Source organism: Vanessa tameamea, chromosome 10 (genome assembly GCF_037043105.1).
Source record: "Vanessa tameamea isolate UH-Manoa-2023 chromosome 10, ilVanTame1 primary haplotype, whole genome shotgun sequence".
Classification (NCBI taxonomy): Eukaryota; Metazoa; Arthropoda; class Insecta; order Lepidoptera; family Nymphalidae; genus Vanessa; species Vanessa tameamea.
Window position 1 is genome coordinate 3,832,452 of NC_087318.1, and position 144,179 is coordinate 3,976,630.

A 144,179-nucleotide genomic window follows, 5' to 3' on the forward strand; every position below is an offset into this window, starting at 1 on the left:
AGATTGAGAGGGTGTGGGTCCGCAGCAAACTCTCGGGACGTATCCTTCGAAACCACATTGCGATTGTCTTAGGAAATTGACCATTTCACTTTTAAGCGGTCTTTGCTCAAACGCTGTAAGCAGCTGCGGGCAATCGTAGATCGATACGCATTGGCTTCTTGCACCGAGAGGCGTTACACAACCATCTGATACTGAAAATTAAAAAATAGATGTGTCTATTGCCCATAATTATATCCTATGATCCTAACAGAATTCAGTCAGTTATTCTCAACCGAGAATAGCTAACTATATAGGAAATTGAATTGCTTTGTGCAAGGTCGACTGGGCAGCCCACCATCATATTTTCTACCGCCAAGCTTAGAATAGTTGTTACCCGGTTTGAATGGTTAGTGAGCCAATGCACAAGGGACATTACATCTGGCACAAGAGAAATAACATCTCAGTTTCCAAGGTAGATGGCAAATTGGCGAAATAAGAAATTAAAAAAAATGTGCTGAAGTCTAAGTCTATAGGCAGTGGGGCCCACTTACTATCAAGAAAGACTAAATGTGCTTTCCGAGGTATGCTAGTGTTAACACAGTTTCTTGAGATCTGCAACCATACATATATATCAATATATATACAGAGGTAGGTACATAATACATAATCCTAACATTCCACGTGACGTACCATCTTGGCAGCCTCATTATCAAATTTGCATTTACAATCAATAAAATTGTAACCGATCGTTATCACAATGCACTGACACGATTATATCTGTGAATGATTTATGTCATTCTTAAAACCAGACAAGTTATAACAATAACTTTAAGGTCTGTAAATTTCCAACTGCTGGTCAAGGGTCTGCTCTCTCCTCTTTAGAATAAGGTTTGAAGCTTATACCAGCGCGTCGCTCCAATACTGATTGGTGCATTAAAATGTGGAAGATTTTAATCTGTCACAGATTTTCTTCGCTGCCGAATATGAGATAAATTATAAACACAAATTTAGCACGAAAATTTTCAGTGATGCTTTCCCAGATTTGAGGCCGTGCACTTTGATTAAGATCTGCGTGTTCCTATCCACTCAAAATTAGGCTTATTATTTAGCATTTATTATTTGAAAAAATAAATCAAACGAAATGTATTTATTATTATATAATATAATTGTCACAAATGACAATATTATATATTATATGCAGGAAATGAATATACCTTGTACAAGATAGCTTGATCTTTTTGACAGATGTAAATTGTTCTTTTATTTTCTCAATTTAATGATTTTAAAAATTGTAAATATATTTAAAAAAATACATATAATACAAAAGTTCCTAAAGCATCAAGCGTTATCCGAAAATTTTAAGACTTTTTCTATTATATATTATTGTTTCAAAGTAAAATTTAAATAGAAACACTGAAAATAATAGACGCTTGTACAATGTTACGGTCGGACGGTAGGGACACGAATAACAGGCAGTAACTGCTGCAAATATCGATTACAAAAATCCTTATTAAAAATCATTGTTAAGTTATTGTTACGAACGGGCGTCCTTTTGGTTGGGGTCTCTTTAGCTAGTGGTTGGGATATCTTTAGCTAGTATAACTCTTTTTAGATAAATAAGTAAAAAAAATTGAATTCTAATTTGAATTACGCATTCCATCGTTCCATGGACTGTTATATATGTTATATTTTTTGTTTCTCATCACTAACCGTCTGTCAAAAAGATCAAGCTAACTTGAACTGGGTATAATAATAATAATTTTACAATAAAATCAATAACAAAGAAATCAGAATACAAAATACTCTGTAATCGTAAGTCGACTTTTTATTTTAATCAACGCTTTTTATAAGGCCGTTCGTTGCGTCACGTTAGTTGTTAGAATGTTATAAGAACGTTTTTCCTCAAATATCTTATATATGAGCAAACAACACAAATTTAATCATTGAAAATATATTCACTATTCAAAACACCGTATTGTATTAATAAAAAATAGTACTATTTAATTGTCTATGCAGTTAATCACTTGGTACATTATTGTTGTTCCGTCATTTTTAATTAAGTCACGCGTAATTATAGTATTTTATAAAAATATCATAGTAAATTATAAAGCGATGTTAATCTTCGAAAAAAACCTAGCTTGAGTCAAGATTATTTTGATTATGAATAAACATACATCTTTGTATAACATAAATATTCATTGAATTATATTTTGAACAGTGAAAATAAATATAATCCTAATGACAAAACGATAGAAATGTGATTCTAAGAGTGATAAGAATCTGATTCTTAAGCTTGAACAGTAATCTGAGTGTTGCCATAACAAAAATGTTATCAAATTAAAACAACATTTTTAAAAACAAGCTACTACTTAAGAAATTTACTAAAACATTAAAAATTCATTATGCACTATCATCATTAACAAAATGTGTTCAAAATTTCAGCTCAAACGCTCGTATTGAACTGGTTTTAAAATAACGTGAATTAATACAAGCACACTAATATGTGAAACTATATAAAAACTTTATATGTAAAGATATATATATATCAAATACGATATGCACGAAATAGCACAAAAAAAACATAAGTTCTTCATTTGAGTAGATCATTTAAAGATAAGGAAAATGATACTTCGGATTAGACTTTTACATTTGTCTGCGTTATACGTCCATTCTACAGAAATATTAATGTGTGTTTATATAGGTTATGTGTGTGTGGATGACGATGGACTTTTGAAATAAACATTTATGCATATCTTGTTGTATACTCGAATCTTGAATTGGTCAATACAAGGAAAATATATTTAATATTGTATTTGTTGATATAATATTGTATATTGAGATTCGGGTACTACAAATAATAAAAAGTTACTAAACAACAAACAATGACCTGGTATAAAACTTTTACAGGATAAAATATATTATATTGATGTATAAGGAAAATCAACAAGCAAAGTGTTCCTGCTATTTTTAACGGACACAGAAACGAAACTTAATACATATAAGTATTAAAACCATAATAACATAAAACGACTCTCATAATCTAATGATTGATCTTTAACCTCACAATAAGATAAAGAACACTTCAAGTTGAAAATACGTAACCAATGTTAAACGAATATCCGCATATCCTCGTTTTATAAACACGTATTAAAGACACTTAAATAAAAACACGGTATTTTATAAATTATTAAATAAAACTTACATGCAATTGTAAAAAGCATCGCTAAACCAAATGTTACAACTAGACACTTCATTTTGATTATTTATTCACACAATTCTCTGAAACAATTTTAAAATCACAGAAGTTTGATCATCACTAGAACCAGTGTCATGAACGCTAAATTATAAATGACTTAAACTTGACGAGATCACTTGTGCGTCCGCTTTACTATACTGGATCTTAAAGGTCAACCTCTGTTTATATATATATGTTATAATATCAACGTATCTGAGTACAGTTAGCGTTTAAAATTGTTATAAGAATATGTTAAGATTTTTTTTTCTTATTACATACATAATTCATTTTCCTATTATTAAAAAGATACAGAACGCAATTACTAGTATATGGGGTATTTCGAGTATTTTTGTTACGACACGACAAGTAAATGTTTAAGTTAAATGATTTTTATTGAATGAAAAAAATAATTTCTTGTGTTAAATATGAAATAGAACGAAAGAGAATTAATTTTGTGTTACTATAAATATATTTTTAGTAGTAAAATATTTTCCTTGAATTCATCAACTCGTACAATAATGTAACTTTAGTTTCGTTTAAAAAAAATTAGAATAACCGCTTTGTTTTTATTAAAAATGACATTCACATTAATTCTGTTGTTTTATAAAATATATATGTTTTTCTTGACGACTGTACTCCTACTGACTCAGTGCGTCATCCTCGGATTTACCAGTTTCTGTTATAGTGTAATAAGAATTAGGAATACACAAAATTGTTTAAGAATAACAAACAATATGGTTACCTTAAGCATCAAGAATATAATATCACGTTAATTAGAATATAATGTCAGCATCAAAGCATCAATTAACTTGATGATCTTAGCAATAAAGTATGACTTTAAAATTTGTTTTTTTTTACGTTTTCCTAGTTTTATCAAAATAAACTTACGTCACATTTATTTGGATTCTGGTAACGTTGCATTATTATAATTATATGTTTTAAATAATGTGTCGTTTGATCCTCGACATTAAAGAAGACGCGAATGAACTTGGACCAAATGTGTTATATGTCGCAATTTATATATATTTTTTTATTTACAAATTTAATCAGTTTTAACGAATCATATTTTGCGATTTAATTAAAATATACCCTCTCACTCATAGGTATTTCCATCATATGATGGAAAGATTTAAGCCGAAGTATACAGGTTTTTGTAAAAGTTAGTTAGTTGACTTACTTTGTACAAATAGTAAAAAGTTAAATTTATGACTTTTTTATATGATTCGTATGAAATCATACTGTAGGTGACATTTTGTGATATACCTATATTATTTATATCTGCATTTGCTTTGCTTGTAAATGAAACGTGTATAATTCTTGATCAGGAAACGATCTTTGCTAAATATTTTTAAGTAAGTAAATGTTTTAGCTCGAAATGAATTATGAACCTATTGTGGAATAGTCGTATCCAGTGTAAAATATAAAGATCCCATTAAACGTTTAAAGCTGATCATTTTATAATTTGGCACTTATTTCTTTTTTTAAATTGCATGCATTTTATCAATAACGTCACCCTTTCTGGTGCGAATATCGTAAATCAGCACCTTGTCGCCATTTCGCTAATCGACCCAGTGCCCAATCAGGCAATTCGGTTAAAAGTAGGACGCAATTTCCTTCGCAATTCGCTTAAGGATTAACCTCATTAACTTTCATGTCTCGTCTGCTAATTGTGTTCGGCTCCCCAATTCCTGACGTCATTTGATTATACACTCGTTATGGGAGAAAATAGTATTGGCGATAAATAGTACCCGCATAATCCGGGCGTGATTCGGATAGCGTATGAGGGACACTGTTGATAAGAAGTACGACTTTTAAATCCGAATGGTATTATAAAGACGGCAGTGGCTTTCGGGGACTGGTAAAAACATATGTAAACATTTAAATTGATAGTAGGTAAGTGGTGGTAGTGGTGGAGGTGGTGAACGGTCAATGGACCACCAACATAATAATCTATGTACTTTGTCCTTATAATAACTCAGACCCAGCCAAACCGATAGAAATAAAACGTACTGCTGTTTAGCGTTGAAAAGCGTTGAAATGACTACGCAAACCCCTACTACCAAGTACTTCTTTGCTTTACCGTGTGAGAGTTAACTTGCACACGCAAAATAAATATAATAATTGAATTAACGAAACTTCATATTATTTATTTTTTTTATTTTACTCCGTATTTATTGAGTGTTTTTTTTTTAAAATAATTATTCACCAATTTCATTGTTTTACATCTGTAAAGCGCCACATAACGGGCACATTATTTAAAAAGTTGATGTTGATCAAATCGTAAATTGTAATATATTTCATAACGTAAACATTCACTAACTTAAAAATGTAATATATAATATGTTACTGTAAAAGCTCGAACTAAGGTAAATCTTAAGATTTTCCAGTATAACCTAAGATTTACCGACATGTGTTGGTAAATGTAAGTATTTATTATAAAGGAACGAAATTTCGGACTTTTACCATTCCAACCTAACCTAACATGTAAATCCTAAGATTTACCAAGTGAATGATGGTAAAAGTTCGAATCGCATAGTTTTATGGACATTTACCATTCATAATTGGTAAATCTTAGGTTTTGCTGGAAAATCTTAAGATTTACCGTAGTTCGAGCTTTTACAGTAACATATACCTATAGTATTGTTCAGTGAATTATTTTTATTTTACTTACATACTATAATGCATAAAGTACTTTTAAATAATCAATAATCAGAATGGCTTGGCAAATCGTACTATTGTAACTAAAGCACGTATTCAATCGAATGTTCGGACGGAGTCGGGCCACTATGGGACTATTGTGAACTCATACGTTAAATAATCACGCCTTGTCGATTTATTAAAAACTGGGTAAATATAAATTTATAAACATTATATATTTTTTTCTATTTCTTTAAGCAGGCTGTTATATTTATTATTAATATAAGTCATTATTAAATTAGATATAAAGCGGGTTGGGCATGTTGGTAAAGAAAAATCAACAACCGACCTACAAGGAAAAAACCGTCAAGAAAAGAGCGTACTCCTTCCTTAAAGGCTGGCAACTCACCTGCAAACCCCCCGGTTTTGCAGAGTTCCAAAATCCTTGATTAGAATCTATCCGGCGACTTCGATCGAGCGAACTGCAATTGCAATTTTTTAGTAAATTGCTGTTATAAATGAGAGTATTTATATTTCCTAGTTAAATAATCGCCTAGCATGTTTCCCGAATTAGTGACAACTACTTTATTATTAAATTATATAAAATATATGGACTTTATTTGAGATTGTTTTATGGAATGTTAGCGTGTAACCCTAGCCTCCAATACGGTGTTACATCATAGGATGTAATTAATTATATCACATTAATACATAATATAATGATTATAATCGAAACTATTTATTTTACATTATTATGTACTTATAAAATTATTGTTGTAATTAGTTGTTAACTTTATTAATATTATTTTATGTGGCATGCTATTTAAGACTGGCATAAATATAGATGTTCTTTATTTTTAAAAAAATAATTACATGATTGCGAGGGATTATAAAATATAGATATTGGACCATTATTATAAAACATGGTTTTATTTTGTCATCTTAAACTACTGAAATTACAGGATGTTAAATATGTGATGATGACTCCTGACGAGCCTCCGCCTTTCAATCGCGGCTGCCATTCTCAATGAACAATAGCCTAAAGTACGACAGGTGTCATAATGCTCGAGTGCGCAAACACACTCAGGTGCACTCTCTATTCCCTCACACTCATAATCCAATGGGATGGCAATCCTGCATGATCGGCGCAATTCAGACGCAAAACCAAAGGTCTCATCTACTTTTCGAGCGGCAAGGGTTTTCACCAAATAACTTTATATTGGGCCAACCAGTTTGAACCCAAAACCTCAACATCTGAATTGTCCTGAGTCACTAGAACAACAAGATAGTCACAATATTTATAATATTATGAAATACGTCATGATTTTTTTTATATGTTATAATCGTTCGTTGTAAAAAGGGTATATACATTTCCACCTGTATAAGATCTTTATTTGTCATAATTGTAACTTTTCTAGTAAAGGAAAAGGTGATTCCTCTAAATGTCTCATCACGTATGACAAACTTCACGTGTCACATTCAAGACTTAACGTTATGTTTAGAAAGGGAATATATGTATAATAAACGTTTATTATTTGAAAAATATTATTAATTTAAATTAACATTAAAAAAAATAATAATAATATTGTCACTGTTACGTTAATATAACGAAATTCGAATACGTGTATTTAAGAATAGACCTCTATCAGCTGTACCGGGGAGATGTCATGATAAATTGGCGATTGGAGGCACTTGAGAGGTTGTGGCCTCTCGGACTGTCTCGAAGGCTTACTCAAATAATTCAAGTAATACCTGACTAAATAATACTTTACCTTATCTTGCATTATTTGTGATAAATAATATATTATTTTTGTATGTTGTTCGTTACTGAAACATAATTAGAAATCATTTAAACAGAATTTAGAATTAATTTTGTGTTTGTATATATATCAGTATTATAATTAAGTATCTTTCTAAAAATGTACGAGTGCATGCTATTTATAAAAGGAAAAGTCGTTATTATTATTTTAACAATATTAATGTGCGTACATTACTGTTAAAGTTATTCGACATATTAGTGCAATCAAAAGATAATATTTTATTTAATATTGGAATAATATACACAAAGGATTGAAGCGTTTCGAAAATATATTTTGATGCATTATAAAACAGTTAGGTTTCCATGCCCAATATATATAGTACAGGAGATATCGTTGCATTTTTGTTATTGATTTAATATAACTCATTTTGTTATAAAAACTACTTTACATATTTACAAGCAAAGTTTTCTTGCTTACATTACGCTTAAAAAAAGCTTTGGATAAGGGATAATATTGAAATATCGAAGTATTGGAGCTTAGCATCCTACGAGGTGTCAAGCTGTTATCGATGGCTCCTAAATATTATTTATGATAGTTCAGTAGCCAACGCTATTTACACCGGGTTACATCGCTGATTTATTACTCGTATATAATATTTTTATATGCATAATATATATTTTTTTGTTTAAAAATACACTGAAAAAAATATTTAACATTTTCTTTATTTCTGTACCGTTATTAGTCACTACGGTGTGTGTGTGCGCGTGTTCTTGTGTGTGTTTTTGTACATTTCAGAAAACTAGTAACAGGAGTAACAATAGGTACTACATTTTTGGTTAATTAATATTACTACTTAACCTCAATAATTAATAAACATTCCTTGGTTCTCATCTCATTGAATTTTATCGTTGAACATTATAAAACAGAAAGACTACCAAATTTTGAATGTGTATTGTATAATATGATAAAAATTAAAGATTATTTAATTTTTAAAATATATAGTAACACATGTACATATAAACTAAGTACTAGGTAGAAGGTATTGCGATTCAACGACGAAATGCCGGTAGCATTCTTGCCACGATTCCACGCGGGCAAGATTTGTACAGTAAGTATTTTTAATTCATAGTTTTATATAGTTAAGGCCTTTATGTTATGTTCATGTTAATAATTCTTATATCAATGTAATTATAATAGTTGTATATATAGTATATCAGTATAACTAGCTAGTATAATTACAGTTTAATATAGTTTTAATTACATATGGGTAGGTATATATTTAGTTATACTGAACGATATTTTTCATTCTACTCAGATTTCTAGAAGTCTAGAAACCCAAAGTCAAACTTTTTTCAAAAATATTTTATAATATAGACTTTTATAGGTCACAGATAAAACAATTTTCATCTGAATTATTTCATTAATTTTTATTTCAACGTAATACTAACTGATTTGAATGACTTCTCCTGCCTTAATTTATTTATTTATTTATTGGAAAAGTTACACCATCAATTTATCACTAAGCACTTAAAATTAATATCTGACTTGGGTAACATACAAAGTGATACGTCTTTAAAGGTGTAAACAACATTGACCTTCAAAAATATTTTTGATAGGAAACTATATAAGCCAAACTAACCTACCTATATAAAATATAAAAATAAATTTTAAAAACTAAATAATAATTGAAATTAAGATAACAAAGAAAAAATACCGTACTGATGAATATAAAAGCAAATAAATGTAAAAGTAAATAATCGTTACTGCTCTGCACCGTAGATCGTATTGTGTTGTGTGGTGCGTATCTTATGTCATTCATTAAGTTTCTGTCTAATGCAAAACATTTTAAACGATCAATAAAATCAAACATGTAGGTACTGCCTGATATAAGCATAAAATTAAACAAACTCCTCAACTTCCAAAGTATTAATTGATGAAAATTTTTAGGATAAAAAAAAGCATCTAAGCTTTAAAACATCTAATGATTTAAAGGCATCCTGGTGATCGAAAGGCTGCTTCATTTTTGTCCAAGACAATCAGAAATAAGATTCAACGTGAATACTAATAGTATTCTTGGAAACATTCCACGGGATATGGTAAACATTTTTATATGTATATACGTATTTGAATTCACAGTTGAATTAATTCTCATTTAAATAAATTACAATGAGATCCACAGGATTTAAATCTCAATATATCTATGTCCAAAGTAATCTATATATACATTATTATTTCTGATATACAATATTGTAATATCAGAATCCACAATGAGATGGTATTTTATATAGTATATTGAAAGATAATTAATATCACTTGTTTATTTATTTATAAGATAGGACTTATTCTCTGTAAACAGTATGTAGAAAAAGATTTATTACATAAATATTATTCTAGCTTTATAAATCAAAAAAAAATTCATAGATTTCAATGTAATTGAATATTATTTTGAATTTTATGGAATATTTTTTTTTATAGTTCAGTTAAAAAATTGGTGTATAATTTTTAATATAATAACTACAACTTACAAAGTTTATAAACTCGTAAAACTAGACATATGTATGTACGTCTTCTAAACAGCGCCGTTATAGCATCAATAGTTTCAAGAGAAATGAATTATACTAAACCAACCTGGAGATATGAACCTTATTGAAAGAAAAAGAACCATAAAAAGTATCTAACAACCAGAAATAGGCAACGAGTTAATTATAGATAACAAAAATGTTTACTTTATTTTTGTTAACAATGAATTCCACTACGTACAAACTACATACGGTATAAATGATCCAAAAAATCAATAAAGGTAACAATGAAAATACCAGCCAATCGAAAGCAAATAGAACACTGGAAGGGCTACAGACAGGACTGGGTTAGTCCAAAACCACCTATTATTTAACCGACACATCACATACGTTATATGTACGGTTGTCCTGTTGAAGGATGCGTGAGTTTGTTGGTAAAATTTACTAGTAATCTTTTTACTTGCCTGCATTTAATTAATAAAAAATACATTAATTGAATTACATATGTGTATGTATATATATGTTGTGTAACTATAAAAAAAAAAGTTAAAAAATGTAATTTAAACAGGTTTTTTTCTTATAATGGTCCATGTCAACAGATGACTGCGTTTCTTGAATAGCAGCAAGAAATCCAAAAATGTGTCTAAGATATATTTAAATCGTAAAAAAAAACATTCGCCTCACGAAGAACGACTAAATCTGTAATTGGAAAACCCGCACAGCCTAATGAGCGCGGTTTGAATGAGTCTCGCTAAAAGGTTTTTTCAGAGAGCTCGTATATTGATACAAATGACCGAACTCGTGGATCGAACAGTGCGATAAATCAAGGGTAAAGGCCGAGAGATACGCTCTTGTTTGTACGGTGTAATAAACGACTACTATTCCAGATCATTTTTGTAATCAAGTTGTTTTGGTTAAGAATCTATTGTGAGTAATAAAGAGGTATCACATAAGATTCCAATTTATATATATTTATATATTAACATAAGATGAGTCATTGTATTGATTGGATCACCTATTTACAATTGGCGTGCTATGATTAAAAGCAGTCTCATCTCTATGTCAATAAAATTTACATTCAACTTACAATGTACTTATTTCCAAGACATTGCAGTAATTTAATAAGTAATTAAGAAAATTAACGTTGTAATATAATATTATTTACATACAAAACTGTAATATAAGATTTTTGATTTTAATACACTTGATGTTAAAACAATGTGACCTCCTGACGTAATGTGGCCACTTTTCCACTGTCACAAATCTCAATAGAGACTGGCAAACTGCGCGAAACATATTATAGCACACAAGTGTGTGCTCAAATACAGGTCCATAATAAAATATCCGAAAGTATAATATAATGATACGAGAACAATGTTTATTTATCATCAAAGGAATGTGCTGCTGTCATAATAGCATCAACCGTAGAGCGAATTCCGACCAACCGCAATACTAGTAAATATAAATGAACGAAATAAATTCATATTTGAGATTTATACATTTGTTTATTAATTTTAACATATAAATACTAATTATATTAATTTACCGAAATTGGCTTTTCATATAATTTTGATCACTTTATACATATTTTTTATTTAATTATAATTTATTTTATTTACTTTGCAATCGCATTTTTTTCATTTATTATATGTATAAAATATATTACTAAGTGTATATCTAAGCTACTTTCCCAAAATACGTTATGCCATTATTCATTGTTTTAGAAATATGTTTTTGGTAAATTTCTATGCATTAACTCCTCACTCATATGTAATGCAAGTCTTATTAATTGCCTATGAATTCTTTTTCGGAGCCCCTTTGAAAGACTCGACTTTTTTTCACACAAAAACTATTGCATTGTTTATTTCCGGAACCTGGAAATAATAATTATACTCGCTAACATATTGTAAATTAGATAACCAGTGTCCACCCATTTCTATTTCAACTACTATTAACAATTATTGTTTTGCTTGCATTCCTTGTAAGACCAATTCTTTTTTGTTACTCAATTTCTAAACTCATACAATAATTTTGGATTAAAAATGGAAAATAATTTTGGAATATAATGACTTATTCGACTGATAACTGTAAAATAATATATATTTATAACCTTTCCTTAAATAACAATATAACCTATTGTTCATCTTGGACGATTTTCATAAAACATTTGAAAATCTTTTCGAATAGTCATATGTTTTACATCGATTTTTTAAAAGTTAGGTTAACAATATATTTCAAATGTTTTAATAATGCATATTTTAAGAGCTTTCGAGGAATTCGGTTTCAGTGAGTCGGTTTTATTATTTATGAAAGCGGAACGTTCAACAAAATGCAAATTAAATATATTCGCTTGCCTCTCAGACGACGTCACATAATCCGATAGCAAAGTTTTAATGTAGAAAAATAAACTACACTGTAATGCGTGTGTTTTCAAGTAAATATTTGCCGTACAAATTTTCAATTCGAAGTGTATTGAGAGGTGGGCGACGGAAATAGAAATCATTATTTAATGTCAATGTTTAACTAAGTTCGTTCCCGGTTCGTCCCGCAAATGGGCCGGTAATGATCGCCTCCGCTTCGACCCCGCAGACCAATATCGAAAAGCAAATTAACTGTACTTCTTCATTCAAGCCAATTTATTTGAAACAAACTTTATTTCTTGAAAGGTCTTATAAGAAATTTATGCTAAGAGAAAAATATTGTGATGTCTTTTTTTAAATTTTAAATCTTTTTAGAAAACGAGAAAATGTATTTATTTGAAATGAAGAAAAATCTAATATTAATATCACAAAAATAAAACCTAAAGATTTTATTTTAAAATGGCGTCCGTATAATTATCATTATAAACAATTAAATTGTTCAAAAAAAAGAACTACAAAAATAAATCCAGCTGTTTTCTTAAATATTAATGATATAAATTATAATGAATACGTACTTTCAAAAATTCAATTAAGATGTAAAACAAAATTGATTCAATATTATAAATATAAAAAAATCATTTGATTACATTTATATCCTTACAAACCAATCTATTTAAGCATTTCTAAAGTAACAAAAATGTATATCCGAACCCTTAATGAAATGGGGACTTAATTTAAAAACCATTCCGTCTTTTATCGAGATCAGTCAATTCATGCTTAGAGTTTACAAAATAAAAATAAAGACCATCTTATAAAGGAGTTTATTTAATATCATATGAGTTTGGGACATCAAAAGTCACATCAAGAAAGATATTGAAGTTTGTTGATTGTTAACGACGCTCGCCGCGAATCGGAAAATCGATTGCATATGTTACTGTAAAAGCTCGAACTACGGTAAATCTTAAGATTTTCCAGTAAAACCTAAGATTTACCGATTATGAATGGTAAATGTCCATAAAACTTTGGGATTCGAACTTTTACCATCATTCACTTCCTAAATCTTAGGATTTACATGTTAGTTTAGGTTGGAATGGTAAAAGTCCGAAAAAGTCGTCTCTTTATAATAAATACTTACATTTACCAACTCATGTTGTTAAATCTTAGGTTTTACTCGAAAATAATAAGATTTACCTTAGTTCGAGCTTTTACAGTAACACATATAATACTCGTTCTCGCTCACGGCTTCGCTCGCTTTTTAGAAGTTTGTCGTCAGATGTTAGGCATAAAAATTATAATTATTGTTTTTGTCCTTCCATGGAGCTCAAGCTTGCTTTATACCAAATTTTATCAAATTCGATTCTTTGGTTTGATCCTGAAAGAGCAACAGACAGACAGACAGACAGAGTTACTTTCGCTTTATAATATTAGTATAAATGACCAAAGATGTTATGTCCCGTTTGCCTGTACTTATACTGGCACACTCAGCCTTTAAACCTAAACACAACAAAAATAAATATTTATGCTTGGCGGTAAAATGCGTGATGACAGAGTGATACTTACTCAGACAGATGATTAATGCAACTACATAAAGCTCAAAAAACAAATAAAGAAAATAAAATAAAAATTATTATAATTTTAAATTATAAATTTTAAAGGATATTGTAATGATTAAATTCTATCATTTATAGAGATGCGCCTCCGTTTTTTAGATAAGCCCCTTTGAGATATGAACCCAACCCAAACATTTTTCAAAGCTTATAAAGACATGTACCCTGCAAAACAAAGGCATTATCCAATTACTTCAGACACCAGGTGCGAGGTCGACAATTAAAACAGGATATTACATTGAGGGACATTTTGGTACCGTCTCTTTACTTTATAGTAACATAAAGAAAGTTAACACTCTAAAGTCAACGTAAATCGCTTATACGGACGTGTGTGCTCCAAGACATAAAATGGAATTAATAAGGCCATTTCGACGAGCGATTTGGCAGACTGATAGCCAATCTTATAGTCAAGCATACTGTTAAAAGACTCGACGATATTGAAATCGATTCTGGGTACTGTATCAATAAAACACAGTTTATTTAAAAAGTGATGGTGATATATGAAAATTGTACTTTACTTTTTTACTAGTGGTAACGTTTTGTTTCAGCCGACTGGGTACCATCAACACAACAGTGCGAATTTTTGTCACAATTTCTATATATCGCTCAACAGCAGCGCTCGCCCGTAATGTAAGGATCTAAGATTCGATTTTGAGTATCACGTAACGTCGCCTCTATACTTCTTCTCTTGCTAATTTTATCAATAGAGGTTGCATACTATAAAGCTTAGTTTTTCTCACTCACTTATGTAATGCTTGAATCCAAACTGTTACAGGTGGTGATTCACCTGTGAGGGGCCGCCCTAATACATCGGGCCTTTATACATACGTGGATATGACCATTTTTTCGTTACCTACAATTAGTAAAACTAAGATCCTGTTCTTTTTTCATCATAATTTAAAAGTAATAAATTTTAATCTTAAATTTACAGAATATACACAAATAATATTGTGATATTATATGTTTTTGTTTATAATACAGTGGTATTCATTCTAAATACGGAATACTAGTCGAATATTAACACCATTTAATTTGTACGATTAATAATACTTTATGAAATAAGGTAAAAACCTGAAACCGGTATTAAGACGGTATACAGCATGTATCAAAAACAGATTAAAATACATTATACACAAAAATGTTTTTTGCCTTAAGCAAATTCCTAGGCGTTATGTTTTCTGCTAAGATGTAAATCTTACGCTTAAGGATATTTAAGTATTCACTTTTATAGTCACTGACTATAAAAGTAAAAAGAACGTAAACTCACCCTATATTCGATACGTCAGTAAATTCCAACACTTAGATTTGGCTATCAAAGCTTGGAGCACTCAAAAATCCATTTGAAAAATATACATTTTATACCTTCATAGCGAGATCCATAAGAGAATTGGCCATTTGAAAAGGGGTGCGTTTATTTGGCCCTCATTCAAATAGCTCCCTTCATCGTTAAAATCTAAGGTGTTATTACAATAACGACCAGAAGTAAGGGTTATATTCTAATGTCGACTTTACGTCTCTTCACGGCCGATATTAGCTATAAAGTTATGTCATATCATTGTGCCACAAACATTGTCTGTGATATAACTGCTTCGTGGTTAGTTTTAATCGCATGTCGTAACAATTTATAATCACAATAATAATTTAATTCTGGTTAGAGTTCGAGATGAGGATCAAAACATGATATTAGTGTTTACGCTTAACACACATTTGCATTTACATAAACGATATCGCATTTGTTGTTATTGCTGTTTTATTTAAAATCCGGACAACTAAGTCCTATGAATGTGTTTTATATTTATAATATTTTTAGTAATTCATTGTGTCGTAATAGCTATTTCATATTTAGAATCAACAATGTTTAAACGTAATTACAATTGACAATAATTATTTTGATAAGAGACTGTTATGACGTAATAAATAAACAATAATTTAAGAACAGATAACAACACTTAATAATATTTTTGACACATATAAATGGCTAGTACTTGGATAGGAGAAGATATTAAGCTGTATGCTATGGACTATATTTTATGAAGCGCCTGTTTTATTATATAAAGCAAAGTAGCAGCGCAGAGAAAGGATGATGTCATCTTGCAGGGGCTGAGGGGTGACGTCATACGCTCTTACCCCTGCCGCGAAAGTAAGTTAGCGGGTCAAACTGGAAATTACAGCATTATTATGATTTATCATCATGTTTGCTTTTGTTACGTAAGTACTTTCGTTTACTTTTTGTACTGTATTTTTTTTCATACAATTTTATCTTATCTGCATTAATATGAACTCTATTTCCCTGAAAATCAAATCAATAATTACTGTCTGTACCAAGATATAAAAAATAAGTGTAAATGATGACATCTTTACAAAATTTCGGCTATGACTGTCAATCTTTAAATACCGACAAAATAATTCATCACGACCAGAAATAGTTTTGGAGCAACAGCAGAATCAGTGGCTTTAGTTGCTTTCGCTTACTGTATCCGTACTGGCACTTCTTGAAAGAAAAACCTAATAAAATTCCCGGAATTTCAATCCAAGATCTCGGGAACGACACCCTTATAAGCTAGCTGCTAATCAAAACATTACACAAAATCGCAAGTCGAATTGGATTCAATAAATAATATTACATGTATCATTAAAGTAATTTGAACATCGTATAACCTTTAACTATTTTTTTTTTTGTTTTGAATAATGAATTAACTCGGTAACACGCACATTTATCACACAAAGAGTAAAATTTCACTCACTTTAACAAGATGTATCCCAAATAAATAACGACACACTCTCTATAACGCCCTACTTAGCTGTATGTCTTTCGTACTTTATTCAATGGGGGGCTGCTACTGATAGCAAAACAGGACTTGCACTTTTTCGGTACTCATAAATTACGAAGCAAAAGGTTTCATATTTCTGATATTGTTATATTTGACATCGTGAGTCAAATTATTATTTTTTGACTCAAAATTTTATTATTTCCTGACAGAATATGAACATGCCGATGAAAAGAACGGACGAGAAGCAAATAGGATCTAATCTCGTTAATACTTTCAACCAAATCTTTGACCGGTAATTTTTCTAATAGATTTCCATCGCGTTTAAAAATGCAAACGCTTTGTTTGCGTCGAAAATTCAGCTTTAAAACGGTTACCTCAGGAATATATGGATTCTTATGTAAATATTGACCCTGATCTCATCACCGTTGTGAAAGAGCTTTCGTGCTGAGTATGATGATTTATTTGCTTATCGTATATCTGACTTCGGTAGGGCGAAAGTAATTTTTTAAATTTTCATCGCCTGCATGTGACGTAATATTACGACATTCGACATATTGCAAGGTGTGCTTTTTTATTTATTATCTGTTGCTTGATTGTCTATTATAGCGAACCTAAGGTTAAGTACCTTGACCATTTATGTCATATTTTTTATGACTATATTGGGCAAGAACACGAACAAACTGATTAATACAAATGCTAACTGATATACATAATGTAAAAGTATAAGATTATATAAATACATATATAAATGTAAAGAAACAGAAAATTAGATTTGTATATGAGAAACACACACATATGCACGCGTACACACACACAAACACACATATGCATGTATATATTATATACATATAACACATAAAATTCCTTACCACAGCCTCTTAGCTCGACATATTTTTGTAATTTTTTTCTTTATATTCTCTTAATATAAGTATTTAAACATATTATTGAAACTTAATAATAAGCCTAACAAATATCAGCACTGATTGTAAAAAGTCACTGGCCCCCTAAGATACGGGGTCTCCTACTTTAGGGGTACTTTGATGTGTGTATCATACTATAATTATATGTTCATATTTCTATAAATACATTAATATGATATCGAGTGCATGTATATAACTGGCCATTATTTGTTGAACTCAAATAAAGAATGAGATTCTCATTCATTTTTCGATTACAAGGAACCAATAAGCAAATAAAAAAAAAAAACGACCAACTAATGCGTACATGTCGCGAACACACAACGAAGAGTTTGTAAGTAACTGGAGATTTCGCCGTCCACTTCAAGTGACAAACGCTTGAGACTCCGAGAAACTTGTTAGAAAACTAAAAAGAACTCGTTGGGAAGATGTTAAGAGAGTCCCGGGCGAATCCCGACCGGGGCCTTCAGCCACTCGATTTAATTTACATCTTTGCTCGACTGTTCCAACTTTTAGAGTTCGACGAACCGACATTGTCGCCGATTTACTCAACTCAAACATCAACTAAATTGTTTTTAGTTTCATTAAAGTACTTCAACAAACCTTTTGTAATTCGTTGATTAATGTTTAAAGAACAATCTACGTTATACAATTTAAAAAATACTGACTGACACGGACAGCCTAAACCGATTGATCTAACAGAATGAAATTATGCACAAGCTTTTCTTATAAACGGGGGACCTAAGAAAGGATTTTTCAAAATTCATCCTAAGGGGATTAAATGGGGTATGAATGTTTGTATGGGAATTTATCATTTACGCTGTAAGAAAATGTAAATCGGTATTTAGACTTCTGCTTATACATCCCATCAGACCCGGCTGTTTTAAATATATAAACGTATATACGATTCTTATTTAAAATTCCAACAACAAATCAGTTATTTAAATTATATAAATAGTTATAAGTAATTAATAAAAAAAACACCATATAAATTAAGAACCCCTCTATGTCCCACTCTCCCCAAGGTCACTAAAAAAAGGTGAAAGCTTATTCCACCACAATTATTGGATGGCCTTGGCAGAATTTCATCCGATACTTGCAATTTCCTTACGATGTTTCATCAGTAACCACTGACCACGAGATGAATTATGAACACACGAAAGCTTGGTGTTTGCCTGAATTTCAACCCACGATGTTCAGTTAAGATCCACGTATTCTATCCATTATACTGTCGTGGTTATTACATAAAATCAATGACCTAAGACTGACCTCAAATAGACAGGAACTTTAATTTAAGTCAATATACGTTATTTTATTATACCATTAATATGATTAAAATGAAATAAAACCACAATATATAAGGAAACCGATCAATGATACTAAAAAAACTAATTACTTTAATTGGCACGCGGTGTTTCATTGAGTTAAATTAATTGTTGTTTTTATGAAGTCTTACATTTTTTTAACTTGTTTTATACAACAAAGATAGACATTATAACTCGCTCTATATATATAAAAATGCTGTGTTGTAGTGATTCATATAAAAAATTAGTTAAAGTAGAATTAGAGAAAGGTTATAGAATATCACCCAACGATACACGTAACAGGAAAAAAGTTAATTAAACAACATTTGACAGCAATCTGATGGTATTTCATTAGTTAAGAGTTAGTTAGTGTTAGAGTTAGTGCACAATATAGCTAAGTTATTAGCAAATCGCATGATATACGTACATACGAATACGTAAATCTAAGGTTTGTTTATCTTTTTTCCTACTTCCATTGGAATAGGCTACAGACGGAGCAGTAAAAGCTTAACACAAGTAAAGACATGCAGAGCAGCTAGTATTATATATATTTTTATCAAGAATTTCATGCAATAATAATTTAGGACAATAATAATTTAAAAAAAGAATACTATTTAAATTAGAATAAAACAAGTTCTTATCGTCACGCGCAATAAATGAGAAGCATAGAGATCGTATTGAGATAAAATCTGACATTTTATACTTTGTATTTAAATCTTCTCTCGCAATATAGTAGGTATTATATGAGATATAAAATTTTAATACTCGAAGCACGAATTCGTCGCTCGACAATCTTGATATGTAACAGTATATGATAGATTTCCCTGCTCGATATCATCTTACAGATTCGTGATAAAATTTGTTACGTACATTAATATATAGGTCATATTATTTTAACTGTGTGCAAAACACTATTTAATTATTAAATAAATATCTTAAACATCACTATATATTATTTATTACCACGTATTTTTATAATAATATGTTTGCGTAAAATAAATATTTATTTTATTTATACTGAAGAACTGACTTCATAATGTTTCCAATATATTAAGGCAATTTATTCTACCTGGATTTAATATATTACGGTAATATTAATTAGTATCGTTGTATAAATAAAAATATTTAATCAAAGCAAGTACATAAGGCTAAAATTAACTTTCTTGGTAAGTTTATTTTTTACAAAAGAAATACATTTATTTATATTTATAGAGTATAATCACTACGTTCCAACATTTAGTTTTGACAAATATTTATTTATATTAAATTTGTTAAATATATTCAAATATTTAGAAATTAATTTTTTGATTATACTTTGAAACGTGGTGATGATTAAAATATGAAAAAAATATATTGTTTCGTTTAGTATATTATGTAATAATGTTATTAAATATAAATTAATTTCTGTGTAGAAAAGTTCCAACCCACAGAAACACAAGTAAAAATTATTAAGATATAAAACTGAAAACCAAAGATATGAAATAAAAATATTTAATAAATGTCATTATAGCTGTATGTATGTTGGACAACATTGTATGTTACTTAAACGTATAAACAGGGTCTATAAAAATAATTTTCTCTTATATATCTCAATAGCTTTTAATTGTGCCAAATACTCTGTGTATTGGTACAATATAGTATTCGAATATTTCTGCACAACAGGGAATAATTTTGCATTTTACTATTTCGATATAAATACCGCGAAAACCAATAAAAATATTTTAAATTTATGATTGATTAAGAAATCATAAAATATAAAATTTACGAGCAGAAGAAAGAAATAATGTGAAATAATCTTTAGAAACTCCGAATATCTCAACAATGAATTTTACTCTTGAAATACGTCGGACTTAGAAAACGAATTCTTTTGCTTTTGTTCAATCGAGAGTAAAATTTAAAGTTTTTTTTTCTTAAAATAACTCGAGTAGAAAGGCATGAAAGACTGTTTATATGCTCCAACTTAGCCTTCTCTTTGTACCTAAATACACTAAAGAAACAAAGAAATACTTCTCAGCAATAACGCTTCTCGGTCGAACGTTCACAATAAACAACGGGCAATAAACTTGCTGACTGACACGAATATTTCTTATTTTTCTTTGAAACTGATCCCAAAATATTACCCTAGCGGACCATAAAAGCTAGTCTATTAATTAAAAGACGTGTTCAACTTCGGAACGCATGACATCATGTTCGCGGGCTCTTCGACAAGGCCCCTTTGTCTAACTTGACAGATACGATGTAAATCTTCCTTTTTGACAGGCGTAACGTATAAATCTGAGCCGAGAAAATATTAATTCTTCGTTCCCTATGGTAGTTACGTCAGAGCTCATCTCGAACCGATGACTATGTGCTAAATGATGAAATGGATTCACGGCTGCATTTGTTTGTACAGGGACGAGATAAATATACCTAGTGCCCCTCGAAAATCCAACGGTTAAAAGGTATAAAAAAATGGTTTGCTTGTTTATAGTGATATTTTCATTAATGAAGACACGTCAATCAAATGCGTACGTTTTATTTTTTTGGTAACGTTAAGTGATTTCTGGAAATGATAGAATAAAATTTCTAAAATAAAAATGAACTAAGTATATAATAACTATGTTATCAATGAATGTTTGTAAAATTCAGGTCAAATATGTTACTTAAAATAATTTACCCTAGAATAGAATACTCATTTAAATTAACACGTTCTGTATAATAAAACGTATGATTCATTTGGGGCCATTTTGTTTAAGGCCTCAATTAAACTGTAATTGTTTAACTTATAAGGACGCAGATCCCCCGGTCGCCCAAAAGTTATTGAGTTTTTCCATCGAGAAATTCGCAGTAGCTGCTCGGAGCCTGAAAATCAGCAGTGCGTTCAATATATATTTAATTAAAAGCATACATTCACAATGTCAGCTAAAATCCGATAATATTTGCACCTTTTAATTTATCTCGTCTACTGGCAGTTCAAAAAATCTTTTACAAACAAGGTATAGGTGGCGGTAACTTTCAACAAAACATTATATTTTGCACCAAAAGTGTTTTCAAAATTTCAGCTTAAAGAACTAATCTAAATGAAGTGAAAAAAAAAAAAAAAACTTTTCTTAAAATATACTTCTGTAAATCACTACAACTGCTAATATCATATGAAACGATTGCGTGAATCCTCTTCTCATTATTTGTTTTGCTTTGCTTTCTTTATTTGATTACAAAATTTTAAATTTTATAATAACAACAGCCAGTTCGTATCCGACATCTGAGAGTAAAGGCTTGTCCTCTTGGAAAAAATACCATCCGGAATGAAGTTTCTTCACGATGTTTTCCTTTACCCCCAAGCAGGAAATAAACTATATACACTAATAAAGCTAATAAAAAATCAGAGGTTCGATTCCGGGTTTGAATCTTCAATTTTCCATTAACATTCGTGTTCTAGCAGGGTCATTTCTATTCCCAATGTTAGTTTAAAATCGAGAGATATAGTCTTTTATGATAATATATTTTAAATTTACATTAAAAAATATATAAATGAACACTTGCTATTGTTCGTATTCTATGCGTTAACCCAATGTTCATCCAAAATTTGTAAAGTAATATCTGATAATCGATTACCAAGACTTTTAAAGAGGCATTACAATGCATACCGATCCTGTTACTTATTAAATCCGACTCAAAAATAATCGGGACAATTACTATGTTACTGTTTAAATATATGTAAGTAATATTAAAAAAAAAAAATCAACGTTTTCCTTTTGATTTAAAATAAAAATGACCCGAAGAACTGTAAAAGGTTAAGCATTGCATTTTGTTACGAGTTTATTTTCGTTTCATTCGACAGCTGACATATAAGGGCGGCTTGAGAACTAATTGTGACGATGACGGGTAGGTATAAGTGGAAGTAATTACAAGCTGGTGTCTTCGGCAAAGTCGCTCCAGGCGATGTCAGAAACAGGAATAGAATGGCGACGGCGCATCGGATGATTTATTTTTGTATTCGATTTCGAATTTAGTCTAATCGACCTAAAAATTTCGTAAATAAATTATTCTTATTCATTTAGCCTTACATGACAAAGTTATTTTGGGTTGTATACCAATTACATACCATTGTAATTTATTTGATACATTAAACTTTTATTGCATTGTTTAATGCGTTGAGTTCGTAAACAGTCTTACTGACAACTAAACTTTAGTAATTCTTAATGTCTGTTTGGGTTGGTTTATTCGTTACCAAACGTCAATGTCTTGAAGGTTGAATACAGACACAAGCGATACAACGTCTTAGATCGCATATTTGGTGTAGAATTTACGGTACAAACAGTATTTCGTACTTTCCGAACTTCCATTGTCTATGGGCTAAAGTGACCACTTATTATGATGTGGCGAACTCGAATGCATTCCTTAAATAAAAAAAGAAGGACATTTTCTAAATTTAGGTAAATTCTCTTTGACCATGATAATTCCTCGTACTAATTATGCTGTCTTTCTTTTCATGTGATTAGTTGAAAATCGAGACACCTTCAAATATTTATTACGTAGAAGTACACTCAAGTCTGGATTTATATTTTCCTTCGCAGCATATAAAGTAACAAGATGCAATACAATTGTACTTGAGAACGTGAGACACCGAGCTTGAATCCGAGGTGTTTCCAATTTACCAACGACATTTGTAATGCGGGACAAGATTTACAGTCGGCGTTAATTTAAAAAGATCTCGGTGACATAAGGAGCTATATTTGTAAATCTCACTCGAATCGTGCACAAGTGTATGTGGCAGTACCGCGATATTTATGATAGCCTGGTATGATACGGAACATTAATCACTCCATATTGTATATTTATCACGCTTTGTATATTAAAAACGAATTAACAGTTTATTTTTTTTAAATGAAGGTTATCTTTTAAAAGTCAGATAAATAAAAAGAGTTAAATATCGTAGATTTTATTTGTTAATTATTTTATAGACAGCGTTAATCAAATAAGTACATATGAATATAGAGCTCGAACGATAATCTATTATATGGTTCTTTGATCATATTCCTAAACAATTAATTTTATACTGTAAACCTATTTCGTTTTATAATGATAAATATAATATTTAACATGACGTCGTATTATTATTATCGAAGGAAAGGTATAAATTATTTAAACAAATTAAATTATGCGTCTGTTAAAAAGAAAATAACAGCCTATAAATAACTTATTGTTGGGCTAAGGTTTGGTGTTGAGGAGAAGGTTTGTAGATCAATCCACCACGCTACTCTGATGCGGGTCGGTGGTGGAATTTCATCCAGCTAATGCAGGTTTCCTTACGATGTTTTCATTCACCTCCGAACATGAGATGAGTTATTAAGACAAATAAAGAACATGTAAACTCAGTGATTCTTACACATGTTTGAACCAGCAACCTTCTGTTAAGATACACGTGTCCTAACCCCCAGACCATCAGTCTACATATCATAAAACAATTTCTAAAATATCCAATTCATCAACACAGCGTGGAAAATGTTCGTTCATGAAAAAAGACGCAAAGAAAAATTTTACTAAGAGACAAACATTAACATAGCAGTCATATAAGCGATGTTTACAATAAACAGCCAATATTTTAACAATTTTACTCCAATCAGCACATGTAAATGCAGAGAAGATACGAAACACCGCTATAAAAACGCCATAAGAAGCGAATTACTCTCCACACCCAGACACGATCAGACATACTACGTAGGTACGCGGGGAAGCAAAAGACTATCGACATGACATTTGTTACCTAAAGTATAAAGACCAAAATACTGTGGCAATATTGATATATTCAAATCGTTGATTGGACTATTGTAACCGTGAAGACGCTTAATTAGTATCAAACACGCGATATTCGGCTTTAAGAATACTGTTACTTGGATATAAAAGAAGAGTGCCGCCCAACCAAGCTCGTAAAGTGGCTGCAATGAAAAAATCGTAAAACAAGGGAGCCGAGGCGAAAATATGAATTTTGTGGCGCTGTTCGACGAAATAAGTTATTTAAAAATAAGACACGGTTTTAAGAGAAACTGCTAAACTTCGTATTTAACATGAGAGAGGTGAAAATAAACAAAAACCCTCACTTACGAAATACGCAGCAAATACAATATTAAATATAATAATATTAATAGAAACAGGTAATAATTTCGCAAGGAAGAAAATTTTCCAACTAACTGCACAGGAGACATACCGCAGAAGTTTATGCTTGAACACACTAAGTATACTATCTTATCATCACTCTCTTATGCCGTCTAATGATAGTAATACGAAACGTTTGAAGAGAGCTCAGGCACAAGACCAACCCCTAAATAGTTCTTTTATCTCAGGCGATTTTAACTTATTAACTCTGAGTTACTCTGTACTGTTACCGGGATTAAAACACAGTCCCCATGAATTTGCAGCCTTACAAACTTGCCACACGACTTCATTATCATAATAGATATTATTTTAATGAGTTTCAAACAAATCTTTTCTTTGCAACATAAAGCCAATGGCCGATATAATTTATTAGAATAGTAAAAATTTCATAAATATAAGTATAATTCATATATATTTCTTGTTAATTTAGCATAAAATATGACGAGTCCAATTTGAAATTTATTGTGAAATAGACCAGTTATAACATGTTGCTTTAATCTATTTTCATTGCGTAAAGAAATAATACTCATTCGAAAATATTCATCGAAACGTTTTCCAAAACATAATTTGTACCTATTGATTATTTGAATTACATTTATTATTTTACTCTAATTTTATTCGTATATACATTCACACAAAATATCCTTAGTGTAAATTATCGCTCGTTACATAATGATGATCTATATTGTTCTACATAATTAATTATATATCCAATATTGGCGAAATAATCTGCATAACTTGTTTTGCATACCGTACTAAAAACCATACACAAAATCAAAACTTAAAAAATATATTTATTCATTCCTCGAGCTATCTTGACATGAAATTTTAATAAACTGTTCCGTAGCTTATTTGTGACAAGAAACAATTGTATTAGTACTTATCATATGAAGGTAAATATATAAAAATAAAACAAAGACGGTTCGTATTTTTAATTTTGTCTTTGTATTCCAAACATTAACAATACTGTCCTTGTATTTACCGATAAAGAGGACATCAACCTACTAAAGGGTTTCTTGATATCATCATCTTCCTTAACAATTAATTTTATTACTTCAAACGTGATTCGTTTCATAAGTAAACTATATATTTTATTGACTATTTACTAACCTTTATATTATATCTTTGTATACAAAAATCATATTGTTACGGCCTTATCTTATTATCTTAGTCACACAAACTGCACAACACTTTATTTTTCACTATTACGCTTTACTTTGGATACGACGTTATATTTTTAATTATAATTAATTTTATGTTATAATTATTCATTTGCCAGTACACCTTTCTTGCACGGTATCTAGAAAACAAAAGGCTGGTTTTTCGAATTTTATTATAAGTTCGATTTCTAGTCAAAATAAAAACCATATTACTAATCAAAATAAATATTTTAATCTAAACGGAAAGTATCAACTGAGACACTAAAATATTTGTAGAATATAGTTTTGGGATATATCTAAAGTCGGTAACAATATGGACGTAAAAAGAAGAAGACACATACTTACATATTTCATACACAATATTTTATATACCCTCATTGTAGTTTGTGTGGATCAAATCTTGCAATTAAACCAGTTCCATCTGATGGCACTGAATATTTTTCACAAACTTTTGGTGCCTGTGACACTCAAGTCAATCTTCTATACTAAATTTTATTTACATACACATAAGGACATATAAGGCTTACAAAAATCAGTTCAAATCATATTTGAAGAGTTTTAATTGAATATTTTCTTGAAACGTATCGCTTCCGAAATTAGAAACAGGATTATGTACATAAAATGAAATTGCTTTTACGAACTAGTATTCGAATAAATAAAATATCATGTAAATGTCATTTTGAAGCTACATCAAAAGGAAAACTGATCCCTTTTCCGGTTTGATACCTGCCTTCTTTGTCGCGTAGACGAACCTCCGACTTCCTCATTGTGCGGAGCCCTCATAACTTTTGTCAATGGACAGATTTCTTTATTAAACGAATACTTTTCTAATTCAATCCTCTGATCCTCCTGCTCATTTATTTATTCGTTTCAAAGTAATTCAGTGAAAGGCAATGTGAAAAAAGTCCCATTTTTCTTATTAAAATAGTCCACTGGGAACACCCGAGGGACCTCATTGTTACTCCACCTGCATTCTTCAGCTAAGTTCAACATAAGTAAATCTTATTATATTCGTCAATGGGAATCGAGTTACTTGAGGGAACGCTCATTCTATATTTATAATACGCCGCAAGTTAAATTTTCAGAAATGACATTTCGACATTATAAGCTCACTCGCATACTCGCGTACGTAGACCGGTGTATATTTTTAACGAGTCGTTTCATAATTTCGGTTGAACTTTGGACCTTAAATTTTTTTGTTGAGAAACTTTATTATATATATTGTCATTTTAAGTATATATAAAGATTAAACAATGGAAATAATAAATAAGAACAATACAGACCAATTCAAACCTGTAATAAAAATTATAGTAAGACGCAAAACAAATGAAATTACAAAAAGGATTTCATACAGATTGTCCTGTGGCGTTGCTTCTAAGACGCTGACATTATTATTACCTATACGTAAGGCTCAGTCTTTGAGCTGAGTGCCAGCTCTTGGGTCACCATAAGTGTGGTTGTTCCACTACACACAACCAGTTATAATTTTTAATATCTTTTTCACGAATAACATAGGTTTTTTTATTCAATGTGTGCTATATCGAGTTTCATTGTATTATTAATTAATTATAGTCCTCTGGGTATTTAAAATTCCGCGCCCATCCGTGACACAATGGTGTCCAATCTATTGGAACACTATCTAGACTAAAATAGATCTTTATAATTTTATTTTATTTAAATTATGATGTTCTTCTAAGCTATTACAGCTTAAGGTAAACGATTTAAATCTACCAGGGAAACTCTAATATGATACAAGAATAAATAACGAATTGTATAGTTACCAAAAAAAAATGAGAAATTTCGTAGTCATTCAAATTTTGTTTAAATGATATTATTGACGGTATTCTGAAATCAGTAAGAACGTTTTTATATTTATCATTATAAATGTACATATGAACGTATAGCGAGGAATTAATAATACTAAAAAAATTCAATCGTGATATTCTTAAACAAGAGCCGAGATGGCCCAGTGGTTAGAACGCGTACATCTTAACTGATGATTTCGGGTTCAAACCCAGGCAAGCACCACTGAATTTTCATGTGTTTGTAATTCATATCGTGCTCGGCGGTGAAGGAAAACCTCGTGAGGAAACCTGCATGTGTCTAATTTCAACGAAATTCTGCCACATGTGTATTCCACCAACCCGCATAGGAGCAGCGTGGTGGAATATGCTCCATACCTTCTCCTCAACGGGAGAGGAGGCCTTAGCCCAGCAGTGGGAAATTTACAGGCTGATTATTTAGGTTATGTAAACAACAAACATAACGGTACATTAAACGATGAACACAGCAAAATACGAATAATCTCGTCAAAAAACTAAGTAAAGTAACATGATTATGACAAGCTAATTTTTGGAAATGATAAGAGTTGCATTTAGGGGCCTCCCCACAGAATTATTTTAAGACCAGCGGCAATTTATTAGATAAATCCGTACTAAATTATTTAGTATGTAGAATCTTAAGTATTAGACTACTTATGGTAGCTACTAAACGGGTATAAATTCCATGCAAACCTTCCGTCGTTTACCCAAATTATAAATTTTCAAATTTAGAATTCAGTCTATATATAGTCTCACGTTAATTCCAGCAAAAAGAACTGAAGCGTAAAAAATAATAACTCCTAATACCACATTAATATTTATAAACCAACTATACAATGTTGATATTACCTTATTACGTCGTTAATAAATTTAATATGAATACCTCAACCCGTGTACTGGTGCTGCCACACTGCAGTTATAAAATGCTATAAAACATCTGTTAATTAACATTTTGTCACAATAAATAGAAAACTTTATTACATTTTTTCATGTGGCAATATATACTTATACATATGTATCGGTTTGAAAGGTGTGTGAACCAATGTGACTAGAGGCACAAGGAACATAACATCTTAGTTCCTAATGTTGGGGACTCATTGGCGATGTAAGGAATGGTTAAATTTTTTTACAGATTCAATATCTGTGGCCGGCTGTGACCACCTGCCATTTATCCGTCCGCCTACCTATTTCTATTCATGATATTTTACAAATCGGTTACCTCGGAAAGTACACCCAAAGTCCAAACTGGACGTTATAGAATTTTATAGAACAATGTTTTCATAATTAGCCTTGAAAATGTAAAGAATCGTAACGAAATCTTACATATGGTAATAAATGTTAGTGTTAGTTAATGCTGAATAATGTTTTAAAACATTTTATAACTGCAGTGAGGCAACACCATAGAACATAAAGCGAGTTCGCAAACTGATAGCTCCCCTAACATCACGTGTTCATATAGATTTTTAAACAGAGGAACTGAGGGTCGCTTTTATTTTCTGAGTTAAGTACACGGTTACGACACACTCGTAAAACACGGATCACTGAAAATTTTTGATATGTAACTTTTCTATTCAAATGTCGAGTTTACGAGCCGGCCCATTATAATTTTACTGACGTCATATTTTTTCTCGACGTCGTGATTATGAACGGTGGTTCAAAAGAATTTTTTAATAAAAAAATATTATTTCTTTTTAATCACTTCCCTTTTACAGCGTCGGAACGTATCTTTTCAATTTTGCGCAGTGGCACTATTAAACTTGTTTATTTCTGTTTTTTTTTTATTGACATTTAGAAATTGGCAGTAATTGACTCCTTTTAACTAGAGAAACCTGTTTTGTTTAAGTGATTTCGTGGTTTTTATAGTGATTTTATTATACTTACTTATACGCGTTAGATAAAATTCAATTTTTTTATATTATTGATATAATTAATCGTAAATGTAATAATGGACCACCTACATATAAATATAGGTGAGTGAGTCCATTTTTCGTTCGTTTCTTTTTAATGTCCCACTACTGGACAAAGACTTTCCTTTCAGGAAGAAGGTACGTTTATCCATTACGCGGCTTCACTGTAGATTGGTATAAACATGTGTCAGAATTTCCAGCGAGTATGTACTAAAAGTGAAATAGCCGTTTCGCTCCAGTTCTTCGAATAAGTGGGAACTTTTTTACAATGATTAGGTATGTATGTGTACACTCCCATTATACATATCTAATGATTGTAAAAATAGTTGTCTTTATCGATATTCTTTGAAGTTACCAATTTGTATGAGTATACTAAGAGACCTGTTTGGTTGTTAGATTTATTGCGTTTCACTTAATACTGCGTATGTCGTATGTAAACGAGTAAATTATTTTAAAGGAAGTGTTGGTGATTAAAGCTTGACATTGACTTATAATTCAATTGGAGATGACAGATTTCGAAAATAAAATATATATACCATACATTTAGTAGTATAACATAGTGATTTTATTTAAAAAAGATTTATTTTTATCTATTTAAATGTTTATGTTTATATTTAAATATTTATTTTATGGGACTGAAGGACTTATGTAGGAGAAAAGTCCCAACATTAAATTAAAAAATATATATATATTCAAAATAAAATGTTGCGAAAATGTTTAATAAATCAATGTCGATTATGATTAAAACTGTATAATTAGATATTGAAAATTTTAATGCGATTATCTTTATATTAAAACATGAAGAGATAACTAAGTAAGTAGGTACTCCTTTTTAAACATATTGCGCGCACGTCGGAGTGTGAGATTTGACATAGTTACAGTGTATGTATATGGAGAAGCAGTAAATAAATCTAATATATATATATATATATTTATATGTTTATTTCATAAATCTTTATGATATAAAATAAAATATTCATAGTTTAAGTTCGTGTGCGTTGAAACGTAAATATCAATAACCCGTTTTTTGACATTTCCTTGAGTTAACAATATTTACATTTAATTTTTTTTTTAATATTGGACAACATCACATACATTACTCTGATCCCAATGTAAGTAGCTAAAGCACTTGTGTTACGGAAAATCAGATGTTTGTGGTACCGTCGTTGGGTACCACAAACACCCAGACCCAAGACAACATAGAAAACTAATGAACTGTTTTTCGGTTGCCAAAGGATGACAAAGAATGTTGTCGAATCAAATTAAAAACTCTTCACTTATAATTTATGAGCGATTCAATGAATTACGTTGAAATTCTCGGTAATAGCTCGGAATCTGGAAGTTGGAAGTGTATGTACCGCCGTTCCTCGAAGTCCACGGAAAGCTGTTGTTTCTGCGCTTGAACTCTTCCGATCTCTACGACGGGACGGGATTTGCCGTCGTATCGGATTATAAGAATGCGAGAATGGTAAGTGCACTTTTGTTTGCGCAAACATGTGTGCTATAATATGTTCTGCCTCTAACTTAACACCCTTAGAATTGGGCGTCGTGGCTGAAATAGGTCAGGAGAATATACATACATTCTTAACGCCTAATGCATTAATACCTTGTAGCGTAATACATACAATAAATTTCTTCTTGAACATTAAAAATATACAGATGGGAAATTACGATATTAAATTTATTTCAAAACTATTCTCAAAAAATAATATACGCACGTTAATTAATCATTAATCTGGATTCAAAATAATAACGTATATAATAAGTTCTTATAACAAATATTATAATTATACAGATTATTATACTAAAAATAGTTACTTGATTTTTTTTACTCTGTGCTTTCTGTAACATGTGTCTACACAAATATTTACTAAAACTATAAAATTAAAAATACAAAATAGTCTATGCAAATAAAAATTAATAGAAGCCATTACAAATAATGAGTTATAAAATAAAATAAACAAATCCATTTTTATTACCATCACGAGTCGTATCAAAAACTGCTCTAATTTATAGTCATATGATGTCATATGTGTAAAATGGAAGTCAATAAGAATAAAAGACGCGCAATGAAAAACATGTGTCCGTGTAGCGTGAGAACATAAAAACCGATTCGATATAAGAGACAAGTATAATCCGTAAACATAATAACATAACTTTCATGTTATTAATCGGCGTTTCTAAAGATGGCGCTTTGCGGTTTGAAAACGTGAATCTGACGTATTTCAACCAATCAAAACCGGGTAAACACAACAGAGTAATCATGATCTTAAGTTGTGTATATAATTAACCATATGTCTGATCAAACAATGAAGCTTGGAATCAGCACCGTCTGAAGCATATGAAGCGCCCGGGTGCACGTCGTTTAAAGAGACTAGAAGAACTATGGTTCACCATTATCGGTGAGGCGACCTAAACGCGCGTCGGTGTGTTTTGTATCCTCTGCACCCCGGATTAAGACGGATCTGGAAGATAGAGTACACTCCAAATTCTTTAATGGAAGAGGAGGCCTTTCCTAACAGTGTTACTTCTGATACCCGGTTACTACATAAAAATAACGATTATTTTCGCTTACGTATAGTAGAATTATCATATGATACTTCTCTAAATGTCCTACAATGGTGATCAAAGGCCTCCTATGAAAACTTAGGTTTAGGTTTAACAAAAAAAACTATATTTCCTAAAAAAAATATTGGGGAAGATTTTCTGGGCTGATTTTTTATTAAATAATTGTTATTATATACACACGGAATTCATTAAATGAATATTTTTGTAAATTATAAAGATAAAAGTAATAGATTACATTGACTTATTATAAATAGAAAACACACGAACGATGTTGATACAAATTCTTCACATTACAACAACATCGATTCTATTAATATTTAGGGTATTAAGCGCAGATAAAAATCAAAATAAAATACTTTAAGTTTCCGAGTATCCGAAATAAGGTCAGGTCAACAGTCGGGTACAAAGTATGTGTTGTTTTTTGACCACAGTTATGCAATAGGGCGTTGAAACATGAGAAGAAACACAAAGCCGACCATTCTTAGAAACGTGCTTTAGAGAGAAACATCACAATTTTATCGATTCGAACTCGATATTGGAACATATTCGAAATTCAAAGCATAACTTTAATAGTTTGTTGAAATAGAACAGCTCCAATTAGCGCAGATTTCGTGAGTTAATCGAACATAATAAACCTATTAAAAGCCTAACATTGTTTTTAATTATTATTTTATTGTTAATTGAGTTAATTTGTTAGTTTTTAATTTATGACATGTATTAGTCGATTTTTCTTAGATTTTTAATTTATTTTAATTATATTATAATTTGATTTAAACGCACAACATTAAATCAAATTTTTAAAAGTATTATTAGTTTATTAGTATAATAGACTCCTTTAAGAATTTCAGGATTTATCGCTAGTGTTAGTTCAAAAGGTCGTATGTCGAAATTGTATAGGTACATCGCAGAGTATACAAGCTGATTCTTTATATTTTATGTGTATAAAATAAATGTATTCTTTCTTAACGCTATGTTAGTTTCAAGTAACTGACGATTTGCGTTACTTTTAACACATTTCATAGTTAAGATGTCACCTAGACTTAGTGCCTAGAACAGGTGAATGAGACCGGAAGACTGTGTGGTCAAGCCTGAACAAGTCTTCGTTTATACTTCATCTCTTAAATTAAATTAAATTCTGAAACAAGTACGTTATATGCTCTAGACCAAATTTGAGCAGCTAGGTTGAGTTAGCCCCAAATCTTTTCCTTATATTATTAGCATTGGAACGTTTACTGGTTGTCAATATAATAAAAAAACACTAATATTGTACGTGTTTTTGTTGAAAATTATTTTTATACGGGACTTTTTGCTCAGAGACAGTAGATAGGTACTATAATATTTTAATAATGTCGTCATGAATTCATCTGGGATAAATAACAAGGCTACGTGAATGCATGATTATTATAAACGACAAAATTTAATACCAAAATATTATCATACACAAATTTGTGTTATATATGTTTCTAAACTAGCTACATAAATAACCAACTACAGTATCCAATGTTCGTTCTCCGTCACTACAAACACAGACTTATAGAAAACTTACATTTTAGTTTTACAAATAGCAAAGGAGTCGACGATGTACAAACGAAACAAGTCAAACGGGTCTCAGGTTTTCAAAGTATATTTTTATACGGTTTCCAATTTCTTTCTCGCACAAACAACACAATAAAGGGGATGTATGCAAGCTACCGTGATAATAGCACCGTGTTAAGGTAGAACGAATGTAACGAATACACTGAGAAAATAACTACACTAGAAATATAATCGGTATTACCTATAATAATAAAAACATACTTGATAACATTTAAATTTAGAGAGATGATTTTATTTCCCATTAAGAACAAAGTTCACTTACATAGGAAACTTAAACTAGTAACATAATAATAAACATATATATAGTTAATGGTGACCTTATTTATACAAACACTCAAATATAATTGTAAAGTTTGACAGTATGTTTTTAATTTAGCCTTAAATTTCGAAAAAGATTTTTCGTTAAATATTTCTTTCGGTAGATTATATCTATTTAAGGAATTATATCTATGACTCGTTAAATGATCACGCTTGTCACGTCAATTGTATAAATTTATAGTGAGTATATATACATTTAAAACACAGCTATAATAATATTATGTATAATAATATAATAATTTATTTTTTTAAGCGTAATATTGAACAAAAACAAGACGTGAACGATAATAACTGCGATAGTAGGTATAAAACTGTGGTGTATATTTTTGGAGTAGGTTTTTCAGTTAGGCAATACAAAAAATGTGACATATATTATATTAGATGTGTTATTTATTAGTTTTAGATATATTTTCGCGTATTTCTAGGTATCCATGTAAAACAAAATGTTTATTTATTTGCTTCGATATTCTCTCAAATTGGTCTTTAAGAGAAATAATAATTGATAAAGTTTTGCTAAATTAAAGTATAAGTATAAAAATTTACTGTACTCGTACGACCATAAAATCCAAGTTACCATACTCGAGGTCAAGCAGAGAAAATTTGTGGAATCAAATTTAAGAGCACGCAGCTGTATCAAAATTTCGCGGCGAGCTGAGCGACCATTATTCCAAACCATAAATAACTCCACTCCACTATACAAAAACGACTAACCCTTCATTGCCTCTTCCTTTTACGGTTCCACGAAAAGAAATAAAATATGTGCGAGCCAAAACAAAGGCTATTACATCGAAATGACAGGGCCACACGCTTTTCACGGACGGGAGATGTGGGGAATAAAAAAAATTGAAACTATAATATCGCATTATGTAACAAACGGAAGGAGTTGCTCGACGGGATTCATATGCAGGCGAAGTTTAAAAATAACCCAAGGTTAGCCGGCGGCAAACCGTCGAGGGTCCCTTTCAGAGATCAAGGTCTACCAGTTTCGCGGGATGCCTTCGACTACATCCACCATGTTTTGTTCGAAAACCCGTATTGGAACTGTATAGGTAAGGAAAGTAGATGCGTATCTTAATTAATGGGATAGCGATATCTAGTTGTTTCATTTTATTTTAATAGTTATTTTATTGAAAAAAATAAGTTCCTTATAGGCATACTATACAGATAAAAGAGTAGGTATGTGGCTCTATGTTAATTGTAATAAAAGAGGAAAAATATTAATTGTTTCTGTATAAATATTAGTTTTTTTTTTTTTTATTTGAATTAAGGCAAAAAAAATATACTTGGATTCTATTTTAACGTTTCGTTTTTAAGGAGAATAATAATAAATTAAGGATTGTAAATGTTTTTGAATTTAGAGTATTATTTTGTTTAATTACAATTAAGTTTATTAATTAAATTTTTTATGTATAATATGTTGAATGGAAACATAATAATATACATCTATAATTTTGGGAATTCGATAGATGAAGACATGCGTTTTAACCGATATAAATTTAAAGTATATTACACATAACAAGTACGCCTTATTTAAGTAACAAACATGTTAAGCACTTTATAAGTAAATACTTAAGTGCAGTCGCAGACAGTAATTACGAAATAAGTTATTTAAAGTTAAAATAACATTATATTGTACATGAAGATACTTAAGTCAAGTAATATAATGTGCAAGGACTTTTAATACTACTTTTTACCTTCAGTTACTATTTCATTTATCACAAATGAAGTACAAATTAAAAAGATTTTAAGCTCGACATTTAAGTATGTTGATCTTTATACGTAATTGTTTCAGAGAGTTTTTGTATTTTTTATAAATTTGGTCGTGTTTAATAAATAATTTATAAACGAATATTTTATATGAGAGAAATATATCGTCGACGCGAGAATCGCGTCATTCAAATGACGCAAAGTAAATCATTATTATTAATAATAGTTTAATGCATAAAAGATGTAATTATTTATGTAGATGTGTCTAATGTATTAGAATTTAAATTCTTAATTAACGAAGCGAAGCAACATAAAACAAAATAAAAACCGAGAAATGCTACAGACACAAAATACTGTTGAGATTTCATAAAATTTAAAAGTGATATTTACTAACATAACAATTAATACTTACTGTACTTAAAGTTTATTGAATACCATATTAGGTACCTACTATGCGCTATAATTAGGTCGAAGTCGCGAGAAAATCTATGTGATGTTAATCAAATAGATTTTATGAATACATTTGAATAATTATTAATTTTATAATCATAAGGCTATTCACATAATTAACTTTTAACATGTGAAAATATTATGAAATAAATTTATAAATTATGGTTAAGATAGTCTTATGTAGTTTTTTATAGTATTATTTATAAATCAAGAGTAAATAAAATAACCTAAAAATATTTGTTGAGAATATAAACAGTATTTTTCTTATGTTAAAATAAATTCAAATGAAAAACTACATCGTCTAAACTGTAAAGTAACAATCATGAACTGCCAATTAATTAAAAATATATGAAAAAAAATTAACATTCTCCTTAGTCGGCTTCATTGGAAAGATAATTAAAAACAAACGTAAAAAATAAGTTTCTAACACGTCAAAAACATTAAATAAATATTCGATGCAAAAACATGTTCACCTATAAAAATTCCCGCGCACGCGCTGGCAAAATACGAGCAAAAAGCGTACATCGCAGACCTTGAACAACCCCTTAGCAGGTGTACGCACCAATGCACCTGCCAACATTATGCAGTGACCTATAAAGTAATAATTAAACAATTTATTCCTCCACAATTATCCCTTAGATGTGGGTCAAATAAAAACGAATATGTTTTTAAAGCTAATGAATCGACTTCGCCCGTGGCTGTACTTTAAAGTGTGGAATTTACATGCATGTTTAAATAGGCTTTGATCGTGACTTTAGTGAGTATTTTCTGTGCGAAACCACTTTCAAACAAAGGATTTTCATAAATTAAATTAGCTGCGTTTATTGAAATTTTCTCTCTTAAACTGTATAGACTTATTAATACTAAAAATATATATGATACTTAATCCACCCACCACATATATATAAACAATTTACTTATCTTTTATTTGGTCTTTACAATTTGAATTTAATTAAAATTTTATGTTATAGAACATTTCTTGTTTTGACTATGACAGTATGTCATTACAAATTAAATCATATAGAAAATTATACTGTGATAATTGGTATGGATCAGTATAACCATTGAAACAATGGGAAATCCGCAACAATAAGGCTAGACGTTGGCTCATCGTCAAAACATCGCAGAATCGTGGCCATCAGTCATTATGTGCTAACGAAGTCACACTCGGCAAAATAATATGTAATGCTTTTTGTATTCTACAACGCGTCCGCTCAGCGTCAGAGGAAATGAGGGGTTTGTGTAAAAATTTACTGGTTAACTTTTATGGCGTGTACAACGCATCGCTTAACAAAATGCATTATTTTGTAATGATCATACTTTTAATTACAATTTGTGTTTTAAATTTTAATGCCGTAGCATGAAAATTTAACTTTCTTCAATATATCTCGAGAGCTATAAATCAAAGAACATAAATTTTGTTTTATATCTTTTATTTATATATATTCGAGCAACCCATAGTATGCATAGTATGGTTTATGTACAATAAATAATTTATCGTTTTAATTTTTACGAATCCTTATTTCTTAAGTAAATCACATTCAAGAGTTTCGCTCCAAATATTTTCCATAACTCAATGGCGATTCAAGAGGTCACACAGATGTGCGGACTTCAGACAAAAGGCTTACCTATAATAATATCGCGGGATCGAAACGAGTTGAGACGCAGTTCCTTTACTACGTTATCTGTACCACTGATATTTTGTCAGCGTTCCTTATAAGTTTTAAATAAGGTCGTTTTTTGCATGAATTTGAGGATACAATTGAATTCTTAAATTTGCCGGGTTGTAATTCGGCTGGTGTTTGATACACGTGTTTAGGCTCCCCTCGAAATGCACCTATCACCTGGTGGGGCAAGTCGAAATAAAATTGGGTCACACGTTGCGCCACTAGTTTCTTTATCGGCTTATTCAGTGACAAATATTCCAATATGATCTTGTTGATTTGATCCTCTTGTATGGATTTTCTAGTAACATTTCAATCTAATTATAATTTTATTGGAGATCTATTTTCTCTATCCATATTTTTGCAAATTTATAAAAAAAATCTAAAATAATATAACGAATACAATCATTACACACGACAAAAATAATAAATAAATAAAATTGCAACGTAATGACAAACCCATTATGTTTTTTTAAATTAAATAGTCGATTGTCATAAATGAAGATTCAATCGCTCAATCAAATCAAAAAAGAACATACCTACCATACCATAGTTCTCTAGGGCCTGGTCTTAGCCTTGGACCGGTCTTGGCATTATTCTGCCTTTCAATAACCACCCTATACAAACGACTATAGTATATTACACACGTGCGCACTTTGTATAATCGGCGTTCGGTGTACATGAATGGCTCTATAGTTCTCATTATTTTCATAAGGGAATTGGTCAACTGAGTATGCTTACGATTTTGAATAAAAATAGTAAGTATTTTTTTTAAATGGCAATTGTTTACATATTAAAAAAAATATATTAATTATTGTTTATACTCTTTGAATACTAGATCAAATAATTATTATTTACGTCAATAAATTAAAAAGAGAAAATAAAGATTCCTAAAGCAGGAAAATAATCAAATTACTTGTACGATATTAGTATCTAATTACTAAATTCTAATTATAGTTATTTTATCGACGCCACACTGTCTATTCCGTTGACAGATAACCAATATCAAAACAAATATATTGCGATTCACAACTAACATTGTCTAATAGTTTTACAAATGTTTTTTTGTTTGAATTGATAAGTAATACTATCTTAGGTAATATTATTAATGTAAAACTGACTTTATTTGTCACGTCTTAAGTACTTCAACCGATCATAATACAGTGTCGCAATTTTTAGAAGTAAAGGAATACACAAAGAGTTTTAAACGTCCCGTAACAAGCGGGCGATGCCCGAGGCGGAAGCTACTAATATACATATATTGTATTACGTAATTCAGATTTTCAAAGTTTAATCTAATCTAAACTTGAAAATAATATAAAGGATTGGAAACCCAGTCGGAAAAAATACTAGCTTGCTGTAACATGTTCCTATAGATATTTTATTGTTATTTTTTACATGTATGTTTATATAGCAGCTGAATAGCTGTTAATATTTTCGTAATACCAGTCACACTTCATCCATTCATTATTTTAGTCGAAGTGAAAATCGATTTGAATTGTCTGAACGGACTTTGAAGCAAATTGAAAACAACAAAAATCGATTCATAAAAAATTGCCGATATAAGTAAAATAATTGTACCTCTAAATATAGAATATTATTTTTTACTGTATAGATTAGATTCCTTTGGGAGCTCCTTGTCAATTGGGTGAAAAATATCACCCCTGAGGCTGGTAAACTAAGGACTCGCCACTTGGTTCTCTTAATAGCAGGCAAAGTTTTGAAGACGGGATTTACCTTATTTAAAAAATATATACGTTTATTCTATTTCAAATGTTATTCATTTTTATTGATTTTGTTGGGCAAAAAATAAAATGTTGGTGAAGTAAAATCGAACCGTGTGACGACTTCACACGGTTCGGTTCGGTACTGCAAAACACGCTGCCGGAATTACAAAATTAAAAGGTCAATTTCTAATTAAGAAAAAAAAACGGGAGGTGTCATGGGACATCCGGTTTGAAAGAAGCTACTTTCGCTATTTATTTTGAATTCAATAAGAGGCACAGTAAAATAAATTAACAACGTTTGAAAGTAATTTAATAAAAATTAATAAATGAAAGTAAGCTAATAACATTGTAATTTATATTATAAAAATAACACATTAAAAGTGTCGTGGCGGTTGAAGTGTTACATTTTTTTCGTCCCAGCTCTCCTTCTGAACTTCGCTCCAAAAATATTTCAATATATTCTGTCAATTATTTTATAAATATAAGGTACTTTGGTACAAAAAACTGTAGGTAGGTATATTTTATTTCGTTCTATTCTTAAAAACAAAACTTGCATGAAATGTATAAGTTTTGTTTTTAATTATTGTTATAACGATAATACGTAAAAGCAATCTCATACCTAATATATGTTACAAATGAAGAGTTTTCTATGTATTCTGTATTAAACGACACATTTTATATTTAAAGACGGCAAACCGGTCGGTCATAGAAGCTCAGGTGGAAAAGGATGTGAAGGAAATCGGTTTGTAGGAGTGGAGGGAGAAAGCGAAAGACGGATCCAGCTGGAGAAATGTATTCGACCAGGCAAAGGTCCCACCCGCGGCTGTTATGCCTTGTGATGATGATGAATGTTTTGAATCATTTATTGATCTTTTACTTTTCCCGGGTGGAAAGGCTCTAGTATTACGTAGAGGTTTTAATAACAAGATAAAAACGCTTGCTGTGTACAAAGGCATGCTAAAACTCTCAACCATTCAGTATGTCAAATTTATATCATATATATTGGTAACATTCGCATACATCTTTGATATGTCATTTAAATACATTTTTATTTTATGTGACGTAATTTTATGTAGTCCTGAACGGCCATCCCGTTATAATCGTTAAAAAGAACTTAATTTGTCTTATCGTTCTAAAATGTTCCATAGAAGTTGTTAATGAGGATCGAAACGTGTTTTTATTAAAGACAGCAGACAGACATAATCAATATTATGTATACAAATATTATAGGTATAACAAAAATGATATTGACTTTTTAGTCGTAGTTTCATGAATAACTTATTGTTTGTGTTATAATGGTATTGTTACAGAAAATTAAACAATAATGGCGCTATGTAACGAATTCAGTTTGCACCAATCAGAGGTCCTGGCAATAACACAGGATGCAATGTTACTTGCACATGAACATCAACCGCCACCACCACCTCGCCCGCTGTCGCGCGAAAGTGAAAATTTGCTAGGCACTTTCTCCCCACCCGGCCCGTCGCGCGTCGGCCGCATCGCCCCGCCCCTCGCTGCACCCCCGCGCCCCCTCGCGCGCCGCAAGGTCAGCCCCGCGTGCAGGCGGGTGGCGCGGCGGCGGCGCGGCGACGCGCTGCGCTCTTGAAATTTCGCTTTCGTTCACTCGCGGTTATTAGTCGGCCGCGCGCGCTCCGGCAAGCATGTGTCTCGCGTGACGCGTTTTAGTACTTCGCCGCGGCACGTTCGATTTCGTTGGCGAGTCGGTCGTGATCAGACATGGCTCCGCGACGGCAAGGCGCGACCGGCGAACGTGAAGCCGAAGACATTCACGGGTGCTGCGTTCCCGGTGAATGCCTCCGCCCCCGGGAACCCGTACGCATCGAGGACGCTATCCGCGTGCTATGCAACAACGACACGTGTGCCGTCGGTCGGTACATGCACAGAGAATGCTTCGAGCAATGGGAGGGCGGGGTGCTCGCTTATCTAAAGTCCTGCGGCCGCGCAAGATCGTGGTCTGAAAGGCAAAGACATCAGAATTTATGGACGAAGAAGGGCTATGACTTGGCTTTCAAGGCGTGTGGCTGTCGTTGCGGTCGTGGTCACCTAAAGAAAGACTTAGATTGGACACCACCAGGAGCCGCTGTAAGAGCTGACGATGAAAAAAAGAAGCGGAGGCGAGCGAGATCTGGTCGGACGCCGGCGGCTGTAGATGCCCGCAGCAGGGCTTTCAGTTTATCAAGTTCTGGGTCCTGTTCTCCACCATCTGCACCTTCAGAGCCATCAGCTAGCCCAACACATGCTGCACCTCACTCAATGACCCCGGCGAAGAGGAATTCTAAACCTGAAATAGTTTCCGATAGAATCAGGTAACTAATAATATTTTAATCGTTTTAATATCAAATCTGCTCATAGTTTATCTATAATACGATCTTTATTTTTAACAAATGTTAATCTTTAAGTTGGTGTTAAGCAAACATTATCCGTCTTGTCAACATTACAGTGCCTATGAATAATTGAAAAGGCAGGTAAGTGTACACGATAGCATTATTACGAGAGTGTGTTATTAGAAGTCAAAACATGTCTACCGGTCACACTAAGTTGTAACCACAACATATGTATGTATAAAATAATAATCACGACTTGTTTCCTAGGATTAAGAGTGTGGCGCCGTGCGGGTTAAATCGCAAACTATATTAATATAAAACTTCGCCCACGCATATTTTGTATGTCTACTAACTACAAGCTACGCCTACGGTGTTTTGAATGTGGTCGCTTGCTGGTTGTTTATATTTAATCCTCTAAGAGCTCCGTATAATTGGCGCAAAACTGGTTGTGGGCTCGCAGGCTAGTGTCGGTCAAAAACCGGACCCCTTTTACTGTATAGGTACATTGAATTAAGAATCAACGTTTAATATTTATACAACTGAAGTATTTTAGAAAACTAATCCTAATCAAGTGAGTAGAAAGTACTATTGGCTAATTGCATAATATCACTATTTCCAAAATTTATAGCGAATAATGTTTTAAATTCAAAGTTTATATTAAATAGGTAAAGTATACGAATGATTTAAATTTTAAATCATGTATGTACATGGACGCGTTACACCTGGTTTTCGTTTAATTGTCATTTGCAACATCGGCTTATGAATTTATAAACATACATGTTATTCATTACGGTAATAATATTTTATTACAATCGCGATATCAAGTTGATTTAGTCGGAAATGACGCTCCCTAACTCACCTGTCTTTGTTTACAAAATTATAACGTTCGTTGGAATTTGCTAAACAGGTATTATTATAATTATTATGAAAATATATTCAAGTAGGTATTTGAATTAATAATCTCTATATATAAAATAAAAGATATAAATCACTTTTAGAAAAAACATATTTTCTTTTAAGCGTTAGAATTTTGTAAACAAAAATCTATTACAATATTGTATAGTGTTTTTAATAATAACAATATTAATATACATAATACCTAAAGTATAATATTATAACGATAAGTGATAACTCGGCTGTTTTGAGTGAATTATTTCAATTCATAACATTTAGTACAGCTATATTATAACAGTAAAATAAAATAAATTTATCATTTTTAAACTGAATGTAAAAATAACATTTAAAAAGGTGCATAGTATGCAAATCAAAATGTCACATCGCCCAAAAAGGCGCGTGACCTTTTAACGTGTATTTTCAATAACTGCAATTCTATAAATTAACAATTGTAATAAAATATATTGTGTTCAAAACAATGAGTTTTTGCACAACAGTTGGCTTTAGTATTCCACTCGGAAAGCGCATCCGAAATTGTCGGAGCCCTAAAAATGCAATTTCGCCGGTCCCATACATTAACTCCGCTTCGTTGCGCAGCTGGTTTCCGCTTCCCGTAGATACTACATTGTTACTGTCAAAAATGCATTTTCCCGAAATTGCCACAGCTGCCCTCCGTTCAATTTGTTGCGGTTTCTTCGCTAAAACTCATTACAATTCCGATTACCTTATCGAATTGTTTTAAGTTCAAATGTTATCGGTTTGTGCATTGTTATTGTGTAACGTAACTACACTTATTGTTTTCTATAGTTAAATTATAACTTATTTATATCCACTTAATAAAAGTAAATAATAATATCGCTGAATTTTGCATATTTAACTATTTTTTAATATTGTTATTGTAATAAATATTACATATTTATATTGATATTAAATTTAAATAAAAAAATGTAAAAGAAAAAGTCGTTAAATAAGTTTATTTACTGTAGCAATTTATGTAAATGCGTAGTGAATTAAAAATAACATGTTATCAATACATTTTATAAATACACGAACAAGTATTATAATTCCATTAATTTATTATAATTATCAAACCGTTTTTATTATTTATCACAATTTACGTGCTTAATTTGTTGATCAAGTATTCGGTTATTATTTAAAATCTTCCTTAAGTTTTATATTATCTATGCTTTTGACGTGTCCAAATCATTTATACCAAAATCCACACTAAATTATCTACAATAGAGTACTTGTATAATGAATAAATAATATATCTATTTAAACGTGACTCAACTTGTAATTTCACTGTTAAGTTTAATCGTACACCAGTCTGTTGATCAAATTCTCCTTAAAATCGATTTCCGACGATTTTTTTTAACAAGAAGCTAATTTTAATACATTATTATGAGATATAATTACGAATTAATAATGAAAGTTTTGCCAAATAAGATTTATTTTAATGAAACTGGAAATGGAATTAATAATAATTCTTGCTTATCTTATTTTTTCCTTGTATATCGAATCATTTCATTGCAGTAATTAATATTTTTTCACGTGTTCAAACAAAACGTGACTTTATTATTAACGATATTGAACATCATTATTCTCATTCTTCCTTTAAATCGTAGGTGTTATAGCTATGTAATACTGTATAATTATGATCTTCATTGTTCCGTGGGCGAAGACTGCATGACGTCCGATTTACCGATGGCTTGTTTACTCGTTGAGTTGACCTATAAAAACGAGACGAAGCGTAACCTCGGCTAATTGAACTTAAACTCTTCGCAAATCAATCATTCTGAATTTAAAATTTTAAAGATCACAGATTATATTAGAAACAAACCGTAATATAACATCCCAGATCAATCCTATCTAGAAATGAAAGTGTTAATGACCACAGCTTATATTTTAACATACAACGATACATATTGATTTACCGAACATTAAACGAACACATTTATTAAAAAAAAATGTTTGTCAGGTTATATTTCTTAAATAGAATTTAAGTTTGTAAAACTGTTCACGCTGTTTTTTTTTAATATAGATAAATTAAACCTCCTTTGGAAATTTTAAAATTGTATTTTATGTCATGAAACTGAGACTGAACGCCTCGAAGGTATAAATAAAATTAATGCGATAGTTTGTATGCGTGTGCACGTTGTAATTCCATTAATTGATTGTACAATACCTTATAAGACGAAAACGTTTGGTTTTAATTAGTATTTCTATTAATATTTATCAATCCTCTTAATCACTTGGTGTCATACCGTTATTTTTTATTGGGGATTGTGTTTTGTGACTTTCTGGAAATAATATGTACATAATAATGAATAGTTTTAGGATATCTTTGACAAAAACGTATGAGATAAACGTAAGGTCATATTACAGTAAACATTTCAGACACTGTTAAGTGACAAAATCTTATTCTGTAAACATAATCGTTTTACAAATATTATTTGACAAAAACTCGATAGACAAATGTCGTATTTTGGAAATGTGATGAATGTCAAAGTTTATTTTATTAAATTGTTGACTCAATAATTGGTCAAAAGATATTTAATTTAATTAAATTAGAAATTGTTACAATATTATTTATAGAGCAAATAGTTTGCATAACACGAAAATATGTTTCAAAGTTATGCGAAAAGTTATTCTGTAAAATGAAAATTTGTCATTCATATTAAATGACACCGATGTTATTATTATTACTATTTTTTATAATATAATAAAATCTATTTTGTCTCATGAAAATGAAAAGGATCAAATAGTGAATTGGTTTAAATATATTCGGGAACGTTCCAAAAGCAGAGATCCTGAAAGGTATTAATGAAACAGAAACCAGCTTCTGTTTGCCCAATAAAATTTTATTTCCGAACAGGGTCCGAATTTCCATACCATCGGTTATGCCATAAAAGGTATTGTTGCCGCTGACCGCATTGGCGGTTAATTAACTTTACATTGGGAGTTATTGTAATTACCCGATATTTGAGAGACCAAATTTTGAAAAAATCACGGATGGTTAAAGAATTAATGAATAATTCTGTGAAGTGAGAACGATAGCGTAGTTTGTTCGCATATTTTTTTAAATTAAGAATTGCCCGTTTTTTTTCTTTTTATTTAGTGTAGTCATACGTTCAAACAATAATCCACGCTAATGTGAAGTTTCATGTCTAGAAAAAACCTTTTAACGTAATGATAATATGATTTAAAAATAAAAAATCAATTTCTATAATAATATGTATTAGGTACTATATCAAAATATTCTTTTTCAGTGAAACTCTGTAGTTACTCTTTTCCACCAATTGAATAACGAATTCATGTTCATTAATTTCAATTAAAATAATAAATAAAAAACAAATCGTCATATTGTTATTTAATAATCATTCCGACAAAATATTATGACACCAAATATGATATACCTAAAATACCGCTTGGCTCCTATGAAGTTAAAAGCAATTTGTATTCCATTCATGAATCATTGTGTGCCCACTGCCCGTTGGTCGTATTATTATCGATCTAATATGAATTTATAAAACCGGTTAGACGTCTAAAATATACTGTGTACACTTATATATCATCTAATGACTACAGCAGGATGTTTATAACGTTAAATAACATACTTCAATAATATCAACATCGTATTGTACGAAACATAATCACTTTATTATTAAAAGTCACAGTCGTCAGTCATAACTGTTATTTATAATCTGTAACGTTTTTTCTAACTCGTTAATAACAAAACTATGTTTTACCTAGAACGCGTTGCTAGCAAAAAATTATCACGAAGTTACGACGCCATTGCAAATAGACATCGAACGGAAGCAAACGCTTTTAATTTATGGTGGCTAAGATTGTTTTTAAAAGTAAATGTTTCAAAAATTTTTATTTCTTTGTGGTTAAACAGGTTTTTTTAAATTAACGTCCAAATAAAATAATATTTTTTAAATGTCTTTAAATTTGCAACTTTTTGGACTTGTTTATAATCTGCTATCAGTGCTATGGTTTCTTATACAGGAATATATATACATATATTCGTTTTTGATTTGCGAAATGATTGCGTTACGAAATAGTCGGATCACGTTTGTCGCGACCTTGAGACAAACAAACAACGCAAACCAAGCCAAACACTCAATAAGAAGGCAAAAGCATGGCGCTATTGGCTGAATGTGTTTTGTTTATTGATAAAAAAAAGAAATGTTTTGTGTATAAATTATGAACTTTTTTTTATTGATAAAATAAAATATAGCCAACTACTTTTATCGATTATTATTGCCTTATCTTTGGGGCAGATTTAATTTATTACTCAGATAAAAACTAAACACATTTGTCATATGTATGTAGTTCATACTCATATTACATTTTGTTTAGAGAAATGTTTGCGAAAGCGTATATCTAAAATTATAGATAAATAACCACTCTTATGTTTTAAAAGATAGGAAAAAAAAATTAGAATTATGTCACTGCCGTGACCATTTTACAATTTACAGCTGTTTTTAGAGATTTTACAAGATTATATATTTTAGAATAACCGAATGAAAAATATATATATATGTATTGATATACATATATTATATATAATATTTGTTAATTACTGATCGCTTACTCTGATACTAATTTTATTATAAAATTTGTACATCTCAACATTAAAAAAATATATCATTGGATAAAAATCTCAATTCGAAAGGCAGTTACAAAAAACAAAAAGTTATGAAAAAATTATAAAACAATTATATTCGGCTGAAGTATGCAAAGTTACTGAAAGCCCTTATTGATATTTCCTCTCAGTTCTGTATTTTTAATTATACATATGTAAATAAAATCGGTATTTATAATACATTTCGGAGAAATTGTGTCTCATCAATCATATGTAGAGAACAAAGGGTATGTGTTTTATAATGTATTTATTTATCATGAATGAAACCAGCCAGTGTTTAATTTTAATTTGCTGTAGATTGAAATTGTTAAAGTGCACATGATAAACATTCATCGTGTGAAAATATACAAATTGATTAGGCCTTTGAGGGCCATTCTTTAACAGATCGTCTGAGGCGCGACCGCTATGATACTAGACGTCAGTGGTGTGTAAATACTTTATAAAGTGTCCTGCAATGTAAATATCGGCAAATGATTTGACTTATTAAACGCAAGGAATTAACATATACCGAATTACTTAAAATTTTTAAATAATAATATCGATGGTCTTGGAATAAAACGATTTATCTCTCTCCTTCACTGTCCATTGTTTCTCATTAAAGCTGAGACGTATATAGAATAAATGTAAATAGTATTAAATTACTCGTCGTTAAGCACTACAACTTGAGTCTTAAATTCTTGCCAGACGAGGCGGCGATTTCCGTTCCCATGTCGACAGTGGTAGAGGGCGGCAAGGCTCGTTAACGTCGTTTTTAGGGCGTGATCGACGCAACGGCGCATGCTTGCATAAATTGCAACCGAACACAATATTCTCCCGATTCCTGTCTACGTGCATCTCTTTCATGGAAGCGTGCGTTTGTTCTACCGCGTCACGTAACATCGTGGTCGACCTTGTACCGAGTTTTGGACGATAATAACATAGGCAATAAGGATATGCGCCCTCGACTGAATCGAGACAATGCCACGTTACATTTGCGAGCTTAAAAAGTGCTATGTCTCGTAATTTAACTTGCAAATTATTATGATTATGCATAGCCCGGCAAAGAAGTATTTACGTACGCTTTTGTATGCATTATGTTGTATTCGTGTGGGCACGCACCGATGTGCCACAGTATAATGCGAGTACAACAAAATCATCTCTCCCTTCGTTCAGGTTCACTCAACAATAAAGAATTCATTTTTTATTAATGTAATCATTGTTGTATTCCTACATAATCCTTTTTCTAAGACCGTTGACGTTGTTATGATATTACTTTAACATTTTTTCTTTGACTACTGTACTTTTAGAAAGAAAAATTAAATGCTTGTTGTCAGCCGTTTGCGGTCAGTTGCAGTAAGTTTATTCAGGCGATGTAACGATAATTCGGAACAGTCCATGCATAATTCAGCTATTAATTCTCGAAATGACTAAGTTCTGTTGGCTAGACGTAGTTGACCAACCTTATACGACGCTATATGTCAGGATTCAATACAACTTTCAAGACTGCTAAAACGACTTTGTAACGAGTTCGAAGCAATTTAAAAGCAGTTTATACATTCTATTCTATTGGTTAAAACGTGTTCAATAATATTAAATAAATCTAGTTTATATTGGAAATTCTTATAATTGTCTCATTATATCGATATATTAATTATTTTTAATTAATTTCTCTTTTCGTATGTTTATCGAGCTAATACTATGGTTGCAGCGGAGAAAGTTCGGTTAGGTTCAGGGACGAGGTGTTGCTATTTACGTCGCGCGGCAGGCGATCGTCGATGCAATTAAATTTGTAAGCAAAGCTTTATGCTTAAGCTAAATATAAGACTATCTCGCGACGTTGCCGTGCCGTACTCTGTCAAACGGAACTTTCGTGAAACATTTCAGTTATAAACGCATTGCTCTTATGCTTCATTCTTTGACGGACATGAAATAACAATTCAGAGGCGCTTATTACATATTGCTATATGAATTCATGTATATAATCTATATTGTTATACTTGATTTTATTCATTACTCTGTGAACACACCATAGTACCTATATCCAAAATATCAGTGACAGTGTACTTTATAAAAGGCTACATTTTAACTTCAAATTTATTACATTTTGTCAGTTGTTGAGCGCAGGGAATAATCGAATGTTGAAATCTTATCCTACATAAAGTTCAGTAGTTCATTGAGCTCTAACACTTATTGTACTTATCTAAAGGTTAAATCTGCGACTTTAATAAAGGAAAACCATTGTTAACTTAAAGTAAGATCATTGCAAACAATTGTTGCTGTTGAATATTTGTTTAATCCTCTCGAGACTCATACATTGAATAAATATGTAAAGGACTACTTGTTTCATGTCTTATAACAAATTCTAGTAGTAAAGGAACATTCTGTAAATATCCCACTGCTGGGTTATGTGTTTTGCTCTGGTGGAGAAGGCTTTGAGCTTATGTTTTGTTGCCAAGGATACACATATGGTATACTTTCATCGGACACGCGTAGATTTCCCGATTGGTTTTTTTATCGCTAAGCATGAGATTAATTTCAATTAATAAAATAAATTAAATTATAATTATAATTAAATTATAGTATATTCAAATTAAGTGGTGTTTGATCGCGTTTGAACCCGCTAAACTAAGATTCACGTATTCTAATCACTGAGTCATCTCTCCAGTTTTATGTCAGATTACCTACAATAAAGTATAAATAAATCAATCATAAATGTGTTCGTTTCTTATTCAACGGAAATCGCATTATAAAACAAAAGGTATTAGATATATATCACATTATGTACTATATTATGCAGCTAAATTAAATATGCGGCTTAACAGACTTTTCTTACTGATCTCTTTAAAATTGACGTTTATTACGACGTTTATATACGTAAGGCGCTATGTAGCGATATCTCAATTACAAATGCATATACCACATGGCTCTGGTGCCTGTAAATCTTGAAATATATCTGCAGCAAGAGGCTGGGAGTGACGTTTAGATTAGATAGTTGATTTATGGTTGCGTTGACTTGTCAGTTTGATATCAAGTAAATTGTGCACTCGTGTCGAAAACAATATGTATTAATACAAAAATTTGTTGAATAAAATGAATTTTAAACACATATATCAGTACGACATATTTTTATGCAGTGGAAAATTACAAGATAGTAATTTAGTTCCAACGCAGAATGTTACGAGTGTAAAACTATACATAAATTTTACCTATATGTACAAACATTGTAGGTTTGAGATAGGTACTTGAGTTGTTATCATGGTTGAAGACTTATGTAACGTGTTATTTATAAACTATTTACGGTTCTAGTTTTCATTACATTGTCAGCCATAATTACTGCACTTCACAAGAACTAACCATCCTCAATTCGTATGCAATTCCAAGGTCTAGTATTTTCAACGCGTTTTGTTCAACGATCGGGGTCACGTTGTCATTTGCTTCCTGCGATAAATGACGTTTTGTCGTTAAAATGTTGCGTTTATTACTTATTCTTTTTTTAAATATACGATGTTACTTCTATCTTCTATAATATGATTCAATTTTATGAACTATAACAGATAAAAAATATGTTTTTTGTCAAACAATTAATTTTGTTAAATGTTTCTATAGATTTACCATATGGTTTTTGTGTATAAATGATAAATAAATAAATAAACAAATATTATAGTTAACTTTATGTATATAATTATGATTTAATTTACATCGCTTGAAAAAATGCAGGCAACGTGTAGAGAATTTCAATTATTATATTTGCATTCAAATATTCGACATAAATATTAGACATAAATAAAAACAAAAAAAAACTGCTCAATTAAATCAATCATTTCGCGATCGAACTTGTAAATAAGTAGAAATTATTATCTTTATCATTTATTTGCCATTTTATTAGTCACACACACATAAAACAGTGTTTGTTGTAACTCACAATATACGCAGTGACTGTTCGAACTAATAATAGATCCTTTATTGTCAGCGAAGACACAACTATAAAGGATAATTAAATAAATTATTGCAATTTGCAACTGTTCAATATATAACTTTGCAATGACGTTGCAAAGTTATATGTTGATTTGTTATTTACGAATTCAAATCTGGTGGGAGACCTTTGTGCAAGCCCGTCTGGGTGGTTTTTATTCACTCAATACATAAGCAACAATACTTAATGTTCTTGTGCTCTATTTTAAAGAATCACAGGGAAGTAATATTTTACTTTCTAAAGTTGGCGTATTGGCGATGCAAAGGATGGTTAATATTACCTTACCTACAGTACCAATGTTTCTGGGCAGTGGTGAAAACTTATCAGGTCGGTTATTTGCCAATCCGCTTATTAAATATAATAAATATGAAATGTTTCTAATACATTAGATTCTATGTCTATTATAGAATTTAACTAAGTCAACGTATTTATTATTAGTTATGTAAATACAACGAGTCCGTTGTACTCTAATGAGTGATTATATGAATTGAATATATTGTGTACATTCAAGCTTTGTGGTTTTATATATTTACTATTTTATTCATTATTCTTAAGTATAAAGCGTATGTTAAATTATAATGAAATGAAGACCATGAAAGTATAAACTTATTTTAACTAATTACAATTACATATAAATTAGGGTTTGACTGCGTCGTTGGTCTAGTGATCAGCTCATTGGGCTGCAGATCGCCAGTTCTTGGGTTCAAAGATCGGTAGGATCAATGTTTTTGGGTTTTTTCTGTCAAGAAATCGTCGGTAACAGTCCAGTTTAGAAGTTGACAGTATTAACATTCCCGTGCTTCAGAGAGCACATAAATTGTTCCTGCGCCTGGACACTAGGGAACTTTCGTGATCCTTGATTGCACCTGGTTTTAACACATAATTGTGCTCCGTGTTGGCCGTGGCTACGTTCAGGGTGCCGTACTTTTATATATCAGATTTAATTTAAAAAATATATATAAATAATATACTCTTGTTTAAAATTGACTTATTTATCTTGAAGAATTAAATTTAATTTTTTTAAATAGAAACTGTTAACACTTGTAATAAACAAAAGATAATAATGTATAATCAACTAATTCATTTATTTTGTGTAATAAAATACCATATTCATAAAATATTCATGCACTTAATGATCTTCAAATATATCTTCAAAATGATCTTTAGGTAATTTATGCTCATAGTATATACATTTAATATACTACTGGTTATATTATTCATACAAGTGTTTGTTATTTTTAATAATGACACTAACATTTTTCCTTATTGTTGTTATTTATTTTCGTTTTGTAAAATTATGTTCCGCAATGTATACAGAATAACGCTGACATTTTGACTATAAAAAATAGATAATTTTAGTCAATTGACTGATTTATTATACAAATTATAAATTGGTATTATGATAATAAATCTTGTTGACCATTAACGATTTGTTTTTTATCTAACGAGCGTATTTGTAATGTAATGCCAGTATATTATTAAAAAAAACATATTTATAGAGTATAAAATGAAACTGTGAATTATTGATATCATAGTTTTTTAATTATATTTGTCTTTAAAAAGAGTAAGCCAAATCTCATTCTTTAAATAGGTATTTAATAAAAGTATGAATAGAATTAAACTATATCTCTCGAAATTTATAGTGATATCATCTACATAAAAATATTATTAAATTAATAATTTATTAATCGTTAAAAGTTTTCCATTTATTCCAAAGATATGTTATAATGGAATAATTTATTATAACACAAAACGTCATTCATTAGTTTGTATTTAGATAAAACGTTTTATCCAAAAATAAGTTTCAAGTGGTTCGTTTCGATACGGACGATTGAGTTGTTTTGCTTTTTACATACAATGAGATAGGATCGAACGCCACGCCCCCGCGCAATTCAGCTAATTGCCTAATTATTTTTATTACCCGTTTGATTGAGAACGATCGTCTCGTGTCTCGACCTATTTTCAAATTTAATTTAACAAAAAATACGTAGTATTTATTTTTATATATATTTTCATTCAAATACTAATCTGTTTGATGGATGGGTATTTATTAAATTAATATTCGACGCGTATCCCAAAATTTCTCACAATAAATATCCAATGTAGACTACCGTCGCCTCTCATGTTTCAAAGAAATATTTGGACTCGAATCTTTAATGACGGAATATTGCCTTGAAATAATCCGATAGACGATTCGGTTTCTTTGTTCTTGATACGGTACACTATGGAATTCTAATGAGGGCCATATTTATGTTATTAAACCTTGAAAAGGAGGTGTATGTTGGGTAATTTAATTAATGGGTTTTTTAACCGTAATATAGAACGTTATAAAGTTAGAAACAATATAATAATTATTATAGCATTCGTCCTGCAAACGTGTTACAATTAAAATTCTAAAAATCCTTTCGATAGCGGCTATTTGATACATATGGTGCGCCAACTCACTGTACATTAAAATATATTATAACTATATAATTTTATATGTACGATGTATAAATCGAATGCCAAAAACTGTTAAAAAGAGACTTCTACATGTTACCTTTTCGGCCAGCAAAATATAATGACTAACAATAAGTTAAGTATATTTTTAAACTATTAATAACGTACCACAAAACGTAGGCGAAACACCGCTCAAATTACCATAATGGTAAAATTCGTGAGCAAAACAACCGTGCTGAGTGTTAGGTAATCGAATTTAGTGGGGCCCATTGTACTGCCGAGGCCAAGGTCTTTGTTGTTTACAAAGTACACCGTTCTATGTTGCATTATAAACATTAAACGCACATTTGTACCGGTAGAAACGCAGAAATAAAACTAATTCGAATTAAGATTTGTCTTTTTTTTTTTTTGTGATCTTGAGGCGAAGGTTTTCCTATAGTGCCGTTTATACTGAGTATAGTTCAGTAGTCGAACGAGCACCAAAGTCGTTTTACTCGTCTCGTGTTATTCGTATATATAATTTTGCCACAATGTCTGCAAATTATACAAAGTAGACATGGACATATGTTTTATGTAGGTATCTGGTGACCTTGCTCGGGAATTAATTCCATCAATTGTTTCAAAACAACTTTACAATGTGTGTGTACATTGCGAAGCGATTACGATCTTGTTATTTACAATAATTTACCTTTCGTATATACTGTGAGATATTCGTAATGGCTTATTTAAGTGAATTAATGAGTTACAAAATCGAATAACGTGATCGGTGATATCTGTAAATAATGTTAGCTTAACGATGCAATAAATCCCACGCCTTTATAATTCGTACTTTGATATTAATAGGTCCGTATTTAAAAGTTGTCAGTACTGTAAATTTCTCTTTACAAGCATTTATTGTGGGCTCGCAAGCAGCATACGATAATTCAATACGTATTGACATAGTGTCTGACGAGATCTCAAGCAGTCGTGGTATACATTTCGAGACACCTTTGTCGTAGGTATTGAAAAATCGTCTCAAAGTCACCTTTGTGATATTTTTGAAAGCCGGCGCCACACGTAATTGAAATAATATTCGTGCAAATATATCGATGCCTCGGTATGCAATATAGACAGCGAAGCAATAGAAATTATCTTTCAAAACAATCAATAGTAATCTCAGTAGGTGTATGTATTTTCTTAGGTACTTACGTATATTCTACCACATGTGCAAAATCTCTGCACTTCATTATATTTGGCCGCATGTGTAGCGCTGGTCATATACGTATATGTCTGCCACACTTTGTATTTATATGTTTCATTTAACCTTGCAATATCTTATATATTACGGTAGGTTAAGTATTATAGTACATTATGTGACTAAGTATGTATTGTTGCGTTTAGGTACTCTTTAGTTTATGGTTGGAAAATATCGACGTAAAAACATAAATGTTTTATCTTAAACATAGCATTTATTTTTTAATATTTTCTTTAATGTATCTTTTAAAAATATGTGTGCTATAAAATAGTAATTATTTAAATGATAAATTGTTGTTCATAGCTTCAATTTATTTAAGTTCAATTCCGAATTTTAAACCAGTTCTCAGCTAAATTGAGATATATTTCGAACATATTTAGTCTTGGTGTACAGTATTCTGACATTATAAAATCCTTTAATGTCCAAGCTGCTGGTCAAAAGATCTCTTCTAATCGGTCTCTTTCCATCGTTTTTCTTCTTAGGTTCTTTGGACCTTATTCCACCAAAGCACACTTTAAACTCGTTTTACTACATGAATTACCTAAAGTATCGTTTATTTTATTTGACAAAAATCTCCTACAATACCTACCTTGTTTCGAATTTTCGAAATTTTCGAATTGTTTCTGATGTGAATATAAAACATTACATAATAAGCACACACTGTATAAATTATAAACATTCTTGAATAAAACAAAATTTCAAAGAACAATGTCAGGGTCGAGCGTAAATATTTTATCGGATTTAGCTGAATTGTTATTTGAAACTTGAATCCGATCCAGAGCCGGTTGCTGTGGGTTGATCTGAATGAGAAAGTCGATACCGGTTCCCAGCACCCACTAGGTCCACTTTCATATCACAATAGACTGGCTTATCGCTAAATATAACAGACAGCTCCTGTACACTATTCAATAAATGTTTGAGATAAAATATTACATTTATGTTTTCGGTTACAAATGCTTTTTAATATACGTAAACACGAATATAGTGCCTTAATGTGTGTAATTCTGATATCGTTTATACAAACGACCGATAACTTATTTAATTATAAATTAAAACAATTGTGAATTAATTATTAAAGTAAAGTTTTTCATATGGTGATAATAGCACGTTTAAACATATCGTTTATGAATGATATAAACAATTATTCTCATTTAAAGAAATAAATATATATTAATTACTATGAACAATAATACGTAATTTAAATTTTCTCTTAAGTATGAGTTACAATTAAAAAACTTATTATTTAAATTTCAAAACACTTGAAATAATTGTCTTAATGCAATATATAAGTAAAATGCTTTGGATAAAAACAGTTTTAAGTATGACTAATGAAATAAGTGATCTATTTACCATAACCTAATCATACCTATAAAAATATATAAACAAGTTTTTATAACATTATTTTATGAATATAAATTAAATGTATTGTTTCTTGATAATTACTATTACAAATGTGCATAAACAATTATTTTACATTAGTCAAAAAACAAATGAGTTCTGTTGAACAGTCTCGTGTCTTGTCTGGCGGAAATACGGTCGACTAATATGGGTAACCTTGGGAATACAATGGCTTAGTTATTTTAATGTAATCGAAAAAAAAAACGACAGTAATGTTATGGCCCAATTACATAAGGACAACGTGACACTTAGTTTTAATGTATTATGTTGACATTTAAGACGAGGACGCGATAAGAGATCTTAGCTACGGAGGTGTAAGGTCGGGATACCTATGCATGTTAACTAATTATATGATTAATGTGATGTTCGTCGTTTATTTTGAATTAATGACCTACTTAAGGTCAGATACATCATACTATTGCTTACAGTTAGTATTTTCATTACTACAAAATGAAATGTTACAAAATTGTTACATCTATAAATAATGTTCGACTCTTAAATGTAATTCCTATTTGAAATATATACGTAATGTTAAACTTTGCACTTCGTTATATTTTCAAATGCAGCGTCACAAAATACCTTGTTTATGAGTTACGTTTTTTTTTTTAAATCAATACATAGTGAATGCAATATGGCGGTGTCGGCCTTGAATGTTGAATAAAAATAAGCATGTTTGTGTCGACTCGATTTTATCTCAAACGAGCTTGATTCTATATCTTGCGACTTTGTTTACGTAGTTTTTTTACTTATACCTATCGTTCTTTAACAATCACTTGGAAACCTTTTCATTATCCAAAAGTAATATTTAATTAGTTTATTTAAAATAAATAAGGTTTTTAAGAAGGACATTCAGATGGAACAGCACCTTGTGGTGTGCCTTAAACTGTAGCTATTATAAATTAAAATTACCATGTCGAGTTTTATTAAAAAATATATTCAGTAGTTATTTCGTAAAGCGTATGCTGTCAGATATATTTAAAAAATGACCTCTGTATCTTTAATAATGTTCACGAGCACGATGTCACGATCTTCAAAAAATGTTTTATGTACAGACAAGGCAGTTTATTGTATGTAATAATTGTACTGCTGAGACGAGCCATCGTTCATGCCATTTGTGAATATAAATTTACACATTGATTCATTAAAACGTTTTTTTTTTTTTGAAGAAATAAATGGTATTTATTAAAACGCAATATGTGTTTCATGGTCATATATTTGAGGGAGTTTATTTAGAATGCTACTTATTGCTAAAACTGGATAACGTTTTTATTATAAGTTAACATTTCCATAATAATATAAAGTTAAAGTTTGTTTGGTGAAACGCGTACCTATATCTCAAAATTAACATATCCAATGAAAGAAATCTTTTTGGTTTTGATAGCAAAATTATTGAGGATTATAATCTGTATTAACACATGGCTAAAACCCACGCAGGCAGAGCAGGAAAGTAAGGCGGATAGAACTGCGCGGATAAACTAAAATAATTTAAAAAAAATTAAAATATGTAAATTATTTTTCAATTTTAAAAACGTAATGGTGTTCAAATCGTAAGACATCACCGATCAATTCCATAAACCCAATTGTGTTCCGAAAGAAAATATTCACAGATTTTTATCGCCGGTATTTGCCTGTTCCTAAAAATGATTCAGGGGCTTAGTCCCTCCACTGATACGGATTATACGGATCGTTGAGGATTTAAATTCTGATGCAATTCGCTTAACATATAATTTTTAAGACATATGAAAATATACAGCAAAATTAGACTTTAAATACTACTAAAAAATAAAGGTTTAAATACAAAATTAATAAGTTTGTTTTGTCTATTTAAACTCAAGCGCTGCAACGTGTCTAAATCAGACTCGAACATGCTATAATAACGTTTGTGTTTAACAAACAACTGCTTGAGGTCATCCGTGGACTGTGTGGAGGTGGCATTATCATTTACTTCGAAAATACTCTAAAAACACAATACGTTTTGACATTTGAATACGATATTTGCACATGATTATTTTTTTAAAACATTTCTATGTGCATGCTTTACCAAATTCTGGTATCTATTTATTCTACAAGAAAAAAATATTAAAAAGACAAGATATGATTATTGCTTAGCCTATTATTATTTAATAAAGATCATCATTAGCTTAGCTAATAATATTAATAATCTTTTGAATATTTTTTATTTACACATTATCAGTTTACAATTGATGCGATAAAATATGTGGAGTTATTCCGTAAGAACATTCGTAAAATGGTAGAATACATGCAATATTAATTATAATATTTACAAAAGTTCTCGGTTCTCAAAATAATACGAGTGAGATCGAAGTGAATACTTACAGAATCGCACTGCAGAATGTTTAAAATAACAATAATATGAATAAAAATAATCACCATTCTCCTGAAAAGGATTATTATTTCGATTCGATTATCTTGTTTGATATGTAATAATATGTAGGTACAGACTTTATTGCAATGTCTAAATTTGATAGTTCGTTTGTGAATGCGAGTAGAATTTTTATACGTCGGAAACGGATACGCATGCGCAGCTGCCTTATAATAATTGAGCAATGGAGCCGTTGCAACAGAACCACATTTTAAATACGATATTAAATTCAAACTTGTTTTTTTATATTTTATCTTTATGAAGTTTATTACTTGGTAATGTTACTTGAATTTTAATTTTATCGGTTATTTTATATTACAGAAAATAGACATTACAGTGGACTATTTATAGTAAAAAACAAAACAATAAACTTCACGTCCGCAACCATAAAACCACACGTCGAATATTTTATCCGTTTTTTTTTATCTTAACGCAAATGTAAACAATGCTATGTTGACACGCCTCGCCGAGATATAAGAGCCGGTATCTAATTCGACTGACCTTGACAATGAAAAAACAAGTTTTTTCGCGCAGCCTTGAAGCTTTATTATGTTTTTTGCACGGCGCCACCGATGTGCCGTGAAAAATGTCTGTTCTTAAACGAATTATAACGCTTGCAACACGTGCAAAGGTTTTATTCGAAGTAATTTTATTGTTAAGATATAATCTAGCGAGAGTGCTTTCTTGTTCATACTCGTAATACAAAACAAAGTAATTGATTGCCCCGTCAGATGAAATATGTTTTTGGTTACTCAGCAATAAAGATAAAACTGTGGGTCGCACGGCAACGAATTGAGCTATTATTAACATTTTCTTTTCGCAATATTTTTGCTACGAAGTTGTATCGCGAAATAAGAACGAGTGTATACTACAAAATAATATCGACCGACATATTGTATAATCGTAAACATTTCCTAAACTGTCAACATGTCGTAGCGACGTCTTTAAATTGTTCGTATAATAAGTGTATTAAATTAATTTCATACTCTCACTTTACATATTAAAATTTCAAGGTTAAATGTTATGAGAACAATGATTCGTTGTTTTTGTTATACCCGAAACAGGAATATGATACATTTGTTTTCAATGGTTTGGTTTGAATAGCGAACAGTATTTTTATTTAGCATATTGATGCTCGAATATATTATTCTATATATATTGTTGTTGGTGCATATGTGTATACTTTTAGTAAGTCGCGTATGTGTGCTGTAGTTGATCAAAAATTTTTTCAATGTTTTTTTGTAAGCTTTTAGTATTATTATTTTTATATGTCTATTATCATTATTGATGTATTATTTATTTGCAGAGCTGGTGCTGGAGCAAATGGAATATTTTCAAGACGGCTGGACTTCTCAACGTTCAATCTTCTGCCGAAGCATAAAGTCAACTCATATCAAATCAAGGTAAGTCAAGCTGACTTGTAACATAATATACAACTCATCTTGTCTTCAGAACATTATTTACAAAAACCAGTTCTATATTTAAATTTAATGTACATAGTAAGCCCATGATAGAAGATTGCATATTTTGAACTGGATTGCATATGTTGGTCTTCCCACTCTTTATAATTAACTTTTTGTATGGTGACAATCTAAATTACCAACGGCAAGTCATAAATTCATTGTAAGTAAATAATGACATCCACTTGAACCACTTACTATCGATTGAAGTGGAAATTGATGAAGATTGGCAGACAAGAAAAAAAACTTTGCACTTTCAATAAAACCAATATCGATATCGATTTTTTATCTTGTTTTAAATGTCAATTACTCGGATTTACTCTAGTTTTTCTTCATTAACGATGACTTCACAAATTAGAAAATTGTACTGAGAGCGTAGAAAGTAATGTTTACCCTTATTCAGTCTCGCTTCCTTTCAATGACAGCTTCTTACAAGAGGTAGGCTGAGTTTATCATTCGACTCATTAGTCTTGTCATCGCGTCCACTTAGACCACTTACAACGACATTCCTTCACAACTTTAATTTATAAAGTAAATTATCATTCATAAAAAAAAAATCATCTAATCCTGTTAAAAAATCTAGCCCTTGATATACGAGTTTTGTGACAATAAAATATTTTTACTACTGAAAAAGGTTTACAGAGGTGAAAGTTTGCTTTTGTTGGAAGTGCCGTAAAAACACTGCTCTGACACTTTTCACGATAAAACACCGTCACGGGAGGCGCCCTCGGTCGGTACGTTTTCTACCAAATAAACGTAACTCTCGTGTAATTTAATCGCACCACTAGCCGTTTTACGACTACTTTACTTACTTTTCTACTGAATTCAAATGTTTATTTTAAAGCACGTAGCTACAAAGCCTACCAAGAATTACATTAGCATATAGAGCTGCACAAAGCAAACGTTATTACGTTTGTATATTCGGACGCTCATGTCATAATTAGAGATAATTTGTCTTATATCATTACGAACTTCGGGTGATAATTACTGATGTGTTTCATAGTATGTTCAGTAGACATAACATAGCTCAGGTTTGCTAAACTTCTTCAATTTTATCAATGTCTATGAGCAGAGACACTTATATCTATTCAAAAAATCAAAATCAATATATACTTTATTCAAGTAGGCTTTTACCAGCACTTTTGAATCGTCATTTAACAAACTATTTAAAGTAAAGCTACCACCGGTTCGGAATGTAGATTCGAGAAGAACCGGCAAGAAACTCAGTAGTTACTCTTTTTCAATATCTAAAAATACATTGAACTTCTTAAATAAAAAATATATCTATAATAATGAATACGTAAGTTTTTTGTAACGCCAAACTGAAACAATACTTGAATAATAATGAAACAATACCAATATAGATAGAACTTATACTAGAAGATGCAGTGTATCTGAGAAGGTTGAAGTATATAATAATATAATCAGTTTCGCTTTCGAGTTTCACATTTAAATTTACAGTATTGACATTACAAGTGTCAGTTTAACATTCTTGTATTTAATAGTTTAAGAGTTATAAGAGTAGGTGGTGCATTTAACATAATATTACTCAATAGCAAAGAAAGATACGGAGTGTTATTCTGCTGTTGTCAATATAATTATGTTTGTATGCGACGGCAGTTGGTATCTAATCTCCACAGGCCTTGAGTCCGTTGTATGTCAACCGACGGTCATTCGCCCGCCCGCCGTGCCTGTTTCTATTTTTACCCGACGTTTGTTTGATATTTATTACAGCGTTTGCAAGTACATAGTTTTACAGTTGCGATGATTAAGTTATTGTTTCCAGACAGCAAGAAAACGAGCGCCGCAACGTGTTACTGGCGAGTTGATTTTATGAAATCTTAAAAATGAATTCATTTGAATATAAGTAATTTTAGAAGAGTGTTATCAAATCACTTGGGTTGTTTTATTCCCGTTTTCTATGACTGAAATGCACGTAAACTATATATCTGTTATCGCTTTTGATGGGCTCGACAAGTTTTTATGAAATATAGAGTATGTAAATTAAACGATTTCTTGGTACCTACATTTATGATTCAATTTTGTACATTTATATTTTTTATCCGTTCTGAAAGTTATCTCCGGTAAACCAGTCAGATGAGTAAGGGAAAATACTTAAATTTTTTTCGGTTTTGGTAACTTTCAAATCCCTATAGGTACTAACTAAAAGGCAAACACTTCAATTTTAATTATTTTTATAGACGTATAGCTATATCTGTACAGGTCGAATAACGAATTACAAAACAGTGAAGAGATTTAGGATAGTCTGCTACAATAATTTAAAACATTCTCCTTGCTTTATCGCTTAAACACGACCGGTATTGTCTTGTACAGTCGTTTCGCTCCGCGTCGCGTGACAGCACCTCGTTTGTATACCACCAAGGGAAACTTCATAATTTTCTGTTCCCATATATTAGTCTCTGTGTAGAACTTTTATTGGAAATGCATTATTAGAATATAAAATTACTATTATTTAATATAGGTGGGTAGATTGACAAATGAGCCGAGATGGCCCAGTGGTTAGAATGTGTGCATCTTAACCGATGATTTCGGGTTCAAACCCAAGCAAGCGCCACGCAATTCATCTCGTATTCGGCGGTGAAGGAAAACATCGTGAGGAAACTTGCATGTGTCTAATTTCAACGAAATTCTGCCATATGTGTATTCCACGAACCCGCATTGGAGCAGCGTGGTGGAATATGCTCCAAACCTTCTCCTCAAAGGGAGAGGAGAGCTTTAGCCCAGCAGTGAAAAATTTACAGGCTGTGAATGTAAAAAATATAAAAATATAGACTGACAAATTTGCCACCTGATGGTAAGTTGATTGACCACCGAGGCATTGGCACTGTCAGAATTATTAATCGTCCCTTAACGTACCCTTACATCGTCAATGCGCCACTGTTCTTAGGAACTATGATATAGCCCCTTTGTCTTTAGTTACACTGGTTAAATCACAATAATAATATTTGAAATATTCTATTGGGATATTCATTAGTTTCTCTAATTGCCTTCTCAATTCAAAGCATTAGTAAAATAATATTTAGTAAACCCGTGATTGATAACAGCGACAAGCGAGGCACGTTTTTGCAAAGCAGCATCATTAAATCTACGGTCACTTTTTCTATTTATGGGCTTCGATGTCTACCAACATATTGATCAGACCGGTTAGCTGTACATTCCAAACTTGGTTTATGAATTCATCGTGTAAGCGATTTTCACATCGTCCGTACATGAGCTGATAGAATCTACTTAAGTTCAAACATTGCTTTAACAAGCCTTACACAGCTTTATAAAACTCATTTGAAATTAATTAAATTATTTTAACATGGCAATAGAAATTCCTAATTTTAATTTGGTCATATTAACAAAAGGTATACCTACCTACGCTGCTAAATAGTTTTGTATTATAATACTTAATGCTACTTTTCAAATATCTATAAATGTTGTTAATATAGCTAATTATTATTTTTTAATATTTATTTGTAAATAGTTTATCGTTGTAGAAATATATTTTAACTCCTTGGAAAGATGCGGCCGGCGCGCGGTCGTCCGTGTAACTGAATCCGACTGACTGCGCTTGGCTACCCAATACCCTGCTCAAGGCTTCCCATGTGGATTAGCACCGTGTTTTTCTTTTAAATCGTCTTGTCGAGCTCACAACAAGATAATAGCTTTATTATTTTGGCTCCGGCTAATATTGGAATTGATAAATCGGATCTCGCTAAATTGAAAACTTTTCCGATTAGCGAAATGTTTGCGTGGAACGTTAACGATTTATAAAACGATTTTTATTGCCATTGCAGTTTCGATTCAGCGTTTTAATACTAAAATTTGATGTCTAGATTTATTTCGATTTTTGAATTGTTTTTAAAATCTCAGGTAATGCTTACGTCAAATAAGCATTGCGTTGTCATATATTTTATATTGTTCAAATACGGTTCAAATACGTTACGATATTCTCGACAATCCGTAAATGGTAAGAAATAAGAAAGTAGCCAGCTAATAGATACAATAGGGTTGGATGCCAGTTAAGTCTTGTAGTGCAACTTTCTTGGGCTAGAAAAACTAGTAGTTCGATGATAGCATGATGTGCAATCTCATACCAGTACACATATCAATCGTTTCGTAAGACATCGCTTGACGTAATTAGTTCGTTGGTGTGACATACAATTTATTTGAGACTTTAAATTAACAAAAATGTCAGTAGAGCTACACCGTGTCGTAACTAGCGTGTGGACTCGCATATTTTCTGCAACCTAAGTTTTCAATTCATTTTATAGCCGCAATAACTTTAAAAGGCAATCTTAGGAACTTTGCCCAACTACTACTGGCTACATTTCGTGTACCTCTGAAACGACTTTTTATAATGTTATCGCAAGTATCCACTTGCAGAACATTAAAACCATAATTGGAAATGGCCTGCGATCCGGTTTTTGTAATCATCAGACTGTATTGAATTCAATCTCGATAAAAGTGCCTTGTTCGCATATTTTACGAGTTTCGTTAAATATCTTGAAGTTGTAATGAAATAACTTTTATTAATTTACGAATAATTTAAAATCTTATTTATATAAAACGGGTACACACAATTACTTTGCTTACCAAATCCCACTATGCTTTTGGTTTATTTTTATCGCACAATCGCGCATATCTGAATTCATTGACACCCCGTCTTGTAAACAAAGTAATTTCACTATGATTTTTAAGCCGTATTGCAATATGAAGCCCACACTGCGCCCACATCGCCGCGTCGCCGGTCTGACTTAAGACACGTACGCGTATTATGATTCATTGACTTTACATTTAAAAAAGGATTATTGTTGATAACTGGAACCAATAATCAGCATACATAAAATTTAAGGAAATAGAAAAAATTGTGATTACGTATTACTCAGAATTAAATTATGTGAAATTAGTTTTAACAAGTATCTATCATTCTTAAAGGTTCTAAAACCCAATTACTGATATTTCCTTGTAACCCACGGCGCTTGAAGACCTTTCGCATCTATCAGATCGTAAATGTAGGTGTGTACCCTGTCAAACAGCTAAAGAACAAATATTAAGGTGCGAAAGTTATACCAGCGTCGATTATTACAGCCAATTGAAGAATTTTAGAAACCTTGCAGTATAAAATGCAATGCAATATAAATTTGTGATGGCATTTATAAAATTTACTTAAATTGAAGTCTGCACGGATGTTTAAAATATTTTTTAATATATATCGATCGCCTGACGAATTAAAAAATATCTACTGAAATAACGTGACTTAATACACCCAATCTCAAATAATTCCTCGCAATTAAAAGTGCAAAGATGAATAAGATTAACAAAAGGATTATTGAAATGACGAAATTAAATAAAAGAAACTTCAACACAAGCTAATAAAACATGCTTTTTTCCAATCATAACAGTGACTTTTCCACGAAATAACAAAGTAAGACAAGTCTTTGCGATTGGTTACTAGAATAGAACTGGAGCGGTCATTGATCTCAGCAGATACTATTATTATCTCGATAACACTAATAATGTTTGGATAAACATGCTTGATTCTGAGCCAAAATTCAATATGCGATTTATTGTAACAATAAATACTAGTTATAATGTGAATGGTGTAAATGTTAATAGGGTTACGTAAGAGTTTGTTGGCATGATCGACAAGCGGCAGTGGTAACCCTGAAGTCGGGCGTGAGGTCGACGCTCGCGCCCGTCCCACTTAGAGTGCACGGCTGCGCCTGGGCCGCAACGCTTGCAAATCTCTAGCGCATAGAATCGTAAACTAATGCCGTCATGTTGATTTGTTGCGTTTCTATTCGTAACCTACCAATAAAACTGTATATGTTCGCTTTTGACAAACATCAGAAAATCGCTTTACGTTCGATAAGATCTTCCAAAAAAAAAGGCGAAAAATTATACGTCCTTTTGATTTGAGCGGGTTACTTAAGTTATAAGTAGAATTAAACGGTATTTATATAAATACGTATATATCTTTAACTATTTTTCAACTATAAATCAGTCTTTGTCAAAAGTAATGTGCGCTTTGAGGTACAATTACTTGCGTAAATCTTTCTAGATATATCTTATGTCTTTATCTCGTGTTCCTTATAGGGTCAGATTTAAGTGCTACCTTTAATAACACAAGCGTATCGCGTAATCGAGATCTAATTGCGAGGTGTGGTTTGATATTTTATAGTATAACAAATTATTATAGTACATTAAGATAGACTCGATAACGCTTGTGTTTATGTTGTTTGTAACGTATACCGGATGCTTCTTTGTATGTTTATATAATTCAAAATAAATAAAGTATTCGTATTCGTACTCAAAAGAAATCACATTATTTATGATGAAGCAATATTAAAATCAATTGAAACATTTAAAGTAGATATCTCAAATGCATAATGTATATTTAGGTAATTATATTATCTGATAACCTTTTATAATCTTTTGATAACCTGCGTCTAGTTTTTACCTCCTTAGATAGAAACTAGACGCAGTTTTACTATTGCATCTCATCTTTATAAAGTTCATCGTAAAGTTAATAAAATCTCATATTTTTGATGCTATGGCACTAAGTATGAATACTAGTTCTATTGTATTACATTACCAACAATTTGAAAGTACAAACAAGAATAGCTATCATAGAACGTCTCATGACAGTGATTACAAGCTCTGACTAAAGAAAACAGTATGCCAAAGGTTAACAGGAATTTCCTTGCCGTGGCATGTGTCTTCAAGCATTAATAAAACTAAATTATCAGTGCCTACGTGACCTACCTACACGTTGCTCATATTATGATAGGTACGGTTATGGCGAGGGAATATATTAAACAAACTGCGTTTCTAGTCTGATGACAGTGTATTATTGTAAACTATTATAAGTACTAGGTATTTTATGTACCTTATTTCTGTTGGCAGTACTTTACAATGCGACTTAATTGAACACTCGATTGTTTATCAACTCGGCTTGTTTATAATTTATTCAAATCAACACTCGCCTTGTATTTATTTCCGACGTTAACTCGATACTACCTGCGTATTTATAGATGCAATTTTGCTACTACCCTACTTACATTGGTTGAGTCTAGAGAAGAGGTCTGAACCTAGTTTAGTTGCAATAGTTTTCTACAAGGTTTGGTCTCATTAATTTAAATAGATTAATTAAAATTTAGTATTTTACAAATTCGAAAGCTTTGTTAAGTGAATGAGATTCACAGTAATGATTTTAGATGTCGGAGATTTGTAGAGGAATATTTTTAAGTAGAAACGGGAATGGAGACGATTGCCGGAGCGCCATTAGCCGTATTGTTATTGCCAGCATTCGAGTAATGAAGCGCTCGTTTTCGACTTTAATATTACCGCTTTGCTCCCTCGCTATCACGGACTAGCTCCATTCTGTCACGTACTGTCGCTCTTTGGTCTGTATGTATAAATTTAATTTAATACCGTCAATCTCGTTGCTTTATCTAAGAATAAAAATAATATCGGTGTTTAATATTAAATATACGTTTCGAAATCTCTCACTTTTGTTATTTTCAATAAAACAGTATGAATTGCAAATATTGATATTTAGTTCGTCTATTTTAGACTACGTGCAAAAATTCACCACACTTGTTTTTCCAATTCGAACTTGCTCGGTGCCATTTTTCCAGCCATTGCGTCGAACAATCGCCAGCCACGAGTGCTCTGAAGGACTATTTACATGAAAAGTCAGTGAAATATTCACATCAATTGTCGATTGTCACGTCTTATTGAGATATTCTAACTTTCTCTGACGCGGGTTGTGCATATAATTTAAATAATGAGACGCCTGGCATTGTACTACACCGCAGCTCACGAACTCCAAATATTGATTACTCATTCTTTGTATCAGCTCGAAAGTGTGAATATTACGCCGATAAGGCGCACGCGATCGTGGAACAACCGGGAACATTTTGACACTTTCGCCCATGAAATCGTAACGCTGAGCTAGGTGAAGTTCAAGACTATTTATAAAGCGGCCGAGTCCTTACTCGGCGTTTATTGATCGTTTACGGACGCACGCACCCCGACGCATTACGGTAGGTTAGTATGCCCGCGGCTCCGCTCGTAGCTCCCGGAACCCACCGAAAGCAGCCGAAATTTTACATCCCCGGCCGTTATTGATCGGACTTGACATTGAAATCGTAATAGACGCAAACAGCTGGGAGGTGAGGGTAGGGTGCGTACCGGGCCCTAATCACGCGACCCTCACCGACCCACCAGATTTTTTGCGAGCGAAAGTCGGCGAAATGCGGTTAGCTCCATTAAAGCAATTTAATTACTCGTAGATATAGCTAAAACAAACGAATTGTAGTAAAGGCCAATTTAAGATATTCATCGACTGCAAATGAAGTTGAACGTCCTTAATGTCTAGTAATTATGCACGAGAGCCCTAAGACGGGCGATGTGGCGTTCTAAAATCTCATTTATATTCAGTGTGGTCGGAGTTTGAATGTTATCTAAAATCCGTGTTTAGGTGTCGGGCGGGATTGGTCTAATCTCGAAACTAAACACATTGTTAAGTTAGCTTAAGCTTTGTCCTGGAGCCGGTTCTTCGATCTCATATTAGATCATAATATAAATTCTTAAACTTGCTCGATTTTGCTCACTCGTTTTTTACTAAGATTAGTATAATTTAATAACATTCGATGGTGTTATTTCTTATCAATTCTGTATAGGTACATAAATTAAATTTTTGAGATAAACGAATCAATATTAAATATGTATGAAGCGTGTTTGGTCGCTTTGGCTCGATGGTAAAACCATACATAAATTACACTGCACATTGGGGAAGTGCGAGTATCGAACAAGTGTAGAGGGTTGCAAGCCTATGACGTCATATTTTAAATAAATACGCGTAAAATGTTAGAAACCAATCCAGTTTCAAATTGCAAGTATAAGTGAGCGTGACGTCACCCGAATTTGACGAATATAATGGATGTAAATATAGGATAGTTAATAGTTAATTAAATCATACCTACACTTGACTCCAAACTGAATTAGTACGATATATCTTATCAGTTCACATTACCGTTCACATGTTTCTTTTCTTCGTCAAGTACGAACTGACATTTGTTTCCTGTTGTAACTTGTCTCTTTTCCTTCATGTCAGTCTAATTGCTACTTTCTTTGATATAGCAAATGACTGGTTTTCGTTAGATAAAAAAGCTATTTACTTAATTATTTCTGTTACATTCAACAAAGTCATGTTACGAGTAGCTTTCCTTTCAAAACTGTTAGTACATGATATCGTATTAACTCGACAAAGGAAATGATTCAGGTGCAAGATATATTAGAAATTAAACTCACATTAGTTGTGTATATAGTGTTATATATTGCAGGGGTGTACGAAAATTTAATATCAATAAATTATCTTTAGATGCTTGACGTAATAGACCGCTATTTAATTAAGACGGCTGTGCCGAATGCATGGTCCAGACGCAAATTAATTATACTATTATTTTATTACTAAGCGAACTTAAGATATAAATAGAGACAATTGAAAAACTCACCTTTTATTCAGTGCATTGTATTTTTTCTAATAGATATTTCCCACGCTGAAATCTAAACACATTAAACAAACAATGTTATATAATTTACTTGCCATGAAATAAATCCAAACAAGACAATATAACGAAGCAATTATGTCCAATAAAAAGTAATGTTGATGAATTGAAGCGATTTTATAGCAATATTAAGCTATTATATCAAAAACTGATGGATAAAATGGTTTGTTTACCTGAAATAAACTTGTTTTTTTGACTATGTTTTTAAAATTTATTCGCATAAATTTTCAAAAACCATAAAATAATTAAGAAATCTTAAAAGCAATAAGCTCTTAACGTAACATCAAAGGGTATCAAAGTAAGGAAAGCTGTAGACACACTGAGCTATTTCCACGCCAATACTGAGCAGCCTCGTTTAAGTTATTCCATCAGTAGAAACTATTTCGAATAAAAAAATCATAAATAGAAAATGCGCTGTGGCTTATCCGATGAATTCTATAGAATCACGACACCTCTGAGTTAAATAAGTGATCACCGGTCGGCGACGTGAGCAGAAATCGAAACGACTCGCTATCGCCACCTGGGGCTTCAGTAATCCTCTTATATAACGTTAAATTTACAGCGATTGAAAGTGTTTTCGTAAAATTAAAAAAATGTATATAAGGGAAATTAATACTACTATATCTACTAAATTATGAGTAACAATTGGGCAATTTCAAAATGCGAAAGCAAAGGTCGATAGATTGGCTGTGGCGCGACGGGCGGCGGGCTAGCCCACTAATCGATCGGTGTCTGTGTGCACACAGCTTGCTGGCTGCTGCACTCCTGCCCGCGCCCTGTCATTTGTCTCGCTCGTGGTCGCGCCATTGCCAATAATCCATCCTTCTCGCTTCGTTATTCATCGTCCCTAACCACCCGGTAGTCGTTGCCTCCCGGTGTCCTCCCGTATTTAGACACTGCACTATCTAATTTATGTTTTAAATTGTACGCTTTTAAAGTAGTCCTCTCTGTGGGACGGTAACGGCTATATATAGTGTTATCGTTATGAGGGATACCTAATTGGCTATATCATTACAAATTTGTCTAGCACCGTTGTTTCAAGTTTAGACAGCACCTGATAAAAATGGATCGGTAATTTTCGCGATGCACTCATTTTCAATTTACCTACAGTAGTTAGATTAGATGTTTATGTATCCCTCACTTTAACTCTTAATTTATTAACATCCAAAGGGTCCCTTTAAACGTGTTTTGTCTACTTTCAATTGTTTGTAGACCTTGACGTAAGATCTAACTAGCTTAGGAATAGCACAGTGGCATTTGGTATCGGTAAGTGCGCCTGCGCAGCCCGCTTACATAACACACCTGCCATATCGGGCTGAACCTCGCGCTCACTCGCCCATTCTATGAATTACTTATAGGTCATAGACCTTACGTATTATTTCATTCTACTTGGCATGCGATGCAGTGCACTGGTGACTGGATTTTCTTAAATTGAATAATGCAATTTGCAATATACATAAAAGTAGTTTATATACGTTCAAAATGTAATTCATAGAGATACTTAATCTAACGCAGTTATTTACAAACTACAACAGTTGGCGGCGTTGTTAAAATTTTTAAAAACCTTCTGTCTTTCGGCGCATTTAATGTTGATACAAAACAGAGTTTTTCCCGTTTTTGTCTTTAAATCCTTTAACATCCCTAAGGAACCGACCGCGGATAAAGGGGACTGCCTACTTTAAACAGTACGAGCACTCCTCTCAACGACTGTGCCAACACCCCGATAAAAATTTAAACACGCTTTCACGCTTCATCTTGTTAAAAACTGAATTACTTTGTAGAACACTTTGAACAACTTTTAGATGTACGGGTGAAAAAGTTAAATAATTATGCGATAAGATTTTAAATGCGTTTATTTTTGAAGAAAAAGAAAACAACATATTTTTCTAGAACTTTAGTTTTATAATTCATACTAAGAAATCAGAAATCTAAATAAAAAATGATCATAAAATTTACATGAAGATTAATGCCCTCTAATTTCACAGCGAACTAATGAGTTCTCGTAACAAATAGAAGCGACCTCAGATTATTTGTAAATTGCATGTTTACATATTTAATACTAAAAACATGATCCAATCTTGTATAAGTAATTTTGGAGTAATGTGATTCCTTCGTGGTTGACAGTTAATAGCAACTATTTATAACTGCGGTCGACCGGTGTCTATTTAACGATACTCAAATATATTTCGTTATGACATGCTACAATCATATTGCGTGTTTATGCGACGATGCTGTTTAAATTTGTAATAACATGAATTACTTCGCCTTAAAGTTGTATTTAAAAAACAAATTGTCGCGGTGGTCGGATATATTTTTTTTTAATAATATCTTTATTAAGCGATTTCTTTAATTTTTATCTAATGTTGCGTTTATTAATCTGTGCCTTCTGGATGTAGTCTAATGTAATTCATATCAATGAAAGTAACAGTAAAGGCTTAAATGGCAATAACTCGGCAAAGGTATATTGCATTCTGATTCATTGTGGTTCCTTTTAACTTCAACAAGCTGGAAAATATAAAATAATAATAGAAACTCCTTGTAAACACGAAGTGCAAAAAATATCAACGTTCTCTTTACAAAATAAAAAAAAATATGAATAAATTTGGAATTTCGCTAACGATCACAAGTAATTTTCTCTGTAATCCACATTCTAGAAAGTGTTGCTTTCACGCATGCGCCTGCACCTAATTGTTATCTATTTCACGGGTATTACTTAAATGGATATCTATTGAAGTTTTTATCTGTGAACATACATCGGTCCCGAGTATTTCCAACGATAATACGAGTTACATAACACTTCGGTTTATTATGGTACAATGACCGATAGAAATCTTAGGGCGTAGTTTACCTTGTGATCGCTATATACTATGTGTACATATATAACAGGTTTCAAATTAGATTCAATACATAGATACGTAATGAACTCTAAGATATATATACATAAGTATAATAAATAGTCTCGCAATAAGGTGTGACAATGGCAATAGAAAATATATTTCCTTAAATACAATTTTAAATATATATTTATATACAAAATAGGTCTTGTACATTGGCTTCTGAAACTAAAACTAAAACCTATTCTTAATACATTTTAATTGGTATGAAAATTTGTATGTAAAGTCGTCATACTTGATGTTAGAAATATGAAAATCGGTATTTATGCTTATGTTAATGAGTAGTAGATGCTTAATATTTTTAAATATTCATCACTTAAGAGGATGAAACTTAGGAGTAAGGTTGTAGAGTTGATCGCCATTTTTAGTATTTAAACTTCATTATTAAAAGACAGCAGTGTTTTTCGAATGTCTCCCATCGTACACGACAGGATGTTTAATGAATTTAACTAGTTGATATTTTTATTCACCTAGACATTTCAGATAAAGGACAATATATTAAACATAGCATTACAACTAATATAAACGATATGTTAATAAAACTTGTAATAATCCCACCGGAATATGTTTCAACTTATAAAATATACAGTTTCGTAATAATCGTTCAACAAGTAATATTATAATTACTAAAATCCATTAATAACATATATCAACCCTAAATTAGAACTCCACCTGCCAATCACGTTTTTTGTGTCGTATATTGGCAACGGTTACATTAATATAGGGCGTACTAGAACAACTTATAGTATGTTATGCAAGGACCGTACGGTGGGAAATATTATTTCGTTTAGCTCTTATTGCCTTTACATAAGGTATATATTGCACTCATTAGTGTTTTACTTACGTTGGGTACTGTATATGTTTATTATGTTCGCCTTGAAGCGGACGTTATCCTCTATACGAATACGATACTTGGCTTATCGTAAGCGTACCTTTACCTACGCTCGTATAATGAATTAGTTATACTATTTGCACATTTAAATACTAATAAATAAAACTGTCACGTTATTATGTGTGTTTTTTCCGTTTATTGGGATTTTGTCTCATATCCGTCCACGCTTTGATTACTTAAAGTTTAAAGGAAGTTAATTTTTTCGTTCCCTGAAAAATTTTGTTTTAAATAATCTTATGATCTTAAATATGAAGAATGGGATTTATTTTCATTATGAAATTCCATTACATTACTGTACCTGTATCGTAACAAATAGACAGAGGTTCAAATTATAAATAAAAAAAAAATGTTGCTCTATACAATGAGATACTCATAAAATGGTTAGGTACATATCACTGAAGAATAGGAAGTCATTATTAACTATGAATTAAAATATGCGCGATCAGAAATTAGGCATAAAATACTCACTATGCTTTGTATATGATAGTTTTGAGTAACAGACAGCGGACGGTAACAAGGCTAGATATAAGGCGAATGTGCAAATTACATTATAACAATTACGCATCGACTTCACACAAATAAAAGCCAAAAGCATGTTCATTATTTCAGCAGACTATGTATGTTTGTATGTGCATCTCTTTCCGCGTGTCTTTTAATATACTTATTTCCCAAATGAGATATTGTTAGAATCGTCTTGATAGTCTGTGGTTTATAAGCTATGTAAAGATAGAGTAGTTAAGTTAAGACAACATATTATAGGGTATATTTTTAAGGGCATGCACCTAGCCATGGAACGTCGCTGTAAATATGTTATAAATTAAAGAACATTTATTTTTGTTAGATGATAAATAATTGAACGTTTTTGCCGTAGTAGGGTTATAGTTTTTAACTAAAATAGCGCGATTTAAAAGACTGTTATAAAAGTACCTAATAACTTGTTTACATTGCCTGTGATCTCATTCCATGATTACACTGTTTTTAATGTCACGCACATTCCATTTTATTATTAAATTGCAAAACTATAAATAGATTGCTATAAATGTTAACGTCGTGTTCAGTTATCGTGACTATCGACTTATTTCATTTCCAAGCATTCGATCAAATATTGTAATAATCATCGATATCATTTCATCGAGCATTTGATGTATACGTAACAACTCTTTAATCGGGTAATTAGAATCTAGATATAAAACTCATTTAAGTATACATTTTTAAAACGATTTAATTATTATGTTGATTTTTATACCCTACTTCATACAATATGATATATTTATATACAAAGATATACTCATAAAACACGACTCGCCTTTTAGGGCAAGCGGGTTAAAATACGAAGACATACCATAATTCCCTTTAACATAGTTTTGATTCTTATTTTTAAAAGCGGTGGATTTAAAACCAATCAACGTTAATCTTTCGCGATTTTTGTCTGTAGGTATTTATTCCAACGCAGCCGCACCAGAATGAATTACAAAAATAAAATAAAATTTGTTCTTTTTGTTCGATATTTAAATTATCAGAACATACCAAGTTATCTCAAATATTTAATTTGTCAATAGATTATATCACAAATAAGATTATCATGTATTATTATTTAAAGTATTACATAGATATGATCAAGTACGATTTTTTTTTATTTTATCTTATACAAGATAACGTTTATTATTAAATATAAACAACACAATATCAGATAAAAATGACCTATGAAAATTGCATAACTTTTGATAAAAGAAATATATTGTGTATACAGATAAGAAATATTTAAATTAAAAAAAAAAAAGTTAAAGAAAAACTTACTTTAAAAATGTTGTTCGATTGAAAAGAGAATGTAATGAAATAAATAGATTTCTAACATTAACAAAAAACTCTTGAGTGGTTTTTTGACTGTAGATAAAGATAAGATAAAAAAAAAAAAAACTTTTGATGCTATAAATACAATTCAACGATTTCTTACATCAGATAATTTACCTTCAATTATAAAATTAGAATAGTTTATATATAATATGCAAATGATTGTAGGGCTTGTTAATTCTAAACGCGAACACTGGTACAATGCAACATCCACTCAATGACAGTTGCAACATTAGGACGAAATACGAACACAAACGTCGGCGCTTTAAATCGTTTCGTCATTTGTACTCGTACTATAGAGCACCACAAAACGTCAGTCGAACACGCAAATAAAATACATTTTTGATACCAAGCGAACAAAAAGCGAAGACGTGTACCGTCAGGTAAATTTTCAAACGAATATTCGTAATGTTCCACCGAAAATGGCCCCTTTTGATAAACTTTAAAGATGATTTCATTGGTGGATTACATGGGGCATAATTTAATTAGGTACATGTAGGTACTTACAATGATTTCCTTAATTTACGATGCACGACAATATGACGTATTAAGCACATGAAAACTTAGCTGCATTTGAACCCGACATTTTTGGATAAGATTCACGTTGTCTAGCCATTGGGCCATCACGACTATCTTGCTAGAACATATATTATATGCTGCAATATTGTAACTAATTATATGTGAAACAGGAAACCAATAAAAGTAAACATATCGACCAATAATATGGACAATTAAATGTTAACAATGTTCTTCTCGCGACTTCGTTCGATAGATATTAATTATTGTTGATCGAGAATTTATTTTTTATATCTAATCTCAAAAAAAAAAAAACGATTTAAATAAACTCATCAAATTTATTTTAAATTCAGTTAGTTAGCCGATATTAAGTTGATGTCTTGTTTATTTTCACCGTTATCGTTATTTTAACTTTTATTTTCGTTTTATTATTAATTACTCACAAGGCTGTTTGTTGGCAACTTTGCAAAACGTCGGTGATAACATGCCTAGAGGTGACACAACTAAGTGCAGGGTTATCGCTGCTCGGTCGGTTTATACTCGTATCGAGACTGATAACGTAATCAATGTTTTATATAATTTCTCATGTCTTGCATGTAGGTACCTAATTGACAAAACACTTCGAATCCAGAACCTTCAAATCAAAATGAACAAGGTATATATATGTATAAATAGAGATAACAATTAAGCTCGCACAGTGATCGAAATTAAAAGAAAGTAAGAAAATTTAAGAAAAAATTTTTTTTTTTTACATTTTTAATTTGCCTTATAATATATACTTATATTTATTTGCTACCAACTACGAAAAATCTTTTTTTTTAAATTTTAATAAGCTTATTATTAAAATTTAAAATAAATGACTTTCTAATTTATATCTACAATTCCACGGGGATATTTACAGTAATTAGGTATTTTTATATGTATTTTGTTATGGCTTTAATGTTAATAATTCTTATTTAAATAAATAAAATATCACATATGTGTAAATTTTACACTAATATTGTTAAAATCACATGTAAATATAATATTTGTGAATTGAAATATAAAAAAATCTTATTAAATTTTCATTATTAGTAATGCAAAACAAATATCAACATATGTGCAAAACAAATGTAAAGTATTGTGGTAGTGATTTTATCTGAACCTAAATAAATTTATTCATGCAATAAGTAGGAAAATTATTTAGACAGATTTGCATGCATAATACGATACATTTTATTAAAGTAGTTAACGTTTATCGAATCAATGTTGTTTGAACGACAATAAATTTAATAAATGTTGTACTATTTACAATTTGTATATCCTTAACATTCCAGAAACTGGCGTAGTATAACAGGTCGATGTCAATGAACTATGCGTATTATATTGTAAATAATATTTTTTAAATAACTTATTATGTGTACATTTTCTGTACATTCTATTGACACATAATAAAATTATTTGATTAAAAAGTAATCATGCTTAACTGTCTAATATTATATATACTGTAACGAATACTTAGAATATTATAAATACGATCACTCGATCAACTAAAGTCACATTCAAATATTCCTTCGGCTTATAATTTCTAACGAAAGATTTTTAACCATTTCTTGAATAGAGATTTTTGAAATTAGAACGATGTTTGCGAATGTTTTCATTCATTTTCATTTTCATTACGCTTGTTTAAATATAAACTGTAATACTTGTCTCTCTTATATCTTCAGAAATATTTTAATCAATATATGTAGATAATAATACTATATATTTGATAATGTGTTGTTGGTTTGTCTTGAAACGGGATGATTAGAGATAGTTTATGGGCAGGAGAGATACACACGGTTGTATGCTGGAAAAATGCACGTGAGTTGCGTGTTATAGCTGGATATTTATGGTTATGAATTTAATTTATAAGCAAATTTTATTATAGACCTTGAGTTTAATTTTATACATTGGTTCAATTTACATTTTATTTTTATCACAGTCTTTAAAGGAAATTATCTTCGTCCATAATCCAAATAGCTATACGTTCTTATCATTTTAATAGGGATCTCGATATCAATGTTTACTCATAATAACTGATAATATATTTTTTATTTTTAATAGATAGTAGTGGAAGGTAAATATAATTTTATAATAGCCGTACACTTAAGTAATTTCGTTAAATAATTGAATAACTTAATAGGATAGAATAATTGAATTTGATTCAGATCAAATATCAAATGTCTAGCGAATTAATGCCGTAAGATGAAGTTTATCCAGTCTTTGTCTAGCAAATTAGATTAGACGTTGAAATATCAAACGTTTCAATATCGGAGAAATCGAACGTTAATTTAATAGAACTAATAGGAGTTTTATGCCTCGTAGCTCAATTGTTTATGAGTGGCTGGCGAAGTGAAAGTAGCAGGTTCGATGACAGGTTCTGTTACTAGTGCTTCGACATAGTAATAGAAGTATGCTTTGAAATACATTGCTTGTATCGACTTGGTAAAATTTTTAAATGACGGACTTGCATACAATGCACTCCCTAAAACTAACCATCTAACGAGATGAAATTTTGCACAGAAATCTCTTATGGAACGAAGATGAGCATTAAGAAAAGATTTAAAATGAATCTCCAAATGGAAATTGGTCTATAGGTAATTTCTGGTATCAAAAATTTAACTACGCTAGAAAATTCAGTAGGTTTCTATAAAACGATTACGATGGTACCTATATCCCATCGAATAATTGTCTGTATTGTGTTAATGTTATCACTAATTACAATAATCGATTTAGTTTAATAGAAATTTAACAACATCGAATATATATTAGGAAATATAATTTTAATATGATCTCTTTGGAAGATACAAATATTCTCCGAAACCCCGTCGAGTACTTCGAGTGGAAATAATTTTATGAAAACAACAAGTACTAGTGCCAACTAAAGTAATTATAAAATCAGTTTGTATAATTTTAACTGTAAAAGGGGTATGATGTTCAAATATACAGACGGATATATTAATGGCGACTTATGTTTTAAGATTAAGATCTTTAGATATAATACTTATACACATAATAATAATAAACATTAATAGCTAGTAAAATGCACACACAGACAGACAATACAGAATCAGTACATACAGGGGTACTAGAATTTTTACTTTTTAAAAAAATTGTCACCGATATAAACTAACATCAGACCTCGTTAGCATCAGAACATTAAACTGATAACGTAGTCGAGTTGTTTTTTTTTTTAATATGGTTTGATCAAGGCATCAGATATACATTTCGTAAGGAGTTTAACATATGTTATGAATAATCATGTTGACTCAGCTGATGTCGCACGTGGTCGTCCACGAACAGGAAAGCGATACATGCTGCAACAGACGTAACATTGTTAAAAATTATATTTGTTCAAAATATTATTTTCTTTACCTTTTACTGATTCATTACATGTCAAATAATACTTAACCTAATTCAAATATACTGATATTTTTTTACTATACCTGTTAAGAATCTAATTTGATTTTACAATTTCTTGGTTGTAAGATTTTGTACAATCCCGTCTGGGACAGCTACAGGAACAAGCGACATAATATCTCCCATGGTTGGTTTTATTGGTCTCGCATCGGTAATTTAAGGAATAGTTAATATTTATTACAGCGCTAATGTCTATAGGCAGTGGTCACCACTGACCATAAGTTGGTCCTATATTGCCTACCTACCTGTTGAATATGATTTTGATTTATTTGTAGAATTATTACATACTTCAATTCGTCGACATAAAATCTAATGAGCCAATATAATTAAAATAAAACAATATTGATTCATAACGGTGACGTACATACGTATTGCAAGTTAAAAACAAATATATTAAGTCGAATCGAAAACAATTTTTCATTTCACAAACGCTTTGTTATGATTTAGTCATATTCATAGAATTATAAGATGAAATATTTTGTTACCAATGTCACTTTGAGACGTCAAATACAAATACGTGGTCATATTAATCTTTTCCAAATAAAAACTTGCTTATGTTAGAAACTTATTAACACGTGTTATTATAAAAGAAAAGATTGTGCCCTTATTCTTTATCAGTCTTTATTACTAAATCGAAAATAGAAACTGTAAAATAATTTTTAATTAAAAGTCGAAATAAATCGACAAATAACAAGAGATTAATTCCAAGTAAGTACAGATAATGAAGGCGTTAAACAAAACACGTAGCAAGTTAGTTAGCAGTTGTTATATTAAATAATCGAATTCTAAATATATACCTACATATAAATAACATAAACATCAAAACAAAATACATATCAACTAAAATGTTTAACGTAAATACTTACAATTACTCACGAGTCGGCATGCCTTGACCTACATCAATACACACATTCGCGTATTTATATGTATATCATTTTACGCTTGGACAAAGGAATTAGTTACAATCATATATCTTGTACGGAGCTAATAAAATACGTTTTAGTCTTGTTTAAATAGAAACTAGAATCACATGACGTTTTATCGAATTGTTTAATTTGTACGTATCATACTTCGTTGATAAGCTAATATTATGATTTGGTCACATGTTGTACCAATTATAAAATAGTATGTACCTACGTTAATAGACTATATTTCAAGGAATAAATATCGATTTTGGGAGTTATCCCTTATGACAAAATGATGAGACCTTTGTTTCTATCTTTCGCATGCTTGGATGTAGTATTGGTTGGAGTATGCGTATGTTTTAGCATGTTATGTATTGATATTATATATATATCATTTTTGTTCCCAATATTGGTGGCGTATTGGTGATGTAAGAAATACTTAATATTACTTAAATCGTCACTGTCTATTGGTGATGACCACTAACCGCAAAGTGTCCGTTTTCCAGTTTACGTACCTATTTTAAACTGTGTTTTTATTAATATATTATTGTTACGCCCTATCAGCATGCAGGTCATACATTCAAATCGTATTATTAAAAAAAATACATTGAAATAAAACTAAATAAGCTGTCTAATCGGTATTATATATATAGGAATAATGACGTTGGTGTTGCGTAGCGACTAGTGATTGATAATACAACAACTACTATTTACGAAGGCGAAGCTCCTAAGTCACAGTACCGCTTTCTTCATGTGTAGTCCAATACTAGAATGAATAACATTGGTTAACAATTAAATGACGTTAAGTCGTTTTTCATGTTCCTTGTGCCCGTCACGTCTAAAAACCGAGTCTAATATACTATTCACACATTCACACACACTCACACATTCAAACACAGACTGTTAACACTCTTGCTGTCGATAGAGCATGACGAGATTTTAATTTATATTTTTATATAAGCATGAAATTATATTATTAAAAACGTATACGTCTTCGGAACAATCACAAATGGTGATACAAATGACCTAAGACATTTGGTTAAAAAAAGAACGGTCCTTGTGAAACATTTATTATTTCCTGTTCACTGACGGAAAAGTCGCTTCTCAACTATCTTTATTAAAATTGAATCTCCGACAAGTGTTGCCAGAGTTCCTCGTCAATATCGCATCAAAGTACCGACGATGATAATTTTACATCGATTTCTCCGATGGCAATAGTTAACTCATTCACTATTGATATTATGGGCAATAATACGAAACTTGTCTTATGAAAAGCAATTTGCATTCTAAGAATATTTTATCAAATAAAAGACAAGGTGTGCTTAAATTAAAACGCATATTAAAACGATACAATATAAAGGAATTTTCAACGCGCGTCTTTCTTGGAATACGGAATATTTGAGACGCGAGATTAATCCATGAGGGAAAATATCTTGAATACGAAACATTAAAATTTCACACGATCTTCATCCGCGTTTTTGCGATATGAAATTTCATTTCAGTTGAAACCCATACAGAAATTCCCGAGTTAAATATTCTGATAGAATATATTCTCGCAAAAATGTTCGGTCCCACAAGTCCCCTCAATATTGCATATCGTGTGAAATGTTAACATTTTACAAACATCTATTTATCCTCATATAAGTCAGGATTAATCAAATAATCATGTCTCAAGTCACATTCGAAACATTTTTAAAAAATAAACATCTTAATACAAAAGAAAGTACATAAACATAATAACAGTAAACATTAACAAAAACAATTCGATTTAGAATAAAGCGTTATTCATTTTCTTAAAATTCTCATTTTGATATAAAAAGTAAAATATTACTGCGATGCTCTCAGACAATGGAAAACATAGAGTAAAACGCAATGCAGCCGTCAGGATAAATGTATTGGGCACCGCAAATATCATCCACTAGCAGACATATTGTTTGAAATCCTGCTGAAAAATTGCAATTCTTTGCGATTGTCAGCGCTAACATTCATGAGCTCGAAACTTTTATTTCTTTGGTAAATCAAATAATTATAATTCTTCGACAAACAATGATCATAGTTAAAAAAATATGTTTTTTTTTTCTGAGACTCGTTTATTTATGAGTTTAAATTTAATTAAGTTAAAAACTTTTATTATTTATATTTAAAATCTCAACTTATACCTCCCCTTATTATCCCCTTTCAACGATCTGCATCCCAAAGCTAACAAGAGCCTTCGTGAATCTCTTTAATTATCACACCACCTTCAATTTAGGAACTTTTAATGTATATACATTCGTTTTGCGGCAAGTCGACGACTAACAACGCTTCGAGCACACTCTATTCCTCTCGTCTCCTCTTCTAAACGACCACTTGTCGCTTTTATTGTTTGAACTACAAAACAAACGAACAAAGTTTAAATTTTGTATAGACAAATCTAAATATTCAATCCCGAGCCGTATTGTTTACTTCGATAACATTATATAGTAAGATTTGGAATTTGCGAAGTAATTATAATAACTTTTTATATATTTTATCGAAGAATATTATTTTTTAACTCTCTGTCTACGTTTATGTCGAAAAGGATCATTCAAAACATCGAGACAAAGAGCGTGATCGGATTGAGTGAATAAATAGTCTGCTTTAGAGTGCTCATCAATCTTGCAGTGTACCTACTAGTAAATTGTGCAAGTTTTGAACGTTTCGTCGCACAGAGTTCGACGCCCGCGCCTTCTAACCTAACTAAACTTTCGTTTAACCTGACACATAACAATTTAATTCACGCTCATTAGTTCAACCGAATACAAGTAATTAAGTGAATCATATTAAAAGCGCTTTGATTAATATTTTAAAAATAGAACACGTAAACGGTTAATTTTTTAATATTAAATACAAAAGATATTGTCAATTTAGTATTATTAATCATTTGCGAATTAGCAGATTGCTGGGACGAATCAATCACACACGTCTCTCGCAGATGTTCTATCTGAACAGTTATTTATCATTTACAAAATGGACGACAGGCCTGCTACGATTCCAATTTGCAAATGGACGAGTCGTTATCATTCCGTTAATTATCTTGTTTGTAATTGTACTGAAAATTTAGACTTAATGTTAAAGCCTGAGCTGGGCACTGCATTCATTTGTAATGCCGAATGGTTCAACCCGGCTCGTATCTTGGCAAACTGCACTATTCTATATTGCAAATCATACTGTGTTTGTTTGCGTAGGTCAGCGCTCTCGCCGAGACGTTTTATGTGTTCCTGGTGTCACGACGTCATTCTAATAATAGAATAATAGGAATGTTAACATCAAACATGCTGGCACGCGTAATGTTACAAACCGATTGTATATTCCCAGTCCTGCATCGTTGATTGACCAGATTGACAGCCTATTTCAGACAGTATACGTGAAAACTGGTTGATATGTAAAATCGATACAGAAACAGTTTTTGTTGCTAATTGAAGCTTTTTTATGATTTATTATAATATGTTTAATTAAATTCTAGCGCGCGGTCGTAACTCGTTAAACTTTCATTATTATTCGCTTTCACAAATTGCTCGTACTCGTACGTGAACGAATTGTGCTCACAATCGATCTCTGTGGTGCTTGTGAGCCTTTGTTTGACTTCGACTCCGAATTCAGCATAATTGCCTTTCAGGCTCTCATTATTCAACTTTATGCAGTCATTTACTTGGATTATTAGGAAGGGAGAGTACTGCGGTAATTGTCTTGGGTGGGATACATTCATCGCAATATGTAAATGCATATTGAAATCGTAAATTTAAAACCGGTTGGTAAAGAGTAGCTATAAAAATATGTTTACTAAGACTTATATTTTTTGTACGATGATACTTAAAGATTATTTTTGTTACAGATTGAAGACGAGGGCAACCACGGCAATGACGACACTCGTCTGTTCATCCTATCGACGCTCGCAGGTCAACACAAACCCCGTGTTTCTTGTGCTCTGTGCAAGGAGACCCTGCATGTTTTCGACCGTTACCCACTGGTTGATGGAACTTTCTTCCTGAGTCCTCGACAACATACCAGCAGCGCAGTTGAGGTTAGTTTACCATTTTCTACTACTTTCATACGTAAATGTGTTTTATTAATTACATTGATTTGTCATTCAAAAGATCAATCATTTATAATACGAGATTTATTTATGTAATAACGTATGCGCTTTTGTAAACTCGATTCTCTTTAGGAGCGTATTGTTACATTTATCATAATAAATGTAGTTTTAAGTTATAAGAAATTTAACAATTTAAATTTTATTCCAAAGTTAAATAGGATACTGAAAGTTTGTTCAAGTCAACAAAATAACAGAGACTTCCTTGCGAGACGGTATAAACTTCTCGACTGCCGTTGTTTGTTCAGTGAATTACGACATGAATGTGAGCGCTCCTGATACTTACGTGTTTGTTTGATGTTAGAATTAGTATCTTATTCCCTTCGCCATACATATAGAGATGTTGTCGTGTATTTTAAAGATAATACGTATTATTACCCTAACTTTTTTAATAGGAAAACAATATTTTTAGAATCAAATGAAATTAATTTATAAATAACATTTTGTCCACAGGTGAAAGTGGAAGGCCGAACGCAATACCTGACGTGCGTGTGCATGGGGTGCTTAGAGCGATGTGATCCTGATCGCACGATTCGCTGCCGTTTTTGCGGACAGAAATGGGATGGTTCGTCACTTGTGCTTGGTACCATGTACTCTTATGACATTTTCATGGCAACGCCTTGTTGCGCTGAGAGATTGAAGGTGAGTTGTATTTTTTTTTTCTAAAAATAATATATAAAGATCTTAATTAATTACCAAAATAGAACAAATTTTAATCAAAAATTTTGTCTACAGTGTAACAACTGCTACAAGCCACTGCTGCACCCACACCAGCGGCTCAATTACTCGGATTACTCCCATCCAGTGACATGCCCACATTGTCGTGTAGTCGATACACACTTCGTGAAACCGCTGTCCTACTGTTTCACAAAACGGGTTTTTCCGCTGTTCCAGCAGTGGCCATAACAAACGGCGGTGCCGGGGCCCTCCCCCGGCACCCCCCCAGAAACGTGGGGTCTTGCACCGTCTCCTTCGCGACGGGCTTCCCCACCTGCGTTGCGCCCAGTCGTCAATACAAGCATGGCATCACGCGCGCCTGAACCAACCGATGAATCTGCTAAGTTCCTCACACCGACCTTGGCGAGCATAACTGAGTCGCTGTCCTTGCTCGGTCTGAGCCCCGAAACTCTCGCAATAAGCCTCGGCGAGTCACTTGCGGAACGATATCTGGCAACACTTCGGCCCAAACCCGTGGAAAGGCCGATGGTACCTCTGAGCACGTGCAGCGCCCCGCGCCGCATCCCCGTCGCCGAGCCGTCGAACCTGCAACTGTTCTCCAACGACTTCATCGACTACCTTAACCAAATCGCGTAAATTGTGTTTGTGTGACTTCGGACGTAATGACATTTTGGACTTTTACGTGTCCTCCTTGAGGCGCTAGGAATAATTTTTGTTAAAATTAAGTTGGTATTATTGAAAATAATTTTATGTATCGGTTTAGATCATATTATTGATTTTATTTTAATTTTATTCTGCACTTTGTTAATTAAAATAGGTAGAAGTTGATTTTATCAAAAATATTAATGATTAGTGACGCCAGAAATTGCATTTTTTTGTTTTCGATTGAACATCAAACTTGGTGTATTTCTTCTGAAGGATACAAAAAAAATAGTTTTCTTTTACGATTACTTTCAATTTCAGTGATACTGATATAATAACCCTATTTAATAGGGCGTTTGAGTGGTGTGTTGTTTAGTTCAATTTAGTTTATTAGTTATGTTTTATTTTAGCAAAATTTTAAACTTAACAATAAGTGTTATACAATATTTTCGTAGATTTATGGCTATTTTTCTTTCCTCCCACCAAATGGCAATTGCATTCTGCAAAAGCGTTGCAGATGCCTTTTTAGGTTATTTTCTTCGATATCATTTTGATTAACTTACAAATATAATTTTCACTTAAAAATGGTAAAGGAATATAATTGTAAGTGATTGCTGTGTCACCAATAATATGATTAGCTTGTCTATATATATATTACATTATCATTGTAAGATTATGTATGAGTATTTTTTTTTTTTTATAAAAAATTCAGTGATCAGCGGAGTTCTATGGAAAAAAAATATTTTTTATTTAAATATAGTTTTTTGGAATCGTGCCATATCAAATGAAAGAACCTCAGTATATGGAACAGAAATTATTTTGTAAGATAAAAATATCCGCTTATCACTGAAAGCATTTATTTATACGAAAAGAGTGGTACTTTTGTTATTGAGATGAAAATTAAATTGGCTACGTCTATAGGTTTAGGTTAGGGGTTTTCTTATAATTATCATGAATGTCTATTTATTTGTAAGAATAGCGCTTGGACATTGAATAAGCGTATAAGTGATGCACATTTACTCATTAATGTTTAACGTTAACGTTTTAGGTAAGTTTTTGATACATTTGATACTTATTACTCGCAAAAGTGATTAAAAGTGATAAAATTCCTAGTACTAGTGCGTGTTTAGTAAATAGCGGATAGAGACCAAGTGGTGCGGATAGGTAGGCGCTTAAGGGTGGACGCTCACTGGCGATCTGTAAGTAATTTACTATTTAAAAACTAAAATTACAATTTACGAAGAAAATAACGATATCCATTTGTTCTGTCAACGGTACTTGATATTCTCTGTGTTTGACTACACTACATCTAACATCTAACATAGCGATTGACGCTTATGCACTCTACAGTTAATATATATAGAACTGTTTTCACTTTGAAGTCTATTGCAATCGAAATTATCTTCTAGTTATTCATGTTGACTACTATTGATTACGCACACGAAACAACGACTGATCGATTGAAAATAAACGCGAGTCAGCATCTACGATGTATTTTTGATATAAATTACAGATTATAAATGGTCTTACAGCTCGCAAGTGAGCACTCGACTGAAAATAGCTTGTTTAAAAAAAAAATTAGATAACGTGATATCCGTGAACGGTCCATGTTCACTATGTAGGCAATAATTCTATGAAGACTTGAAAATTTTTATAGGTGAAAATATTTGCATTATTCTAAAAAATCAAAACTGCCATTTATATTTTACTAAACTAATTGCTTCGGTTCCATAACTTAGTACGTATACTAGGTTTTGAAATATTTCTACGTGGACTGAATACGAGTTTGTTCATACGTGTTGCGTAGTTAGTAGAGCCTTAGGATCATCACCTATCGATCTTCATCTTGCCATCATCCGCATCACTGCACCTCATCAATCGTCATTTTTGTCACCTGACACGGTTTGATTGGCGGCGAACTGGCGTACTATTTTCCGTTCGTTATATTTATAAAGTAAAATATTCGTTTTCTATCTTATTTATAATAGCTATTGGACCAAATAAATATATGACCAAATACTTCACGTTGGAGGAAAGCATTGGTTTACTAATGGCTTAAAATATATTATATTTATGATTTTTTTTACCAAAAGTCCTTTGAAGTTTTGTTAGTTTTTTTCGATTTTTTTTTTTAAATAGGATCGTAGTAGCCAGTTCGTCGAGTGTGATTGTTCTTATAATACCTCTCTAAACGTTTTTTAAATTTTGTATCCTCTCGCTTAAAGTTACTCTATGGTCGAGAATATAATATTATATATCGAAAAGTATGGTAGCACAGTATAGTATTGTAAATATTGCCGTTTTTCTACACGCAGATGCTTACAAAGTGTTTATTGAGATATATTATTGCATATTTCTAGTTTAGCCATTAATCGATAGTACATTATGTCAACAATATCAAAAAAAAACCCTAATTATTTTTAACGAATCCACCGAAATGTAATGTCATAACATATGTTAATCAATTTTAATTTTATCGAAGTTTGCTCGTTCGAATATAGAATTATATTTAAAAGTTTAATGTACATTTAAAATAAATGTATGTACCCAATAAAAAAAAATATTTGAAAAATTAAAAAAAAAATATGACGAGCTGTTGTTGGTATATTTAGGAAAATATTAAAAAAAAAAAAGAACCAGATCATCTGATGGTGGCCATGTACAAATAAAAGTGAAATGACATTACGTTTCGGTTATTTAGCGAAAGCGACACAAATTTTAGAATCATATTGTTTAATAGTCAATACAGAGCCATCTAGTGTAGATGTATTATCATAGGAAAGGAATATAATGAGGCGAAGCAGCATCCCCTCTCTCCGGTACAAATTCAAAGTAATTACGATATATTGAAAATTAATATCCACTTTTACGAGTTTATTAAAGTCCTCCAAAACAGAAAGGATCTTTTAAATATTTTATAAAGTGTAACATTACCTCTCTAGATACTAAAATAGAAAATTTTATAAGTATATTGATCAGAAGGCTCCTTAAATAAAAATACGTTTCAAAGCTATCCTTTATATTTAAGATGTAATACATAAAATACGACTAGTACTTTTAGTTGCAGAGTACAAAAAGTAAAGGAAAGCGTATTTTAATGATTGCCTACTAAATCTTAAATCTTCCTCTGTTATCAATTAAAAAAAATATTATTTTACCCCTTTTTAAAGTTCGTTCGTAATTGTAGAATAACTTATTTAACCTTTTAACTTGAATTGTCTATGAATAATTTAATCTTTATATCGTTAAGAATTTTCCTATGTCGAATATATATCTTATTCCCACTTAATCAGAAGGTTCTAACAGTGGCATTACCAAAGCTCCTTTAAAGGTAATACGGAAAGGATAATGAACAAATCCAATACGAAACATAAGGTTGTATAGATATAGGTAGGAGTGACATAAGAGTTCGACATTTCCTACGTAATTAATGCAACTGAAACATAATTGTAGTATGTGTTTGATTATTCATATTTTAGTCACTTAGTTATTTGTTCAGTTTGAATAAATGTATTAATTACACAAACGTTGCCAACTTCTTAGTTTATTTGCACATATTTGTTAAATTTTTGTAATTAATAACAATTTATTTAGACATTACATTCAAATTTCTTCATGTTGAATTTAATATGGTGTAATTTAGTGAATTGCTTCAAAGTACAAAGAAACAATTTGTTACTTTTGCAAATTTTATAAAGTAAATCAATTACATATAAAAAGTAACAGTGATCTAGATAATCTTTACGAAATAGTTTCTGTAAATCCTAAACGAAACGATCTACGTTTCTACTCACAGAAGTGACTAGCCGTTATAATGATTTTAAAGAAATTTCGTTTTACGTTGGTAAATTAGGAGCGAAAAATTGTTAATTATTATAAAACTATATCTCGTATTAGTTTATGTACATTTTATTTGGTCTCGTATTTTATAAAATGCTATTAGTATAGTACATAGTAGGAGCACACCATAAGTAGATAACCATGGACATGACGCGGGCCGAACTAGGTTTCGTGTCTTGCTTCTCAACCTAGATTAATCGAACCTTATTTCAACGGTAGTTCTCATTTAGGGTCATAAGTATTTCCTTTAACGATAATGAGCGAATGGGATGCGTGTTTGTGGTCATAATATATAAAATAAGTCATCTCGTTTAATTTTCATTACTAATTTTCACTATCGATTTAAGCGAGTTTTTTTATGAATCGTGTGCATTCTGGTCATAGAGCCGCGTTGGCGCGCTCATAGTTATTTGAAAGTAACATAAAAATTCGTAGAGTGACTTCATCATCATCATTCAATTCACACTCTTTAAAACCCTGCTCCTTCACGTTTATTCTTGCCTACAACGTAATTGGCATTCGTAAGTGTTCTATTTTTGGCAAAATATCCAAATAAAACAGTCCCATAAAAATGTGATAGGTAAAAAGACTATAGTCGCGCATGCTTAACTTCGTAAAAGGTTTAAGTCTAGGTAAGCTATTTGATAGAAAGCAGCAACAAAATAATTTTTGACGCAAATATGATCAATGGAGATTCTTTTATACGAAAAATTCGACTTAACTGTTAATCATTTACTTGACAACGTCTTACAGAAGAGCCAATTCATCATCGAACCTATGTAAATTGCAGATCTGAAAATAATATTTGTAGACTCCATTGGTCCGCCATATTGTCAACAAGGCACCCAATGATAACCGGCGCCTGCAATAAACGCTCAAAATTCTCCAACGCATTGGCTGATTATAGTATACGGCTGTTATTGGTTAGTGAAAGATGCAAATCAACGTGGTAATTTATATTTTGATATTCGATGTTTTCTACACTAATGTAGTTGTATGTATTGACATTTTGTATTAACTTTTGTAGTTTAGGGCTTAAACATCGCGTTCCATCGCATTTATCAATTTGAGTGACGTAGTATCGACTTGACATTGATACATTTTCAATAACATGAGGTAAATTTTATCTCAAACTAAGAAATGCGATGAGAGTGTGAAAAGTGATATAACAGCATTACTGAGATATCCCGAGGCGGATTTCGATCACTTGAGAGCAAACGCACAACCGAAAGACTGCCTAGACGATAATATACTTAAAAATTATATCTGGCTACTGACTTTTTATACTCTGTATTCACAGTAACACTTCTAATAATAAGAAGCTTGAAATCCTCACAACATTGACAATATATACCTAATACAACGTATACCTCATTTTTGATTTAAATGCGTTTGCTCCGAACGGTGTCAAATAATATTTCACTCCGAATAACTAAGATTGTGATCCAGTCGTAAAAATGAAATAAAAAAAAAAAGGAATTGTGGTAATAAGGATTTAATTGGTGATAATCTTACGAATTGGTTAAAGATAATAATTAAGTTATTGCGTGGCAATTAGGCTAACGTTAACTACGTAATGCGCGGGGTGCATCAGGGTATGAGTGTCATAATTTGTAATAATAAATATCTTTTGTACTTTCGTAAAGGTAACAAGTAATTTAGTGATAACATTTTTTCTATTAATGTATAAATTCGTAAAATAAACATCAACTAATGTACGTTTTTTTACTGAAATCTTAGATTTAGTATTTTTATAAGAGTAAACGAGTGTTGAACTCGTACGTGTATCACAGCGATAATAGGTATTGTGTAAGACCGCCCGTTCGTTGGAATTTAAGAAGTTGTCTTGACCGATGTCGCGGAGATCGTTATGATTATTCGCACTGCGGAATATTGAGATTTCTTCTTGATACGAGACTTACGGAGCGAGGTCATTTGTGTCTAGGCTAGGCTATCTTCACCTAACGTGTGTGTTACGATGCTTTTTAAAAGTTATTTTATTTAACTTAATTAAAACAAAAATATATATTCCATAAATTACGTTTTATATTTTTACAAATAGAAGCCAAACTTGTTATTTTCGCGGATTTTTCCACAATATAATTTGACTTTTAAAAGCATCTTACTTAAATATAATTTTTCAATATAAGAAATGTATGTTTGGATGAGTGAATAATTTATCGTGTTATAAAAATTTTCCCTTCATTTATAGTGTAGGTATACTGGTTATCTACATACTTTAATATTAACAATGGGTGTGGTCGTGTCGTATATGTATTTTGATATGATCTCTCGTTTACTTACAATTTTTCTGGAATATGGAGAGTTGATAAAGATGGATAGGATAAGAAGCTCAGAGAAACGCCAATTGATTAATTTTAAGCGTAACGGATAAGTGCTTGGAATACAAATAAGAATCGTTTTATAATATTATATAATATTTAACATATAACATTAAAATTGATATTATTCATAAAATTACTAAATATGTCTATGTATATTTTTATAAAAGAGCAGTCAATGCGAAAGGAATTGTATTGGTGGAATGAAAAAATAGAATCATAAGCGTTTAGGATATTCAGTTTATTATAAGAGAGGTGACGTTTTGTAACAATTCAAATATTGAGAAAGCTATTGATTTATAATGATAGTGAGCGTTGTATTGTCTATTTTGTAATGTTGGTAAAGCATGATGTAGTTTCTAAGGTTGTTTCAGAAAATTGTAATAAAACTAAGGAGACAAAAAAAAACATGTTATATTTTATACGGATCCTGATATTCGCTCGCTGCTCGAGCGGCGGGCGTTGTGTTAATTTACGAATATAGATTGTAAGTTTACTCTTTAAAAGAGTTTTCGCAGGTAGTAGTTTTAGTAGGCTTAGTGTTTTTTATACTGGCTTGATGTTGTGACATTTATTATTAATATGATATCGATTTAACGCAGAACTACCGAACGAGCGGCCAACACTGATCAATAGCAGAATGTGTAGTGGGTACTCGGTGAATGGGACATTTCGTTGATTTTGTTTACGGACGAGCGGGCAGCATTTCTGCAGTTGTGATCTTTACCAAAGTGTCGCTGTTCGCAAGCATATCATTTTATTATGACGCTAGATACATTTTCGGTACAAAATTTAGCGAAGTTTTTATTCTATTCGATTAATAATATATTGTTAGACAATTCCTCGTTGTCAGCTTTGTAGTGGACAGTAAAGAATTGACCTCAGATTAAATTGAAGCCGTTTCTAGTCGACTTCATCGGCTTGCGAATGAATCGTTCGTCTAATCAATGATGTTAGCGAGTTCAAATTGATCCATTACAACTCTGGCGATGAACCTGAATTACTTCAGTTATTTAGCAGAATTATATTATTGTCTAGTGTTTCCGATTATGTTACGTTTTATATTGCTTATATTATATATTATTGATACAATGTTCATTAAGTATTTAATATTCATTTGATGAGGACCTAGTCGATTCTCTATGATATCACATCTCCCAAAGTACAAATTCCTTGTTGTTTAGTCCAATTTTGTTTGACTGTTATTGACTGGAAATTATTTTAGAGAATTCGCATCGTCTTTCAGGTCGTGTGAATTGTAGGTTCTATTTACGAACCTGTATCGGTTTTAGTAAGTCTTTGTCTATGACAGGCGAATGGAGTGTTTGCTCTGTTTATTTTAAAATATTACTATTGTCTCTGGCAAAGGTCTTGACATAGATAACGTTAACAAATAGTTCAAATGAACCCTTAAAATTATTTCAGTAGATATGAATATAACGTGCCGTGTAGGCAACTACAAAGTACCATTACATTATGTTTAGCAGCTCTTAACATAGTTTGAATTTAGATTAATTTTAATTTACCTATTTTAGTTATTGCACAATTAATAACCCAAACTTAGTTACGTTCATTACCTTCACTAATTCTTACTGTATGCACACACAGGTTAATTTTAAGATTTGTTTAAACTTGTAAATTTATGTTCAGCATTCATATTCGTTTTTTACTTACTATTGTATTTTTGTTATACGTAATCGCCTACTACACATTATCTAATTGGAAAGCTAATTAGTATTCAAATATATTTCAAATGACACTATACCTACAATAAAACCTTTATAAAAATATAATAAAAATTTTAAAAATATAATTTTGTTTTACTTTTATAATAATAAACCTACAAGTTCCTCTAACAACTTGAATCATCCTCCTTGTTTTATAAGTTACATATGTGTAAATATGAAATTGTGGTGGTAAATACTAGATGTGTAAACAAGCAAAGTATAACCGCAGCATGCAACCCACCCATTAATACATTTTTCAAAAATCTCAATTCAAACCAAAGGCTGTTTTGGTGCTGTTCTCTGATGTCTTCCTCTATTTGAGCAACAGTTTGATTAGACAGCACAATCTTTTCTAAGAATGTCTCGTAGGATTGTTCATTATATTTAAGCATAAGCTGGTGCATGGATAAACTTTGAGCATTATTACAAATATAGCTAGGTTGACATTTTAATAACTCACAGTTATCAATTTTTTTTTTCTGCCAATGTCCAAAAACTTGTCAAAAACTTTACTATTTGATAGTAAGCTAGCACCATTTGACAAGTCCTTTGCGTGATGTACTTCAGGCTAGTTCCAACCCTGGACAGTTTTGATATCTTCCAGTAACACGCTACAGCTGTGCAGGATCTGTGGATCCACATGAGTAATGCTATAGCATGTTTGCAGCCTCCTTTAGAAGCGGCACAATCGTTACATTATACGGAAATAACAGCTTCGTCTTCTTCATCTACCACTACTGTGACAGCATATGACCTTGCATGTAGCTTATGTTCTGGACAAATTTTGCCCCTCACTGTGCACATGTTCCCACTACGTTTAAGATGTACATAGCTGACAGCGTCATCACCGTACGATGGTCGAGAGGATCTAAAATAAATAAAAATATATTTAAGTGGTATTTTCATAACATAACCTTAAAGATGAACCCTCACAATAGAAATAATATAAGTATGTACTTTATGGAAGTTTGAGAACTACACTGTGTTTTAATTATTATTATTACACATAATACTTACATACAAGTTTTAACATTTCGGAATTCAGCGGATCAGAAGTCATTATTTGATGCAAAAAATTCGCCCAGCATCAACAAGTCGATTCTCGGCAAATTAGAGCTATTTGCCTTGATGAATCCTTGTTCCATTGCTAACGTTTCTTTGCTGTACTTTTTTTAAACTGAGATAATAGTATTTAACAACGCAATATCACATAAACGGTGACGTTAATATCGAAACGAGTAAACACAAGGTAAGTTCGAACGATATACAAATTGTCAAATTAAAACAATATTACAAAAGCGTGACGTCACGCGATTCTGATTGGTGTTTGACCTAATATGGTGGATTCTTATGTTCTGTATTTTTATTTTTATTGAAATAAATAGAATCATGTGATTCATTTATTTTTAAATTACATATGTATGTAATTTAAAAATAAATGATTTACTTAGGGTCTCTCTATCCTATATTATTATTTAAAATTAAAATTTCAGTGATTCTTAGGTACTGTCATCATGCCTATTCATAATATGCTGTAGTGTGGGTGGTTGACGTTAAAGGAATAAGGTATCGTGGGGCCTCAGTTTGTATGGTGTCCCTCTAAGATCAATTCTCGGACCTTGTCTATTCCTCGTGTACATAAATGACTTGTACTTGTTGGTAAAACACACGATATAGTATTGTTTGCTGATTATAGCTCATTAGATTTTAAAAATAATAGAAAAAAAATTCAGGATGACAATGTAAACAAAGCTATCTTCTGATATAGTACACTAATTTAGCCTAAATTATCTTAGTTTAAATGTGAAAAATTTATTTAAATTAATTCAAGCAAATGTGAAAAATTTGGTGTACCTATCAATGGAGAACCGATAGATCCAGTTGAGTCAGCTGAATATCGTTACCTTAAAAATTGTAAAAAAATGTATCTGTATGCTGATGTGTAATGCTCATAACATTGGTACAAGGAAAAAACACAAACTAATTACTACTGTTACTCAACCGTAACTCTTTTTGGATCTCTCAATTCAGTAACTCTTTTGTGGATTATATGTGTATAGAAAGTATACGTTTTTACAACAGGATACCAGAAAGAGATCAAAATGCCTCTGTCGCCAAATTTAAATAATAAGCTTTAGTAAAAATAGCTTATTAAAAAATAAGAGAGTTCATGGTTAGTACCTTGGGAATGAAACGATCGCCTTCTGGCTATTTTTTTGGTATAGTGAATAAAACCCGCTGAATTACTTTTGCCGGTTCTTCTCAGATCAGGGTATCTTCTGTTCCGAAGCGAGGGTAGTTTTACACGGCAGAATAAGTGTATACATTACATATTTTCATTTTAGGACAGACATACTCAGTTGGCTTATACAGAATAAAAATAACTATATATAAAGAACATTAATAAGATTAATTGGCATTAAATTTTTTTCAAAAAGAGTAAGTTAATTTATTTATGATAGTGTTATAAGAAAAAATAAATATAAAAACATGATTTAATTTTTCAGTATTTTTAAACAAATAACATCCAACAGTAGTAGCCCTTTCAGATGATACGAAAAGCGGTGGCATTAGCGGCGTTTGACACATGACATCTAGAAAGCAATCACTAAATGTGAAGATCACTGTAAACCAATCATAGATTATAGATTTCGGAGGCTGCGCTTATATTTAGTGTCACTTGAAAGTGCGACTGTAGTAGATTGTATTACCAAACATGTATACAAAATTTCAGCTCAATAGGTTCAATAGGATAGGGCTAGTTCCAGTTGCATGATTTAAGCCGGGTGCTATGCTCGATAACCAACTTTTACTAAAATGACATAAGAATCACTAAATCTTGATTTAACAAAGTTTATCTAGTTAATAAAATAGGATTATTTATCGTTGATAATCTCATTAAGTGCACCAGCTACGTATAATAATGTATGACTGCGCCGTCGACGTCGCTCCATTGTTTATGTATTCTTGATTTTATCAATAGGCATTGAAGTTCTTACGTTATTACCATCGTAGATTTTTCTTAAAGTTGCCCGCGACTTTGTCCGAGACAATTCATGTCCCGTAAATGCCGGTATAAACGTATATCCTTGTCCAGTCTCAGGCTATTTCAATGCCAAATTTAAAATTTTATTACGACCAAATCAATATCTTGGTCGCGTGGTAACCGAGACAGACTCTTTTTCACATTTATAATATTAATATAGATGCGGGTTGTTAGCACCTTGTAATGGCCTGCCTTTCCCAGTTATCGTATTTCATTTGGACATTATCTCTCTTTAATGACTTGACCGCCAGCTAACGCAGTGTTACTGCGCTGATGTTTGCGTGTCAATCCGTCCCGCTAACAATTTGCGGTGCCTTGGGTTCGTTTAAATTCTGATTATTATTATTTTTTAAATTAATTAATTAATTATAAATAATTAACAATTAACAAATTATTGTATATGTACCGTTGTGCGCAACATTATTTGCTTAGATTGTAGATATTTAGATATAATATGTAGTTATATATTCTAGATCGCCGTTTGTTATCAGAGGTTGTTTATCTATTTAATGTGAGTATTAACCATACTGGCTTACGATGTGATGCTTAATAAATATCGCAACCTTTCGCTTAAGTAAATAATGGCTTCTCCAAAACAAAGGCTATATCTCACACCCTAGCAAATTAGCTCAAGGTTCTGTCAAACAGAAAGCGATTTAAAAATTATTAAAATTATGATTCACTTTAAAATAATTTAATATAAAACGTACCTACCTATATGCGGTGGTTAGTAGATAATGCTTTTAATATTATCACTGTGAATCACAAATAATAAACAAAAATAAAAATCTTAAATTAATAGTAATATATAAAAAAAATGCATTATATCAAATAGCAAATAAAACAGATATTTGGAAGTTTTTAGAAGAATAATATTAAACTAGTGGGTCACCCTCGAAACTTCGCGTTTATTCAAAAACATTTTTTGTGAATTTCAAATCCTATGACAGATTTTGTTATGATTTCATTTCATTGTAAACTGCAAGTCACTCATCTACATTTGGCGCTAAAATGATGTAACTTTATTTCAATTAAATTTTTAATGTCAAATTTCTTAAGTTAGAATTGGAGCTTGTTGATAACAATTTTACTTTAATTTTGTTTACGTTTTTAATTTTTTAACAGGAACTTTTTTCCGCTCTCTAAAATTAATTATTTATTAATTCTGTAATTTTTTGCACATCTTCGGTTGGAGCTCTTCAAAATGAGACCATAACCGATTTTTTATGTGCAGCTATAGTCCCATAACCACAACAAAAATCGGCTTACGCTAATATATAAGATGACACTAATATTGAGTTTTTTCGAATTATATATTTATATCTCGACATAGTATAAAGTAGCTTTCAGCCGTCTATACGCTTAGATATTTTAAACTACACAACGTATTTCACTGGAGTTTTCATCAATAAGCAGAGTGATTCAAGAGAAAAGTTTATAATTCTGCATGCCTTATAAACTTTCCTCTTATTCATTATATTAAAGACGTTAAAACTGAGACTCAACTTTCCTAACTGGAAAACTACAAGATTTTTTTTATGTTTCTTCCACAATCTTAAAATATATAGATACACCCTTATTTAAAATAATAACGCAAAAAGCTAAAACAAAATGCTAATATATTAAAATTTGATATAATGTAACCTTCGATATGTATTAACTTCGATTAACAATAACAAATATAATCGAAATACGACTAACGAATGACAGGTGGATGTGTATTTGATTACATTGCAAATCATTCGATCTACTTCAATTATTAATTTCACGTAACATGCAAGGTGTTTATATTGATACGTAATTGCGTACCTAATGAGTTATTTAATCGATTTTTTATTTTATCAATTTAATTGAGCGCTATCCAACGTATTTATCGGCCTATAAAGCTGAAGGACAAACGAATAAATCTAATGGATATTCGTAGTTGTACATTATTTTTATTTCAATGTAATGTCAAAATGTAAACAATAAATCATTGATATTATGTACATATGCGAAATGGTGTAGAACGTTACGGGCCGGAGATTTCGTAAACTTATTAATAGTTTGAGTTTTCAATCTAGCGGTGTATGATAATATCGTGAGGAAACCTGACCAAGACCAAGAGAAGAGCCTGACCAAGGCCTTTGCCCAGCAGTGGAGCATTTAGAGGCTGGAGTCAGTGCAGACTACATAAGATGTTTTATTTAAAAAAAAAATCGTGATCATGATCTATGAAATTGTAAACATAAATTAATTAGTAAGAATACGGTGGCAATTGTTAAAAACACTGAGAAATTGGTAACTTTTTTGTTATACTCGTATAGTTTTTATATGGTAAAGTGTATTACGGTTGTAATTATAATATTTAAAAACAGTTAAACTGTACGTCCACTGTATAAGAAGCTTACAAAATGAACGTACCTTTACCCACAGCTCGTCGGGATGGGACTCAAGCCTATTCAAATTCGTATCTAATCCCACCTTCACAAATTTCGAGATAACGACGGCAACGAGCTTCTTCCAAACGAACATGTATTTCCTCTATTATTAGAGTTGGGATTAAATAGAGATTTAATTTGCATAGCATTGCAATATATTCGGATGCGTCATTCGAGCAACGAAAGCTAGCTTGTTATAGACAATCAAAGTAGTTGTGGTTATTTAATTGTTGATACTATTATTCATTTCAATACTAACGCCCCTTCCAGTGACTCGCCTATAAGGGAGAAAACCTCAAAAGGCCGCAAATCCTTAGGCTTTAGTTCAGTAAAAAGTTTTTTTTTTTATAATATAGTTTGAAGGACTAGAAAATGGGCCACCTGATTGTCGATGGTCATCACTGTCAATAGTGGTGCCGTTAAAAAATTTACCATTTCTACCATCGCCAATGGGAAAAGGCTCAACAGTACAGTACTAAGTATTGCTGCTTTGCGATATAATACCTATATTATGATGAGTGGTTTCCTAACAGATAATTGAATCCGTTTATTAAAAAAAAAACTTGTAAAAACCCGTATTCTTGAACTAATTGATAATATAAATAAATATTAAATGATTTGATTATAAATAAATATATTAAAATAAATGCTTTAGAATAAAGTAACTAATATTTAGAACTAACTTGATTAACTAAGATGAATTCATAGATTCACGCATTTATAGATGTCCTATCGTATAAAATATAGCGGTTAGGTTTATATACATTAATTTAATAATTTATTATGATAAAATTAATTACATAACCTTAACTCCCCACGTGTAGTCAGTACGGGAGATGGTTTAAAAAAAAAAATTATCATATTATATCTATATGTAAATTATGACACTCATTGAATCTGAATCGACTTCATTAACCTCTTTCATTAACGCAGTATAAGCGCTCTAGAAATTGAATCATAAAATTATTCGTCATCTTCAAAATTGTCTGGCGTCGAGATCCTCATTATCAATTAATTTTATCGCTCAGGTAGTTAGTTACAAGGCGCGTTCATTATTACTGGCTCAATATTAAATATGTATTAGGAGATAGCTGCGTCGCGATGATATTAAGATTGACCGTACACTGAGTAACGATGTCACAAATTATATACACATCTCTTTCTGGCTTATACTTAAATTGATATGTTTGTCCCTTTCAAACGAATTTTACGTACACTAAAAGGTCCTACGCGTACGCTGTAGTGCTTTGTATCTATAGATAGGGCTGTCCATGCCTTAGACGTTTACGGGCGATACAAATTAGACTGGCGGGCTGCTGAAACAAAATATTAGTCTTTCACTTTTCAAGTTAAATTGATTGTTGTACAGCATTTTTAGTGTCTGATTAATAATATCTGAAATATTGTACAAACCTGTCAATATCAAATTTATCTTCAACTGACTTAAAATCAATATTAACTTCTATATAAAATCTCGTCGAATAAATAGCGTCATTTTGAGTGACTGCGACTCGAATTGAATTTTTATAAAATTCAATATAAAATAAACACATTGTCATTTATGGGTTATGTTTTATTAAAATTACGTTTTAGCCCAATTTTATCAATGAAAAAAATTAAACTGACCTCCATTCTTTTTTTTAAATCGGCTTCAACTGTTGTTATTAGTATTCTTATTTAAATTAATGGAATATAATAATATTCCATTAATTTTATTGAGTCAGTATATTGCGTGATTATATATGATTGCGTCTCAAGTTAGAAGTTGCAATGTAGATATTAAAAAATCGTTTCGCGGGCTAAAATAGAATGGACAAGCCCTACTATATAACAGATAACCATTTTAATAGTAAATACCTGACTGCGTATTATTATGGGTGTTATTTGAATATATTTATTAATATAAAGTACTTGATAATAACAAAGCGTTGTATTTGCATTTACATTCTAACTATAAATAGATCTCAATAACCTAGGTTGAACAGTAGATTTATAATATTGCAGTGTACTTGTGACCTTTCCCATATATTTTGTGTAGTGATGTTATTCTAGAGAAATATGTCTGTTACGCCTTTATGATTTAATATGATTAATCAGGCAAATTATGTTATTGATAGCATAAATTCAAATTCAATTGAAGTTTGTACAGGACTGAGTAATTACAATGATGCTATTTACTTTTGAAAGTTAGAAACGTGTAATATTAAACGTTTGAGTTATTGAGCAAACTTCGATCGCTCATAAATTTACTTCACAACGAATCGATGGTAAAATAAAAATATAAAGGACATGGTGTTATTACGGTACATTTGTCACGTTGGACGTTGGCCTCGCATAGCTCAATGTTTACTATAAATAATTCGCTATATTGAGTTGAGTTTATAGAAATTTGTGAATCATAAAGCGACCGGTGATAAAGTGGCCAGTGGGCAAGGGACGCGGGACACCTTAGGGTGTTTTATCAAGGCTTACAGACACGTAAAACAATTTTATTGCTAACCGCGTAACTGCGTATGTAATACGTTTTATGCACTATACCCCGTCGTCCGCTGTTTACTAACTTGATTGGAAACGTGCTCTTTCTATTTACGCAAAGAATTTATTATTTTTAGTTTTCCTTTGGTAATTGAGAGAATCACGACTTTAATTTTGTGTCTATTGTTAAGGAGAGAATGTGCAATTAATTAATACTTAAAAGTATCAATATTGACTGTCTGACTTGGTTAAAATATATAAGCTTGGAAATTGAACTAAATAATTATTCATTTTGAAATGGCATGATATCAACAGGTAAGAGTAATAAATTAATATTTTTTTGGCTCAACCAATGACTACGCTGTTGCTTTTTGTATTCATTGCAATATGTTTTTGTCTTCTGTTGCTCTCTATTCGTAGTCATATTATAAGTTATATTTTTCTATTAAATGAGACCTTTTTCAAGGTCTGTTATACTCCTGTCTTCCTTTTGATTCAGAATAATTCACGTTTCTCTATTTATATTATTTCTACTTAGCCTTCTTCGTAATATGAGATTCATCTTTTCGCTTGAGAATTATTAATCGATGTCCAATCAACCTTTCGTTAGTGTAGATACTTTCAATCTTCTACTAAAATACTTCTTTAACTTTCTACATAATGTACTTAGTGATTACATAATATAAATTACAAGTAAAACCAGTAAGGGATTCGGATTGTCAATGTGCGTAAAACGAATAACTCAATACGTAATAATAGTTAAATGTTTCGCAGAAACGCCTTAAAATACATTCACACAAAAAAACCAACTCATCCTGACACGTACTTTGTACCGAACATTATTATCCGTTGCACCTATTAAACATCTCTTAGTCATAAAAAAATAAATTCATCCTTCTATCGGTTCGTGTTTATGGTGCGTAACAAGCAGTAAAAATAGGGTCCCATCGTTTCGCGATCCCGGGCCTCTGTCTTTGATGAACCCCTAGGACTTTATATTTGTCTATAAACTTTTTATGTTTCACACGCATCCCATGATCTTGAGCCTCGGTCAGCGAAAGTAACTCGTAAAGCTACTGAACTGTGTAAAATGGTCTATATCTTCCGTATATTCATATACGACATTGTGTATACTATTTTATTCCTTCTGTTATTGTTGTTATGGTTTTTGTACTTGAATAAATAAAACCGCAAAAAATTAGGTTTCTCATCGATGTGAAGTCGATGTTAGGTCTTGTAATTATTCAGACAAAAGACATCAAATAAGGAAAATGAATGAATTTTTGCATTTGTTTCATATTTATGTATTTTCTTTGATTATTATATCAATATCATACCTACATGACCGTAACCAGGATTATTATGGGATATGGGATAATTTGGGGGAACTGCTGGGCGGTTTGAGCTTTGGACTAGAGACAAAAGCTGACAACTATATTTTGAAATTAACATAAATGTTTAAAAATCATACACAATCCTGCTAATCATGCATACAGCATGCTGTTTCTTAAAAAGATTTTCAGCCTCCTCAAGCAAGAAAAAGTACGCTATTTATAATAATAATAGGTATTATACCTATATTATCTGTAATATTTTGGTCCAACTTCTTTGCCAATGGTGCAACAAAAAGATCGTCCAGTAGCTAGAACACGTGAGTTTTTATTTAAAATTCTGGCTTCAAGTTCGAACACGTAATACTCTTCTATGTGTTTAATTTGTGTTTATTCAATTATATATACGATATCGTAAACGTTTTGATAAAACTGTATGTATATGTTGAATGAAAATCCTTACCTCAACAGATATGGACATAATTGTTTTGTTTATTACTTACTCCAAAAATATAAAACACTCTTTAAACCTTTAGCCGACAACGATGGGGTCTAAGATATCATGTCCCTCGTGCACTGACTGACTCACCTTGTAAACCGGAACAAAGCCTATAAAATACATAGTATTAAAACTATCTGTTACGTAAGACCTGTCTTATTAGGTAGGATAGGATATAACTTAAAATCTGTTATTGTAAAGAATAATTAAAATTAAAATAGAACATTTTGACAAATGACATTGCAATTATTGTTTAGTAAATACTTTAGAGATTTTATCGAGGAGCAATTTTTTGTTATATTTTTATCATTGAAGAAATGCCCTTTAAAAGTAATATCCGTTACCCCTTCATTGTTCTTTTTTTAAAAGAAAGGTTCGAATAGAGGGAGTGTCATCCCCCGTTGCGCTGACGGAATTAGCCAAGTTGGAGCCAAATTAAAAAAGAAATCAGGCACAATGTAATTCAAAAAGTTTTAATTACGTTTATTTAACAATCAAGAAAATTCGACCCCAATTTTTTGTAATAGATTGAATTTTCTTAATGTTTAAAGCATTTCAATTAGATAAAAAACTGAATCGTTTTTTTAAATTATTAGATTTAGTACAATATATTTCAAATAGTCGGCCTATTTTTTTTAAATTGTATTCTGCAAATGTTATATGTATGTATGCGTGTGTGTGTTCTTTGTAAAGGTGGTCTTCGACATCTATGAAAGTGTAGCTATAAACTAAAGGTACTTCTTCCATAATCCTACTTATATTATAAATGCGAACAATGGATGTTTGGTACTCAATTATGCCAAAACGCCTGTACAGATCTAAAGGGAATTTAGCACAGAGATAGATTATAGTCTGGATTAACACATAGGTTACTTTTTATGCCGGAAACAAGTTTTCTGAGATCTTTTTTTCTAATAATAAAAAGAGTCAAGGATGTCTTATAAATATATAAAATAAATCGATTATGTACGAATAATCGATTTATAATAAGTTGAGATAATTTATAGCTTTGAATGTCAATCATATAAAGTAATGGCTACCTTATTTATTTATTAGGCCCATGCCTAAATATTCTACCGCCAAATATCAATACTATATTGCAGCTTTAGTTTGTAGTGTGAGTGAGTCAGTGTAATTACAGGTACAAAGGTTATCTGAGATCCTATGGTTAAATGCGCTTCGGCAGTGTGAGAAATTGTACTTCCTTCCGTTCCGTTGTCCAAGGGTGAATAAATCAGGTGGACATTTTGAATTTCATCCTCATCTAATATAAAATTTATGTATTGATATATTTTTTTCAAATACTTTATAGCACACATATAACTAAGTTAAACACACGCACATAGAAACTGGCTTCGGTTCATTTATGTTAAACACGTCGGCTAGAAAGCGCACTTGTTTGATGACGCCACTTTGTTTCATTCATACGAGCAACATCTTGACATAAACGTTCTTGCGACACTGCGTTCGAAATTTAAGAGCATAAAGCGTGCACAAGGCAAGAGTGCTTGATTGCACTTCTCATCTTGATGTTTTGTTTAGCAGAGTAGGCGCGTAACGACTTTACAGACTTTTAACATTTTCGACGAACTGAAAGGAAATAATTAAAACGAAATTTTCTTTTAAAACTACTCTTACTGTAAAATAGAATAAAATTAATAACAAAAGCCACGTTTCTATTTCCTAATCAATGTGATAATCGCAAAAGACGGAAAAATTCATTTGTTCATTCAGAACACGTAAACCAACGAAATGATTTAATAATTCAATAGCATCGAATGATTATAACGTACAAAAATACTTTGCAAAGTTTTAAACATATACGACAATAAAAAATAGGTCAAAATATACGACTTCGATTCGCTTATGTATTGACATTGCCATTTACAGCTAATATAAAGTTGCAACTATATCACAGACCGTATAATCTCTGTGGTTACAGTAAGTAAACAATTGAAATTAAAGTAAAGTGTATAAAAATACTCATAATATTCGCTAATAATATACGCTACGCTAATGCTTCAAATTACAACTATAGTGATTATTATAGTGAATACGAAAACGAGCATCTGGTTTACAATTAATTCAATACTGTAATATGACGATTCAAAAGTGCTTTTATGAACCTATTTGAATAAAGAATATTTTGAGTTTGTTGTTTTTTTTTGATTGGATCTTTATTGAATCTTTTTTTTGGGCTTGCTCTTCTTTCATTCAACAATAGAACAACCGATTGACTTGAGTATTTGTATATATGTAATAAATGATACAAAGTAGTAGATATTATTTTGTATTCATAAAATGACGGAATAAATTTAAGAATATTCGTAAAATAACATCTTAATAAAATACCAAATGAAATATCCTTATATGATCTTGTATCGAACTGTCTGTACCACCTCGGTAATAATGATACCGCCAAATTGTAATACTTACATTGCACTGTCTTACGATACGGTGTTTATTGATAAGGGTGTAACTTTTCATGATCTAATTGCTCGCCTGTCAAAAATTATTATATAAAAAAGTATCATTACCTATAATCATTGCAAAACAAAAATCTAAACGGAGAATAAATAACTGTATCATACGAATATTGCAGATTTTTAATTACCTCGGTCAGTATTCTGTAAGAAGAAATTCGAAACTCATCGTCGAACACAAACGTGTAATATCAGAGTGTGATATGCGATATTGACTATAATAAAATAAAATTTATAGGATATGGGACTGCAGGAGCGAAATAAACAGTGAATTCTTACAGGATCTTCACTGAGATTTTCACTTCAATGAGATTCACTGCTGTTAATAAAGACTAAAAGTGCAATATGATTTATGATAGTACTTTGTTTCTTTCACTCAATCCTGTTGACTCAAACGTGCAACAACTAAATGTAAAAGCATAAAGTACATTCGCTGAGGGCCCTTGATTGCACTTCGCACCTTGCCATTTTGTTACGCGGAGTGTTCTCGAGTTAGAAATATCCATGTTATGCATACGTGTATATAACAAGACAACCGTTAAATAAATATGATAAATAGAAATGTCTTTGAGATGTGGTAAGCTCGTGAGAAAACCTGCATGTTTCATCAAAATCTGCCGATCTGGAATGATTTTGATACTTCTTCCTCTCAAAAGGATTTAAAGCGTTACTTTACTTTTTAATTTAGTTTTATTCAATTGTTATAAGCAATACAAATTCAGCGTAATTATTATTCTTCAAGCGGCTTAAAATGCTGCATTTAATAATTATTATTCACGTAAATAGCAACTGGTTCTTATATAGCTTTACAAAAGTATACATTGCACATGATTTAACCTCTTCATAAATTATTAGTTCTGTCTGTATAAAACGGTTTACGCATAAGAGATATTTAAATAGGTTGATACTTGTAAATGGGTATTTGCATATCGTATCTAGACTTAACACTATTTACGATACAACCGTGAGATATACTTGACTATTAATGACCATAAATTTATGTACACTTATATACCTATAAACACTTTATTGCTTAAAGACAGATAAACGTCAGCGATGTGATTTTTTTGATAGATAGAGTAACACCTAATTTATATATCTGAGCATTAAATTCGTTGTAAGTAAAAATGAAAATTGTGAAAAATCGTCGATTAAAACTGAAACCGTTCTTAATGTGTTTAATGTAAAGCTCATATTCTAATGCTCGTGAGAAAGCGATTGTTCGAATTCAGTGGACGCGGTTATAATAATTCACTTTTACGAGCAACTCGCGTCTGCTCGATGCGTCTGCGACTCCGCCTTAAAAATTGTTCTAATAGCCGTATTATCGCCCGCCATCTTTCTTAGTAATAGTGCAAATACACACGACTCGGCTTTTTATGTTCTGAATTAAAAATTCTTTCGTGCACTTTGAATAACATAAACCAGTCCAACGGTCTAGGTCCAGTTCGAATAATGTGAAACAATACACGATTTCGCATTTATAATCGTTTTATATTAGCCAAGTTAATTTTAACTAATGTAATAAAATAACAGCTACGCCGAAAATGAACGTGGAATTAGACGTAAAACGTGTGCAATTCAACGGAATGCGAACTTATACTCAAATTAGACTTCGACGTTCCGTTTAGAGATCTTAAAAGAGGTCGTAACATAAACTTTTTCAATTTTCACCTGTACTTAAAGTAGCGCATAAAGTGAAGAGAATTGCTCAGCGCGAGTAAATATTTTGAGAAGGTTGACGACGCCTGCGGGCCAAATGTAGCAACTTGATAAGGACGCGCCGGTATAAAATGCATGTAAACACCTCGCTGGCAGCTCGTGAAACAAATTCCGTCGACTTCGGCGTACCTATTCACATTTTGAATATGATATTGTAGTCATCATATTATAGTAAACTATTGATATGATAAAATGATACATATAATTCACACACAGCCTATGAAAATCGTTATAAAACTAGAAATAATTATGTTTCACAAAATTAGCCATATTTTACTGTATTATAAATACCTAGAAATATTATTAGAATTATTAGTTAGTTACCTAGAAATATATATTATTATTAATATATACATATTATTGTATTATCTATTATAAATATAATTAATTTCGTAAAAAGCTTCGTATATTTTAATATTGTTAATGTTATTTTTATACAAATTCGTCAATCCGTCAATTCGTCAGATATGAAACAATAATAGAAAAATGTTGATGTGATGTGCCTAATCCTCATACAATGCTAGTAGGGTTATGAATTCATAGCTATTACAGAACGCAACATTGTTTATTATTTATGTAACATTGCATTTTAAATAAGATAACCTCCAATACTTAAATATAACATTAAAATTTTCATAAAAGCTTTCCATTAAATTCAGATAAAATGTGAAACAGAAATATTATAATATTTACATTTTTCAAACGTCCTAACGATCTTAAATGTTATGTAATATTTTTGTAAGGAAAGAGTAGTATTTAAGTTATTTAATTATATACCCTTATTTATTAATGGTCAACCCTAGCTTAATGTGTACTCGTATAAAATTCAATCCGTTAAGAGGCCCAGTCTGTTACACATACTTTATAGTGAATCACGTGATGGGATGGCATCAGAGCAATCATTCTAATGGCTCCGTATTAACTTGCAGACCGAATTAGTTCTTTTCAAACCTCCATCATTGAATTGAAAACGTCCAGACGTTAGACTACTTTTTTCATTTGCTACATGTCTAATAATGCTATTTTCGTGTTTTGCTTTTGTTCTATACACTTTTGTTATTATTAATATTGCATTTGTCGAATTGCAATTGTCGAATATTTAAATGCATCCGTTTTGACTGTCTCATGGAAAACTTTTGTCGATTCTGCTTTTACCATGCTGAGTTCCATTAAGATTCATCGCATGATTTTAATGCAATATTTTTGAAAAATATTGTTTTTCATCTTACATGTTGTTTTGTTGTTGACAACCATACATAGATTATAATCAACATGCTCCAACCAACACACTTTGAAGCAGCGGGTGTCTCAGTAGCTCGAGCGGAAAGGAGGCGAACCAATAGTGGGAACCAATGGCTGTTTACTAATATAATATGTTTAACCAGCACATTGTTTAGGTGATCTTAATCGGTTATTAGATTAATGGTAAAATAGGTTAAAAAGTTGCTTATGTTTCAATAAATGTACCAATAAATAGCTAAAACTTTGCAACCGATACATAAATAATGATTTAAAATTCTTTTGTCAGCGTTAGTCTTATAATTTGTAAAATCTTAAGCATATAATATTATGTCTCAATTCACGGTAATAACGTGTCGGGCGAAGCACCCTTCATAAAATATTCTCAGCATATATCGGGGATGAAATGTAAAAATAAATTTCTTCAAATAATCCTACCTGAAGCTGCAATTCGCGAGATGAGCACAATCGTCTAGTCTTGTTTCTAAAGTAAGATCAATTTAGCTTGTAATAGGATGAAAGGGTTGTACTTCGAACGTTTGAGTAGAATTTTTTTACAAATATTGAATTTATTTAAGACAAGATTGAGATTTCATTGAAACTAAATTGTATTTGCGATCTCATTAAACTTAATCATATCTATATTTATCTATAGATAGCATTATTATACTTGTAAATCGAGTAAGTATAAATTTGAAATAGTGAAGAACTGATATTTTTTTTATTTTGTATTTCTTAATATTTCTTAAAAAAGTTAACACAGCATTTTTGTTTCGTCACCATCTATCAGCACTAAGCGCTTGAAGATTCCGTATAGTTGTGAAAAACTAACTGAACACCAAAAGAAGCCACAAGCAGGTAGCTGGCAGTAATGATCTGCTAAGCTATTAACCACCTACGCCTACCTCATACAAACAGAATAATCTGTAAAAACAATGTCTGGAAACGAATCAGAAATATTAATTGATACTGAGGAACTTTAACAAAAAAAAAAACCGGTAAGAGATAGCAACAACGCAAACGCAAACCAAATAGAAAACAAAGAGAGAGTACGTGGTGGCACAAAATGTTTAAAAGGAAGAGAAAATCCCAAGAGACATCCCCTATTAGTGATAAATATAAGCACACACCTCCAAACTTTAACCGAACATCTGTATCACATTTCAAACGCGCTTTTCATTATCTTTGCAATCATAAAGTAGATCCTCATTAAAAGAGTAAGTCCTGAATCGCAAAATGACGATTAAAAAGTGCTTTTAAGAGTACTTGAATAAAGTATATTTTGATTTAGATTTTTGGATACGTTTCAGTGGATACCGAGACCGATAGGTCCGTAAAAATATATATAAGCTACGTAGTATTTCATTAAATTCGACCGAACATCATTGATTTTTTTTCTCTTAGTGGAAATCTCAGAAAGGTAACGACGACACTTTATAGTTTATAGAATATATAGAAAGTCATATGATACGATGGTCGTCTTCAACACGGATCGGAGAGGCTGTAAGATCATACATATAAGGCATTCCCCGTGCTGTGCTTCGCTGATGACTCGGCGGAGATCATCTCTGAGGGTGGAGGTGATCTCACCCTCCTGCACTCCGCCCTAGTGCGTACGGCAATTTCAGCCATCCTGGCTGTAACCTTTCTCGGAGGCGTCTGAAACAGAACGCACAAAGCGTCATGCGTCCACGCCGTATCTTTTAAACTCCAGGTGTCCAATTTAGAGGACCTCTATACATTCCGTAAAGGGCACGCCTCAAGCAAATGCCGACCGGTATCCCAGTCAAGGCCACAATGGTGATAAATCATGGTCACTTCGCTTTCGATCTATGAAAGGTAGTCTTCAAAACAACCATAACTTGATTTAAAATGGATTTCGTCACATCCATTGACACGATGCCAATTTTATTATTATAGATTTATTTTTAATTAGATCCTCGTTATTTAGATAAGCGAATCCATCCTCGAAGAGTTCGTTATCTTCGGCGACAATTAAACCTCCTGACTCTAGGATTTTCGTATCCTCCTCCTTTCTTAGAACTTCAGATATCCTCTGTATTTGTCAGTTATTATGAATTAAGATTACTTCTAGTTCAGTAAGGGTATGGTCTACCTGAATCTTCGAGCGTCCAAACTACCTTGACAGATGTAACGGTCGTGTATTACCACGGGGATTTTACGTACTACCGATACCGCGACCGATTCCGACAAAGACGGCGACAAGCTGGTCTGTCGAGAACTGGGTTCCTATTTATCTGGACATTTGTCAATACCTCATGTATTGGCCCATAATCGTCACGATGAGCTGCTGTGTTGTTAAACGCAATAGGGGTGAGGTGTGATGTGGAGAGAACGCTGTTACCCATCCTACTGATGATCCCTGTACCTTAGTCAACTCATGCGACATCAATGGGAAGAGACGGGGAGAAACATTGAAATCAGGCACTCAACGAGATATTCATTAATAAACATTTGTAACATAAATTAATTACATCGTTTGGGCACAATTTGGCATCGTCATTTGTAAGTGGTTGCAAATGAAAATAAATATATGCACAAAAATCTAGCAATTCAATTAAGCAAGAGCACGGACTCTTAGCTCATGGAAAATGATTAATAAACATAAAAAATAGGATAAGAGCAAAAGAATAAGGAAATTTGTTGTGATATTAATTTTTTTTTGTGATATCGGTAGGGGGTCGAGCAAATAGGTCACCTGATGGTAAGTGGTCACTACCGCCCATAGACAATGGCGCTGTAAGAAATATTAACCATTACTTACATCACCAATGCACCACCAACCTCGGGAACTAAGATGTTATGTCTCTTGTGCCTGTAGTTACACTGGCTCACTCACCCTTCAAACCGGAATACAACAATATTAAGTACTACTATTTGGCGGTAGAATATCTGATGAGTGGGTGGTACCTACCCAGACGGGCTTGCACAAAGCCCTACCACCAAGTAAATTATCTGAGTACACTACATATGCAGTACTGACTTCTGCTACTGTATTTTCTTTGTTAATCTTTTTAAAAAGATATGATATTATCGTATTCTAATATTATTTTATTTTTAAACCTCATAAATATATTATTGACCTTGCATAATAAAATAAGAGCCATAAAGATAAGTATCATCAAGATCGAACTAAAACAGTATACTATATAATATTACTTATATATCTAGCGCTCGACCTTTCGAGATCCCACGATATAAATTATTTCATTGACAAGCAAGAATGTATTTCAAAGGACATTCAGTTTATATTTACGTTCATTGTGGAGATACATAATGATAAATAATTGTTACATGTTAAATAATAATTTAAAATTTTATGATTTCATAATGCATAGTTTATACGAATGTGTTTTGAATGGAATTGTTGTTTTGTCGTTAGACAACAAATGCAACGAACGTCTTGCATTGTAGTAAATAAATGCAATAATTGCGAATGTTTAAATTGGTTTCGTTATATTAATTAGATTATTCGTATCCTATATGTGTGGCATAATTACTGAAAAACATCCTTAAAATCTAATACCTCATATGGAAATCCTCGCTTTTTGTTTGCCGGTGACAGAGAGCCTGTTGTCAGTCAGTTGTCAGTCAGTTGAACGCTCGTGTGAACCTTGTTTATTTTATTTTATTTCACTTGTATATTGATGAAAGTCAGTAGGAGATAGTTAAGCAAATTCATATTGTATTTCAGTAAGTCTGATCGTTGTATTGATGCCCTCGGTTTTGTATGAATATTGTTTGTTACTGACATATTCTTCTAATGTATTGTATACAGTAGCAGCCTGTTAATTTCCCACTGCTGGACTAAGGCCTCGTCTCCCTTTCAGGAGCATATTCAACCACGCTGCTCCAATGCGGATTGGATACACATGTGGCAGAATATCGTTGAAATTAGACACATACACGTTTCCTCACGATGTTTTCGTTCACCGCCGAGCAAGAGATGTAATATAAACACAAATTAAGCACTATTGTTTGCCTGGGCTTGAACCCGCAATCATTGGTTAAGATGCACGCGTTTTAACCACTGGGACATTTCAGGTCATCTGATGTATTGTAATCTCTCTTAAACTTAGTAATAATAAATTTTGTTATGACTCGATGGTTTCTTTTTCCCGGTCTTCTTCAGCGGAACGGGTCTGCAGCGGTGTCCTCCTCCCGCTTCTCCTTCTGTAATATTAAGTTTTCACAGAAGGAGTCTATATCACCACCACTAGCACTTGAATGGTGGTAAATAGTACATCAAAGTTATTACTAATATCAATCATTTGTATAGTTATATAAAGATGACGGAAGACGCAGGTATCTGCTTTCGTAAGTAGTTGGCTTATAGCATGTGCGTCAAGAAATTCCACTAAGTATAATCGACATTACACGATTATTACGTAGGTTTGATTAAAATAGATTTACATATTAGCTAATAAATCGCACGAAAGAGTTAATTCACACAAATTTAATCTAACACGTGATCAAAGTTCATAAAAGACGTGCTTTGAATTACCTTAACGAGAATTTTGGGAGCAATTACTTAGTTTCATTCCAGCGTTTCGTTCTCACGCGTGAAGTCGATAAAAACTTCGTAGACGCTTCGGGGTGGAAAATTATGTACGTTTAAATGATATTATGAAATATTTGCACATTTTACATAGTTCCTCGAAGATTAATTCGTAAAAACTCCGATTTCATAAGAAGGATAAAAACGATATATTTTTAATAACAAGCGATCGTGATTTTGTCGGTATGTTTTTATGTTCAATAATCATCATTATTTTCGTAAAATTCTATATTTAAAAATAATTTTAATTGCGGAAAAGTGCTTAAAATACGACTAATTTTACAAAGATTCTCACAATTTTTAATTAATTCGTCTATACTAATATTATAAATGCAAAAGTAGCTCTGTCTGTTAAGTTTTCACGGTCAAACCATTGAACGAAATTTGATAAAACGGGGTATGAAGTAAGCAACCTTTATCACGACGACCGACCGACGCGAGCGAAGCCGCGGGCGGACAACTAGTTGCTAATGAGACTTAACGTTTAAAATTACTCTTATTTAAATTTCGAATTCATTGAAAAATACTAAAGACTGGAAAATTCGTTTTATTTCGAAACGTAATCAAAATCTGGATATTATTTAGGTTCAAAATGTAACATTACTACCATCATAAATCGAGCCAGTAGATACCATTTTAATAATAACCTATATATCTTTTTATATTATTAGTAGAATATTTTTATAATTAGATTTCATAATTTCAACGTATAAAATATCGTTTAAGTATCAATCATCCTGTCAAATGCAACATTCATCAATTACAAGCGTTTGAATGAACAATAACATTGAAAAAAAAAACAACAGCGATCTGTATATTATATGTTAGAAATGTGATTTTTTATGTTAAAGATTGACGTACGGGCAAATGAACTGATGTTAAGTGGTCACCATCCATCAGTGCGCCAACAAATAAGGTGTTACGTCCCTTGAGCCTGTAATTACATTAGCTCATTAAGGTGAGTGTCAGAGTCACCGGAATACAACAATGCTAGTATCTAAGAATTGTTGTTTGGCGGAAGAATGTGTCATACTTACGTTATACCTACCCAGATGCGCCTGCACAAAGCCCTAGCACAAGAACTCATTTGCTCACTGCCACTTCAGTCTGATACTATTGTAAGAGATATCAGTAACACCAGCTTTTTCTCCAGTGAACTCATTTATGATTTAATCCTTCAGAGATACTCCGAAAATAACTTGCTTTACATTCAAATACGGTAATAGTTGCATGAACGTAACTTTAAACGAAATAAATTATCTATAATCAACTCATCAAGCAAAGTATTTATAACAAACAGCACGTAGAGACGCCGCGGGCAAGAATAATACGGAACTATTTTACGCGTAACTCGATACAAGTTAAGTGAGATATCACATTACTAATAGGCGTAAATCATGAGTGGATCAATTTGACATTAACTTCAGATAAAGGTACCTACCACGCTCTAATAATATCCAGAGCTTTTCTTATTTACGAATGGGTCGCCTGCGAAACTTCACGTTTATTTAAAATATTTTGTAGGAATTTTGAAACCTATAACAAGTTTTATTTTGATTTAATTTCATGGTAAACTGCAAGTCATTCATCTAAATTTGGCGCCAAAATTATGAAACTTTATTTTAATTTCATTCAGTTTTTTAATGTCAAATAATACATTAGTTAAGTTAGAGTTAACAATTACCTTTACTTTAATTTTGTTTACGTTTTTTCATTTTATTTCTTATAGTGTAACCGGCCAGTAAGTGTGCGTCCACACTGAATGCGCGGTGACTGGAGCCTGAGGCGGGCGCGGCGAGCGGGGGCGTGCGGTGGCCACAATTAATTTATATCCGCTCTTAAAAATAAATTATTTTTAAAATTGTAACAATTTGCAACAAATTGCAATCAAGAATCCTCTTTATTTTTCTGTACATCAACGCCTGGAGCTCTTCAAAATTAGTCCATAACCATTTTTTTATGTGCAGCTATCGTCTTATAATCACTGGGACAAAAATGGCTAACACTATTAATATATAATATTTATACATTTTACCCAAATTACATATGTAAAATTAAATCTTTTAAATAATCCTAAATTGATTAAGAATTGTATAAGTGTAAACAATAAAATCACTATGATCATTATGTACAAATTCGTTAATCTTTATTTCACAGCTACATAATAATACTTTGTCTTAATGCATTCTATTTTAAATAATAAATGAAAAAGTTGTAATGGAAACATAAGATGTGTGGCAACACTGATCCCATTGTTGACAGATGATTGACATAACGTTGAAGTTGGAAAGAATACGTAGGATTTTTTAGTATGAATAATAAAAACAAATAAATAAATAGAATATGTATTTTACTAATATATTTTGTGAATTTGAAATTTGCAAAAACTTTAAAAACGTAAACAATATCTTTCGAACGATATTTTATTCAAAAAATAACAATTTAACATATTCATGTACCTATTAACATATAGGTGATAAAAACAACACAGTTCATATTAGCATAAATATTATAAATTTATGTCGGCAATAATTAGCGCTAACTGACAAACAAACATTCCATAAACTTAATCATAGTGATGAATTCATAGACTTTTTTACTTAGTATTTTTGTCAAGATGGAACTCAATTATCAATTGTTCTTGAATATATTCTACGTATATTTGATGGTATAAAATATCTTAGGTAACATTTTTTTTCAGCTCACTTGTCATATAAATGTTAATAAGCAGTTAATTAGGTCATATTCCGTTGAAAAAAATGCAATTTTATAATGTTAATGAGACAGTTATAACCAAATTTTTTGTAATAGTTCTTCGCAGTAACTAATGTATCGGTATTGTCTGATCGTAAACCTGTTTCGTGGAAACAAAAAAAGAACACTATTTGATCCACAATCGCGTCTGGAGTTAATTTAATGATAGGTTATAATATCTATTCTACAAAATAGTTCATGCGTCCAAAACGATGGGTTCAAGGCGAACGTGTCCAAAAGAACAAAGAACACACGTGTAACGACTGTTTTAATAACTTATTTGATAAATTATACACTAGAGCTCCAACATTATAAGTAAACAATTATTTTATTTAAGGTATTAGGTCTTTAAAACGATTTGTAGGTAAATATTCATTGTTTTATGCAAATTGACATTCCAACTAGTTTAAGTGATTTTATTCAAAAGTTTATGCAATTGAAAATAAAAAAAGGATTCTAAAATATTTACAATTGCATGTTATTTATACATTTTCTTGTAATGCCATTCAATCATGGAATATATCTAATTAACAACATTAGGAAGTACGATAAAAATCAATTTCAAATTGCCACGTTCACAAATGTTAGAATATAATTAAAGTTTTGTCTTATGAGACTTAAAAAATATATGAAACTTTTCTAACGAGAGGAGGCCTTAGACCAGCAGTGGAATAACGTTACTTTGCTTTTTACTTATATATAAAAGTTCTCAATGTTTTAAAATAACTCTCGGTTAAACGCAACTTGATTTTGCATTCATAAGACAAAAAACCGAGTCAGTGCATTTAGCAAATCTCATATTATCTTCATATAATCAAAATGGAGGTTCCAATTTATTCTATGACTCATATATCTATTTATTCATGGAGAAGGCTAACCAAAGAACTACAACTTATATGTCGTACAACCAGAAAAGCAACACAGCCTGTCAGTGTATGAAGGTATTCACTTACAAATGCCCAATTTACAAGTCTGTCTGCCCTCAAAAAATATATAAAAAAAATTGGCACCCATTTCGATTTCTGTAATAGAATGTTCTAGTCGGTATTTGAATTCGCTGTAATTAGATTGCACGAATAGTTGTTATTGTAGCGATTATCTCGCGGGTGCAGCGCTTAATAGTCGTCTTATTGCTTTCCTACATGCAGTCTCAACTCTTGTGGCCTTTAGGAGTCTCTAACACGATATTATTTTGTTAATTACATTTTCATTCTATTGCTGTATTAATAAAACGGCACCTATTAAGGAACATTTTAATAATGTAATTACTGTAATAAATATTAGTTTTAATCATCATTAATATTGGTCAATAAATATGACTCCTTCGAATAGTTTATTTATTTACGTTCAAAAACAATATATATCAATAGTACAGATAAAAGTCCATGTATAACCAAAGGGAATATTCATTAAATATATAAATGCGTAATTTCTGAAAACCGTCGTAAAATGTTATCGAGAAATCGGGATCGTAAGTAAATATTGTCATTGTAAATATTATATTATATGAATATTTTGGATCGATTCCATTGGATTAAAATAGAGGCCTGAGGGAATTGAGCACTAGAGTTTGTTCAGACCTGTGCACCTGCTTGTTTTTCTTGATAAGGGCTGTCGAGGCTGAAATTGTACAGGAGCTTCATCATTGGATACTAAAATGGTTCTGGTTAGAAGTGGACTGAACTAGTTAATGAGGTGACTAGGAATTCTAGCAGGAATCTAAAATTACAAAAAAATATATTGTTACATTTATGTAATGTAACAAACTTCATCGCCGTTATATTTGGCTATACGTTGATATATACAGTTAGAAGAATAACGTAATATATATTTCGCCTAGTAAACTTGTCGTAAAATAAGTGAGTCGTTCACGAAAAAAATTTACGCACTATTTAACGACAAAAACGTGAACAATCTATTCACTTGTAAAACAGAATTGAGATCGGTGTGGTCTCAGTTCTAATTATCATTAAAATTGATCGCGTTCCTCGTAAGTACGGGTAGATAGCTTCGGACGCAGCTGTATTCTACTTAATAACTTATATTGGTTTTATGAGGCCATACGGATTACACAGGGCGCGATCCGATCCCGATGACCTTAGAGAAAGTAGCTTTTCTTTGCTACGAGAAACTATTGACATTACCCATAATATTATTTATAACATATTGTCTGAAGGTAAGGCTTAATGTACGTAATATACAACATCATAGTTATTTAATGTACTTACCCATCGTACGAACGAAGAAAGTTACAGTCTAGGAAAATTTGTAGGCGTTCGTAATATCGATTGTTTAAACAATTTGTTTTATCATAAGATTCCACAGTTGTTAATATATAGGCCTTGTGATAAATTTAAATAGATTTTAAAAAAAAAAATAGTAAAAGATTATACAGATAATAAAAAAGCGTCGAGTTAGTATTCGCTAATTTTAAATTTATTGTATTGAATTAACATACCTATGTAAATTGCGTGTTATTCTAGAAACTCGAACATTTCGAAACGTTTGTAGCTTCACGTTTAATTCAATAATGTAACATGACGATCGAAATGACGATAAACTCAGTAATTACTATATTATAGAAACGAGTGTTGGCCCCGTGGTCGAAATTCGTCCATAATCGCTAACCGGTTCGGAATGTAGATTCTACCGAGAAGAACCGGCAAGAAACTCAGTAGTTAATCTTTTTCAACATCTAAAAATACAGTCATGTTAGTTAAATACAATTATGTATGTATGTTATGTCTCCTGCCTGGAAGTCAACAAGCATTAACTTCACGCTTTTTTATCATCAATATAATCTTGTATCGAATAATATGCCTTCTTTACCAATGTATTTTTTACAAATGACTTGAATCTATGAAACAAAGTTATATAATTTGGATTTATTCCACACGTATTTTTCATGGCACATTTCGAAACAAAACTATAATTTACCTTTATTGTATAATTAATGCGAACGATATCACGTTTCTGAGGTTCACTTAGCGATTTATGCCTCATGTGTCTATTTGTGAGGTGTTTAAACATCGCAGTCTAGACTAGGTTTACGGGCGTTTTAATACGTTGCCTGATAGTGTCTCACATATAAATCGGGGTTCCATATTTATTTAAAACCAGCTATTTCTCAATTATTCGCTCTAACTCGCGCACCATATATTCTACGTTGGTACAAAATTGGGACCCAATCAAAATTATTTAAAATTTTAACAAAAAAAAATTTCAAAAGCCTTCAAATAATACTTTAAGATAATTATTGATTATGAATAAAATTCGAGCCCAGAATATTTTTCGTACTCGAGGATATTTTTTTTTTCTTCATATTTAAATGGGACTAATGAAAACAAGAATCGGTTTAAATCGGTTCATAAATGTTGGAGTTCTGAAATCACACAAAAAAAGCGAATTCAGAACTTCTTTCTTTTTTTTGAAGTTGCTCGTATAGTTTCAACCACGTTGAGCGTTACTGCTACGCCCCTGTGGTTCGTTGCGTAATGTTATTGCTTATATAATAAGCAAGACCATAAAAATTACATTAACATAAAGTAATATAGAGGCTAAATGATAACGTTTATTTTTAGAAATATTTTTAAAATACGACGTAATAGTTTGATATAACATAAATAATTCCATTCATTTTGCGATTGTTTTAGTGAAGCATTCAAGCAGATAGCAAAAATACTTGTCAACATCCTTTATGAATGTAAATAAATAAAGGTAATGGGAGCAAATATTCAAAGTATCTACTATGCTAAGCCATAAAATAAACTGAAGCCCAGAAGTATCCCAAATATTCACTGGGGCAGTGTTTATTCTGTAAGAATTCTCGAATATAAACATATGCTAAAAAAATATTATTATACATTTGAAGAATAATAGAGTATAATATAAAGTATCATCATATGCCACTATTCATTCAGATTGAGGTGTGAAGTGTGCGTGATGGTTAATAACATATTTATAAGTTGGTAGTAATATTAACCAACATGCAAAACTTTAGTACCTAAGCCAATATTTTATATTAGTTACCTCAATTAAAAGTTATAACTCATTTATTTTTAAGCAAAATATAATTCCCCTGAACACTAATTACAACACTAAATAACTTAATAATGTTCAGACATTTTCTTCAACAATTTTATTAGCTCTTTAAACCCATAACTCAATATTAAAGCTAAAGAAACAGCGCAGTATACTGGACGGTTGTGTTAGATCGCGCGGGTAGATCGTAAAAATAATTTAATGCCCCGCCGTCGACGTCATTAGCGTCTAGCGCCATCTGTCGTGAAGTCTCTGTACACTAATGCTAAAACTTTAGTTTTGTTAATACAAACACTATAAGAAATGCTTTATGAACAAAATATATTACTACGTAGGTATCGTGGCTGACAATCCTATAAATATCTAGTTTTTTTTTTTATACATAGTCGTGTTAACTTATAAGAATTATACAATATACTTATTTTCATGTGATTTTTTTGAGACAATATTCTTTACACATTTACATAATTTATGTTTTTTTTTTATGGCAATAGTATTGTAATATAAAGGCGAAGGAGTACTTTATCGAAACAATAAATTTTGCTGTTCATTTGCCGAGTTCAACTCGTTAACGATTTGGCAACTGTATGTGTACCAATTTATTAAGACAAGCAATCAACGGTATATTTTGTAACTTGTTGCTTAAGAGCTAGTTAATAAACAAATGATTAGGACATTACTTGAATGGTTAAAATTGGATTACTGGAGTTGTAGTAGGAGTGTGTCTGTTGGGGTACATGTCAGTCACCTCCTCGTGGTGTACCCTGGGCAACGGGGCCGGCTTGAGCTTGCTCGTCGGCCACGGCTAAGACTGGCGGGAGGGATGCCGCGGGGCCGCTCCTGGTACGTCCCTGATCGGCGTCAGGGCGGACCATGTGAGTGGCCTCGTTGGCTAGGAGGGAGTGGGAGGGGTCGCTACTCGAGCCTCCCAGGTGTTTTACACCGGCGGTCAGCGGCGGAGCCTACCATCTTATCCGCCGCAGGGCGTCAGCTTCGTTGACGCCCAGCCTCCAGTGGCGGACTCGGGGGAGTTCGCCACATTCACACGTGGAGGATGAGGGGGAAGGCGCGCACTAGGCGCGCTTTCCATGTATATTCAGCCGCCTTACGGCGGCTGCCGCTGGTGGGGTCGCGGTTGCATGCCCTTGGCGATCCCGTTGCCTCACCACTCGGCGGCATGGTGGAAACCCGAGGATGGTTTTAGTGGGTAGGACAGGGCATTAGCATCAGCGTGCCCTGGCACGGGGCATTAGGCCCCGGTTGAGTCCCACATACCCGTCCCGGTCCCCCGACCGGGCGGCATGCGTAAATGCATTTCCTCCTCGTTAAACAAAAAAAAAAAAAAAGGAGTGTGTCTGTTCAAACTATAAACTTTACACCTGCAAAGTTTTTCACAATAATTCAATTAATATATGAAAATTTTAAACGGAAATTAAATATACTTTAGACCTAAAATATATTCTTTATATATATAATATAATATTATTATCAGAATCGTTCGATACTACAAAATGTACGGCTATAGTTTCAAACCGATATCAATTCGAATAGTATCATTGCTCCAGAACTTGAACAAGCCATTGTATTCATTGTGGATTCGTGAAAATATCATTTTCAATGTCAGTCCGCTGCTCTTAGCCCAGCAGCGATAGCGACTGTTGGGCTGAGGCCTCCTCTCCAGTTGAGGAGACGGTCCGGAGCATAAAATCGGCTTATTATATTTGTGTCTAAGTACGTATGTAAAAATAGAAGGTATATTAATTATATAATTCGCATGATTTTGTTACTAAGGTTCTTTTTTTTTATTTAATTTGAATTTATGTGTATAGTGTGAAGTAGATTTTTCTCTTTTTGCAATAAATTTCATATATTTTGTATAACGATCCTTAATGTACATCAATTTTCAACGTTTTTATCAACATTTGATACGAATCATGTTTACTATTCTCATATACAATTATAATTATATCAATTAAATTTAGCGTGAAAAAATATTTAGCATTATCTTAATTAGTATCATAATTATTATAGTTTTTACAGCACTGTTATTATCATAGATATCTTGGCCAAGTGATAACATAATTATAAGAGTAGTATATCCTAGTAATGATTCAGATAAAACACTAAAATTCCTAACTTCAAAATATGTAATTTACTCAATAGGACAGAAAATATTTCACTTGGGTTTGGCGGAAACACTTGTCACTCTATACTCCATCTCATAGTCGAATCAAATAACAATAAAAAACGATCGAAAAGACATTAGGCGCAAAACACGCTGTAGCAAGACCTTTTATACATTCTTAGCTCTAAAAATTTCTTGACAGAGAAACTCAATTTAATAAAACAGTAAGTTTTTGCTGGCCCGAATTTTCCTAACGCAGTTAGTGCTGCAGTCTTGTTAGTCAGTAGACCAATGAACCAATTGGCACTGGCGATTGGATGGAGTTGAATCTTACAACAGTGCAGCGCCTCATTAATATTTTAACAAAGCCTTTTGTTAGGACGCTTTTTATGTAACAAAGAGAAGAACTCCTACCACTTTTAAGTATCTTTAATATAGTTAATATTTTCATGTCTTGTTATTATAATGAGTAAGTAGACCAATTGTAGCCTATTCTAATCAAAAAGGCAAAAATTTAATTTTGACTTGGAATCAACGTGATACCATACGAAAATAACACGCTTTTTTATCATCTATACGATCATTAGTCGAGATATTGAATGAACTCTGGAATTCGTTTTATGGGTTCGTGAAAATAGCATTTCAAACGTTGCCGAAGTTGACATCCGATTTTTGAAAGTGAAGTTTAAGTGAATATAGGTATACGTAAGTAAAGTAGCATGCCTGTAAAAGTCCCACCGGTGGGCTGAGGCTTCCTCTTCCTTTGAAGAAAAAGTTTTGAGCTAAACTTACGCAGGTTTCCTCACGATGGTTTTTTTTTTCAATGCTGAGCAAAACTTGCATTAAAAACATAAATTAAGCACTTGATAATTCAGTGGAGTTTTCCCGAATGTGAACTCGCAATCATCATGTTAGATGCATGCGTTCTAACCACTGGGACATCTCATCTGGGCGGATATAGCTGAGTGGAATAGTGTTGTATTAAAGATAATCTGTTTGTAATGCATATGGCAGAGTATTAGCAAATCGCAAACAATATGTTTCTCTAAGATTTGTATATCTTTACTATTACTGCCATTGGAATAAGATATATAATATTGTGGACATTTTTGTAAATATTTTAATGATATATTAATATTTCACAAGTTTTTCGTTCGATCATTCATCATATTTCGATTCGTGTATCCGAAATCTATTTACCTACTAACCATTCAAAAACCTTGTAACCACATCGACTATATACTTTATTTCATTAGTAAGATAGACAGTTTGACATATGCTTAAATCGAATATGCAGACTGTCCGTGCAGCTTACAATTTTGCGATCTGTTCACAGCGGATAACAGTATTTACTGCGAACCGATAATATCTTCCAATTAAAACCTATCGACATCGAAATTGAACCCAGTGTATAATAACGTTACCCTGCCATTTTCGAAAGGTTTACACTACACATAAAGATAATACTTAAAAAAATACCTTTTTCATCGGATAAAGTTGTAATTCCATAGTTTTTCTTTTTAATCTAATAAAATAAACATTTTTCTATAAAAAATATTGGTCCCTTCTGGAATTATATAATTAAGTAAAATACATTGGAAAGGTTTTTAAGACGATCGCTCTTAACGTCTATATAATATATGTTAATAAAAAAGTTTCTAAATTTAAATTGATATGATGCTTGTTCATAAAAAACATGCAGGGACACTTAAATAACTAACAAAAATTATCGATAAAATACATACACCAACGGCACAAAGGACGTCATGTCTGTGGAGATATAAATATAACAATAAAAAAAAACTAATTATAAGATTTTCTAACCCAATTTAATTTTTGGTTTTATTTAATTTAAGTTTAATTTGGTGGTCTTTGTTCTATCGTTATGTATTTTTTACCACTAACGTGGCTTATAAACATATATAAAGCAATCTCATCCCAATTTAAACTCACAGTCTCCGTCTAAGATTCACGCGTTAACCATTGGACTATATCGACTAAAATACATGAATATTGATCAATTTCCCAAACAAGATAACGAAACAAACCTCACGGAGAGAACATTAATATGGTTAGATGACCATTACAACAGTAATCCCTGCAACCGACTCGGCTTTATCTAACCGCTCCCTCAAGTGTTATGCGAATCTCGTAATAGTTAATGCCGACACCTGAATTGGAGGATCTTTTGAGATAAACTGTTCAGTGCATACGGTTTACGGAAGATTTGTTGATTTTATGTAAGATTATCTTCATCCACATTAGTCATACATCACTCATGATCACCTTTATCACTTGAAAATATTATTTCATATAACTCATATGTTAAGAATGTAGGTATTCATTTCAAGAAATGTTAATATTGATTATAAAATTAAGGTTTAAACTACATATAAACCAAAATATAATATACAAATGTAGAACGTCTTAAAAAAGGAAAAGTTATACAATTTTTTCATCCAATGTCTTCAAAAGTTCATATAGTTAACAATATGTTAAATCGTATATTACGATAAAGTAAACATTTAGATCATTATTCATTCTCGTTGATAAAATTTCAAATTATAATTAGTGCCTACATTTAGAACAGAAATAAAAAAGTAAGAAGTAAGTTTCAAAGGGGATTGTAATTGTTGCACATTACGGTGCAAAATTAAAATTTTGCACATACGATGTTAAGCTACAAGGGCTTTGAAAATCATCTTTTTCCACGAATAAAAACGATGCTGAGCGTGTTTCCATAATCATTGTAAATTTTGTAGTGACGTGAGTAAAAAAAAAATATTATTTTATAATTGCACATAATTAACAGTGAAGTAGTTTACTTGGTGGTGGGGCTTTGTCTAAGCCCGCCGGGTAGGTACTCAATATTGTTGTGTTCCGATTTGAAGAGTGAGTGAGCCAGTGTAACTACAAGCACCAGACATCTTAGTCCCCAAGGTTGCTGGCGCATTGGCGGCGCATTGGCGTCCAGCGATTGTTAACCATCGCCCATTATTCTAGGGGCGGTAGTGTCCACAAACCATATGGTGGCTCATTTACCTGTCCGTCTACCTATATCATAAAAAAGAGTATGATACTAATGACTAATCGTATAATGAAATGCCATTTTTTTCTCCTAAGCTCTTTAATGAATGTACCACAATCCGATCTGTAATGCCGAGTAAGAACTAGCTACATAAACTTAATTGCTATTTGGATTTGAGCGAGTTTAACAAATAATACTATTGTATCTCTTATTTTATCAAATAAATAAAGTACTAAATAGTAAAAATATACTTAATACGAGAATGGATTATTGTTTAACATGTAAGATTTACATTCCGTACACAACACAAGAAAAATTGTAATTAGTCTTTTTCAATCAATTACGTCACGTAGGTAGTTTTTTTAAGATTAAACAACAATAGAGTGATGAAGCACAGTTAACATTATAGTGAAGCAGAAAAAAAGTAAATATTATTGTTAAAGATACTATACCTTGAAGACATTTTCAACTTTGCCGATTCATATATTCAAATCATTAGTAAAAAAAACATTAATAAAAAAAGCATAATATTCAATACAGGATTACATAGAAAGGCGTGGAGCTAATACTTGTTGACTTCCAGACATATTATATACGTATATAATTGTATTTGGCTTAATTAAATTTGCATTTTAAATGTCGAAAAAGAGTAACTAGGTACTGAGTTCCTTTTCGGTAGTCTTGTTCGTAATCTACATTTCGAACCGGTTGTAGTTTTACTTAATATAGTTTATAAATATAATGCTTCTAAAAACTTATTGAATAAAGTATATTTTGATTTGATTCGCATAAAAATCAACGTATGATAATTCTGCCTTCAATTTTTTTATAAATATTTTAATTGCAATAAATATCTCTCATCCGCTATAATTTCTTATATATTTGCATTCAACATACACAAAGGAAACACACACGAAGCCTCTTCTCGGTTAATAACGCAGTTTACGACGGAGTGACGCTTGCTATTAGTTTTATATCCTACGTTTAAGGTTTATTAGTAGGTGTACAATTCCCCAGGTTATTTCACACATGGCTAAGTCTAGACGCTGGAATATGTCTTTGTATTAAGAAAATTCGCTCCTCTCAAATATCTTTTATTACGAAGGAAAACAAAAAAACGAACACAATACAAAACAATTTGAAGTTCGAACGTTAAAAAAAAATTTTGATTAGCCGTCAAACTCCCTTTTTATCATCTGAAGTAGGGGGTAATTGAAAAAAGACCTACCTGTTCTCATTTTACTAACGATGTAATAAAAGATTTTTATTGTAACAATAACCAATTTGTACGGGGAAACACAGCCCTCGGCCATCGACCATTGACATAAATAAATCATTATTTTTCCATGCGATGGAAGTTTAGCGTCACGGTTAAGACGAATTTTCATTGTAACGTACCACAAAAGAAAAACTCGGCTGTATTAACGGCGCTTTGTTAAAAATTAATTTGATACTTTTATCTCGAATTTCTAAGGAACATTCTTGTAATACTTTGAGGAGAGTGGATGTTGAAAACTGTCTTTATTAATAAGCGATGCTAATGTTCTCTAAAATATTCACTCGAAGTTTACCTTTAGGTTTAATTTTCTTCATTTAAATTTTAAGATAAGATTTTTTTTTTATTTTTAGCGCTCAGTAAATACTTTTATAAATGTACCTACTGATTATTGATTTTGACGACCTCCGTGGTCGAGTAGTGTGTACACCGGTTTTCATGGGTACGCCACTCCGAGGCCCCGGGCTCGATTCCCGGCCGAGTCGATTTAGAAAAATGTTGTCTTGGGTCTGAGTGTATGTGGTACCGTCGTTACTTCTGATTTTCCATAACACAAGTGCTTTAGCTACTTACATTGGGATCAGAGTCATGTATGTGATGTTGTCCAATATTTATTTATTTTAATCGTCTGCATAGAGAATCGTTCACGGGTTTATGGCTAACCATGTTTACAAAAAGTATTTATTTATTTCTTAATACGTTATTAGTCGTCATCTAAGAAACAGATAAAAACAGTCAAAGAGAAGAAGAAAATAAATTATATTGAAATAAATAAATTACAGTATTATCATGAGATGAATTAAAATTTTTGGAACAATCTTAAAAATTGTACTTATTGTCAGATTTAACTCAAATCTAAGTTACCGAAAGAAATATTATTACATTTATAATAAAAAAATATATACATAAAATGATTGAATGAAATATTTCTATATTCAAATGTAATAAAAATATTAGTTATTGTTAATTTTTTTTTTTTGTACAAACTACGTAATATATATAGATATCCTTATATTGCGTCAGTAAAATTAAATCATATCCCGATATATCTTGTTAATGATACATTGAACTTTGTAAGTATAAGAATTTCTCTATCATACAAGACATTATTCGCATTTATGACATTAAAGTCGACGATCTCACGTTGTTACAACCTTATGAGTTTTAATCTCGAATCGATTTTGATAAGAAGATAATTTCCTTGCTATCGAATAATTACATAAATGTATATTCCACGTGACTCGCTCTCACGATCCTTATAATTGATGTTCTTTTGAATACGTTATCGGAACGCTACACGATTCGAGCGTATAATATTTGATTGTCAAGACGTAGGACGCAGGTAATTTTATTGTGCACAAATTAGGTACTCGTTATAATACGCTCGAAAAAAATACAATCAGCAAGTAGATTTTATGTTAATTAATTAATTTGTATAACTAAGTGATTGTACATGTTTTAAACATATTTATTAATGTAATAGCCAAGATGACCCAGTGGTTACAAAACGTGAATCTTAATCAAAGATTGTGGATTCGAACCCAGACAGCAACTATGATTGTTTCGTGTAACTGCTGTGAAGTCAAGGTGCTAAAATTATGAGGAAAATTTCGTCACAGGTGTATCCGCCATTGAAGCAGCCTGCTGGAATAAGATCCGAACTCACCTTCACCTCAAGGGGACGGAAGGTCTTAACACAGGCGTTACATTTGCATCTTTTCCGTTTACGATATCCGATATTTATAAAACATAATTAGCTTGTATTAATAAAGATCTAAATGATAAAATGACGACGGTACAATAACAAATGTTGTAATACCATTTCACCTGCTTATTGACACAAAAATTTCACAAGCCGGCTGAACGTCTATATCAGATGAGCTAGAATACAATATTTTGTATATTATTCACTGAACCCTTTCACCGAGCCCAGGTGTAGCTGGCAGCTGTCCGGAAGCAGTGCCTTTACTAATTATCTTTATTTTTACTACGGTATGCCTTCGCCCTACGGCGTCGTCTTTGTCTCCAACATACAATGAAAGTTAGGAATAAAAGTACAGCGTACGTCCGTATCTTTTTATTAAGTATTATTTATGTACTGTCTATGTTGCGAAGGCAGCTTTACAATTTGAATTCTTTCTTGTTGAGTAAAAATATTTTCTGAATGTTTCATTACTGAGACTCCATTACTTTTAGCTGCTCTGCTTGTTACTATAGTTGAAGTGGAAATACAGTTGCTTGATTAACGGCTGATAACCCATAAAACAGAGATGGCCCAGTGGTGAAAACACTTTATTTTTATCCGATGATCGCGAGTTCAAACTCGGACAAGTACTTAATTTTCATGTGCTTAATTTATTTCTATAATTGTCGTGCTCGGCGGTGAAGGACAATATCGTGAGGAAACTTACATGTGTCGAATGAAAATCTTCTTCATATGAATCCACCAATGCGCGTTAAAGCAGCGTGTTGGAATAACTCCAATATTTTTTTATCAAATGGAAATGACGCTAAACCCCAGTGGGATATTACCTGGTTATTATATTTTTATATTTATACTATTTTATCAATATACTTACTCATTAATTGTGAGAGTCGTGATGGCTCAGTGGTAAGAACACGGGGATCTAACCTAATATCGGTAGTGTAAATCCAATCAAGCTGTGCTTTTTACTTAATTTTTAACTCGTGGTTAAAATTTTTTCATGATCGTAGGAAAAGTTGTCAGCTGCACTTGTCAATAGTTCTGTCACCAATAAAGACCTTAAAAAGAGAGAACTTTTTCGAGCAGAAGGATATTTATGAGTATAATATCAATTTGCTAAATTTACATATAACCATGTGATCTTTATCGGTAACATTGAACTTAAAAAAACAACTTTTTTAAACTAATGTATGAGATTCTATTACGTATATTTGAACTAGATGAATCTGCGGCGAAATTTATAAAACAACACCGAAAAAGTACGGTTAAAAATAAATAGAAAAAAAAACCAGTACACAAACTGTCACACGCATTTTACCCCCACGAGGAGTATATTAAAAAAGTAGCCTATGTCCTTTCCCGGGACTCAAACTATCTTCACATCAAATTTCATCTAAATCGGTTCAGCGGTTTAAGCTTGAAGAGGTTGAAGAGTTAAAGAGGACAGAGTTACTTTCGCATTTTTAGTATACGTATAGATAAATAAAACATTACCTTAGTGAGTGGTTTTCTATCTGTAGCCTTACTTATGTAAAACGCGATTAGCTAGTCTGAATAAAATGTACGTAATGTTTTCTTACATTTACATATATGAAGATTCAAAGATGAAATGGTGCAGTGGATAGTTCAGATAACCGAAAGTGGCTTGTTCAAATCTAAGAAATACTAAGTTTTGTGCCAATAATTCATCTCGTGCTCGAAAATGCTCATGTCGAATTAAATTCTGTTTATAATATATAATTCAACAAATATATTAAAAGCGTGGCGGAATACGTTCGAATATTATCCTTAAGAGACACAAACAAAATTCACTATAATTAAAAATAATACATTTTATACAGATAAAAAAATATTTCAACAATCAAATTTAGTCGTTTACAAAAAGTTATTTACGCTATAAAATACACGGCGGGCGTTCTGATAAAGCGTTATTTATACACTTTTAAAAGCTCGGCTCCTGTCTAGATAAGGTATTCACGTGAATTACATCTGCACTACAACGTTAACATGATAATGTACTAAGCAGTAGATGGAGGTGAAATTAACGTCTTATTTGTTAGATAAATTAAAACATTAATGACGAAACTAACGCTGCTCGGGGGCTGCGGGTTTAAATTATCTATAGTAATATTATAAGTAGGTAAGATTTCTTTGTTCATTTGTAAGGGGAATCTCCGGAACTAATGATACAATTCTTATTTATTTTTTCATTGGTAGAAACTACATAAATATTATAAATTCGAAAGTAACTCTGTCTTTTACGCTTTCACTGCCAAACCGCAACCGAATTTGATGAGATTCAATACCAAGCAAGTATGAATCCCAAAGAAGGATGTAGGTATATATTTTTATATCTAACTCCAGACTATCACCCCTAAAACGTGAGACGATAACGAGTAATAAATATATCTAACTAATTCTACCGGGACCCAAATAATAGGATATATTTATAAATAATTATATCCTATTATATTTTACTTCTATTCTGTTAAATATCAGCGTAATATTCATTACTTGAGTCTTATACCCGTTCTGTGTCGTAGTTCTCCTTGAAAATTCGTTGTTAAAAGTTATCAATACGATTCGCGCACCATCTGTTTTATTTCAGTTCTATGCTAAAAAGCATCACTTCAGTGTTTTTTTATGGAATTGGTAGGCGGAAGGGCATTTGAGCCTCGTGATGGTAAGTGGCGACCACTAGTCATATACATTGGTGCCGTATGATATTTTAACGATTTCTTACATAACCTTGGGAACTGAGATGTTATTTCCCTTGTGCTTTTAGTAAGACTGGCTCACTCACTCTTCAAATCGGAACACAATAATACTAAGTGTTACTGATTATCAGTGGGAATATATGGTGAGTGGGTGGTACCTCTCTACTGTTTCTCCTTTAGCACATCCAGTAATAACGTAGCCTCTACGACATTACGATAGAGTGCCGTTACTATTAGTCTGATGCCGTTGCATAATTATGGAGGTCCTTAATTCCTCAATAACATTATAGGCGCGCCAATCTTCATTTCTAACTTAATAAATTACGGATTTCATGACTAACCCATATACGACATTTCAACCCCTATTTTACCCTTAAGGGTAGAATATCCAGAAATGCTTAAATACATATCTACTCATTTCTAATCAGTAGCCCAAAAATAAATATTAATGCTTGTAACTTCCAAAATGGCGGACTTCCAGACTAATCTATATATAAGAAATGTCAACCCCTATTACACCTCTTAGGGGTAATAGGGGTTGAATATGCAAAAACGCTTAAATATCAAAATGAAATGAACTAAAATATATTGAAGTTATTTCATTGTATTTTTGCAAAGTGTAGAAATTTAAATTCTGTAGGTGAAAAAACTATAATCCATAAGTTTTTACTGAATAAAGAACAATGTAAAAATGTTTTCTTTTGTTTCAATTTTTTTATAACATTGTGAAACGACGCAATTGTATTAGCATTTTTAAAGGTTGATGCGACTCTAAATTAAAACGTTACAACTGTTCGAATGTCACGATTAATATCACAACATTATTTATTGCTATTATGCATTTACACAAGAGCCATGTTCCGCTCGTGTTTTTATTTCTTTGAAATTATCGTGAGTGCTTCATTTAGATTCGAATCAATACAAGTTGTAACTGAAAATACATCAAAAAACTAATAAATTACACTAATTAGATGTAGATGAGCTAATGTTTAATTTAAAATATATATATATGTTTGTTGCTATGTCACGATCGCTGAAGTTATTTTAGAAAAAATAATAATAAAGAAAATGTTGAAAACCTCTGTCTACGACTTAAACTCCTTCGCTCGAATGACAGGCCTGAGGTATTGTGCTAATAATTACTGGAGCTGCCGGAGTATCCACTCCAAATCTTTGCCGTGACGATCTTTTGAAAGAATTTTTTTGACGCAATGAAAGTAAAATTACAAGGTCAAATTTGACTGCTTCGTTTCTATATGTAACGGTTATAAATAACACATCTCTGACGTTAAATTTCTATTTATAATTTGATCTGTTTCTCTGTCGCGTGCTTAATTAATTATTCGTTATAATCTGGATATTTTAAACAAAGGTAATTTTATTGTTTTTGACAATTTGATTATTCTAAACGTTTTTTAAAACTATGTAAAAACAGATATTCAAAAAAACTCAACATTGTGTATATTCATCAAATTTCCACTGCTGGTAAAACGTCCTCTCCTCTTAATTTTTAATTTTTTTTTTTTTTATTGTAGATAAAAGCGACTTGGTGTAATTACTGTAATGCTTTTATTTTTCAAATAAACATTATTATTATTATTATTAATTGAAGGGAATTAGATCTTAATCCACCACGCTGCTCCAATACAATACAATACGCGGATTGTTATATTCCACGACGTGTTCCGTCAACGCTATTTCAGATACTGAGCCATCTCGGTTCTTTTTTTAACGAAAAAGTATTTATTGAAAACATTTTTTATTTAAATTAAATAACAGAAGTAAGTACATGTCAGATGTGATTCATTCAGTGGCTACTGCCTTTACAGAACTTATTAATCTCATAATGTAGTCACGGTAGAACGCGTTAGAACAATGTGTTGTAGCCTAGGTACATATATACAAAGGTTCCGATAAGCCGCAGACGGCCACAATATTGATATAGTATGTATTATATACACAGACGTACACACTAATTTGACTTTCATTAGCACACAATACAGCTTAGTTTTACATAAACAAGTGAGGCACATTGTGTGCAATTGTCTGACAAATTGTACACAAGTACTTGTTGTTGTGGTGCGTCAACGAATTTTAATATTCGAGAAGACTCGATAACAGTTTTGGCTAAAGATATTTGTTATGAAAATTATTATAATATAATAAGAACATTTCATGATTTATTAAAAAATATACATAAACATTTTTAAAATTGTATCTGGAATAAATAGTACTAATATATATAAATACTTGGACTACCAGTGTTGTTACTTGCTATTATTTTTAAACTTAAACTACACATCATCATTATCCAATCATTATCCCAAGTAAATTGGAATACGGCCAGGAGGATCAATATGTAACATAATAATGAGATACTTAAACTACACATATTAGTTTAATTATCGTTAAAATACTGAATCATAAATAATAAACTTTATCAGTTATATAAATAATTCCGTTTTAATGTTAATTATTTATTTATAATATTGGTAATCCGTATAAATAACAAACTTGACTGGTTATTTATAGTTGTATTTGGTTCATAAAGATAATTTTATTAAATACGATCGTTTAAACTTGTAAATACGGGTGTGCTTTAATGAAGACATGTTTATGCGATTTTATACCTAATTCATTTTTGGTTGATTTGATTCTATAAACCAGTATTTACCAGTTATAGTGCAACTGGTTAGTGGATTGTCACCAAAAACAGCTACTTTAAAGGTTATGAAAGTTAGTGCAATTGCTCTGCCTGTAATTGCAGGGATAAAATACGTAATAGCTTACATCCCAAGAGATTCCAAGGTTACCACCGTGACATGAGTTCTTGAGTTGCTGATGTTCGGATGCATTTGAAATCTTCCAGGTTGATCTTAATTTTTGTTAATTATTTTCGTTGTGGTCAAATATTATAAGATAGAATGTCACAGATAAATTTACTACAAAAAAACTGTTCATAGAACAGATTATATTGTTAAAAAATAATTCAAGCAATTCAACATTTACAAAATCTTTGTAAAAAATATAATATAAAATATTTTATAGCTGCGTATATGACAAACGTCGCTCGATTCAACGCTTTTGATTGACGATTAATTCATAAAATACATACTCAATTAATCCATCCATCTTTTCAATTCATATTCATCTGTTCAGAAATAAAATCGACTTATAAAAAAAAGGCAATGAACCGAACGTGTCAACAAGGGAAATTTTTTAAACATTTTTATCAACGCCAAAACTGTAACAATGGAAATTTGTACACATACATATAAACGCAATTGGTATATAAACACATGGACGAATATCAGTTGGTCGTGGCATTGTTTCCAGTGAGTTCCGACATGCGACTGTACCAAAACATATCGACCTGTCACATATCAAGAGCGACGCCGGCCAAACGTGTCTATTTCAACAGCGATCTATAAACGTACGATATTTCGATCTATTCATTTACTAACCAGACAATCAAATAATATTATATCTATATGATTCATATAAATGTTTGACGTTAACGGTATGTATTGGGGGTGTTTCAAAAGAGTCGAAATATATAATATAATTGTCTTAGCTATCATTCTTCATTATAATTAATTAATAAAAATAAAAATATATATACGCTTCGATTAAAATTTTGTTTTTTTTTTACTTTTTTTTTTTTGTATATTTGTTTGATATTGAATTTTGCAAAGAAAAAAAGTTAACAAGTAATATTAAATAAATATATATTTAAGTTAATTTATGCAATTGTTGCAAACTTATTGTTCTACGTATTACGATGAATCACGTCATTTCTATGATTTTTTAAAAGGTGAAAACTTCGTGAGGAAAACTGACTGACTAATATAAAAGAAAATTTGACTAAAAGAGCCAGGTACCTATAGAGCTAGTATAATTTAAAAGGATCTATATAAATATCGAAGAGTTCGATAATAGCTTTCTGTTAGTACCGTTTTCCACACGGAAATTGAGTGGTGGTCGCTTGTAGTACGTATAGTATATTTTATCGTGGGCGGAGGTTTGGCGGAATCTATGTCGAGTCAGTGACGGACGCTCGAGGAGAATGCGAATGAATTGTTTATAGGCTTAAGCAAAAATATAATTCCGTGTTTCCATCTTCTATACAAAGAAATGATATGTTCCTAATATATTCATCCGATTGTGATGAAACTTTTGTAAGTTATCTATGTACGACCGCGAAGATTCCTGGTTCAAAAAGATAGGATATTTTCTTTGCGTGTTAATGAATAAAATAGTTCTGTGTAAACTTATTCTCACCGATACATGTAACTTATTTCATATAAAATTAAAACTATCAATGTTATAAACTACTTGAATCTGACTCTACAATATGTAAAAACTAAAATGATTTAACTATTAAAGATACTTTTTGTAAAACAAAAATGCTAAAAAAATAAAGCTTTTTATAATTCGGCAATGGTTTTTGAAATAATTGTAAGATAGATAGCCTTTGATTTATTATGGAGTTTTGTAAATAATTTAAAGTAGTTTGAAATTAATGACGTAAATAAGTAATTCGTATTAAATTTATTTGAAATGTAATGCATAATAATTATAAAATTCATATAAATAATTTATAATTGCTATCGTTAATTTGCAAGTCGGTTATGGACTGAAACCGAGCTACCTTCACTTTGGTTTTTTTTATTGTATTGGTTGGCGGACGAGTATATGGGCCACCTGATGGTGATGAGTGGTCACCACCCATAGACACCGACATTGTAAGAAATATTAAACATTCCTTACATCACCAATGCGCCACCAACCTTGGTAACTAAGATGTTATGACCCTTGTGCCTGTAGTTACACTGGCTCATTCAGCCTTCAAACCGGAACACAACAATACTGACTTTTGTTGTTTGGCGGTAAAATATCTAATGAGTGGGTGGTACCTACCCAGGCGGGCTTGCACAAAGCCCTACCACCAAGTATGAGAATTCTATGCGAATGAACCGGCAAGTAACTTAAATGTTAAATCTTATCAATACGTATTAAATAGTTATAATAAATATAACCAGGATGGTTAAGAAACAATGACGTGCCTTGTTATTAAATATATTTATATAGCTTAGAATGATGAGTTTGTATAAAAAAAAGTTTAAATATAAGAAAGGAACAAATAGAGCTTGTTATTGACAAATGAGTAGCCTTTTCCGATTCATGCCGACTACGAAATGAATTTAAAGACACAGTCACGTGACAAGTCAGCGGTGCCTTGCCTCTTCCGAGTTTTAACCCGAAATCTTACTTGGTGGTAGGGCTTTGTACAAGCCCGTCTGGGTAGGTACCACCCACTCTTCAGATATTCTACCGCCAAATAACAGTACTCTGTATTGTTGTGTTCCGGTTAGAAGGGTGAGTGAGCCAGTGTAATCACAGGCACAAGGGACATAATATCTTAGTTCCCAGGGTTGGTGGCGCATAGGTGATGTAAGGAATGGTTAATATTTCTTACGCCTTTGTCTATGGGCGGTGGTGACCACTTACCATCAGGTGGCCCATATGCTCGTCCACCAACCAATAACATAAAAAAAAAAAAAAACTTTGGATACGATTCACGTGTTCTAGACACTCGGCTTTCTTAATTCTCAATTCTTTTACTAAGTTCTTTAACTTGAAATTTAGACAAAAATACATTAGACATTCTTATAGGTCTACCTATGAGATCTATCTAAGAGCTGAGATGGCCCAGTGGTTAGAACGCGTGCATCTTAACGATGATTTCTGGTTCTAAACCAGGTAAGCACCACTGAATTTTCATGTGTTTAATTTGGATTTATAATTCATCGCGTGCTCGGCGGTGAAGGAATGGGCAAATGTGCCACCTGATGGTAAACTTTTTTAATCATTCCCTATATCGCCAACAGCGCTACCAGCTCTGAGAATGATCTTATGACTCTTATGTAACTACAGGACACTGGCTCACTCATCCTTAAAACCGGTACTAAGGAGTATTACTGTTTGACGGTAGAATATATAATGTGTAGGTGGTACCAACCCATAACATGCCCGATGCTCTACCAACAAGTATCATTATAATTATTGGACAGCGGTTTAGTTAACTGGCTAATGTAAGAATAAAAAAAAAAAATACAATTTAGACTATATTAGTTAATGCATCGATAATTTAAAGTGAAGGTTCGCACCTTTGTGAGTTAACATATCCTTATTAATATAATATAATAAGAACAAGAAACTGCACCCTAGATATAAAAAGCTAAAAGATGAACAATATTTCAATAAGATTTATTCGAATAGAACACACGTAAAACGTGAAAAAACATCGTCAACAACTCATCAAAATGTAATAACGTCGACTTAGTGTCATTGTGCAAGACTTCTACTTGTCATCTCTTGTCTAGACAAAACGCTCCTTGACTTTTTCACTATTATTCTTTGCCTCACGACAATCGTACCACAATTTCTACCTTTTATACTTCTCCCCTACCTAGGAGATCGTTGAACATAATATTAAATTTACCTTCGAAGTTCAGACATTGCAATCCATTATACGATGACATCGAAATTACAGTTTTATGAAGAAATTAAATTAATTGTCTAAATAGAAAATGTTGATGGATGGTGTGCTCGTAATGAGCAGCTAGAGGAATGGTTCTCGCTTTATTTACCAATGTTATATGAAATACACGTCTTATTGGATTAAAACGAATGGCTTTGAATGTATTCTATTTTATTAATTAATTATTTAACATAACATAACATAAACAGCCTGTAAATTTCCCACTGCTGGGCTAAGGCCTCCTCTCCCTTTGAGGAGAAGGTATGGAGCATTTTCAACCACGCTGCTCCAATGCGGGTTGGTGGAATACACATGTGGCAGAATTTCGTTGAAATTAGACACATGCAGGTTTCCTCACGATGTTTTCCTTCACCGCCGAGCACGAGATGAATTATAAACACAAATTAAGCACATGAAAATTCAGTGGTGCCTGCCTGGGTTTGAACCCGAAATCATCGGTTAAGATGCACGCGTTCTAACCACTAGGCCATCTCGGCTTTTATTTAAACGGTCCTATAAAAAACAAACATAATACATGTTATGTAAATAATTGCATTGGTGTGCGTTGGTTCGAGCCAGTGTAACTAGAGGCATAAGGGACATAACATCTTAGTTCCCAACGTTGGTGGTGCATTGGCGCTGTAAGGAATGGTTAATGTTTCTTATAGCGCCAACGTCTATGGGCAGTGGCGACCACTTATCATCAGGTAGCCCATTAAAAAAAACATGCGGGATATTTGATTTATTTCCCGAAAAGAAAGAAGTGATTTGCGATGATTGATGTGTAAAATAAACGGATGTTTTGACGTATGTAATATTACATTTATATGTTAAATTATATAAAATAATGGTTTAAAGGTACTTGCAAAATATTATACTAGATAAAGCATAAATACATGAAATAAACCAAACGCCTTTGACTACAGATATGAGTATGTTTAACTATTGAAAATTTAAGTAGATTTTCAATTAGAAACAACCCTTGCGTTTCATCGATGAAATAAAAGATTTGACGAAGACAATATAAGTTCAGCGATAGATATGCACGTCCTTAGTAAAGGATTTACTTAATATGCTGATTCTCTGGATATAAATAAAAAATAAGTTACATTTACAGTACAATATGTTTTATAGGTACATTTCGTAAATTTTTTAAATTTTATTGTTATGAGAATATATTTAATTATCATTAGAGCCGAGATGGCGCTATAGTTCGAACACTTGAATTTTCACTGGAGATTGCCTCGGTTGAGCACCACCTTGTGCTTGGAGAATGAATATATAAAGAAACCTACCCGTGTAGGATAAAAAATTAAAACAAATGTATCCATCAACTCATATTGTATGATGAAATAAGATCCAAACCTTCTCCTGCAGAGGAGGGAGACCCCTATAGCCCAGCAGTAAGTCTTTTACAGGACAGAGTGGCATAGTATTACGCGCGAGCAATCTCGTACACCTCGAATTTGCACGTACTACCCGAAGGACTACTATTTGAATACCGCTGATTTCGGTATCGCTAAGTTTTTAGTGAGTATTCCAGAGCAGTAGTCGCTAGTGAGTCCCTCTGATACCATCTGCCAATGAGTATATCCAGCGAGAGCTAAAAAAGTGCTACAAAAGTACCACTAGATTGTTACTTACCTTTATATGATATATAAATTAGGATATTTTTGGATACGTGATATTTTTGTAATAAATAATGCCATCCATCATTGACCCTTTAATATCAACCGAACATAAAACATCGTTGTACGAGCTAATAGCACAAAAGAAGCAATAAACGATACATAAGCACGCTCTCAAGGAATAAAGCTAATAGATTAACCACAAATATAACGAATATGGAGGCCGCAGACTATAAAACTTTCCCTAGCCCGTGAAAAGTGAGTTCGGTCACGAAGGAGTCATTAATTCTATATAAACCTGGTCAATGCAAGCGTAAGCCATCGCTTCAACTGCTTGTAAACCTGTAATCGGGTGAACGCGAGATGATTTCGCGAACAATATTTTCTGTTCTGCGATGTACATTATTGCGTAAGCCAACATACGACTACAATACGCCGCGTTACTTATTGTATGACAAAATATGATTTGTGTTAATAATGTTTCGCTAAATATATTGAAATTATATTTTTAATAATACCTACCTGTAGACAGAAAAAATTACGTACTAATAATAATGTCATTAAAGCAAAAGATGCCGTTTCTTAATTTTCTGATCAGGATATCGTTATATACAATCTATATATATATATATATATATATGAATATTTGGAAGCAAAGCAAACAGAGTTCACTAATACGTGAATTGCGTTAGTGGCGGCGGGAAGCAGTGACAAATTTTTGAGCGTTTATGAATAAATGAGTAGGCCCCGTCTGCCGCATCAATACCACCGGTGGCTGAATGCCAAATGCCGTTCGTGACACTTTCCACTTTCACCCTTTTTTCGTGCACACGTAGAATTTTTTGGCTAATTTTCGAAGCGAATGTGATCCTCTTTCACAGACGACGGAACTTTTCGAAATTGAAATTTATTTTTTAAAAAGTAAACTACAAATGCATTTACCTTTATATATATTTATACTATTAAATATATGAAATTTATCCGAATGAAGATACTTGCGAACACTTTATAGTCAGTGTTAAATCAGACATAAAAGCGAAGAGTTGACATTTAACATTACCAAAGCTAACATGTTTGGGAAAGGTGCGAGGCCGTTACCCGAGCGGGGACTGATACTAAGTGACTGACTTCACCCCCCAGTCGTCTGCAGGTTCAACGCCATTAAGGCTGTTCTAAATAGTTCACCCGAAATGCGCGTTGGATTCCTAGGAAAACAACATATATACATCGAATAAAACTTATCGAAAATTTGTTGTTGTGTTTTCCATAGAAGCTCAGTATTACCTTGTCCTACATTGGTTTTTTTCATGATAGTCTTTTATATATTATAGAATAGAAAAACGAAAACAAAGAAATTTTGGAATTATATAATTGAATAAGTAGAAATTTTATACAATATACCGTGTAAAACAATTAGGTAAGCTCGTTCGGAAATTTCGTAGAAAAACTTAATCCAAATTGACTGCAATTAAATATTTATTTAGAAACATTATCTTCAAGCACTTATTCAAATATGAACACTTTTATAAACATGCTCGATAAAGAACTCGTCATATTATTATATTATTCAATACATAATAAAACAATGGTTCACAATTCAAATAAATATTAACTTTCACGAAACCACACATTGGAACAAGAAAATACTTCACTTTCCATTTGAGTATTTTTTCTTCCAAATCTCTTTAACGAGAGCCTAATAGAGGTTGGCGGTTCACAAAATTATGCGAGGTCATTAGGAGGCGGTCTTTGATGAAGTGGTTCGTAATTCAGAGGCGCTTTATGACGATTGGCGTCATTACACTTAAGCCCGCAGAGGTGAGGCATTGGTTGTTTAAGAGAAATTTCACTTTCGGTCTTGCTGGGCTCCGTTAAGAGAACGCTAATATACCGGCTTTCTTCATTCTTTTTGAGGTTTTAACGTAAAGGAAGACTGACAAAATATATTTAATAAAAGTAACAGTAGTAGTCTGAGGACATCCCTCCATTAGAGCAATTTTGGAGCTAATTCAAATATTATTAGTTAATACGGGTTGGTGGATAAACTCGTGGCCGATGGATTATATGCAGGTTTCCATACGATATTTTCATTTACGTCAAACACGTGATTAATTATAAACATATATCCGCAATAATTGTTATGATTCACATGATCTTACCACTGAGCCATCTCGCCATTACATTTTGTAATTAATATTTATAATTAGTTGCAAAATTATCGGCTTTACGTATAAATGTTGTTGAAAGAGTTATTAGTTATACAATACTATTAATTATATCACCCACTGTTTAAATAAGATGAAGTCTTCGATATGAAAATATAAAATATATATATATATATATATATATATATATATACAAATCATCAAAATATAAATAATAAATTAAACTGGACAAATTTTCTGGTTTCTATATATGTACAATATATACACATATATATATATATATATATAAATATATGTACAATATATAGAAACCAGAAAATTTGTCCAGTTTAATTTATTATTTATATTTTGATATACATCATTGTTTTAATCTATTATGCACTACAAGTATTGATTAACAATTCATATATTTTTCATAAATATCTGCTAAAAGATAATAAATAATCCACAATTCATTAAAACAAATAATGTACTTTGTATGTACATTGTAGAATAAGTATTGTGAGATAAACATTTTTATATACATATCATAAATAATAATAATAATAAATATATATAATTATGTTTATGTCCCCATTTCAAAAGGTTTCTGGTATTGATAAAACAGCTGTTCTTGAGTACTTCCGAATAATGTCTTATTTATTTATTGAAGTGATTCAGTACATAATTATATTCTTGCTAAATAATAATATTTTTTCCTCATTGTTATCGTGGTCTGTCGGATTTTTATACTTTTTTAAATGACAGAGAATTAGGTGTCTTAAAAATAATAATAATTAGAGAATACAATCAATCGAAACATTTTTTTTAATCTTCTATTTTTAAAATAGGTTCAAATATTGTGCTTCAATTGAATGCCCATACAAATCAAAAGTAAAGTGGTTCGTATTCCAATGAACTGTCTTTTTCTAACTTCTATGATTTTTTGTATTTTTTTCAAATATTATTTATAAATACATTTCAAATATTTTTGTAATAATGCAAGTTTTGTCCAATTATTCTAATCGGTTGAGTTAATAGTACATTAAAAATCAAAATATTATTTATTCAAGTGGGTTCATTAGGTCTTTTATTAGCCCGTATTAATTTAAGTTTAAAGTAGTTGCGGATTGGATATATCGATTTTATTTTAACGCATTCTTCATTAAGCAATTAAATTAAATATCTTTTCCACCATTTATATAGGTATGCTATTTAAATAAAAATAAATGTTTATTTATCCTACATGAAAATCAAGGAATAATACTTCTATTTATGTAGACTTCTTATTCCACCATTTTAACAGAAAATAAAAAAAAAAAAACATTAAAATAAAAGACAATCAATAAAAATTAAATTGAACAATATTTAATAAAAAGAATTAATTTATTTACTTATCAACACAATTTATTTAAACGCAACATTTTCTATTTAATTATAAGGCGTACTTCATTAAGGCAAGTCCCGAGAGGGTTTTATTTTACCAGCTCGTATGTTAAGTATAGGCCTCTAACTTTATAAGGGCTATTGACGAGTTAGTTAACTCCTCAAGTGGCTAGACTTCATATAATAGTTACAATAACACAGATGGTGGAGGAAAATCTGTATAAACATCTTAAAGCCTCTAGTACATCATATTCAGTGGGCTTAAAATATAAATTAATTTTAATGAATTTAAACTAGTGACAGGAAGGCTGATTGCGTTTGTAAGATTTATGTTAGCTTCTTACCGAAATAGTCTTCATTTGTAATGTGAACATTTTCAAATTTTAAGCTGTGTACTACGTAATTGAGTGTAAAAAATATATTACCATAACACACCAATCCATAGTGGAGAAGCATGGTAGAATAAGCTCTATCTATTTATCTAAAGCGCGATTTAAATTGGCAGACGCTCCATTTTTTTTTTCGTACACTACTTTAAAATGTTAAAGCACTTTAATTTTAAAAATATATGGTCATGTTACAATACAAATATCCTTCCAATACTATAATGACAACTAAAATCCATATATAATTATAAGTGGCATCAATCATGATTACGAAAGTAACAACTTAATATTTAAAATTTAACGAAATGTAGCCATTTGTGTCTTATACTGT

At 31.5% G+C, this 144,179-nt stretch overlaps 2 protein-coding genes and 1 pseudogene across 2 annotated transcripts in view; 1 reads left to right on the forward strand and 2 right to left on the reverse strand.

The window, feature by feature from the left end:
- Positions 1-3,387, reverse strand: part of LOC113404344 (phenoloxidase-activating enzyme 1-like) — a 6,547-nt gene extending 3,160 nt beyond the window's left edge. Inside the window, exons 1-2 of the mRNA XM_026645214.2 lie at positions 3,182-3,387; positions 1-191 (exon numbers count right to left, since the gene is read on the reverse strand). The exon at positions 1-191 is cut by the window's left edge and continues 18 nt beyond it. Of these exons, the coding sequence (XP_026500999.2) occupies positions 1-191; positions 3,182-3,233 (243 nt within the window). The 5' untranslated portion in view covers positions 3,234-3,387. The remainder of the gene's footprint in view (positions 192-3,181) is intronic.
- A 38,360-nt stretch (positions 3,388-41,747) lies between these two features.
- LOC113391666 (headcase protein) lies at positions 41,748-94,406 on the forward strand. Its single transcript, XM_026627710.2, has 5 exons — positions 41,748-42,468; positions 60,744-60,840; positions 84,834-85,022; positions 85,545-85,733; positions 85,827-94,406. Exons 1-5 carry the CDS (start codon positions 41,879-41,881, stop codon positions 85,995-85,997), a joined length of 1,236 nt encoding a protein of 411 aa, XP_026483495.1. The 5' UTR covers positions 41,748-41,878; the 3' UTR covers positions 85,998-94,406.
- Positions 93,223-95,732, reverse strand: LOC135193458 (uncharacterized; annotated as a pseudogene).
- Positions 95,733-144,179: the final 48,447 nt, after the last annotated feature.

What these genes read in the sequence shown, in the direction of transcription:
- LOC113391666 (XM_026627710.2), top strand. Translation starts at nt 41,879, where the DNA reads ATGGCTCCGCGACGGCAAGGCGCGACCGGCGAACGTGAAGCCGAAGAC. An exon ending in TCAACTCATATCAAATCAAG is followed by an intron (nt 60,841 to 84,833) that starts GTAAGTCAAGCT and finishes TTTTTGTTACAG; the next exon opens with ATTGAAGACGAGGGCAACCA. An exon ending in ATACCAGCAGCGCAGTTGAG is followed by an intron (nt 85,023 to 85,544) that starts GTTAGTTTACCA and finishes TTTTGTCCACAG; the next exon opens with GTGAAAGTGGAAGGCCGAAC.